The 139,488-nt window shown below is 40.3% G+C and overlaps 3 protein-coding genes across 4 annotated transcripts; 2 read left to right on the forward strand and 1 right to left on the reverse strand.

Moving 5' to 3' along the window:
* Positions 1-24,512: 24,512 nt before the first annotated feature.
* On the forward strand, positions 24,513-28,704 carry LOC124595258 (zinc finger protein 479-like). The gene is made up of 3 exons (XM_047133926.1): positions 24,513-24,643; positions 25,059-25,220; positions 26,523-28,704. The coding sequence occupies exons 1-3, from the start codon at positions 24,515-24,517 to the stop codon at positions 27,150-27,152; spliced, it is 921 nt and encodes a 306-aa protein (XP_046989882.1). The 5' UTR covers positions 24,513-24,514; the 3' UTR covers positions 27,153-28,704.
* Positions 28,705-31,511: 2,807 nt separating this feature from the next.
* On the reverse strand, positions 31,512-97,119 carry LOC124596052 (pre-mRNA-processing factor 17). 2 transcript variants are annotated; one of them, XM_047135027.1, is made up of 11 exons: positions 96,846-96,984; positions 95,473-95,683; positions 79,903-80,119; positions 72,247-72,476; positions 60,098-60,194; positions 59,750-59,964; positions 54,464-54,572; positions 50,490-50,644; positions 49,991-50,124; positions 45,277-45,498; positions 31,513-32,117 (listed from the first exon to the last, which is right to left on the reverse strand). In XM_047135027.1, exons 3-11 carry the CDS (start codon positions 79,979-79,981, stop codon positions 31,940-31,942), a joined length of 1,419 nt encoding a protein of 472 aa, XP_046990983.1. In that variant the 5' UTR covers positions 79,982-80,119; positions 95,473-95,683; positions 96,846-96,984; the 3' UTR covers positions 31,513-31,939. The 2 variants fall into 2 exon arrangements, with proteins under 2 accessions (XP_046990982.1, XP_046990983.1); XM_047135026.1 differs by lacking the exon at positions 95,473-95,683 and having other exon boundaries at positions 31,512-32,117; positions 96,846-97,119.
* A 104-nt stretch (positions 97,120-97,223) lies between these two features.
* LOC124595278 (BRISC and BRCA1-A complex member 1-like) lies at positions 97,224-98,719 on the forward strand. The gene has a single exon (XM_047133956.1). It carries the CDS (start codon positions 97,450-97,452, stop codon positions 98,350-98,352), a length of 903 nt encoding a protein of 300 aa, XP_046989912.1. The 5' UTR covers positions 97,224-97,449; the 3' UTR covers positions 98,353-98,719.
* The last annotated feature ends 40,769 nt before the right edge of the window (positions 98,720-139,488 follow it).

A 139,488-nucleotide genomic window follows, 5' to 3' on the forward strand; every position in this document is an offset into this window, starting at 1 on the left:
TGACCCGACTGAACATCTTCTTCTCAGCATCTTTTTTCCCTCTCTCACCATCACCTGTGCCACTATCTATAACCGCACCGCTGATCCTCTTCCCTACAACTTCATTTCCTATGTTGACCATACCTTCTCCATCTACGTGACTGCCACCAACCTCAACATCCACAGCCATGATCCTGCCACCCTTCGGCGGTGGCATCAGTTCCTTGCCACCCTCCATGGTGACATTGTTCCTCTCCCACAACACACCCATCCTGAAAGTAACTCCACCCCAGATGTTATCCTTGCTTCCCAACCATTTTGATCGTATTGCCGCAGACATCCTCGATCCCATTGGTCCTCACCATCTCCTCCACCCATGGCCCCCCTCCAGCCCCCCATCCTGCTGCCCCTCCAAAGTTTGTCCACAACTACTGCTGTGCCAACTGGGATACCCCTACCTTTCACTGTCCGACTGACATCACCCATGCCTCTTCCTTCCTCCAGAAGACCATCACTGACGCTGTGGAGGCCCACGTTCCTACCAAACTCATCCACACTCATAGCCCTATGCTTCCTCCACAGGCTGTCCTCCTTCTTCATGAATCCTGCAGGCTCTACCGCTCCTTCCTCCACACCCTTGACCAGAATACACTCCTCTGCCACCAGCAATTACAGCGACACATCCAGAACCTCCTTACAGCAAAGAAACACCAGTACTGGCACCAGACATTTACATACTGCAATTCCACCCACCCTGTCAACTCCTCCAAGTACTGGTCAGCCTTCCTCTGCCTTACTGGTAGCCATCCCACCCCACATTACTCTCTTCTCCACGACAACCACCCCTTCCCTGACAATGTCAGGAAGGGTAACCATTTTGCTTCCCACCTATCCGAGGTCTTCTCCATTCCTGATGGTCCCCATTTTGATTAATCCCTTTTCCCCAAGGTCCTTGAATGCACTGATACCTCTGTCCCACCACTCACCCCTAGTTTTCGGTACTTGGATCAGTTACTCCCCTCAGACATAAATACTTCCATCACCGCACATTACATCACACTCGTCCTCCACTCCAAATGCAGCGCTGCCCCTGGTCATGAGGGTGTCACCTACCACCTTAAGGAATCCTCCTGGCCTTCCTGGCTGCCCTTACTACCCTGTACAACATCCTCCTCTCCACTGGTTTTTGTCCTGACTTGTGGAAGACTTCCTGTGTCCTGCTGTTCCCTAAACCCCTCTGACACCTCATCCTATCATCCCATCTGACTCAACTCTGTGTTCAGTAAGGTCTTCAAGTCCATCCTCTCCCAACGTATTCATCACCACCTTAACCAACATCACCTCCTTCCCTTTACCCAATGTGGCTTCTGGTCCTCCCTCTCAGCTGATGACCAGCTCCTTAACCTTACCCATCTTCTTCCCACCAATTCAACTCCCATCACTCCGCTATCTGTGTTTCGCTCAACATCCAGAATGCCTACAACAGTGTCTGGCAGCCTGGGCTCCTCTTCAGACCTATGCTCTCCCCATCAGTTTCATCCATCTCGTTGCTTCCTTCCTCTCCTATGTCACTATCCACAGTTCCAACTCCCATACTTCCTATCCCATCGCCAGTGTGCCCCAACGCTCCATCCTTTCCCCTATCCTCTATCTCCTGTATACTGCCGATATGCCCAAACCTCCCCCACCTGTTCATCTTCTCCAATTCCTGGCCCTTTATCCTACCCTTCAACTGTCCCAACATACCCTCCAAACCCACCTTGAGCAGTTCACCACTTGGTGCAACCAGTGGTTCCTTTGAATCAACCCCTTCAAGACCTAGGCAATCATCATAGGCCATACCACCTGCTCCTTCCATTTCCATGATTTCTATCTCACCATTTATAGTCATCCTATTGACCTCACTCCTACCCTAAAATAACTTGGCCTTACCCTTGACCGTCACCTCAGCTGGATTCCCCATCTCCTCACAATCCAACACAAACCCCACAACAGACACCACCTCCTGAAACTCCTGTCCAGCCGGACACTGGGGCTGCATCCTTCCACTATCCTTCACACCTACAAATCCTTGCTCTGCCCCATCCTTTGTTATGCCTGTGTCACTTGGGTTTCTGCCCCTCCCAGATTCTATAAAGCCCCCCAAATCCTAGAATGCCATGCACTCAGCCTCATGTTCCATATCCACCTTCCATCCCCCACGTGCATCCTCTATGACCTCATCCCCTTCCCCCATCTCCTTCTTTTCCTTGAACATATCTACACCCTGTACATCATTTTCTGACTCGATCCTCCCCACCCTCTCCCCCTTCCTCTCCACCCCCACCCTATTTTTGTGCCTCTACCATTGTGTCCTGCCCTCCCTCCTCTCCACACCCTCCACCTCCTTTCCCAACGCAACTTTCAGCACCTGCCCCTCCAGGATGGTGAGCTTCGCACTGACATCTACCACTCCTACCAACTCTTATCCCACCTCTCCCCCCCCTACTCTTCAGGGCTCCTCTCTCCTCCCCTTCCTTTGAGTGTTTTTCCTCCCTGCTACACCCCCTCCCTTTCCTATGCCTCACTTCTGTGTCTCTGCATTCCGTCCAGCCTTGTCTTCCCTCATCATCTCCCACACCACCCATCTTCTGCCTCTTGGTGAGCCCCCTGCCCCCTCTTTTCCTCTTCCCCCCCCCCAACCCCCTCTGCCCACCACATCTTCCTCCCCTCATTTTCCCTCCTCTCTGGCCTCCAGTCCCTTGGAAGGTTCCTACAGGCAGTTTTTATTCTTCATGTGTACTCCATCATTTACAGTGGTTTTTTAAGTGTCTCTCGCTCTTTGTGTTTTTATACTGTGGCTGACTTTTAACTTGTGTTTGACTCCAGTGTATTTTAAGTGCCCCATAAATTGCCAGCTTTCTTTTAACTTTATGTGGACTTTTTAACTGTTCCCCAGTGAACATCCCTGTGTTAGTGTATACTTTAACATTCATTATCTCCATTTCTGGGTTTTTATATTCCCCTTTTTCCACTCTTTTATGCATATGTTCTCCCATTTTATATTTCTGTAAAGCCACTCAGCTGAAGAGCGGCGGACTGTGCCTCTGACAGCCGTCCGCTACCCATATGGGGCATGAAAAATCAATAAAGGAAAAAAAGGTGGATTTACTTTCTTAAGGAAACGAAAATACTGAGCGCAAATGCCAATTTCTAAGATTACATGGGTAATTGTTTTCTATTTGCATACACAACGCCACTGTGGAAAGAGTATTTTCGCTGATGTCAGACAAGTGGACCAATAAAAGAAATCAACTGCAGCCACAGACTGTGGAATCAATCTTACAATGCCAGTTTAATTACAAGATAACTTGCATGGAGATTTATAAACACCTAAAAAGATAAAAAGACCTGCTGAAAAAGGTGAAGTCTTCTGTGAAATATCGTGTACCAACCCCTTCTGACCCAACAAATGCCATGTAATTGTGTTCTGAACAAAAAATAATTATATCAGATAAATTTTTTGCTTCATTTCTATCTCAGAGTGTCCTGACGAGATTCCAGCTGGATATGGCAACCTTACCCTAACTACAGCTAATAAAGGAGGAAAATCGAGCAATGTAGGCTCTTACTCCCGACTGTTTATAAAATCTTGACAATCAAAATTAGTATAGTATTGTTGAAGTTTCAACATTAACAATTTTGCAATTAAAAATTTAATTTCAGTTTAATTATATCGCAGTTTGTCTTAGGCGATAAAGCATAAGTACATGATGACTGCTCAGAATAACATAGTATTCAATGATTATACAGTGAAGAGCCAAAGAAACTGGTACACTTAACACGTGAGCACACAAAGTGCTGCAACACGACGTAGCATGAACTCGACTAATGTCTGAAGCAGTGTTGGAGGGAACTGACGTCATGAAACCTGCAGGGATGTCCATAAATCTATACGAGTACAGGGGGTGGAGATATCTTCTGAACAGCACGTTGCAAGGATCCCAGATATGCTCAATAATGTTCATGTCTGGTGAGTTTGGTGGCCGGCGTAAGTGTTTAAACTCAGAAGAGTGTTCCCGGAGCCACTCTGTAGCAATTCTGAATGTGTGGGGTGTCGCATTGTCTTGCTGGAATTTCCCATGTCCGTCGGAATGTACAGTGGACATAAATGGATGGAGGTGATCAGACAGGATGCTTACGTACGTGTCACCTGTCAGAGTAGTATCTAGATGTATCAGGGGTCCTATATCACTCCAACTGCACACGCCCCACACCTTTACAGATCCTTCACCAGTTTGAACAGTTGCTGACGCACAGGGTCCATGGATTCATGAGGTTGTGTCCATACCTGTGCACGTGCTGTTGAGGGGCCCAGGTGAGGCTTAAAGCTTCGTGTTGTGCAGCCATGAAGGGTACGCGAGTGGGCTTTCGGCTCCGAAAGCCCATATCAATGATTTTTCGTTGAATGGTTCGCACGCTGACACTTGTTGATGGCCCAGCATTGAAATCTGTTGCAGTTTGCGGAAGGGTTGCACGTTGAACAAATCTCTTCAGTCGTCGTTGGTCACGTTCTTGCAGGATCTTTTTCCGGCCACACTGATGTCGGAGATTTGACTTTTTACAGGATTCCTGATATTCACGGTACACTCGTGAAATGGTCGTACGGGAAAATCCCCACTTCATCGCTACCTCGGAGATGCGTCCCATCGCTCGTGCGCATACTATAACACCACGTTCAAACTCACTTTAATCTTGATAACCTGCCATTGTAGCAGCAGTAATCGAACTAACAACTGCGCCAGACACTTGTCTTATATAAGTGTTGCCGACCCCAGCGCCGTATTCTGTCTGTTTACATACCTCTGTATTTGAATACGCATGCCTGAATCAGTTTCTTTGGCGCTTCAGTGTATATGAAATGTACAAAATGAGCACTTTGAACAGTATGTAGTCATTTCATCTTAATTACATCTTAATTAATCCAATAATTAATTCATTTTTAGACAAGCTAACATTTTCAGAGTATATGTCAATACTAGAAATTACGTATGAATAATGTTTACGTGACTGATTACTCGAGTCTTTTTATATCTAACGAAAGTTACAAATAGTTAAATAGAGGAGTCAGAATGTTATTATACTGAACTGGAATGTGGATGAGGTAGTTTAATGTGTATGATATCAGTCAATTCATTATAATGTCTTTTGTTCTGCCGCATTACAAGGTGAACCAAGTGACAACTGGGCGAAAGGATCTTACAACGAATTGGGATTTGTCTCCCAGACCTTTGAATTCGAATTCTGGCGGTTATCCACTAACTAATTTAATATTTATATGACTATAACGAAACTTCTTGAAGATTGACAGTTATCTACATGTGCACAATAAGCATTTTGCGACTCGTGGATAGAGATCGTAGTATACTTTGTTTAAATATTTTCTGCTGAAGTTTTATTTTTTACTGAGTCTGCAGAGACTTCAACCACACCCCCTTTTTTACGTCTGCCGGTAGCTTGTCAAATAATTTTGTAACAATATGCGAAATCACATTCTGCGTGCCGAGCCGTTCGACGAGTGTGACACATTGTCTATCAATTAAACGTCAGGCACTAATTCTGAATCTCACTGTGAAATATGGAACTGGAACGACAATATACGAATGTGATAACATGGGGAGTCAGTGCATAAATAAGTATTACTGCATGATGAAACAGCGATAACCATCAAAGCTTGTCACCGTGACTATACGTTTCTCAGCGCGAACTAAGGGCACTGTTATCTACTCTCAGTTAGATGTGCGATATATGTGTTAGGGAAAGGTAGGATTGGGGGGGGGGGGGGGCAGCCGGTGTGGCCGTGCGGTTCTAGGCGCTTCAGTCTGGAACCACGTGACCGCTACGGTCGCAGGTTCGAATCCTGCCTCGGGCATGGATGTGTGTGATGTCCTTAGGTTAGCTAGGTTTAAGTAGTTCTAAGTTCTAGGGGACTGATGACCACAAATATTAAGTCCCATAGTGCTCAGAGCCATTTGAACCATTTTTTTTTATTGGTGGGGGGGGGGGGGGGGGCATAGTGAGACGAATTGCTCCAAGAGCTGGACTTAACAGTTGAACTTGGACAAAGGAAGGCCACACCCTTGATCTTTCTCGCATTATTGCGTGCTATCACTGTTCAAGATATCTGCGTCTAGATCTTTCGACTTTGAAACTTGCCAGACGATGCGTCACTTTGCTAACAAACACACAATATGGAAATTTCAGATTGCGTCAGATTTATTCCTGCTGTGAAGGGTAGTTAATTCAAGTCAGTAGAGGGGACGCAGCAAGTAAACTCGGATGGAGTGTCATCGACAAATCTGGAGGACAGTTCAGGTGTACTACAGGGAAGTGCTTTGGGACCACTGCTGTTCATGTTGTGTGCTAATAACCTTGTAGGCAATACTAATATTAACCTCAGACTTTTCGTAGTAGCTGCAGTTATCTACAAATAGGTACCGTCTGAAAAAAATCAGCACAAATATTCCGTCACGTCTCTATAAGATTTCAAAGTGGTACAAAGACAGGGAACTTGCTTCAAATGTTCCGAAATGTAAAATTCTACACTTCACAATAGGAAAGTCCGTAGAATCCTGTAACTACAATATCAGTGTGTCACATTTGGAATCAGTCACCTCATACAAATACCTGGGCATAACAATTTGTAGGGATATGAAATGGAACGATCACATAGACTCAGTTGCAGGTAAAGCTGATGGTAGACTTCGGTACCTTGGTATAATACTAGCGAAATGAAACCAATCTTCACAGGAGACTACTTACAAAACACTCGTGCAACCCATCTCAAAATATTGCTCAAGTGCGTGGGACCCGTACCAAAAAGGGGACTAACAGGGTATACTGAGCGTATACAAAGAAGGGCAGCACGAATCGTCATGTGTTTATTTGACGCAAGTGCGTGTATCACATAGATGCTGGAAGAACTGAACGGGAAAATGCTGTAAGGTAGACGCAAGCTATCCTGTGGATGACTACTTAGTAAGTTTCACGAACAAGCTTATTATGAATTTAAGAATACACTCCTGGAAATTGAAATAAGAACACCGTGAATTCATTGTCCCAGGAAAGGGAAACTTTATTGACACATTCCTGGGGTCAGATATATCACATGATCACACTGACAGAACCACAGGCACATAGACACAGGCAACAGAGCATGCACAATGTCGGCACTAGTACAGTGTATATCCACCTTTCGCAGCAATGCAGGCTGCTACTCTCCCATGGAGACGATCGTAGAGATGCTGGATGTAGTCCTGTGGAACGGCTTGCCATGCCATTTCGACCTGGCGCCTCAGTTGGACCAGCGTTCGTGCTGGACGTGCAGACCGCGTGAGACGACGCTTCATCCATTCCCAAACACGCTCAATGGGGGACAGATCTGGAGATCTTGCTGGCCAGGGTAGTTGACTTACACCTTCTAGAGCACTTTGGGTGGCACGGGATACATGCGGACGTGCATTGTCCTGTTGGAACAGCAAGTTCCCTTGCCGGTCTAGGAATGGTAGAACGATGGGTTCGATGACGGTTTGGATGTACCGTGCACTATTCAGTGTCCCCTCGACGATCACCAGTGGTGTACGGCCAGTGTAGGAGATCGCTCCCCACACCATGATGCCGGGTGTTGGCCCTGTGTGCCTCGGTCGTATGCAGTCCTGATTGTGGCGCTCACCTGCACGGCGCCAAACACGCATACGACCATCATTGGCACCAAGGCAGAAGCGACTCTCATCGCTGAAGACGACACGTCTCCATTCGTCCCTCCATTCACGCCTATCGCGACACCACTGGAGGCGGGCTGCACGATGTTGGGGCGTGAGCGGAAGACGGCCTAACGGTGTGCGGGACCGTAGCCCAGCTTCATGGAGACGGTTGCGAAAAGGTCCTCGCCGATACCCCAGGAGCAACAGTGTCCCTAATTTGCTGGGAAGTGGCGGTGCGGTCCCCTACGGCACTGCGTAGGATCCTACGGTCTTGGCGTGCATCCGTGCGTCGCTGCGGTCCGGTCCCTGGTCGACGGGCACGTGCACCTTCCGCCGACCACTGGCGACAACATCGATGTACTGTGGAGACCTCACGCCCCACGTGTTGAGCAATTCGGCGGTACGTCCACCCGGCCTCCCGCATGCCCACTATACGCCCTCGCTCAAAGTCCGTCAACTGCACATACGGTTCACGTCCACGCTGTCGCGGCATGCTACCAGTGTTAAAGACTGCGATGGAGCTCCGTATGCCACGGCAAACTGGCTGACACTGACGGCGGCGGTGCACAAATGCTGCGCAGCTAGCGCCATTCGACGGCCAACACCGCGGTTCCTGGTGTGTCCGCTGTGCCGTGCGTGTGATCATTGCTTGTACAGCCCTCTCGCAGTGTCCGGAGCAAGTATGGTGGGTCTGACACACCGGTGTCAATGTGTTCTTTTTTCCATTTCCAGGAGCGTATATTACAACCTCCTACATATCGCTCACGTAGACACAAGTCGCACAGAAGGGTTTAAGCAGACATTATTTTCGCGCTTCGTATGTGAATGGAGCGAGAAGAAGCCCCAGTGACTGGTACAATGGGAAATACCCTCTGCCACACGCTTCATAAGAGCCTGCACAGTATGTATGTAGATGTACAGGGTGATTCCGCGATGACGTTACAAACTTTGAGGGATGATGGAAAAATGTAAGCGTATCAATTTGAAATGAGGGATCCTAGCCCAGAAACGACCAAGTCGAAAGTTACAAAAGAAAATCGTTCTGATACCTCTGACACAGGAGCAGGTGGAGAGATAACATCCGGAAGGGCACAACTAGGATGAACACGAAAGTTGAATCGACAAACAGTGCATTCAACAGAAGGAAATGGAAGAGGCTTGTAGAGCAGGGGTATGGTCGGTAAGGCCCTTGCCACTTGTAATAATAAAAAGTAAAAAAAAAAAGTCTGACAGTGGAGTACATGTACCGGTACTGTTGTTGCTACGATTTCTGGCTGGGCAGCCTTCAAAGAGGGTCGTATGGACCAAAAGAAGAAAAAATTTCTAGTACAGATGGGCTCTAAAACGCATGCTTAAATAGCTCTGAACACTCGTTCATCTTCGATACTGTGAAACACACCCCTTTGGTTTCCATATTCTTGAAGGAGGTAGAATGGACAAAACCAAGAAAAAATAATCAGTAAATATTGACTCTAAGATGCATATCTTAAGAGCTATAAGCACTTGCTCATCTTCGCTACTATGAAAGACATCTCTTCTATTGAACAAGTACCCATAGCTCTTAAGGTATGGATTTCAGAAACCATCTTCATTGGACTTTTGTTGCTTGTTTTGGCCCAAAGTAGGTTGACACTCAGCGCCGTGGCTGATAGGAGCGACTGTAAATGGGAAATGCCTTTACAGTCGCTCCCACCACCCCCCGCGCCGAGTGTCAACTTCGTTTGTGCATACAGTACTGCCTCCTCCAAAATATGGAAACCAAAGAGCTTGCAGTAGAGGAGATGTGCTTCACAGCATCGAAGATGAAAAAGTGCTCATAGTTCTTAATGTACGCATTTTAGAACCCATGTTTATTAGACTTTTTTTGTCCAATCTACCGCATCTGAAAGTTGCCTACCCTGGAATCTTAACAACAATAGTACCGGTACATGTATTCGACTGTCAGAGCTATCAGAACGATTTTCGCATAGAACTTTCGACTTGGTAGTTTTCGGACCAAGGTTTGTTACCTCATATTGATACAGTTACGCTTCTCCATCATCCCTGAAAGTTTGTAACATCATAACGGAATCACCCTGAACATAGAACACACAGTGATCAAAATACAACATACCTTTCAAAATTCTTGCAACTCCTTCTCCCTTTCTACAGCTGGTTCCTTTTGCCTTTTGCCTTAAAATCAAAGAATGTCAATAGATGCTTCAGATGTGATTTTAGTGTCTGAGAATATTTCTTTTATTTTTCCAAATTTTTGCGGGATTTTGAAGAGGACCAACACTTTTTTTAATTGGCATTTAAGAATATTCCATACAGTCATCTATGTAAGTATATAAGAATTACACACAAGTGGTAGGCCTATAGATAACAGACTAAATGGGTAAAATAAACATTAATGATGGTGATACAAATACAAAGGCAAAATTAGCTTGAAACTGAGATTACACAAAATTATTTAGTTTAGGTCAGTCAGATCATATCTTTCATTTTGCTTTGTTTAGGAAGGAGCTAAATTCTTTACACTCTGCAAAGTCTGTGGTTACTAATAATGTGGGCACATATGTTGGTGACTGATATTTCTTTCTCACGACATTCTTTAGTGACTTTGCGGGAGGCCTCGCTGGATCCAAAACATATGTGATTTTGCCCTCCACATCATCGCTGTCATATAGCGGAGACGCTATACATGCTGTGCAATGCGGCAATGGATCAACCTAATCAGTGCTATCGGAGATGCAAATTTCCTTGTAGGCGGGAGCCTATAGTACCACGGTTTCTTTGGTAATACTGGTGTTATTCGAGCGTAGTGTTTCAATTTAGTTGTCTTAGAAGCTTGCTATTCTATGTCCCACTCTTTTAGAGCCCTCCGCAGGAAAGTGTGTATAGTCTTCTCTCTTCTATACATGAGACCATCGCTTCCTTAGCAAAAGAAATCATCAGTCACTTCTCCCAAGTACGTTGTTGTGCACCTTACTCGAATATATGGGAACACTGCAACCATTTCTTTCCATTTGGATTAGATATGCTATTATCTTGTAGACTATCGGACGGTTTTGTACCTTTGATGAAAATATTTGAGGTGAGTGAGTACAGATTTAACTCGAGAATGTGATAATAGTTCCCTCCGGTGCCGTATGACAGTACTTGAGGGTTTCCAAGATCGCCATAAGCTCTGCCGTCATTATTGTTATCTTACTTTGACAGCTTGTATATAAGTACTACCTGCTCATGAGAATCCTGAAAAGCGCATCCTGTTCCCACCTGGTTCTCTGAGTAGTCTGTACACACTGAGGTGAGAAAGGTCACGGGATGGCAATATGCACATATGCAGATGGCGGTAGTATCATGTACACAAGGTATAAAAGGGTAGTGCATTGACGGAGCTGTCCATCCTTCCACCATCCTTCACACCTACAAATCTTTGATCTGCCCCATCCTTTGTTATGCCAGCGTTGCTTGGATTTCCGCCCCTCCCAGATTCTATAAAGCCCTCCAAATCCTCAAATGCCATGCACTCGCACTTGCCCTCCTCATCCGCCTTCCGTCCCCCACGCACATCCTTTACGACCTCATTCCCTTCCCCCACCTTCTCCTTTTCCTTGAACACATCTGCACCCTATATATTTTCCGCCGCCTTGATCCCCCTCACCCCCTGGTGTCTCCCTTCCTCTCCACCCCCAGCCTTTACCGTTGTGTCCCACTCTCTCTCCATCTCCACACCCTCCACCTCCTTTCCCAATGCACCTTCCACCATCTACCCCTCTCGGATGATGAGCTTCGCCCTGACATCTACCCTTCCTACCAACTCCAACCCCACCTTCCTCCTGCCTCCCCCTTCCTTCTCCTGAGAGGCTTTCCCCTCCTACACCCCCTCCCTCTCCTGTGCTCCCCTTCAGTGTCTCTGCGCTCCCTCCTGCCTTGTCTTCCCTCTTCATCTCTTGCCCCACCTGTCTCCTGCCTCTTGGTGCACCTGCTGACGCCCCTACTCTTTTCATACCGCCCCCTCCCGTCCTGCCCCTTGCTGTCCCCTCCTTTTCCATCTTCTCTGGCCTCCCCCTCGGCAGGTCCCACCTGGCAGTTTTATTCTTCATCGTGTGTGCTCCAAGTGGGTTTAAAGTGTGTTGTTCTGGAGTGTTTTTGATACTGTGGCCAACTTTTAACCTGTGCATGTGACTTCAGTGTCTTTTTTGCGTTATACAAATCGTCAACTGTGTTTTTTAACTTTGTGTTGACTTTCTTAATTGTCCCCCCATGAACGTCTTCATTTCAGTGTATTTTTACCTCAATTATCTCCCCATATGAGGCAGGGGAATGAAATCAGAATAAAGAAAAAAAACAGAGCTGTCATTTCTACTTGGATGACTCATATGGAAAGGCTCGATAGGTGACTACAGCCGCACGTCGGGAGTTAACAGACTTTTAATGCAGAATGGTAGTTTGAGCTAGATGCCTGGGACATTCCATATCAGAAATCGTTAGGGAATTTAATATTCTGAGATCCACAGTGTCAAGAGAGTGCTGAGAATACTAAATTTCAGGCATTACCTCTCACTGCGACCAACACATTGGCCGTCGGCCTTCACTTAACGACTGAGAGCAGCAAAACAAAACAAAAGAAAGAAAAACACGCATGAAATCAGCGGAAGGGATCAATTGTGGGTTCCAAAGCGCTAGTATGAGTCCAGCTAGCGCAATTAATTGTGCGCCGGGAGTTAAAGAGAATGGGTTACAATGGTTAATCAGCTCCTCATGAGCCACACGTTCCTATAGTCGGTGCTAAGCGACGCCGCTAGACAGGTGATGAATGGAAGCGAGTGATTCGAAGTGATAAAGCGCACTGTACCCAGTGTCAGTCCGGTTGAAGAGCTTAGGTTTGGCGTATGCCTGCAGAACGTTATCTACCATCATGTGTGTTGCCAACAGTGAAGTAATGAGAAGGTTGTGTTACGATAAGGGAGTGTTTTTTGTGGTCTCAATGTGGCCCCCATGTTGTGCCTAAGAAAACGCTAAAGGCAAAAGGAAAAGAACACATGTTACAGCACTTTGTACAGTAAAGGAACAGTTCAGAGGCGATGATTGTTTTTATTAGCATTAGAATGCACTCTGGCATAAAGTAACACCCGTGAAGCATTGGTTTGTGGATAACAACATTCCTGAACTGAACTGACCTGCTCAGATTTCCAATCGGAACCCGACGGAACGTCTTTGGGAAGAGTTAGAACATGTGTCCAACACCACTACCTTCCCTGGTTTCGGCTCTTTAGGAAAACTGGTCTGCCACTCCTTGCCAGATAGTCAGATGCCTCATTGAAAGTGTCCCATGAATAAGTCGAGCCATGATATAAGGCGGAGAGTGGGCACACGCCATATTAATGTCCACTAGATGGCGTCTGGATACATTTGATCAGATAATGTATCTCATACACTCTAGAATGAGATTTTCACTCCGCAGCAGAGTGTGCGCTGATATGAAACTTCCTGGCAGATTACAACTGTGTGCCGGACCGAGACTCGAACTCGGGACCTTTGCCTTTCGCGGGCAAGTGCTCTACCAACTGAGCTACCCAAGCACGACTCACGCCCCGTCCTCACAGCTTTACTTCTTCCAAACTTTACAGAAGCTCTCCTGCGAACCTTGCAGAACTAGCACTCCTGAAAGAAAGGATATTGCGGAGACATGGCTTAGCCGCAGCCTGGGGGATGTTTCCAGAATGAGAGTTCGCAGGAGCAACTGAAATCAGGACTCATCTGACCAGGCGACGGTTTCCCAGTCGTCTAGCGTCCAAGCTATATGGTCACAAGCCCGGGAGAGGCGTTGCAGGCGATGTCGTGCTGTCAGCAAAGGCACTCGCGTCGGTCGTCTGCTGCCATAGCCCATTAACGCCAACTTTCGCCGCACTCTCCAAGCGAATACGTTCATCGCACGTCCCACATTGATTTCTGCGCTTATTTCACGCCGTGTTGCCTGTCTGTTAGCACTGACAACTCTACGCAAACGCGGCTGCTCTCGGTGGTCAAGTAAACGCCGTCGGCCTCTGCGTTGTCCATTGTAAGAGGTAATGACTGTACTTTGGCACACTCTTGAAACTGTGAATCTCGGAATATTGAATTCCCTAATGATTGCCGAAATGGAATGTCCCACGCGTCTAGCTTGAGCAACCGTTCCACGTTCAAAGTCTGTTAATCACATCGCAAACTTTTTCACATGAATCAGCAAAGTACAGATGACAGCTCCGCCAATGCACTACTCTTTCATACTTTGTGAATGCGATACTACCGCCATCTGTATGTGTGTCTATCGCTATCCCGTCACTTTTGACGCCTCAGTATAACAATACACACATACAGGGCTATTGCAAATGATTGAAGCGATTTCATAAATTCCCTGTAGCTCCATTCATTGACATATGGTCACGACACACTACAGATACGTAGAAAAACTCATAAAGTTTTGTTCGGCTGAAGCCGCACTTCAGGTTTCTGCCGCCAGAGCGCTCGAGAGCGCAGTGAGACAAAATGGCGACAGGAGCCGAGAAAGCGTATGTCGTGCTTGAAATGCACTCACATCAGTCAGTCATAACAGTGCAACGACACTTCAGGACGAAGTTCAACAAAGATCCACCAACTGCTAACTCCATTCGGCGATGGTATGCGCAGTTTAAAGCTTCTGGATACCTCTGTAAGGGGAAATCAACGGGTCGGCCTGCAGTGAGCGAAGAAACGGTTGAACGCGTGCGGGCAAGTTTCACGCGTAGCCCGCGGAAGTCGACGAATAAAGCAAGCAGGGAGCTAAACGTACCACAGCCGACGGTTTGGAAAATCTTACGGAAAAGGCTAAAGCAGAAGCCTTACCGTTTACAATTGCTACAAGCCCTGACACCCGATGACAAAGTCAAACGCTTTGAATTTTCGGCACGGTTGCAACAGCTCATGGAAGAGGATGCGTTCAGTGCGAAACTTGTTTTCAGTGATGAAGCAACATTTTTTCTTAATGGTGAAGTGAACAGACACAATGTGCGAATCTGGGCGGTAGAGAATCCTCACGCATTCGTGCAGCAAATTCGCAATTCACCAAAAGTTAACGTGTTTTGTGCAATCTCACGGTTTAAAGTTTAAGGCCCCTTTTCCTTCTGCGAAAAAAAACGTTACAGGACACGTGTATCTGGACATGCTGGAAAATTGGCTCATGCCACAACTGGAGACCGACAGCGCCGACTTCATCTTTCAACAGGAAGGTGCTCCACCGCACTTCCATCATGATGTTCGGCATTTCTTAAACAGGAGACTGGAAAACCGATGGATCGGTCGTGGTGGAGATCATGATCAGCAATTCATGTCATGGCCTCCACGCTCTCCCGACTTAACCCCATGCGATTTCTTTCTGTGGGGTTATGTGAAAGATTCAGTGTTTAAACCTCCTCTACCAAGAAACGTGCCAGAACTGCGAGCTCGCATCAACGATGCTTTCGAACTCATTGATGGGGACATGCTGCGCCGAGTGTGGGAGGAACTTTACTATCGGCTTGATGTCTGCCAAATCACTAAAGGGGCACATATCGAACATTTGTGAATACCTAAAAAAACTTTTTGAGTTTTTGTATGTGTGTGCAAAGCATTGTGAAAATATCTCAAATAATAAAGTTATTGTAGAGCTGTGAAATCGCTTCAATCATTTGTAATAACCCTGTACTCTGTAAACCATTGTGAAGCGCATCATAGGGGGTACTTAGTATCGTACCACACATCAAGGTTTTTTCCTGTACCAATCGTGTATGGAGCACGGGAATGTCTTCGTGCACACTGTAATTAGTCTCATCTTATCTTCATAAACCCTAGTCTGACAGGCGTGACTGATTTTTAGCTAAGAAAGTATTGTAGTTGTGGTCTTCAGTCCAGAGACTGGTTTGACGCAGCTCTCCATGCTACTTTATCCTGCGCAAGCCTCTTCATCTCCCAGTACCTACTGCAACCTACATCCTTCTGATTCTGTTTAGTGTATTCATCTCTTGGACTCCCTTGGATCACGTCGGCAAAGTTTCCACGAGGGTTTCATGGGCCATGTATTGGGGAATTCTTCTCGCACTTCGCATTACGCCTGGGTCAGTCGATAGGAATTAGTTTTGATTTATCGCGCTTTACTCCACGTAAACGCAATTTATTATCACTGCCTGATAGGAGAGTCATGTAATGTAATGATTCAAGGTCGGGAGTTAAAATAAATTTGTGATAATCGACTGCATCTGTTTTCAATCAAGTAGTTGAAATCCCAAGTCACTTTCTTAATTAATTTTATGTTCAACATTTGCATCTGGTGTTCAATAGCTGAATATAACATCAATGTGCACCCCTTTTTAGTTAAAAGTGATCAATTCTGAATCAATTAATGTCAACACTGTCACCGAAGTTAAAATCAGCGGTCACAAGGCCTTATTTCTTTCTTTGCGTTATCTGATATTGCGGCAGTTTTGCTCTCTCTGTTGATCTGTTAGTCAATTAGCTGGGGTGAACACACACCAAAACCAGATAAGTGATGGGTGGGGTGTTACAGGTTTTATTAATGTTCACCTTGTATATCGCATCTAAAAAAATCAAATGTTTGTGAAATCTCATGGGACTTAACTGCTAAGGTTATCAGTCCCTAAGCTTACACACCACTTAACCTAAATTATCCTAAGGACAAACACACACACACACACACACACCCATGCCCGAGGGAGGACTCGAACCTCCGCCGGGACCAGCCGCACAGTCCATGACTGCAGCTCCGAGACCGCTCGGCTAATCCCGCGCGGCTATCACATCTAAGTTATCCTGTAATGATTCAGGGAAACCGTTAATAAGGCTAGACCAGAATTAACCGAAAGGGGTATCTTCTTGTTTTGTTGCGAAAGCGGAAAGTGGTGTTATCAATAAGATACGCCAATCGTCATGAATGAGACGCTGAAACAACGGTACTCGTTTCACGTCATAGAGGGGCACCGGACATAGTATGGCGGCGTAGCTGTGTAGATGTGGCTGCCAGCGTGAGAGAGTAATGACCGCCAACAGGGAAATGCTTGTTGAGAAAGATCTGAGTGAAACGTCTGCCATCGTTTTCCTCGACGGCTGCATGAAAACGACTGCTCACACTAATGGCTCTGCAAACTGTTTTATGTCGTCACTCTTCCGTCTAGTTGAATTCCAACTTCCATCTCTTGCTACTTTCAGCTAACATTTTCATCTCGACGTACACTATTTGATCAAAAGTATCCGGACACACCACGTAATGCGAAATTGAACACTAGATATTACGAGAGGAGGATCCACCAATTTAAAAGAAGACGGGGAGTATTGTGTTATCAGAAGGGAATCGACTGTCACCTGATTAATATATCTCTCGGGAATATTTCAACGTCTCTAAAGCTGCCCAAGTATGTGATTGTGAAATGGAATCGCGAAGGAAGAACCACAGCATAGAACATTAGCCAGTAAAACCAGGAAAGTCACAAAGACGAAATTCTCCAACGTCGTGGGAACACCTATGCTCACGTATGGACGTGAGACCAGGAAAATAACTAAGAAAGAGCCAAAAAGGATACAGTCAACTGAAATGAAATTTTTAACGACGGTAAAAGGATGTACACGGAGACGTCAAATAAAGAAATCTGAAATAAGGAAAGAATTAAATATATAATGCTTAAATGAAAAAACAGAATATGGGATAATAAAATGGAAGAAGCATACTGAAAGAACTGGGGAGGGAAGAATATTCAGACATGTAACAGAGTACAACCCAAAGGAAAGAGAGACGCAGGAAGACCAAGGAAAAATGGTTCAAATGGCTCTGAGCACTATGGGACTCAACTGCTGTGGTCATAAGTCCCCTAGAACTTAGAACTACTTAAACCTAACTAACCTAAGGACATCACACACATCCATGCCCGAGGCAGGATTCGAACCTGCGACCGTAGCGGTCGTGCGGTTCCAGACTGTAGCGCCTTTAACCGCTCGGCCACTCCGGCCGGCTCCAAGGAAAAGGCGGCTTTTGTGAAGACGGGACAGGCTATAAACCTTCTCCTTGAAGTGAAGAAGAAGATGAAGAAGAATTTGTTCCTGATGAGACAAGACTATTTTTAACATGATTTGACTTCAGTGTCGAATTCTTTAAGATAGATCCTCCACAGTAATATGAAAATAAAGATTTCGTCAACGCTCGGCATCTAATTAATAAACCGACAGTTGTAAATGATCCAGCAGAAAGAGGTATCTAGCTCAAGGAACGCTACAATAAGTTATATGCAAAAAAAAAAAAAAAAAAAAAAAACCAGAAACGCAAGCTGCATGCGCTTCATTCAGTTTGTATCCTAGCATAAAAAAGAGACTACATCAAAGAATAAGGATTAGTAAAATAAATATTTGATTCCTCATGATATTTTTGGTTCAAATGGTTCAAATGGCTCTGAGCACTATGGGACTCAACTGCTGAGGTCATTAGTCCCCTAGAACTTAGAACTAGTTAAACCTAACTAACCTAAGGACATCACAAACATCCATGCCCGAGGCAGGATTCGAACCTGCGACCGTAGCGGTCTTGCGGTTCCAGACTGCAGCGCCTTTAACCGCACGGCCACTTCGGCCGGCCATGATATTTTTCTTCACAAACATTTTATGTAGTAGTGTTATCGATTGATTTCATTAAAATCAATACAACAAATTTAATAATTATGTTGAGCACAGCTGCTTCAATATAACTTAATAGTTTTGAGATAAAAAGTAAATGATGATTTTATGTGATCTTTTTTTCCTTTTTTCCCAATCCAATGGCCTAGGACAGAGCTTTGTTCAATGGAACTAAAGTAGAAGGTAGGAGAAAGAAAAAAAATCAAATTCGAAGAAGAAGAACCACCCTAATGGAGCCCCTACCTAGCAAATAAACTTCCGCGAAAATTATTTGACGCGGAAACACCCCCAGCAAGTCGAATTCCGCAAGTTTCATTGACTTGCAAAGGCATCTTCCACAAGCTAGTGGAAATAGTTTCTTGCACCTTGCTGCGAGAACTTGCCGGACGTGCCAGTTACTGGAAGTCTTTCTGAAACCTATAGAAGTTTTGCGTGTTCAGCAGCGGTACGAAAATGTCAGAGAAAAACAGGAGAATAACAGTAAATAAAATGTTCCGGGCTATTATGCCGTTGTCCGCTGTTACTGTCATCCCATGGTGGAAGGCTGGTACATATCTTCAGCGGACGTCGGCAATCGACAACGGCAATCGACAACGGCCAACTGTGCTCGGGTATTCAAAACATGTGACGTCACGCCATTGCGCGGAAACGGAATTTTGCTGCAGTCAGTAGCTAGCCAGGACGTGAATCGGACATTCAAAGAAGCTACGATCGCCCTTGAAAATATCGTCCGCAGATAGGGATGAAACTTTGGGTTTAAATGTGAAATACGCCATAACAGCCAGGAACATTTTATTAATTGTGACATTTGCAGTCGTGAAAGTTTCCATTTTACAAACGGAGAACGGTACAAAGAAATGTATCCCCGGAGCCACTAAACGTGTATAGCCGGCCACCACAGCTAACGAAGTGCGAAATTAATTTACAGATTACTTTGTTTTGCCCATAAGAGAAGTAGAATGTCAGTACAGACGTCTTCAAATTATAGTTGGTTTTTTAATGTTAGCGTAAACATAAATGCTTTACATTTGTAACAAAAGTAATAAACACTCTCTAGAAAACTCGAAGAATAATTAAAAGGCCATCTCTTGGCAGTGTAGCTTGCCGCATTTTTGTGTCCCCTTTTCGAATATTTGATTGTACTGTAATAAGAGATGTTCGAAACTAGCATGCAACGTTCTCAGAAAGTTTTTAATCTGAGCGAAATCCTCTGTATTTCACTTAAAAGTTGTTCTTGATAAGTAAAATATCTATGTCTCTGCATCTATTTTTCATTAAAACGTCTCTTTTTTTCTTCTTAATTTTGTTCTTCGTAACGATTTTTAGGGTCCCGTGCCTCTATCGGTAAAATAGGATTGCTTCGTTGTCTGTCTGCCCGACTGTTAAAAACCACTTTTCTCTGGAACGGGTTGACGTGGTAATTCGAAATTTATGTCACGTACCGAGGTCTATAGTCCCTTGGCTGTGTAAAAACTTCTACTTCTTAGCCTCTAAGTTAATGCAATCAAGAGATATCGTCATTTGTGTCACCTGTTTTACTCGCAAACTCACCCATCAAAACCTATAGAGTTCTTCCCGTTGGCCTAGAACCACGAAATTTGGCAAAAAGGAAGATTTCATTGGATAACCAAAGAAATAAGACCGAAAACTGTAAATCTTTAATTATATCGCATGAGAAATTTTTTTTGTCACTTCTTATCCGACTGTTCGTCCGTTCTGTTAAGACCCCTTTTTCTCAGGAACGCTTAGAACGCATCAAGTTGAAATTTATGTCACATATCAAGGTCTGTAGGCCCTTGGCTGTGCAATAAAAGTAAGTTTCTAATCCAAAAGCTATGGCCATTTAGTTCACATACACTCCTGGAAATGGAAAAAAGAACTCATTGACACCGGTGTGTCAGACCCACCATACTTGCTCCGGACACTGCGAGAGGGCTGTACAAGCAATGATCACACGCACGGCACAGCGGACACACCAGGAACCGCGGTGTTGGCCGTCGAATGGCGCTAGCTGCGCAGCATTTGTGCACCGCCGCCGTTAGTGTCAGCCGGGTGGACGTACCGCCGAATTGCTCAACACGTGGGGCGTGAGGTCCCCACAGTACATCGATGTTGTCGCCAGTGGTCGGCGGAAGGTGCACGTGCCCGTCGACCTGGGACCGGACCGCAGCGACGCACGGATGCACGCCAAGACCGTAGGATCCTACGCAGTGCCGTAGGGGACCGCACCGCCACTTCCCAGCAAATTAGGGACACTGTTGCTCCTGGGGTATCGGCGAGGACCATTCGCAACCGTCTCCATGAAGCTGGGCTACGGTCCCGCACACCGTTAGGCCGTCTTCCGCTCACGCCCCAACATCGTGCAGCCCGCCTCCAGTGGTGTCGCGACAGGCGTGAATGGAGGGACGAATGGAGACGTGTCGTCTTCAGCGATGAGAGTCGCTTCTGCCTTGGTGCCAATGATGGTCGTATGCGTGTTTGGCGCCGTGCAGGTGAGCGCCACAATCAGTACTGCATACGACCGAGGCACACAGGGCCAACACCCGGCATCATGGTGTGGGGAGCGATCTCCTACACTGGCCGTACACCACTGGTGATCGTCGAGGGGACACTGAATAGTGCACGGTATATCCAAACCGTCATCGAACCCATCGTTCTACCATTCCTAGACCGGCAAGGGAACTTGCTGTTCCAACAGGACAATGCACGTCCGCATGTATCCCTTTGCCACCCAACGTGCTCTAGAAGGTGTAAGTCAACTACCCTGGCCAGCAAGATCTCCGGATCTGTCCCCCATTGAGCATGTTTGGGACTGGATGAAGCGTCGTCTCACGCGGTCTGCACGTCCAGCACGAACGCTGGTCCAACTGAGGCGCCAGGTGGAAATGGCATGGCAAGCCGTTCCACAGGACTACATCCAGCATCTCTACGATCGTCTCCATGGGAGAATAGCAGCCTGCATTGCTGCGAAAGGTGGATATACACTGTACTAGTGCCGACATTGTGCATGCTCTGTTGCCTGTGGTTCTGTCAGTGTGATCATGTGATGTATCTGACCCCAGGAATGTGTCAATAAAGTTTCCCCTTCCTGGGACAATGAATTCACGGTGTTCTTATTTCAATTTCCAGGAGTGTATTTTGGCACTCGTCAACTCAGTCATCAATGCCTACAGTTGGCTTAGAATCATGAAATATGTCAAGAAGCAAGGTTTCACAGTACAAGTAAACGAAAAAAAGAAATCCGAAAACTATTAATTTGCAATTACATTAGACGTAGAAAAATTCTTTTGTCATTTGTTATGTGACGTCAAACTGGAAAGTAAAACCATCAGTAATTCTGCATTAAGGCATCGCAATGGTAAAAGTCAAATATAAGGCAAGTTATTTGAACGTTTGCGAATCTTTGTTTCACATACAACCTAAAACACCATATCTACGCGCACTAATCGCTCCCGGATATCTGATGATGGATAAATTCCGAAACGTGCCATTTGATGTTTGAGTTTTGCGATTGCGACTCAGTCAGCCTGAATGCAGAACTGCTGAATATAATGATAAACGTCGTCTGCTTGCTGCATAAATTTACGCCACATTTATATAATTGGAATTAAAATATTCTCTAAAATCTTGGAATCCGTGGGACTGAGATCTTGCCAGTATAAATGTCGATTAGGCAAAAATGGGTGAGATTCTCGATTTGCAGAATGGATGGACTATCTATATACGGAATTAAGTTCGTACGGAACCCTCAATGCGCGAGTCCTACTCGAACCTGGTGAGTTTTTATCCTTTAATAATAAATGCATCAACGGAGGCAGCTGCTCCGTTTTCAGCCTATCTCGGGACGCAGCTCAAGTACTTGCAGCAAGTTCCTCAAATTAACCTGCAGAAGTAAACTTGCGCCAGTTTATTCTAATGTAAATACCTCAGCAAGTGCTTGCAGAAATTGTTATTGGACAAACGCCTTTAGGCTGTGCTTACAATCATTCTCGTACAGTCATTCGATTCCCTCAGATTCTCGAGAATCGAAAGCCCACACTCCACCGAGTGCTGAGCACCGACTGCCGCACCTGTGGCGCTCGCAACCTCGTGTGAGTGTGTGCCCGCTAACGCCAGGTGGCGTAGCGAGTCCCGCGCATGCGCACTGTCGACGCGGCGACCCTGGAGAGTTCAGTGTTCCATGCTACCGCGCAGCCGAGCCTGGCGCCAGGCAGGAATCCCCAGCGGCCAGAAGACGTCACAGCATTTCCACTGCGTCAGGAGTGAATCAGGCGCGCCTCGTGTGTCCGAGTGGGGGAGCCCTCACCTGCTGCAGGGACTCCATGTCAGCCGAGTCCCAGTCGCCGAATCGTGACTAAACGGCCTGCGCGAAAGTGCGTCTCGTTTGCAGATGACTTCTGCGACGGCGTGATTTCCCAATGACACATTACATTGCGAGTCAAGTCCGGTTGACCATATCTTAAACTCCTACGGATGAAATCATTTGCCAATAAGCTGAGCAAAAATTTCCATCATTCCCTTCATGCAAACCCTGCAGGAGTACCATAATTCTCCAGTAACTCTGTTTCGTGACATATCATACACTGACAAATTAGGTTACTTCACAATCAATAATTGAGTAAACAAAGTACAAACCGTTCACAATGGGACTTGTAAACAAATCTCCGGAACTTGAACCATAATGAACATCTTTACTACTTTCAAAATATAAAAGTGAGATACAAAATCTGAGAAAATATTGATGCTGGCAACCGAGAGTTTTCTATGTACAACGTCTTAACTGTATCTAGTCTCGTAAAATACGGTAGCTGTAGATTAAATTCTTGCCTCGAGCATACGAATATGTTTTAAATGTGTCCTCTGCATTTATCCCAATGAAATTAGCAGACAACGTTTGTTTTTAATTACTGTATTGTTAATACTCTAAATACATTGTACACTTACAAAAGATAACTAAGGCCGCCACTAAATTTGCTACCAGCTATAACAAAGTTCTTCTTGACTGCACAATGTACAGGATAGGAATTTAAACAATCCTTCAACACAAAATAATCGACAGAAAAAATTGGAGACCCCCCCCCCCTCCTTCCACTGTTAGACTCCTGTTTGATATCAAGATCGAGGAAAAATTTGTAAAGATTTTACAAAAATTTCTAGAATAAATTATTCGTGATTTCCTCACTTTAAATAATATCGTCAAGTTTTCAGAGTGCAATGCTTACCGACACTGCGAATAGTGTATTACACGAAAACGTATTCACTTGTGTCGCCAGTAAGGATAGATTTACTACCTGTAGTGTATTGCACACATCATACTGGTACAGAAAATAATAAAGGTGCAAGAAAACGAGGCCAAAATAATTTCCTCGGCACAAATATGCGTATTTCATAGGTTTTGAAACACATACCATGCAAAGCCAAGATCTCATTTTATATGCGGCAGTTATTACAACAGCTGTCGAAGTTTCTTCCAGGATGCGTTTATTTTAAGCACAAACCGGGGGAACAAATCTCCTCTGAAATGTCACAAGACAGACCGAATAGAAGCATGCAACAGCGATTTTCGAGAAATATTCGTTTTTTTTTAAAATTATTTCTTGTAATTTCCTTCCTTTCATTAGGTTCTGACGAGGTAATTGCTGTCCCTCACGTTTAATAGATCGCTACGACCGGATCTATCTTTCTAGAACGAAAGGTACTTTTCTTTCCGGAACTAACCTGCCTTGATGCCACACATCCATCGTAAATGCAGAAGGTAATTACCGCTTCCTAAGAGGTCGGAAATGATAAGGGAATACCGCAGGGGACTCCCGACTGGGGAATTCCTTACGCTGGTTCTGCAGGAAAAATACGACGCTGGCCCCGCCTCCCTCGTACCATCTTAACTCGATTGTACACGTTATTTGAAAGTCATTAACATTAATAATTACATGCACATAATTGGTCTAACTTGCGCAAGGAGTGTTTCAAACAGCTTATCCGTTAATCATGAATCACGCAAGCGTAGATATGCGGCTCGATAACGAAGCGTAGATAAGGCGCGCTAGGGCGTTTGTGTGTTTCAATGTTGGTACCAGCGGGTCCCCCTCCACCTATACAAGGAGCGCCTCTATTCGCTGGCTCAGTCGAGGGAAAGCATGGCTTGGATGACGGTGAACTGTTGCCGTGTGTGCGCTCGCAAGCACGACGATTTAATATCAATCTTCAGTGAGGAAGGGAGATGCCGGCAGCTGATCCTTAAACTACAGTTCTGCCTTCGTATAACAGTAAGTAGTCGTGTGTCTGACTGCTGTAGCTTCACAGCGGCAAATGAAAGTACCGCGATGTATTTGGCGCTCGTTTGAAAGTGGAATAAAACGCAGTGCTACGCTAATAATTTGTTTTAGTCGGAATCGCATCTTGATCAGTGCTAGACATCCTACTTGTGCTTCACCAATATCTGTATTAATGAAGTAACGAAGTGCGCTTTGCTGGCATAAAATTGTGACAGTTTTTTAACGTATTGCAAGAAAGCTGTCTCAGTGATGTTTCATAATTATTTTTGTGTCATGGGGAAACGTATATGCCTGTAGAGATAGCAACGCGTTTCTGCAGTGTTTTTGAGATATTGCTAACTTATTGTTTGCACCCTGGTAGCATTGTCAGTTCATTTTCAAAATCAACTCTTCTCTTCTTACTTAGGTTTCTACCAGTGACGATCTACCAACTTCATTGTGCTGGAAGTGTGTAGCAAGATTGGAAGTGTGTTACGAGTTTATGCAAGACCATTTTATCGCAGAAAACCAGTTCCGAAACCAACGGATCCAATACAGCGTCAACCCAACAACATGTGCCACGCCTGAAGTGAGTATGATGTTTTGAAATACATATAGCTTAGTTGCATCAGTTCATATTTATTTAACGTAAGTTTTCATAACTTTGTCCACACAAATGATTCCAATCACTTTCCGTCAACCGCGGGACTTGGAATAGTAACTGACATTACGTTCATTGAGATCATAAATGTGTCATGCAGTTTTAACAATATTCTGTATAATTTTTTTAGTGCACATATCTCCTTTTGCTTTGTTTCCTGATTGTTGGCTATTCGTTTCTAACATCTGAACTATAGTTACATTTTCTGTGGTCACGAGAAGCCTCATGTACTGTAATTCCAGTTGCGCTTAATTTGTGAACGTATTAGAGCATCCCACTAAACAATATCTTTGTAATAAGCGACAAATGATTCAAACAATAGTAAACTCAAAGTTAGACAAACACTTTTATAAAGCTAATATGTCTAATTCTGATGTCCGATACATTCTAACTGCTGTAATTCAAAAATTCTCAGAATTCCGCGAAAAAAGTAATCTGAAAGACAAAATATTTAACAAAGCTGCCTAAAATAATATAAATAGACTAATCAGACATTAGAAAGCACGTTTTTATTTTTTAAACACTACAGCAACCTTGGGCTTGCAATGATCGCGATAAATTTGAGATTACACAAAGGTTCAGAATTTTCGTAAATGTTCCGTAATCGAACTAGTTTGACAACTGCAGTTGTAATTTCCATACCAGCCAGTTAAATGATCGTAAAATGTATCAGTATTTTGTCGTCTTAGCGAAAGTGGCAGCAGTGTTTTATGATCCGTGTTCCTATAAAAATAAATATTATAGTGCATTTATTCTGCAAGAGTAGGGATTGCCCACAGGGGAAGCGACTGTTAAAACTAAGTTTTTGAAAACAGTAACAAGTTGCGCTTAGTATTTTTTATTTACCGGCTTCGCTCTTCACGTGAACAAAATCATCATCAAAATACACAGTATAAAGTTGGCTGACAGCACTTAACATTGAATTGTCTGTACTATAGTAGTTAAACTTATGTTAAACTGAATATTCCGATTATGCTCTTCTTCACTTGAAGAGCGAAATCGGTAAATAAAAAATAACAAGTGAGAATTGTGGCTGTCTTCAAAAACTTTTTTATTTATTCAACCGAAAATCATTCCAGACTGTAAGATAAATTATTCGTCTACAAACACACTATATATGAGTGTGTACGCAAACGCTCATATGCACGCATGAGTGTTTACACACGCATTTTTGTTGCTACTAAGGAATTGAGCGTCTAATTGTTGTTTTCGAATTTTGTTTCCTTTCAGGACGGCATGTATTACGCTGATACAGCAGACGTGAAGCTATTGGAACCAATGGTTATGGACGAGCGGCCAGAGAAGAGCAAGCCATGGTTTCCCGCAAATCTGGACATAAGTTCGAGAGCGGATAACAAACATGTGGGACACCTGAGACTCTGCAAGTGCGTGAAATGCACGCTGAGTCGCTACGGCAGCCTGCCCCTGGAAGACACGCTGGAGGAGAGCGACAGTGCTCCATCGAGTAGCCCTTTGAGCCAGGCCGCGCAGACGCCGCCCCCGCAACCCAGCTCCACTGTCGAAGACGAGCAGAAGGTGCCCGTGTCGAGTCCGCTGCAGGGCACGACGCACAAGAAGGGCCTCATCTGCGACTTCTGCAGCAAGTCCTTCAACCACGCCGGTGACCTCAAGAAACACCGGCGTACGCATACGGGCGAACGGCCTTATGCCTGCCCCGTGTGCAACAAACGTTTCTCACATACCAGCAATTTGCTACGCCACCGCAAGATTCACTCCGGAGAAAAGCCCTACACGTGCCCCCACTGTCCCAAGACATTCGGGCGCAGTGACAAAATGCTGGGACACGTGAAGACTGCACATGCCAGTGCGCGCCCTAGCACCTCCGAGAGTTCTACGTGACGATTAATTGCCGTCGAAAGTTATTAATTTTACGTATTTACATTATCTGATGGCTGTGATCATTTTTTTACGTGCTTGCCAAATGTGAAAGGAAAACTGATTTCGAAGAAATCTCGTACATACCTCAAGATGTGCCATTTCGAAGAGTTACTTGAACATGAGCACACATGATATAAATGTGTGTGAAAACATGGTAACTTAAAAGTGTAAGAACAAAACTTTTAATACAGTACTACAGTCATTTATTGTAGGAGAATAAAGTAAGATCTCGGATGTAGAGATCAGTGCCCTACAAGTAGTCATGTACATTCAATTCAAGCTGTACCTGACACAAAGTCCATGCACTTTCTTCTTTGTTTTCGGAACTTCTGTTACTTGCTGTTACCCTGTCAAAAGCTATTTGTAGTCATTTAACTACATAACTTACAAATTATGTAATATGCTCTCAAATTTGTGTTTCTGGGGTTACAAATTCCAGTTGTCAATCAATCATTAGATGTCATTACTACAGAATCACTTGCAATATAAGTACCGTAGTATAGAGTATACCAATGATAGATTTGATGTATGTTACACATGTTCATGGGTTTGTGCAAAACCCACTTAAGGAGGGAGCCATGAGTTATGGCACTTGTTTATCCAAAGTTGGTAACTTGAATCTGCTGCAGTTGAGTGTAAAACCATTTAGTATCATTCTAAAAGAAAATCTATTGTCATTAATTCTCAGAGCACAATTGGTTTGGATGCAGTATCTGTAAAACTTAATGTCATTTCTGTACTGATATACAGTGAGTGTGTGTTATTTTTGCATTAGTACAGAGCTAGTCAGATTAATGGCACTGCAGATGCAGATCTACTGCAGAATAGAAAATATTTATTAAAATGTGTTGCTAACCATTTCCATGAAACTGCAGTGAGACCAATTAACTATCTAGTCTGATGTTTAAGCAGAGAGATATCTGCAGTAATGCAGAGATTCTATGTCCTAGGAAAAAGATGTTATATTATTAAAAAAGTTTACTACTAAGATGTCTTTCACAGTTATAGTATTTATTATATTGTTAGCATGAAATACAGTTGCAATGTACTTATTGTGGCATCATCAAATAAGTACAGAAAATGTGTTTGAAAAGTAAATGACTTGCATATAGCATCTGGTCTGTGCCAAAGATCTGATTGCAATATAAATTATACTGCAGTCTTCAAAAACTAAGTGTCCAAAAGCTTATGTATCAAGACTGCATTTTATTACTGCAAAAACAGGTTCCTAAATGACTGAATTTCATACTTACAATTTTACAGTTCTCTGAGGCTGGCTTCTGTATTGTACACACAAAGTGCCTGAATGGAAATTTATTTATAGAGGAGTAGTGTTCCATTAAAGGTCAAATTATAGTGATGTTTAATTTATGTACTGTTACAGATTTCAAAATATGTCAGTGGTGCTTTATGTGAGCTTTAAAATGAGATTGAAGAAGAATGAGCTGTTATTTTAAACAAGTATTCTGTAAATACCTGATGTGCACCAGTATGATGAACTTAATTTAATACAAAAAGTTACAAATTATAATTTTGTTGTTACGTCTATCTCTACCTCCACTGCTAGTTATATTACCACATTTATTAGTTAAGTAGTAGTCTCAACTAGTGAGAATGCAGGGATGGACTCGACATCATTTAAATTATACACAATACCCACCTACACCAGAAGTTTCTAACTATGGATGGACAGTGAAAACTTGTCTCATTTTCAAAGCAGGGAAAGTCCAAACACTGTTTCTTATATAAAAAGAGAACACAGCAATTAAGTCACTAATATTCCTTATGTGTAATGTTGAACATCACTAAGTGTCTCTTGCACTTTCCACAAATCAGTAGCTCATTAACTTCTGTAGCTGATTAACCTCTTAATAACACTTAGAGATGCATAGCAAGAAAATAGTTTTCCATTTAATGGTAAAAGAGCATGACTCGTAACAACTCAATCCAAAACTGTCAAAGGCACTCTTTAAGCAGTAGTTGTTTTGTGTGTCTAAAATAGCTACAGGAAGGTTTCAACACACAGATATTGCTTCATTACATCAATGAAATTTTGTTCAGAACTAAAAGCCAGTTACATATGAATATATCTGCACTGTTTGAGGGAGGATGTTATTCCTCATTTTGCATACCCAGTTCACTGCATTCAAGGGTTTTCACACGGCAAAAACAAAGTCTTTAGGAGCTGATGCTCATGATATGACTGCATACTGAGGTACTGCGAGGGAATCAAAGTTCCTCATTGAAAAGGTGGGGTTAGCATACAGCAGCTGCATGTTTTATGAATTTCTCTTTTCATTAAAAATATTTCAGCCAGTTATTTATAATTGGTCCTGACACTCCAGTAAATTTGGATAGTTCGAATCAAGATTTCTGAGTGGTCTGGGCCACACTGATTCCACTACGGCGACTGGCTGTTCAATTTTGACCCTCCATAATAGCAGACAAATTTCCATATCTTACAAACTCTCTCCAATAAATTTCACCTTCTGAACCAGAGATTTTATACACAATACAAAAAACAGAAGTGTCATCTATATTAAAACATTATTTTGTTGTAACTTGCAATGGCAGGGAGAAAATTCTAGGTTATATATGAAGAAAAGCAACATGAATCAGTGGTCTGCAAAAGATGGTCACTTTACCATAATAAGCAGTAGACACTTTTCGGTGAGAATTTAACAGCAAAATATTTGTTTGCAAGAGAGTAGAAGATTGAATGAGTTTGTCTTTTGCAGCAGCGTATCTTGTCAGATCCTGGACACAGCAAAATAAGAAGGCGTATGTGTAACTGGGGTACATTTGAACCCAAGTGTAGTTGAAGTTTTAACTGAATGTACAGCAAAGGAATAAACATAAAAAATTAACACAATAAGCACTATAGTACAATACATACAAACATATAGCACTATAGTACAATACATACAAACATTACAGAAGTTTTAGTGGTGTAATATGTCTTGCAGATACCATCACAACTATATAAAAGTGGCATGGAGTACTTTTAGTATTTTACTGAATAGGGTTTTCAGAATCAGGTTGCTAGTGTGTGTGAACAAGAAAATTTACAGTCGAATGTAACCTACCACACTGACACATGAGATTTGAATGTGACAACCAATCAAAAGCTGAGGTTTGCCTCAGTAACCAAGGAGGGATGCTCTCTGTAAATTACTAATGGCAGGAAAATAAATGAATAAATCAGGAAACACATTAGAGTGAAAGACATAATAATGACTATAATGAAAATGAAATGGAGGTGCCTTTGACATGAAGCCCGGTGAATTAGGGGTAGATGCACCAGAGATGATCTTTGCAGGGTTCCAGGAAATAAGAAGTAGCTAACATGACATACTGATGCAATGTCTTTAGCAAACTCATCCATGTTGCTCCTGCACATATTTAAAAAAAATTATATCTATAATTGAACCTTCACCATGTGTGTTCTCTACGAGTTGCTAAGTCATTATGAATTCTTTGTAGTTGCAAAATACGAGTTTTTGTAATGTCGAGAGTTTAATTCTTGAAAGTCACTCAGTTGCACTGTACTGAATTGAGGAAAGAGCCAACACTCAACAATCATCTTTTAACTTAAAAACCACTTATATGATACAGAATGTGAAGTTTTACATTGTGCTGAAAATGCAGACAGGTGATCCTAAGTAAACATACTACTTGTTATCATTTTTTTGGATCTTCTATATAAGTTACATCTGTTTATAAGTTGCATGCCATTTTATTTGTGTTAGCAATATTCAGTCGTAACCTGATGATGGCTAAGAAGCGAAGCCAATTCATGACCAAATAAATATAATTTTGCAGAACAGTAGGAAGTGTTTTATTCATATTGTTTTCAGGGGTCAGTACCATCATGTGCTGCCTATTAATCACTATGACCACATAATGAGTGATCAATAGTATTTTTTAAATCTCCTTTAAAGTTTTTGGAACAGCAATAACATAGTCATGAACAAGCAAAAAGCATCTGCTTGTCACATTTGATGTTCTCCCTTTGTTCAGTTTCTTTCCCATTAGTGTGAGATATCTCCCTTTGTTCAGTTGCTTTCCCATTAATATGAGATACTATTTCCTGCTACAATGACAAGACCCAGAGTGCAGAAAGTGTGTACCTTCAATACCATAACGTATCTTGTGCCAAAAGGCAATTTATATGCTCTGGCATAATTCTAGGAGACTACATCTAAGATGGCTTTATAGTCACACACAATACTATTGTCTTGCCACCTGAGAAACAACTGCACAAAATCTTGGTTTTGATTATGCAATCTGTCTCACAATCAAGGGTTTTTACATAGTAGTGACATTTACATTTATTGTATGGTTCACAGTTGGCAGAAGAATTGTACAGCTTTTCAGTATTTATTTACAAAAATATTAACACTAAATAAATTCTTGAACAGTATCAATTATACTGTCAACAAACATTGCACAGCTCAGCATCAGTTGTTCAGATAAGAATAAAATTTAATTGAGTGTTATACCTGGCAAGTTTTACATTATAGCAATGCTTCGAGAGTCCATTATGTCTGACTATTACCATTTTTTTCTTGATGTAGCAGCAACTTGACAGATATGGGCAACTACAGTGTCAATGATATGACATAGATCACTTTTATACAAAAGTCTTAAAAGGAAAAGAAAAGGGATGACTGTATCTCGTGCTGAGTTTTTTTCCTCTCTTAAATCACATTATTTAACACTGCACTCAACAGATAATATGAGGCAGTTTAGTCCCAATACTTCATAAGTCCATCCCAGCCAGCTGTCACAACTTTGCTTGCCTCATGTGGGTGCCACAGAACACCAATGCAAACATTGTCATGAGCCTTCCACTTCTTGTACAGTTTAGTTGTCTTCCAGTCCCATACATAGCATTTACCATCAGCATCGCCAGATATGAGATAACTGAAACAAAATAATAAAACTGCATCAATTACTTTAAAAACAATTATTCTAACATATATTGGCTTAAATCACTCAACTGTAATAAACTGTGTTCTTTCAACTGGGTAACTTTAATTAGCGTTGGAACCACAGAGCACTTTACTGACAAAAAATCTGTCAAAAGTAGGACTGTCTCATGAAATTATTGTGTATGTAATGGTGTTGTGTCCTTTGCAGAGTCAAAGCGTAAACTTAAGACAGTTGTGTGAAGGGCATACCCAAAAAAATTCACAAAATAAGAAACAAAGTATCAATGGCAATACTTAAAAATGTGCACAAAAGATTATAGCATAACACCACATGCAAGTTGAGGATTCAAAGGTTGATTAGGATGTAATGTTTCATCAAGAAGGTCATCCGGGATATACGAAAAACTGGAAAAGTAGATAAGAATTGACTTTGTCCTTTTCCTCTACCACAAAGTTTGTCTTAAGCAAGTTAAGAAACCGCGAAAAACCAAAATCTGACAAACCTCCGCCCCTCAACGGAAAGTTCAGTGTCTTCAGACTCCACTATTACAATTCATATTATAGGCGGAGGACAGAGAAAGGAGTCAGCCAAAGTGCTGAAGGAACAATTTCAGTATTCAGAACTGAAGACACTGTGGAACACCTACATCAGGATAATTGTATGGCGCACCACTGAATATCAGTCCTACTGAGTATAAATAGAATAGCTTAATTATTCAATGATTACACTTGTTGTTAACTTATGTGTTTAACTTCACACACACATCACAAAGAGCTATTATATAATATCCATCTGAATTCACTCTTTTAACTAATAGAAGAATGTTTAGTAATATTGATTAAAATGTCCAAACTAACATAGTGAAATTAAAGTTGACAGTACTACCCGCAAAGTTTTGTCTAGTTTAGAAAAGAACGTGTAACAAACATATTTTTGAAACATCAATAAACCTTTTATTTCCATTGAGAGCAAGTGATGAAAGTGCCAAATGTTTCACTGATTGCATGTAATGTGAGTGAATAATCATTTAAAAGTGTTGGAAGGTCCTCAGGGAATAAATAAGAATGTTAAACTGAACTGTTCAGATGATAAAACAGATGAGTAATGGTGAAAGAAATGAGGCAATAGTTATTAATGATAAGGATGGAAATACACTAAGGCTGCGTTCACACTGCCGGCCGGGCCGAGCCGAGCCTGGCAGGGCCGCCGCCTGCTTCGATATCAAACACATGGTTTTGAATTGCGGTGTTCACACTGGCGGCCGGGCCATGCCGACACGGCGTGAGCCTCCCGGAGCCGAGCCGACGACATTCCGAGTGTTTAATATTGCCGGCGCGAGCCGACCGCAGGCGCGAGCCTTGGAGCAGCACTACAGCTTCTGCAGTACATGCATCACACGTCTCCCTTCTGCTTTCTTCACAAGTGTGACTGCACATGTCTTTTATTTTAAGATGTTACCTCACATTTCACAATCAGTGAGGAAAAATTACGTTTATGATGATGATACATGCGAAATTACTTTTATTTCATTTATTTAATCTACCGTATTTACATGCATTTACAACAATAGCTTGCCAGCGATCGCGGCATTGCCGCCACTGAATAGTTCGCATTTACTTGTAAACGGAGACAGATATGAGTATCACTGAGGGACGGAAATGTGTCCCTACCAGATGATAATGCATTGTAAAGTCATGCTGTGGCAGTTCCTTATCAGTGGAAATAGAACCACTGAGTCAAAGGGCATTATCTCAAAACTCTTCGCCTATCAATCTGTCTATCTTACAAGGTAATGAAAAGAATTCTGTGAGGTCATCAGTGGCTCCACATGATGAACCGTCACCACTGCCAAGCGCTGCATCATGAAGAAAAAAGAAGAAAAAAGTTGGAAAATTCTGAAGGAGTATTTCTGCGATTCTTCGTTGAAGGCACAGCAAGACATTACCCAAAATGACGAAGCTAATTACTTCCTAATGATTCTCAGGAGTCCCATAAACTCTCTTCCCCTCAGAGGCTAGCGTTTGTGAAATTTAAAATACAAAAGCATGACTACAATTAACTGGAGGTAGCGAATGCTGTACAAAGTTCTACTGCAAACCAAAAAGTGTGTACTAACGAATCTTACCTTATCGTTATACACAATTTTTCTTCTGCTGTCATACTTCTGTGAAAATTTGTGTTCTGTTTAGAAATTTTGTCTTGAATGTTCTGCAGCGCATACTGAAATGTATTATGATTCATTCTGTAATTTGAATAAAATTTTTCAGGATAGTTTTTAAGTTCTTCATATAAAGAAAAAAACTCTCCTAAATGTCTGTCGCTATTCATAGGATGAACCCATAACCTCCTAGTTCTTCTGTACTTCAAAACTTGACGAGTTACTGAAGAGTCAAAACAATACCAATAAAAGAGTGAAGACATTGTTCTACACGACAGCACAGACTAGCTAAAGGCGAGCAACTGTTGACTGCAGCTGCGTTTTCTACTGACTTGCTTGTCAGCTGTCGAAGGGTGGAGATCTTTTTAAATTTATTTATTTGGCCTCCCGCCAGCCATTTAGCCAAAGAGTGGGGATTACCTTGACAGTGCAGCGCAGCCCGCCAAGGAAGAAAAAAAAAAAAACAATGAAGGACAATGAAACGCACATCTGTGCCGATCTACAGTAGTTTCATTAACTCTCCATTATTTTTTCTCTCAAAGTAGACAACGAGACTACAGAATTGCGCTTCAGTTATCTTTTAGTTCGAAATACGAAATGTACATCATACTAATTGTAGGATGTTGATGACAAATAATTGTTTGTCTTTTGTGATGCAACGTGTGGCCAATTATAAAAGCATAGCAGATGAATTGTCCAGTAGCCGAGGGAAAAATTCTTATACATTTGGATTTATCTAGAGGATGAGACCATTAAAATAATAAGAGGGACCGGCACTAGGTCTGCGCTGATCACTAGTAATTAGTTTTTTTTTCTGTGCTGCATTATATGACTACACTAAACCAAGCTGTAACCGCGCGAACTCCGTGGCTTGCGGACGCGGCACTGACGCCACTGAATAGCTCGCATTACTTGAGACCAGAGACAGATATCAGTATCATTATCATTTCAAAAACTTTTTGGTACTTTTATCTACATTTCATTCCCAACAATGTATGGTCTAAAACGGATCTAACAGTAAGCTAACCGCTACATAACTTTTTCACTACAAGATTTGTAAATCAAGTGCACAACGTTGACAAATAGCATCATTTCACAATGACTGTTAAGAAATATGGAAAGATAAATGATTCAATACGAAGCTAAGATGTTGCACTACCACGTGTACAAAAATCAGATTCTTTAGCCGCATACTTTCTTCAAAATCGGTTGGGAAGCGTTACGAAACTAAGAAATCACGCGAAACGAAAAGTAGACTTTTTCTTTTTTCACGACGTAAATAACGCTTTTAAGGAAAAAATAAGTTCATAAAACGATGTGGCGAAGTCTTATATACCGCTAAGAATTTTTAAAACATGAAAATCGGAGAAGTGGATTTTCCCCCATTTCGCCGTCCCGGCTCGGCGCGGCGCGCAATGTGAATGCACTACTCGTCGGCCTAAGCTGGCTAGGCACGAGCCGAGCCAGTACGCGTCAGCCCGGCTCGGCCCGGCCGGCGGTGTGAACGCAGCCTAATGGACCAGGAAAGGCTTCTGGACAGGTGGGGGAAATATCTTGAGCATTTGCTGAATGCTGAATATGTATTCCCCGAAGGAAGAATTGTAGAGGGTATAGAAGGAGAACAAACTGAAGTAACTCAACAGGTCATACATAGAGCAATCAAGAAATTGAAGAATAATAAGGCACCAGGAAAAGACAGGATAGTGGCAGAGATGTTGAAGGCAGGTGGTGGAACACTTCAGAACGAGATACGCAATCTTATATGAGAAGTATGGAGGAAGGAGGAGATTCGAAAAAGAGAGGAAGTCAGCTACCATTACCCCCCGGCACAAAAAAGAAAACAGTAAAAGGAACTGTAGTAATTACAGAGGTATTTCTCTGCTAAGCATATCATACAAAGTGTTATCAGTAATAATTCTCGAAAAGCTGAAGCCTTTTGCTGCAGATATTGTTGGAGAGTACCAGACAGGTTTTCTGACAGTAAGATCAACCATGGATCAAATGTTCACTATGAGGCAGTTCATCTACATTACATGGATACTCTGCAAATCACACTTAAGTGTCTGGTAGAGAATTTATTGAACCACCTTTGCAATAATTCTCTATTATTCCACTCTCGAAAAGTCTGTGTGAGCTCTGACTTCCCTTATTTTATTATTATGATCATTTCTCCCCATGTAGGTTATCATAAACAAAATATTTTCACACTAGGTAGAGAAAGTTGGTGATTGAAATTTTACAAGAATATCCCGCCGCAACAACAATTTAATGACGTCCACCCTAAATCCCGTAGCATGCCCATGACACTCTCTGCTCATTTCTCAATAAAACAAAACTTACGGCCCCTCTCTGAACTTTCTCAGTATACTTCCTTTGGTAAGGATCCCAGTCCATGCAACAGTGCTCCAAAAAGATGATGGACAAGCGTAGTGTAGGTTGTCTCTTTAGTATATCTGTTGCATCTTCAAAGTATTCTGCCAATAAAATGTAGTCTTTGATTCACCTTCCCCACTACATTTTCCATGTGTTCTTTCAAATTTAAGTTGTATGTAACTGTAGTTCCTAGATTCCTAGATATTTAGTTGAATTTATGGCCTTTAGATTTGATTGATGTATCGTGTAACCAAAGTTTTAACAGATTCCTTTTAGCACTCATGTGGATGACCTCAAACTTTTAATTATTTAGGGTCAAATGTCAATTTTCACATCATATATATATCTTTTCTAAATCGTTTTGCAATTTGTTTTGAACTTCTGATGACTTTACTAGATAACAACTGACATCATCATCTGCAAACAACCTAAGACAGGTGCTCATATTGTCTCCCAAATCGTTTATATAGATAAGGATGATATATGGTCAGTGCATCTACCTTTGCCTTACACGTAAGGTGGCACGACATAACTGCGGGTATGGTGGCGCCATCTAGTGGTAGAGAGACTGACGCGTGCGCACTGTTCGATGTTGCATAGGGCCAGTGTGGTTTCACACCAAAGAGAAGGTGGTCACACAAGTTATCATCCGCTACCGAACATGTAGGAGAGTAAGCAGGAACAACGAGGAGTGATTCGATTTTTGGCCGTGGAGGAAGTTCAAGGCCATGAAATGTACTGATGGATGAAGGCTGTGTATGGTGGGTACTGTCTGAGTCATTCAAGTGTTGTGGAATGACGCAAATGATTCCTTGAGGGGCGCGAGTCACTGGAAGACGATGATTGTCCTGGACACATTCATCATGTCATCACACCGGAAATGGCTGCGGAACTGAATAATTTTGTCTTGGACAACCGCATAACCACCATGGACGAGTTCCATCGGTTACTGGGGATTAGCACCATAATGCATCAACACTTGAACTTTCGAAAAATCTGTGCACAGTGGGTTCCCCACCAACTGACCACTGAACACTACAATACTTGAATGATGCTGTCTTTGAGTCATCTACAATGTTACCATGAGGAGGAATACAGTTTTCTGTCGCATATTGTCACAGGTGACGAAACATGGTGTCACCATTTTGAACCGGAAAGCAAGCAGTGGAAACATGTGACCTCACCACCTCCAAAGAAATCAAAGGCCACGCACACCAGTTATGGTAAGGTCATGATGTCCTTTTTTTTACCACAAGGTTATTAAGTCACTTTTCAGAACATTATGGCCTGGATCCGACAGCAGCCTACTAGCTTCTTCAAGGATAGAATCGACCAGCTAGTGTCTCAATGGGATACATGTGCCAACAGTTTTGGCGACTATTTTTGAGTATGCGAGTTGTGTATAACTACATTTTTGAGTTACTAAAATCATTACCATTGCTTTACACTGGTGACCAGGTTTCATTTGAATGCCCCTTATAACTGGTATACAGATTGAGCCAGAGGACTTGCTTTTATTAAGTAATTTAAGTAGCTTCACTACTCTGAGGATCTCTACTTCTAAATTACTCATGTTGGCAGCTGCTCCTGATTCGAATTCTGAAATATTTACTTCATCTACTTTCGTGAAGGAATTTCGGGAGGCCGTGTTCAGTAACTCTGCTTTAGCAGCACTGTCATCTATATATTCCCACTGCTATTGCACAGAGAAGGCAATGATTGTGTCTTGCCACTAGCATACTTTAAATATGACCAGAATCTCTTTGGATTTTCTACCAGGTTTCGAGACAAAATTTCATTGTAGAAATTATTATTAGTATCCCACACTGAAATCCACACTAAATTTCGAGCTTCTGTGAAAGATCGGTGTTCTGACTTGTTTTCTGCACCATGGCGGATCAGTTCTGTCATTTGATAATTTATTTGATATAAATCTCTCAATTGCTGCTGATACTATTTCTCTGAATTCAAGCCACGTCTGGTCTAGAATTACACTGTTAATATGGGAGGAGTGGAGATTGTCTCTCAGGAAGGGTGTCAAGCGAATTTTTGTCTGCTTTTTTGAACGTACATATTTTTCGTTTATTTTTGGAGGATTTGGGACAATTCTGTGTTCACTAATCCCTGAACTTATTTTAATGCTCATTATTAGCTCAGTATCTGTGTTTGCTGATAAGAAGTCAAATGTGTCTTCACAATCATTTACTATATAAGTGGGCTCATGAACTAATTGCTCAAAATAATTTTCAGAGAATGCATTAAGCCACAATTTCGAATGACGTTTTACGCATATCTCCAGATTTAAACATGTATTTTTCCCAACATATCAAGGGTAAATTGAGTCAGGTACATGTTTTAAATTAGACTCAAGTTTTTTTTAACCTTTCAGCAATTGTATCATTTGACTTGGAATGCTCATAATAGGATCCAATTATTATTTTATTCCGGTTGCCAAGAATAACCTCTACCCACAGAAACGCACAGAAATTATCTACTTCAATTTCACTACAAGATAAACTACTTCTAACAGCAACAAACATGCCACTGCCAACTGTATTCAGCCTATCCTTTCTGAGCACTGTTACGTCCTTTGCAAAAATTTCAGTTGAACTTATCTCTGGCTTTAGCCAGTTTTCAGTGCCTATAACAATTTGAGCATCAGTACTTTCTATTAGCGTTTGGAGCTCTGGTACTTTCACAACAAAGTTATGACAATTTACAACTGTTATACCGATGGTTCACAGAAATTATCTACTTCAATTTCACTACAAGATAAACTACTTCTAACAGCAACAAACACGCCACTGCCAACTGTATTCAGCCTATCCTTTCTGAGCACCGTTACATCCTTTGCAAAAATTTCAGTTGAACTTATCTCTGGCTTTAGCCAGTTTTCAGTGCCTATAACAATTTGAGCATCAGTACTTTCTATTAGCGTTTGGAGCTCTGGTACTTTCACAACACAGTTATGACAATTTACAACTGTTATACCGATGGTTCCTAGATCTAAGTTCTTCCCGTATTCGACCTGCACCCTTTGAGACTGAAGCCCGTTTTGTGTTTCCCTGAGATCCTCTTACCTAAAAAGGTAACATTTGTAGATTTCTCAAAGGCACACAGATTACGTATGTACAACATCCTGAGGGGTCTTTGCATGCCAAGGAAGTCAATTAACTTGGTGAGGGTGTGTACCGCCAAGGTGAAGTACCACAGGGAGCCATCAAACGAATTTAGTAACAGAACAAGTGTGAGGCCATTTCACCAATGCTTGTAAATTTGGTTCTTGAGAAAGTAATTCATGAAATGAAAAGATAAGGCAAAAGAGTGAAGCTAAATGAAAGAACACAAGTTACTGAGATAGGCAGCCATGGTATTGCAGCCATAGTGGAGGCAGAAGAAGAGATGGCAGAAATTGTAGAAGACTTAGCAAAGAATGCCTGTAAGACAGGACTGAGGATTAAATATGGAAAACACTGAAATGATAAAGAGTATCCAGAGGAGCCCCTAACAATGACTCATTTTAGGATGGGATATGGGACATAGCCAGAGTGGAACATTTTAAATACTTTGGTACCGGGATGCCAGATATCCCGATTTTGGTGGTACTGTCCCGAATATTGTTATGGGTTTACAATTGAGGGGTAATCTGGTAAATATTACTGAAATTTAAAATTCTGCTTTTAGTTTTGGTCAGAGCGCTAAGCGGGCGAACCTGACTCAACAGCCATTGTTTTTGTGTAGCAAGCCAGAAGTCAAACATAACAATGCTTAGTCATTCTCTGCAAGAACAAACTAACAAGAGAAACTCCACCCCCCCCCCCCCCCCCCCCCCCGCCGAGATTTAATGGCGAGATGGGATGGCCCAGTGGACAGCCCCTCAAAAACTGAGCACAGATAAAGCATGGAAACAGGAAGAGGGTGTACTGAACTATGAAAAAAGACACAGTGAATGGTCCAAGCTCAAGCTGTGCCAATCAAGCAATTTGGAAGGGGGCCTCAAAGTCATGGTTATGTTGTCACAGTGTTGGACTGCAAAGCGAAAGATCCGTGTTGAAATCTACCTCATGCCCCCCCCCCCCTCCCCCTCCTTCTTCCCCACAAAATTATGAACTGTCCATCCATTCATTGACATCTCGATTCTCTTTCTGTAGTCGTGGCAACTGTCATACTATACACTGGTTGTAGAATAAGAGTCATATGGTAATAATATATTACCGTCGCAAGTAATTGGATGAATATTGAGAGCACACGAGATGCTGCACAGACCTTTCACAGAAATGTAAACAACAAATAAACAGGTGTGAACTATGTTACAACAAAGGAATTAAACAGGCAAAACTTCCAAAATAGAACTCAAGAGTCACAACATGTGGCACTTGTGGAGAACAAATAGGAGGTATGTATGTCTGGAGGCTCATCGCCTTGTAATCATGGAATCCCAGTGTCGAGTACAGGTAAAAACATACCAAATCTCAGAATAAACTTTCATTACAGATCCATTTCTTGTACCTCTCTGTTGCAAACAGACGTTACACCGCTACACAGGCATGAATTTGAACACAGCAAACCAACACATCAATGACCGAATGGACAGTTCATAACTTCGTAAAAAAATTTAAAAAAAGGAGGCAGGAGGGAGATTTCGAACATGGATCTCTCGCTTTGCAGTCCAACACCATGACCACATAACAACATTGCCATGGCTCTTCCAATTCACTAAATGTTGCTCATCTTGAGCTTGGACTGTTCACTGTTTTTATTTTGCTTCTTCCTGTTTTCGTGCTTGATCTGTGTTCAGTTTTTGACAGGCTATCCACTGGGCCATCTCATCACTAAATCTGAGGACGGCGCGACGGGAGTTTCCCTTGTAAATAGTGTTGTGCAGTTTTCTTTGTGAAACACTTTTACAAATAAGGATTCATCATCAGACAGTGAAAGTACACAAGTGTAATTGCCAAAAAAAAAAAAAGAGAGAAAAGTTGAAAACTAAGCTCCATAGTGGATGGAGTAAAGTTGACTTGTTTCTTAAAAATGTAAATATGATCATGTGTCGCTCATACTGCAGTGTTTCTCATGGAGTCAAAAACAACATTAAAAAACAAGCAAACATTGCAACATGCAGAACTTATATTCAACAGTTGGCCTTAAAAGTGCAGATAGAAGTAAGTTCTTTTTTTTACCTCTCATAGAAGTTTAGAGCAAAAAACAGTAATAGCTGCAGAAGCATCCTTTGTGTTTCACTCAGTTAAACACAGTCATTGTTATGTTTCTGTGGACTGCTGCAGCAGTTAGTCCCCGCAATTGTTCCCTGATTCAAAAATATCTGACAAGTATTCTTGTGGATGCACAAAGGAAATGGAAATGATTTTGTCAGCTGTTTATTAATCTGTATCTCCAGATGCATCCAACAAAGAACACATTAAAACGTTTCCACTGCCAGTACTTTATTTTTCTTGTAAAGAAAATTTATGTACAAAAATTCTCTCATTTTATAGCAGTGACAGGAAACTGCCATATCTTGCTACTAGTGCATGCGAGTATGATTCTTTTGTCTTGTCATGTATGGAGTCATGAGAGACTTATTTCTGTTATTGTTCAGAGGTTTATGAATAAAGTCGTATTGTCTTACTTGTATCGGTTTCATGTATTAGTTGGTTATTACAGGAACATCTGAATCAATTGTGGCAAGAATCAAAAGTGAGCTCATCAAAGCATCATTACCACTGAACTATATAACAGTTTTTCTGTCGACAATGCCTCTGTTGATTTTGGAAAGAAGAAAAGTGTACATGTTGAGCTACGCCAAGAAAATCCAAATTTGTCTGCAATGACGTGTAACTGTCACCTCTTGAACAACGCCACCAAGCAAACGGCAAGTGCACTTCAGATTGAGGTAAAAGCTACTCTTATGAAGATATATAACGAGTTCCATTTGCTTGGATGGACACCGAATGGCAGGAGGTTTTAAAACGTACCCACACCCCCTCATTCTGGCCACAGAGTGAATAGTGAAAAACCCTGAACCGATCAAATTGTACTTCCCCTCGTACAGCACACACTAAAAATACACAGAGAGTTTTATGAAGATAAATTATCTTTGGCATATCTGGGCTTTACAATTAAAATTGATGGTTATTTTCCATCATTGAACGTAAAATTCAAACTAATGATGCACTTATAACATTCTTATTTGACTTTATGGACAACTTTAGAACTTCTCTGAAATAAAGAGAGGAAGATCAGTTTTATGGGTCTTTGGCACAGAATTATTTCTCAATATGAACTTCGTGTAGATGAGGATTTGATGTTCGAAGAATGTGTGCAATTAAACATCTTTCTCAAGGAACAAGAGGGGAACTTTTTTACGCTTACGTCTTATGATAAGTGGGTGAGATTTTTTCACTGTTATGAAAACTGTGAAAACCTATTCAAAGTTGTCTGATCTGTGTTTTCTATGCCTCATTCCAAAGTTGCCCAGAAATAATTTTTGAACTTCATAAGGAACACTTGGCGAGCTAAGAGAAACCGTTCGTCAATAACTACATCAGAAACCGTTCGTCAATAACTACATCAGAAACTGAATTCATGGTGAAGATTAATTACTCACTTAAATGTCTGTAGTTTTATTGTTTTCTTGATGGGGAATGATGATGATGTTTGGTTTGTGGGGTGCTCAACTGTGCAGTTATCAATGCCCTACAAATTCCCAACCTTTTCTCAGTCTAATCTCGCCACGTGCATGAATGATGATGAAATGATGAGGACAACAAAAACTTCTTGATGGGGAAGAAGGAAAGGTCCTACTAAGGAGGTTGAAAACTGAGCAGATGGATCAATATGGTGAAATACAGTGCTTTGTCAGATTGTATTTTGAATTTTAGGCCTATGAGTGATTTGTCTATGTTTCATTAAAAAAATCCCAATTTGGTTCACAAAAAAGCTTGGTAAATCTGCTTAGCACCTGGTTCAACAGGCATAACAACCCGAAGCAAGAAATTCATCAAAGTATTGTCAATGTGTTAAAACTTATTTCAGTCCCAACAGTCCCCACAGCACCATATGAAAGGCTATGTAACAACAGCAATCATCACAGACATTTACTTATGGAGGCAGCTTGGTATCAATGATTTCTTTATAACAGTTTCCATAAACATGTCATTTCTATATAGAATAGAGTGCGATGAGAGCAGAGCAACATGCCAAGGAATAAACTTGTAATATCCATATTAAGCACAACAAATAATAATTTATGGAGAACATGTATTCATAAAAGTTAATTCATAATGAGGAAAGAGAGAGAGACAGACAGAAAGACAGACAGAGAGAGAGACAGAGACACGTATAAATCACCTAAGAAAAAAAAATCAAGTCATTATGTTCCCAACACAGCAATCAAAAATTTCAAGCAACCAAAAATAAACAACCACTAACACATCTAAAATTTAGAAACATTATTAGTTCAATAAAAATGTAAGTTCACATCATGTCAATGGTATTTTCAAGATATTTTCATAAAAGCCCTATATGAACTCAAACATTTGATGTATTACTTGCTGATGAAAATTATCCACTGCCTGAATTTTGCACTGGTGAACCCCTTAATAAGACATAGCAAGTGCTATATATATCAATGATAATCCACCTAGATAATGTAATTGTGATAACATGTTTTTAATGTTTTTAGTAGTTACGTACTCTAGAATATCTCAATGATGGTAGTAGTAATAGTGTACTTGTAGCAGTATGCAGAGACTTTAACATCATAGTTTTAGATTTTGATGTGGGGGACGGCACGCTTTGAACTATGACTGCATAAGATACCAGTAGAGGTCAGGCCTAAATTACCATGTTTACAACACCGTCAACCTCGGCAAACAATTGCACTGCAGCCAGAGCAATTTGTGTGTTCCACTTTGCTTTGTGTTGTACACTGCTTGTTGTTTTCTTTGGTTATTTTGAAATGACTGAAGAGATCACTTGTAGTCTGTGATGGGGTTCAAGTTTGACTGTCACAACACCAAAAGTGATCAGCAATCCCTATGATAATTAAGTCAGCTCTGCTTTTGCAGGAGCACAGAACACCGATATAGACTACCAGCCAAGTAAGACAGAGGCATGGCTTGATGCCCCGCTGTGCTCGTCTCCCCTGTGTCGTATAAGTTCTCATTTGTTTACGTTCGCAGCTGACTGCCAAGTCATAGTGTCTGCACTGTAGTGGCTGTAGTAGTAGTAGTAGTAGTAGTAGTAGTAGTCTTTTTGTTGTTTTTATTGCTGCTGCTGCATTCAGAGTAATAGTAGTAGACATAATAATATACTTAGAAATTCATCATTCAGATTTAAGGATTCTTCTTACCCTGTTTAATAATACCAAAGAGTGCCAGCCATGACATATTGCTAGAAAATCTACAGTTTTAATGGACTTCATTACTAGTCACTGTTTTGCGTCTGATTTAGCCATTTTCAGAAAAATAAACAGTATTACATTACACAGCTCCATCTTCTTCCAATGTTTAATTTAGCACTTACATACCCATTCTGTTTCTCCAAATACTGACCTTCCTCACTATAATTTACAGTGCACACTGTTCATTACAAAAAGCTTCACATCTTCTATCATACCTCATATCTGGAGAGAAGTCCAAAGTGCATGCATAACCAGCAACCATATGACCACTGAATGTCTTTTTCCTGTTCATCTTGAAACGGTTCAGTGATGAGAATATTACAATTTTGTTGTCCATACTCTGACAGGCCAACCACTTTTGGTTGGGTGATGGTGTGACAGCAGGCATGGAATGCATTGTGGGATCAGCAATATACTTCATGTCAACTGGGATATCCCTAGAAAAAATGCAAAGACACAATTTACAATTAAATTCATTTGCTTGTGCACAATGAATTACACATCATGACAAACTATTATGTAAAGTATTGAAAATGAATATATGACAAATAAAATTTTCACCAGAAACAGGCAACATCAATATTCTGTAGTAATATAAGCTTTGAGACACTGTCACAATTACACCCATTTCTTCATCACAATTACACCCATTTCTCCCTTCTAGAACTAACTGTCAAAGTGAACTAGATATATAGAAGCTTTAACCCTTTCACTGCTGTGTACATGTATATACATCCTGCTAGGCCATCTCCCTGGTGTTGTGGAGATGTATAAACACTCTGCTTCGATTTTCCAACAGTGCTATGGACATCTGAATGCATTTCGAGTTGCTAATCTCTCACTGCTGCAAACAAGTTACTTCCATATCTCAGCAAATAAAAAAGGTTTGAGTATTTATCATACAACACATCTACCTCATTGTGCACCATCATTTGCAAAAAACTTCATTTTGATATCTTGAATCATTTATGATATATGATGATTTTTATGACCCCATGACTCGCAATATGCAAAGAAATGAATGTGCTTATTGCACATGACCACCCTTTGGATATAAAACCCAATAACTCAAGAAGGAAAATTTCATTAGTATTTTACTTAATTTGATGTAGTGCGGTAAATATGATGGATAATGAAAAGAAATTTGGTTCTTTGCGGAGTGAAGATATCAGACTGTAAGATGAGGAAAAATCTTTCCACTTAATAGTTTTCAGAAAATCAGGTGATAAGTGTTTCATATCGGCTGGAATGCCATCTCTCAGCACAGACACCAGCATTTACCAAGCTGTACAGTCATAACAAAAGCTGCCTCAGTAAGGGATGTATATCTGTTGCAGCGAAAGGGTTAAGCAGCACTAAACCAAGAAGAAAATTTCTCGACCCGACACTGAAATTTTCTTTTTTACATAAAAATGTTATTTTCTTTATGTATTTGCATCTTAGGTCTGTTAATTTTGTCTAGTGAGTAAATTCCTGCTTTGAAGGGTCATTCTATACGGTTTACATAATTTTCCCTCTATGGTTGCCTTGATCTATTCAATGGACTCACACATTTTACAACAACAAATGTTGAATTAGGCTGAAACCAGGGGGTGCCAGAACTAAGTACACTTTCTTTCTCCCTCCACCACCCTTCCCCCTCCCAATCCAGGCCTCTACTCCTACATTTTTCATCCATTTGGTCAAGAATATTTGTTTACTATTCATCAGTTATGGTTTCCCTCTTTGGTAATCAACAAGAAAAATATATTTTGTATGTCAAACAAGCTTCTGATGTGGCTATCGCATCAGCTGTTTCATGCAGCTTTAGCCACTGATTATTGGTACTATATTGTGTGCTTCCTTGAATGTCGTATAGCTGTAATAAAGGGACATTTTTCACTTGGACCTCATTCAAAAGGATTGTGGCTACATTTGAATTTACCAATCCATTTCTTAACCCTTTAACTGCTCTGGACATGTTAATGCACGTGCCTTTGTACCTGTCACTGTGTGCTCTGAACATGTTTACACGCACCACCAGTCCTTCTACCTGGTACTCACGTAGACACGTTCAGAGTACTAGGTAGAAGGACTGGTGGCGCGCGTAAACACGTTCAGAGCACACAGGGACAGGTACAAAGGCGCGCATGTTAACACATCCAGAGCAGTTCAAGGGTTAAATGTTGAGAAAGATGGACCTGATTCCTCCTAGACCTTCACCAACTTTGGATTTCTACACCTTACAAATCAATGACAACAAACAATTTTATGGTGACAGAGTATTCCAGTTTATCTATTTGAATGAAGCACACGTGAAACTAATTCCTTAAGAGCTGTACAAACAAAACTATTACATGGACCTAGTCGGCACTTAGGTTATGCTACTGTGTGACATGTATCAAATTGATTTGAATAAGTTCATTGATATCAATATTAATCTGTAACAGAGAACAAAAGTTTTCTGCTTGCCATAGTATAGTTTCATTCATCACAATAATGAGGCATTACACAATGAAATTTTTCTGTTTTACTTCATTTAAAATGCATGCACAAACACTAAATGTCAAGATAACTTGATTTTATTAAGAGTGTCAATAAGAGTGTTTCCTAACCCTAATAACATTCAAATATCCATTAAAAAATTAAAAGCATGACAACAAATAACAAATACAGGTCAGCAATAAGAAAATAACCCTAGTGTCCAAAACTAAAGCACACTCAGGGAGGAGGAAAATGGAAAGCAAAAAAAAAAGTGATCAGTCACAATCACTGTACATGATCTCTACAGTTTCCTCTCAAACTGGAACTGTACTTTCTATTTGCAGAACAGGTGTACTCCCTTCTTCAAATAGGCATGTGACTGAAAGGTAATAAGAATCTGTGTGTTCAAGCCATAATGACTGTGATTGACTTCTGTTTCAAGCAGAGTGCGTAACCTCTGGGTAATTTTGGAAACTATTTTACAGGATAAAATCTACATATACTGTACAGGTAAAAACTCCTACAGCAACTTTTTTTTTCTATACAGGTGTGGAAACATAATACAAATATTTAGTTATCAGCCCATGACACTTGAATACTGTTAGTGATTCACATTATTTGCAATTCCCCGAATCGGGACAGCATGAGCCAAGTGGTAGTTGCAAGCTGCTTTCAGTCTTTCAGTTAATCTGGTGAGTCATTAAAACAGTCAAAGAAAAAATGTGGGCTGTGTATGATTCCATTTATCACTGTCACAATATAACTGATTTATTGTAGAAACCTGCTTGTATAGTGTAACATGCAGCACACTAGGTTGAAAGGCAGGAAGGTGAGCCAGACCCAGACCAAATCCACACAGCAAATGTGGCCTGGTATACCGAGCAGCCTGGGTGTGGATTTTCAGGAGTTTCTCACGCATGTTTAGGAACACAGAACGTATTTCATATGCTTCACAGATAGTTAGCATGACTCTCCTTCCTTAGGTTATCTCAATGACTGTGATGTCAGAAAGGGCACGTAGCTAATAATAAAATAAAATTTGTAAAATCCTGAAAAAGTGGACCTACTAGATCGGACAGGAATAAAGATTCAATTTGTTATAGACACAATACTCATATAGTAAGAGTTCTTGAGCTGGGATGAACTTGAGAAGAGATCAATTTGTCTGTGTACTTCTTGTAACTCCTACTGAAATAAAATGGAAAACCATAATTTTCTAATTGAATAAAGTCATAAATGAATTTTTTGTGACCATGTTCTAAAATTTATTGTAAAGAAGGTAAACATTTAAATTGATCAACATTATTTAGGCAATGATGCTCTTTTCTTTGGAACTTTTTGTTTATTGAATACTGGTACTGTAAGTTCCTGCAATGTTTGAAGTAAAAGCCAGTAAATGGTGTGATAGGAACATATATGTATAAAAGTGTAAAAGCTAAATTAAGATTGTACAGGATACTATTATGATCCTTTTTTTGCATACATCAGAGAAAAAAATTATAGGTACAGCATATGATGGGCAGGCAAAGGTAAAAATAATTAATAGAGACTTATCTCAAATAACAGTATCTTAAACAAATGGCCTTCTTATCAGCACTGTTAGCAACAAAGAGATGATGGGTTGAACTGTACCCCATTCACTACAGTGCACAGATGAGCTCATTTACTGTGGAGTCAGCAACATTAAAATTGGAACATGAATCACTGGAGGAATGTATTTTCCAGTTTAAAAAAAAAAAAAAAAAAAAAAAAAAAACGATTCTCATCATACATTAAAGTGAAATGAACATCATAGCAAGTACAATCTCTGGAACATCATAGAATGAGACTACTTCAGCGGTGGTGCAGTGCATGCTGGATACATACAGTATATGGCACTTTACACCTTCATTAGTTGTCAGAGGAATATTGTACTGGAATGAGGTATTACATTTCCAAGGTGCACCTGATTTACACTTAGTGTTCTTGAACATAATGAAAGTCCCACTGAGATGCTCCAGTGGATGAATTTCTTGGTGGGGAGAAAAGTCACAAAATATACTGGATCATGGTTTTTCTGGATTTGGCTCTGAATCCTGTGCAACATCAGGAGAAAGAAATGCCACTACTTCCATACCTCCACAGTGCCACTCTTTTTCAGCAATGAAATTGAATGCCAATGATGCTCTTCCACCATTTCACAAAGAACACACCATATTTCTTATAGGCATGCTCATCACCTATTAACTGTTTTGGAGTTGTGCAAAGGACTTTCTAGGTTTGCCACTTTTTGTTAAGTGTGTACCCTTGGTCTTCTGATGCAATGTTTTGGACATTATTGTACGCTAAACCACCTGTGATTAAGCTTTCTCTCATATTGCAAACCTTCTGATGCCCTGTTCAGGAAATAGGCTCTCATTTCATAAACATTGTTAACTTCTGACCACTAAAATAATTATAAAATGTTTTTTTTCTCTGTCAACTTACCACTCCCACACTCTCAAACTTTTGTCATCAGATGTCGTAACAAATCGCCGATTCTCGTCCACAAATGTTATAGTATTTACAGCACCCAGATGCCTGTCATATTCTTGAACTATTTCACCTGAACGAATATCCCACTGAAATAAAACGGAAAATCATAAATTACTAAGTCAATAAAATAGTCAATGAATTTGTAACGATCATGTCACATAATTTATCACAAAGCAGGTAAAAATTTAAATGGATCAATAATATTCAGGCAATGATGTGCTTCTCTTTGGAACTTCCTAAATAGTAGTAGTTCTGCCAAGTCCCTGCAATCGCCAAGTCCCTGCAATCTTTTCAGTGAAAGCCAATAAATATTATGGTGTGACAGGAAGATATATGTTCTGAAAAGTGTGAAAGATAAGTTGAGATCACACAGGATACAATTACGGTCCTTCTTTTGACATTTATTATAGGGACAGGATATGAAGACTTATCTCAAATAAAAGTATCTTACACAAATGATCTTCTTGTCAGAAGTGCCAGCAACGAAGAGATGTTGTTTATCATCATCTGGGTTGAACTTTGCGCAATATGGAATTTTCCGACTCGTAAAACGAGATATACATTTTCCTGATTCCGTATCCCACAGTTTAATGTAGCGATCATATGCTGGAAGATAAAACAGTGCAATTTAGTGTATGCAATTTTTCAAACACCTAACCTTCTCAGTTTAACACTAAAAATGACATAATAATGACTGCTTGATTAATGCTATCATTTGAACATAAAAAGTTATGTACAACCCCCAAATTTCCTCAATAAACAAACAAGAATATTGTAACATTAACCCTCAACATAAGAATTAGTTCCTAACTTACAAGCACAAGAAATTAAATATATTTATACCCAGGCAGCTAAAGCTTTGCACTTGACATATGCTTTTCAAGTTGGCAGCGTAACAGGTTAACAAGTGAAGAATGAGAAGCACGCGGTGCTAGGCATGGGGCGTGAACCAGCCCCAGCAAGGTAATCACTGCTGGTCGTGATGTCAAATCTCCCACATTGCTGGCTTTGTTTGGTGTGAACATAAATAACGTGCATTGTGTATTGTTTCTACAGTGTGCTTGAACTGGACTGTTCTTCGCTTCACTGTGGTTTAGAGAATTCTGACACTCGGAAAAATTCGCCTAGTGACAATCCTTTATGTGTCAAGCCGTGCCACTAGGCAGCGAGGCGCTGAAGTTACTACAGATCACTCATAAGTTTTATGAGCAGGAGAAAGAATACACAAGTATTCATACACAGCCATCAGTTCCTGTGCAAAAGTTGAGAGATGTAGATGTGAACCGTAATGATTCCACATCATTTGCACCAGATAACACATTTTTAGCGACTCATGGAAAGAAGTAAAAGCAGCCTCACCCTGTCATCGGCTTAGATTCATTCAAGATTAATGCAACTCGCAGGCATATTTATGCTTACTACAGCAAGAACTAGCGTCCTATGGTAGCAATGTTACTAGTGTCATTAAAAGAAAGTGAACTTTTCAGAGGTTGGAAAATGTCACTATAAATTGTGCTGAAAAGGAATTTCTGTTGCAAAGTGCTAGACGAACGCAAAGTCCTATTAGAAAAGGTGCATATTGCTACAGCTCAAAGCATATTCTTGCACAAAATTGTGAGCAAGGAAATTCATTTGATTTGCGTTTGTGGTGATGACCATGAAAATGGTTTTGGCGCTGATTCCGACTATGGTGATGATGGGGAGCTGCATGGAACTGTGCCATTGTCGCTGTAAAATGGTGAGTGAAGAGCAACGAATATCTGTTATTTATTATTATAAGACATAGAGTGAGAATTTGTAGTCTCTGTTATTATTTATTTTGTAAACTATGTACAGCATTGTTTTCAAGATATCAGTCATCATCAAATACTTATTTTCTGTATTTCTTTGCATCATTATCGAAAGTGTTTGCTTCATTATGATTATATATATGGCAAAACTTTACAGAGGGCCATATACATTGTTTGCAGTTGTTTATTTGCTGTCATTGTGGTTGCTGTTGTTGTGGTCTTCAGTCCTGAGACTGGTTTGATGCTGCTCTCCATGCTACTCTATCCTGTGCAAGCTTCTTCATCTCCCAGTACCTACTGCAACCTACATCTTTCTGAATCTGCTTAGTGTATTCATCTCTTGGTCTCCCTCTACGATTTTTACCCTCCACGCTGCCCTCCAATGCTAAATTGGTGATCCCTTGATGCCTCAGAACATGTCCTTCCAATCGATCCCTTCTTCTTGTCAAGTCGTGCCACAAACTTCTCTTCTCCCCAATCCTATTCAATACCTCCTCATTAGTTATTTGATTTACCAATCAAATCTTCAGCATTCTTCTGTAGCACCACATTTCGAAAGCTTCTATTCTCTTCTTGTCCAAACTATTTATCGTCCATGTTTCACTTCCATACACGGCTACACTCCATACACTCCATTGTGGTAGCAAGTGAAAACGAATCATTATATGTTCTGTTACTGCTCAATAGCTCACATTTACAAGATGGAATAGAAAACCGTATTGTCTGCTATGTGTATAGAGGCTGCTGTTGCAACATCCCAACTGCAGTATAGCCAACCTAACTTGATGTAATGCGAACTGTCAAGTGCAATGTTTCACTGTCATAGGTATAGTATCACAACAGACAGACCACACAGATTATAGTCACAAAGTGATAAATATGATAATGAGCATAAGAACAAAATTTTTCCAACATGCAAAGAACAGTCATTTCTACACTTACAGCCATACTCTGTAAGCCATTGTGAAGTGCACGATGCCATTGTGAAGTGCACGACAGAGGGTACTTCCCAATGAATTACATATTGGAGTTTCTTCCCACTGCATTTGTGTATGGAGTGTGGGAAAAGCACATATTTATATTGCTTTATGCGTGCTGTAATTAGTCTAGTCAGACCCTACAGGAGCAGTATGCAAGGAACTGTAGCATATCCCTAAGATTCCTCCCGTAAGACAAGTTCTTGAAACTTAAAGAGACCTTTGAGCATCTACAAGTTCAGATTCTTCAGCATTTCCACAACATCCCCTCATGGGTCAAGCAAACCTGCGACCATTTGTGCTGCCAGTCTTTTTATACATTCAATATTCTCTGTTAGTCCTGGTTTAGAGTCTACACACTTAAACAATATTTTAGAAGGGGTAGCATGAGCGTTTTATAAGCAATAGCCTTTGTAGACAGTCTGAATTTTTCCAATATACTACCAATCAACAGAAGTCCACTACTGGCTTCAATTATGTCTGAGTCTATGTGATCATTCCATTTCATGTCTCTACAAATTGTCAAAAACCATATACCTGTATGAGTTGATGATTCTAGCTGAGTGTTTCTTCTGTAATGCTGAAGCCATCTATAACACTGTGCTTTAACATTGCAATCATATTTATACAACCACGAAGCAGTGGTAAAAAAAAGCACAAAGAATAAGACACACAAACAGTAGCTCTTGAAACCAGAGATTCTAAATCTGGCAACAGAGAAGAAAGGATTTGAAAAGACAAGACTAATTAGGGATTAGACCGTAAAGTTACAAAGGATCACAGGGCAAGAGGTGCAACAGGGCATGCCTTGTGGGTAATCCATCATAATACTCCAGAAACAGGCAAGAATTTCTTAAGCCTTCAAATGAAATTATTTATCACTTTTCCTTCCCACACTACCCACTGAAGCCATGCTTTGCCCTCGTAACTCTCGTAACATCCTTCTCAAATAATATGACATTCCCAGTCCCTAGACCATTATCCTTACCTCAAGGCACATACACCTGCAATCAATCACACTATAAAAGCCGTCCCATCCACCCACCCACTACCACTTACTCCAACCCCACAATTGGTAAATCCAACAATGTAAAAGCCAGAGTAACATGTGAAATCAAATATGTCATTTAAAGACTTAAATCTGTTCACTGCACAGTGTTTTACATAGGACTCACCACCTTCTAAGTGAGTCAGAGTGTCCAGCTGACATCTAGGCACTAGTAAAAATCTCAACTGGATACTGTCTCACATGAGATTGTTGTGTGTGATGGGATGGATAAGGACAGAAATGGGCACTCAAAGACAAGGAGGGATAGTCCAATGTGTTTTTATTTTACTTCATGAACACTGCAAAAGAAGCTTTCCACAGTCATGCTATGGATTTGTTTGCACATTTTCTCCTCAAGGAGAGGTGGCTGTGAATAACGATATGGTCTCTCATCGTATAAAGAATGAGGATGTGTCTCTGGAGTCAGCAGGGCATATTTCTGACTGCGTTGAGAGACAAGCAACATTAGAACACTCTGCTTAGTGCACAAGACAAGAAATTATTATAAGATGCCTAATTTTTTTAATTATGAAGGTATAGTTTTCTATGTTACCTATTTTCAACTCTTGACACTAACAAACAAATGTTTCATTTTAACAATTTTTCTTACCTGCCGAAAGAAACTGTGTTCCATCATTATTGAAGCTAACATCTCTCACAGCCTGTCGATGGCCATAATATGTTCGAACACATCGTCTCTCATGATAAACTTCCCACAACTGGAAATTAAATAAAAATTATGGTTAGTTATTGTGTACATGCAGATGTTTAATTATTTATAGTATAAGTTATTACTTACAATCACAGTATAATTCATTTCTGCTATTATCTTTATGAACATTACTGTCAGTTCAAGCTGTGACTGGTCATTGATAACAATTTTCATAAGTAAATGTATTGCAGAGTTGCAACCAATATAACAAACTATTTAAAGAGCTGCCTAAAAGATGTTTTAAAAGGAACACCACACATTATCCTTATTACACACTTCTCCACAGTGAAGTGCTGTCCAGATGCTGCAGGCCAACAGTGAGTGAAAATAGAAAAATTAACATTTTTTATCTTCATAATTTGTTATTACTGGTACTACAAAGGTTGCAGATCTATGACATTTAAGAATATATACAACATGTGATTTCCAAATCCCTTTCTTGTCAAAATAAACATTGACACATTTAAAGAATTCTGTTTCATATATTCTCTCTCTCTCTCTCTCTCTCTCTCTCTCTCTCTCTCTCTCTCTCTCTTGTGCTAATTTTAGAAGAGTGGTGAAGTATTTTGCAAGGCAGATTGAATGTACTGTGTTTTATCTATGAATGCATAACAATGCAAGAATTCTTTAGTTTCACATTATAAGAGTTTCAGGGTCAAAACTATTGTTAAAATGAGTAACAACTAACCAACTGTGAAACCATTGGTTTATGCAGATACTCTACAAACAAATGAATTTATTTGGACTGCACATTAAAATCATCTTATCTTCTTTTTGTTTGATATGTTCAGTTTCTGAAAATGACCCAGGCTACAAATCTATGAATATCATTATTTGTAATATAAATATTCTTACAGGAGACCGACTGAGTTACCTCAGCACCAACTTGGTGCTTTGGGTTTGTGACACAGCTAAAAGCTGGACTGTTTGTAAATCCTGCACTACTTTAATCTACTCCTTGTGGAAAACAAGTGACTTCAATACTAGCACTTTGTTTCTCACTCTTATTAACTCATGCACCATGTTTTAGTAGTAATCTCTGTCTTGCATATTACCCTGTCTTCCACCTTTAAGCTCTCAGGTTTTCAAGTCTCGTCCGATGCAGTCCCCAACAATCAGTCTTTCCTTCTCATCCCGTACGATAAGTCTCACCTGACCTGCAGTTCTGGCTGAGTTTCCCAACATCTACCCCTTTTCTTAGACCTTTCCAGTCCTTTTCCTTCACCCTTCTTCCATCCCCTTCAACCCTTCTGCCTGAAGGAGAAGCCACTGGCTCCGAAAGCTTGTCAATCACAACAGTCTTTTATGTGTGTGTTCTGCCGCCACTTGGTGACTAGATTTTTTATCTATCCAATTAAATAAATTATATCTAAAAACAAAGATGATGTAAATTACCAAAGGAAAGCATTGGCATGTTGATAGACACACAAACAAACACAAACACGCACACAAATGGCCAGCTTCACACGTCCGTCCACATCAAACCCACCAACAAGCAACAGTACCTCCATTACGACAGCTGCCACCCATTCCACATCAAAAGGTCCCTTCCCTCCAGCCTAGGTCTTCGTGGCAAACGAATCTGCTCCAGTCCGGAATCCCTGAACCATTACACCAAAACTTGAAAACAGCTTTCGCATCCCGCAACTACCCTCCCGACCTAGTACAGAAGCAAATTACCAGAGCCACTTCCTCATCCCCTCAAACCCAGAACCTCCCACAGAATAACTCCAAAAGTGCCCCACTTGTGACAGGATACTTTCCGGGACTGGATCAGACTCTGAATGTGGCTCTCCAGCAGGGATACGACTTCCACAAATCCTGCCCTGAAATGAGATCCATCCTTCATGAAATCCTCCCCACTCCACCAAGAGTGTCTTTCCGCCGTCCACCTAACCTTTGTAACCTCTTGGTTCATCCCTATGAAATCCCAAAACCACCTCCCTACCCTCTGGCTCCTACCCTTGTAACCGCCCCCGGCGTAAAACCTGTCCCATGCACCCTCCCACCACCACCTACTCCAGTCCTGTAACCCGGAAGGTGTACACGATCAAAGGCAGAGCCACGTGTGAAAGCACCCACGTGATTTACCAACTGACCTGCCTACACTGTGAAGCCTTCTATGTGTGAATGACCAGCAACAAACTGTCCATTTGCATGAATGGACGCAGGCAGACAGTGTTTGTTGGTAATGAGGATCACCCTGTGGCTAAACATGCCTTGGTGCACGGCCAGCACATCTTGGCACAGTGTTACACCGTCCGGGTTATCTGGATACTTCCCACTAACACCAACCTGTCAGAACTCCGGAGATGGGAACTTGCCCATCAGTATATCCTCTCTTCCCGTTACCCACCAGGCCTCAACCTCCGCTAATTTCAAGTTGCCGCCACTCATACCTCACCTGTCATTCAACAACATCTTTGCCTCTGTACTTCAGCCTCGAATGACATCTCTGGCCAAACTCTTTGCCTTTACAAATGTCTGCTTGTGTCTGTATATGTGCGGGTGGATATGTGTGTGTGTGTGTGTGTGTGTGTGTGTGTGTGTGTGTGTGTGTGTGTGTGCGCGCGAGTGTATACCTGTCGTTTTTTCCCCCTAAGGTAAGTCTTTCCGCTCCCGGGATTGGAATGACTCCTTACCCTCTCCCTTAAAATCCACATCCTTTCGTCTTTCCCTCTCCTTCCCTCTTTCCTGATGAAGCAACCATTGGTTGCAAAAGCTGAATTTTGTGTGTGTTTGTGTTTGTTTGTGTGTCTATCAACATGCTAACGCTTTCGTTTGGTAAGTTACATCATCTTTGTTTTTAGATATATTTTTCCCACGTGGAATGTTTCCCTCTATTATATTCATACAATTAAATAAAATGTAATATTAGTTATATTAAAATTCCACCCATGATGGTGCCTAATGTGACAGCAAAAGAGATATCTTACTACAAACTAAATTATGACGACTCCCACAAAGATGACAGATTAATCTGTCACAATCAGTCAAGTGCAATAAAATATTTCAATAATGCAGCTTATGACTATTTTTATTCTGAAAAAAAATGAAAAAATGACAACTGTGAACAGAACTTACATTACAAGAGTTTCTAGCATTTATTGGATCCCTGTAGATTACCAGATGCTAAAAGATTGAGAATGGTGTTGCAAAAATTTAAAAACAAACACACTTCAAAAAGAGAGGAAGAAATAAAAACAAAGAAGAATACCATGAAAGCAATATCTTCCTCTTCTGCAGTAGTTGCAAATGAAATCTTCAATGCAAACAATCAAAACACCAGTAACAACCATACAACAGAAAATAAAAGAAGTGCTGTTACTACTTTCACAGGGTGTCCAGCTATTGATCATTTCCAAATTCAAGGTTTTTTTCCAGGTTTTTCAAGGCAAATTTTTTCCAAGTTGCTTTTTTACTAAATTTGAGACTAAAACATCCTTTTTTCAATACTTTACATTGACAATTATTAGAAAGTGCATAACTAATTACGTGTTATTTCTTAAGCAGCATACGTAACAGATACAAATTAAAATATTTTTAAAATATTAAAATCTGTATTCTGATTTACACACAATAAAAAAATTACAAGTTCTGTTTTTATATATATTTATACACTGTAACTTGCTGATTAAAGGAAACAAACCAAACAAATTCATCATGATAAAAATGAATAAATCATTTCTTTAAATTTTCTGTCTCTGCTGAAATCTTTGCGGCTTCAATTAACTTATGTGCTCCTTTTGTTTCCAATTCTTTGATTTCAGCCTGCTTTCATTTGTTCAATAATCAATGGTTCCTCCTTTTCTTTTTCAACTTCCTTCACCTTATGTTTCACATCGCCTTTGTACAAAGAATGTGTACTGTGAAAACAGTGTATAAGACTTTTGTCAATGTTGAAATTGTCAATTCCATTTGCATCCTGGACTGTGTCATATGTGTATCTTTGAGGAATAAGTCTCCCCCCCCCCCCCCCAACAACAATTTTGAGGTTTACAGGAAAGCCTCACTCAACAGTATCATTTCCATGAGATTATTAAAATAATTTGCATAAAATTTTGGAAATTTGGGCATGGTTTTGAAGATAATTTGATTATATTAATCCAGAATTTACCACAACGATTTTCACTTCTCTTGTAACATTTCATCTCGTTTTCAGTTCTTTTTCCTGTAGATCTCCACAAATTCAAGTTTGACAAGGTCTGCCTTTAAACCTGACATTCTTCCGTTTGATACCAAAATTTCAAGACGAGCTGCTTCCTGGTTTAATGTGATTTATGGATTCAAGCAGGAAACCATGTGCGTTAAATTCTATTTGAGCTGTGATCTTTCTCACCATTTCTCTACTATCCCAATAATATGTTTGCATATTTTCCTTTAGCAACAATATTTCCTCCTCAGGTGCATTCTAAATTTTTTTCAGTGCACATCTTGTAGCAGAATGCAGAGTGAATTGTCTGGCTTTAATAAGATTCTTTACATCCTTTAAGCTGATTTTCATTAAAGTTGAGTATTTGCTTTTTAAGATGTCCAGTTCCACAACTCACTGCATCAAAATGCTCATGAGATAATATAGTAAATCATACAGAAATGAAGCCATTGGGACATCAGTCTGAAAATCGAGTAAATATGGTTCCAAGAAGTGTACTGTTCAACTGAAGAATGTCAGTTCTGGAGCTATCGCTTTGTTATTGACAGCTTCAGAAACTTGGTGACTCAGGAACAGTTTTTGACTGCTTTATCTCAGTATTTCTACCACAGTAGCTGATCTAGACTTCGAAGCAATGAATTCTCCCATCTCTCCCTACCTCTCAGCAGTAGCATCAATCACCTTCCGTGGATCCCCACCTCATGCGACACCTTGACAAGTACAAAACAGTTACCAATTATTGTGAAAACATTGAATCACCAACGGGTATTATGTGTGTAACATGTAGATTCCCCTTTGAATATTTGAATGCTATTTGAAATATCACTGATAACATATCAATATGAGTATGGTACAGAAAAAATCAAAGTTTTTAAATAAAATTTAAGGTTTTTTTCTTGTTTCTTCCCCAATTTTGAAAATTCTTGCCTTTTTCCAAATTTTCCAGATTTCAAGGTTCACTGGACAACCTGTTTCACAAAAATTCCATTATGTTTAGAACTTACAACTATTTACTTGAAAAAAAAACTTACTTTGACCCTGCAATCCATGCTGCATGAAAGTAAAAGATGAGCTGTTTTTGGAAACCAACGTATTGCAGAAATTCCTTTGGTATGTCCTTGCCATGTGTGAATGTGAGTCTTTGGTAAGAAGCAACGATCAGGAGGTGAATCTGATTTAAGATTAACACCAACATCCTGTGGAGCATGGAGGAATGACCTGCCCTGATAGTCAACTGGATCCTTAACTGAAATGAGAGACATCACATTATTGTGACATACATTTATCACATGCAACACACATTTTTCAGATGCCATTATCTTTTTTTATAAGATAAAAATTACACAGAAAAAGTGTCTGGAAGGGTATTGGATACTCACTATGCAACACAGTTTTCTCCTCAAGGGGCTTCTCATCTGCTTGCTTCCCTCGCTTCTGTCGTTTTGCAAGTATTTCTTCCAATTCAGCTGCTTCTTCCTGTCAAACATAAAATCAATTGTCAACTGGTATAAATCTAAGATATACATTACTGTTAACAACACACAGATCTGCGTAAATAAAAATATGAACACCCTAAAACAATGGTCCCACATGAATGAAGTGTTAGTCACTTATTATGTAGGTTGTACATGCATATGATCATAATTGTATCAAGAATATACATAAACTTTCAGGATAAGGAAAGGAGTCAGTTAGGATGTATACTATCTCCATTTACTTTCAATTTGTACGATGAGCACCTACTGAGAACTGAAGGTCTAACACATATGGAAACTGGAATTAAAACTGAGGGGTATTTGAGTAACGACTTAAGATATACGGCTTAGACAACCCTTACAGCACCCAGTGCAGTGGACATTTAAAGTATACTGGAAAGAATATAAAATAATAGTGAAAATGTTGACCTAAGGCTAAATTTGAAGAAAACAATTTAGACTACAAGAATGGAGACTAATGTGGTGATAGAGAAATTATGGAGGAATTCGATCAATACCATTATATACTTTTAGAACCTATAACAACAACAACCAGCTTCACACTGAGAAATTAAGAAGCGTAAACCTTGGAAAAGTCACTACAATTACACAAGTTGCTAAAGGAAAGGAAACTGTCACTACTGCCCAAGACAAAGTGGCTGAAACTTTGATGTTTCCCACAGTTATGTAAGGATGTGAGTCACTGACAATAAAAAAAGTGTATCACAAGAAAATTGATTCTTTGAAGAAGGATCCCGAGGAATTCACAGACCAAAAAAATAAACTAATCCTATAAATAATAAAACCTGAACTATCTTTGGAGACCAAAACTCTTCAGATGAAATTAAGGTACTTTGGGCATGTCACAACAGCAGAAGAATTAGCAGTACAAACTGTAATGTGCGGAAGAACAGATCAAAGATGTAGAGGAAAACCAAGGAGCAAGTGGATAGACACCAAAGAAAGCATTGAAATGGCCCTGGAAGAACTGAGGACCAAAACAATGTCCAGGAGTGCATAGAGAGACATCGCTCTTCAAGCCACTATGAGTTGGAGACAAATTGGTGGATTATAACAGCAAATACACATACAGACATAATGTCTGGAGAACAATTTTAGAATCTTATTGGCCGTATATAGCTCTAAAACAGTCCTACAATCAAATACAGAGATTATCATATGACACTGGTGGAATAAGTACCTGTTTTAGGAATCAAGATACCATGTTTTTTAAACGAATTATTAATTTTTGAACATAGTTCCATTTTAGGGATATATGCAAAGTCCCAAAAAGATTAAACTTCTTTTAAACAATGGGTACTGTGAAACTCTCTAACGTATGCCTCTATCTCAATAATGACCACCTCATCTGCGCAGACTATCTTGCCCACAAGCCCTTTCTTCTTGGGAATTAGAAGAAATCACAGGGCACCAAACGATTCAACTACAAGGTGTGTTGCAGCAGCTCAAGCAGTTCTATAGCAAAAATTTCCAGATGTGTTGTTGTGAAACAGCACTTTCTTCTTTGCCAAATGGGGTCATGTTTCCTTCTACTTATCATTGAAACAGTCCAATGTTTCACTGTGGTACTGTCCAGTGATTGTTTTCTTCTTTTCTAAGAAGTCATTCTTATAGACTCACTTCACATCCAGAAAATCACTGTCATGACTTTTCCAACCAATGGGATTGTCTTTGCCTTCTCGGAATCCAAGTCTGATGGACGGTGGTAAACTTGAAGCAAAATATCCTGTGGAGCTCATTTACATTGCTTCACACACAGCATCCAATTTGAAAGCCACACTTGTTATCTACCATGACCACCTACTATGGCAGTCACTTCTTCCTTCTTCTTTTAGTGTTCAACCCTGAGGTTGGTTTGCGGCAGAGTGCCATTCCTCTCTTCTGTCTGCCTTCCTCTTCATTTCCACGTATGTGTTACATCCAACATCATTTATGATCTGTTGCATGTATGATATCCTTGGTCGCCCCCTCTAATTCCTTCCCTCAATAGCTCCTTCTGCTATTATTCCAATGATGTTGTTGTGTTGTAGGAGTGCCCTACAAGTTTGTCTCGTCTTGTTTGGATGTGCCTCCACAGAGATCTGGTTTCCTGTACTCTTCTAAGCACCTCTTCATTTGTTACTTTTATTTCTCCAACTGATCATCACCATCCTTCTATAGCACCACATCTCCAAGGCCTCTAGACGTCTTCTCTTTTCTCTTCCAATTGTCCAAGTTTCACATCCATATAGGGCCACACTCCAAACGAAACCTTTCATGACACGTTTTCTTATTTTCAGACTGATGTTTTTGCTGGTGAGTAAGTTCCTCCTCCAATTAAACGTAATTTTGGCCTTTTGTATTCTGCTCGCAATTTCTTTCTGGCTTCTACCGTCCCTTGAGATTCTGCTTCCCAGGTAAGTAAATTTCTCTATCACTTCTGGCTTCTCTCTTCCAATACTCATTCTCAGAGGTTCATATTCTGCTCCTGCCCTGCATACCATCACTCTAGTCTTTTTCTTGTTTATTCTCATTCCATACTGATTGCATAGAATTTTTTCCATTGTTCTGAGACCTTCCTCTAGATCTTCTTTTGTCTCCGAGACCATAGCAATATCATCTGCATAACGTAGCATGTCTATCTTCTGCCCAATAATATTGATACCCACCTGAGTAGTTTCTCGAACTTGGTCTACAGCTTCCTGGATGTAAGCATTGAATATAAGAGGAGAGAGAGCACATCCTTGTCTTACCCCTTTTCTAATATTTGCTTCTTGTTCCTGGTGAAGTTCCTAATCACTGCCACCTCATTCTTACGTCACTGGGCCAACAAAATTTTATCATCAACTCATTACACAAAATATCACTTGCCGTTCCCATCAATGCACTTTTTGCAATTGCTTTTGACAATCGGCAAGAATCATGTCATGATCAATTACTTTTTCAATAATCAGCTGTCCTGGGTGATCTTCATCACAAACATGGTGAAATCCACTGAAGCAATATCTAATTGTTGTCACTGATTGCAAAGGATCACCATAAACAGCATCCAATTCCCCACCCCCCTCCCCATGTTTTCCCATTTAAAAGCAAAAAGCAAATCAGTGAACAATACTGCACATTTTCCATCTCAGCAAAAACCACATATTACAAGTTACTGACAAAGCTTTTAAATTCAAACTTATCTATGAAGTGGTGTCATTTAAGCAATGGCAGAGCAAGATGTTCACACCAACTTACATTGGCAATGACATCTGTCTTCAAACACAAGTATTTACTGAACATAGCTCATGGAAGACAGACTGCACTAAGGAGGACAGGGAGAACTTCCTGAAGAGAGCAGTGGGAAATACGATAACTGTGGGTGTGACAACTGTTTCCCTAGAAGAACAGATCTCCAGGACTTCGCAGAAAGAGAACAGCAATGGGTTGGGTGATGTACTGTATATATTCTAAACTGTTCAATATTCTTTTAAAAAGATAGGGGACCTAGGAAGTACGTGGCCATTTCAACACTCCAGTTACATCTTTCATCATGCCACCAGAGGTTAGTAGCAAGGAAGTAAGGATGAGAGGAAAATTAGCATGCAGTGCACTTCCTTATAGATTATTCTCCAAAAAATGCTTCTTGGTGGTCATATGTGACTGGGTGCAATATAGCATGAACCCTGGTCATCGATGCAGTACTGGCAGCTTTCTTAATGCTTACCAACGCTGTATAAAGCTCTAACAACCAACCAGTTTTTCAGATTGGCAAATACAGGTGTGTAAGGCATCACAATTTTCATAATTAGTGCATGGTTCCAACTGTGTATAGCAATCAGAACATAGCTTTATTGTCCTTTATCTTGGTTCCATGCAATATGGCACTTCATGTCACACCTCTAGAAGCATTCATTTTTTCCACTAGTTTAGTAGATTTACCTTAATAAGTATTGGAAAAAAATTAGAATTATCATTAAAAACACATCCAACATTAACAATACAAAAATCAAAAATACATGTCTGCAGCACGCTGATAAGTAAAAAAACCTCAAGCAATAATCACCTTAGTTTACAGTCTAACTTACTACCAGCACCACTAAGTATTTGTTTGAAGACACTGTCATAATTAATATCATAACTCTTGGGACATATGTCATTTTCATTTCATTTACCCATATATCATGGCTACTTACTATCTTTTTCACCAACATGTGTAGTACTTACATCAGTTATTACAATGTTGCTAATGTTTCCCCTTTCTCACTTTCTTATGTTAAGAAATGTGATTTCTCTCTCATCCTGTCTTGCCATCGTCTCCTGTAGGTCCTGAGTAACTTTCTTAATTAATTTCTAATGAATCTTATTTCCTCCAATACCTCTTTCTATTTTGACCTCAACTTTTGAAAGCTAATAATTTCACAACTATCTGTTGCACCTATTTTTGCTTTTGCTTGATTTGTGGAACTCTTTTTTTTACGTGAAGGTTCTTTTTTGTGACCATATCCTACATCAGTCAACATGCATAACATAGTTTGATATAGAAATAGCCAAAGTTGCAAAATTCGCTTTTTATTTAATTGCTGACTAGTTTTCGGTTACTTGAACACATTTTCAAATCATCCTGCAAAACAGGAAGTTAAAATTATAATTTATCCAATAAACTGTTACAAAAATTATTGACTACATATAACAAGATGCAGAATGTATCATGTCAGGCTATTCTATAGTTTTGTCTTCTTTCAGTTTTCAAGCATTTCCTTACATGTGACTCTTCCCCCCCCCCCCCCCCCCCCCAGCCCCCTTCCTCACTTTCCCTTGTTAAGATGTGATTTCTCTCTCATCGTACCTTGCTGTCCCTTCCTGTGGATCCTGAGCAACTTTTGCAATTAATTACTAATGACTCTTAGTTGTCTTAGTTTATTTTACTGCGTATCAATTCGGGCAGTTTTCAAGGGTGCTTGTTCTATGGTCCTCTACTCCTTGTCACCCCCTTTTGCCAGTCCCCCCTTTCAACTCCTTCCTTTTCCTGTATCCCCCCCCCCCTGAATGAATTTGATGAAAATGTGTGGGTGGGTGGTCTAATTCAGAAGAAAGATAGCTTCTTGGCTGAAAGCTTACTTCTTTAGCAGTCTTTTCATTGTGCCTGTCTGTGATTCAAAGTTTCCACTATATGGTGAGTAGCAATCTATCCTTTCCATAATATTGTCATTTTCCATGCTGGATGTTCCATTGTTTAAAACTATGTTCAGATTCCTGTCCAGCAAATAGTTTTAATTCGTAAGATAATGCAATTTATCCACGACACTATTGTTAACACACAGCAAACACTGGGGGAAAATCTGCTTTTCGTTCATTAAAGAATTAGTATCAGTGTTACATGATAAAGGATAAAATGAAAATGCATATTTCTGGATTTATAAGCATCATATTCAGCTACAAGTGGCTCTTCTTAGAACAGCTGAGAAGGTAGCAGTGGCAAGATGACGTAATGTGGTGTAAGGTACCGGTGACAAATGGTTTATTCAGTGTGGGTATCTTGAGAAAGACTGTCTAAATTGCGGTCCTCCTCCACGATTGGCTGCTGCATTCAGAAGTTGCACGCTAAAACAATAATCTTCTGTTATTAATATTAGACAAACTAAACAGCGTACTTACTTCCATTTCATATTGAAGTATCTCTTAATAGCGTGCTATCGTTCCATTATTTCACAAGTATTAATAACTGGCAGAATAATAAACAGTTGCTAAATGAAAAGGCAGACAAAGTACTTAGGAGACCTTTGGATTGCTACACGTTAAATGTGGATTAGTTTATCAACTGCAGTATATACAACACTGGGAAAACTTCATAGCTGACTATCTCCATAAATTTACGAAAAATATTAACAGCAGCCTATTTCTCAGCACTTTTTAGCCGTGTTCCACGCTCCTTTTACTACGGAACAGAAAGCAGCCTCAGCCATTTTCATACTGCGCATTAACAGCGTACAATGACAGTACAACGCTGCAGAGGCTGTGACTGTACACGATTTTTGAAATAAAAACTTCGTAGCTAAAGTGTGATTAAGAAAAACGTGGATGGCTGTTAATACATTTGAATGTCTTAAAGCTTCATTTAACATAACTTAGTAATAAGATATCTATTACATAAGTAGGACCTACTTCCAAGAATGTAACAACACCAGTGTTCGTGTGCTATGGCTTCTAACCAATCATCACGTTTGTGTTTGTTTACATCAGGTTTATTATGATGAACGGATTATGGATATATAAACACACCTCCACCAGCAGCGTTCAACATATCTTTGCAATATACATACTTGTCAGAATTTAGAATTTCATTGCTGCTGAGATCTGGTTAGTCTGTCATTTGACCGAAACTGGTAGTTTGGTTACATCAAGAACAAACCCAATTTACGGAATATAGTACTTTATAGAGCCACTGTAAGACACAATGAAGTACAGGTTACTCATAGCACTGAACTCAGTGAATGGACAACAGTAATACATGTTACAGAATAGGATGAGCGCTCATTTGCACTCCTCCCTCTTAGGGGGCGGGAAAACCACATACATACATAAAAACACTAGGCACAGAAAAAAAACCATGATACAGAAAAAAATTCGTGGTACCAAGAAAGAGATAAAGATAAGTGAGATAAAGAACACTGATTTCACAAGGCACTGATATTACTAGTCACAGAAAACACCAATGATGGCACTGAAATCTATTTCATCGCCTGATGATGGCAGCTGCTGCAGAATGTGGCGGGCAGGCATAAGCGAGTAGAGGGTGAAGTGATGAGGAGGCAGTTTGGCACACTGTCCCCCTCTTGTGAGAGGCCTTAGGATAGGACCAGGAAAAGTGTCTCTATAGCGACACCCTCACTGAAGTTAGCAGTCGGCACTGGAAGCAACAGTGGGGGCATCAGAGATGAAGGCCCCACAAGACCCAGCAAGGGAGGCGGTAGCAGCTGAGGCACCAGGTGCATTGGCGATGGCAGTCGACGAGTGGGGGTGGAGGCAGGGATGCCAGTCAGCGGTCTACCAGTGCCCCCCCCCCCCCCCCCCCCCCCCGCATTGCGAATCGGACCGTCTGCGACACAGGAACAGGCATCGGCAGAGGCAAGGATGGGGGAGGCAGTGGGCCCACCGGAACACACCCCTCCATGTGCTACTGCAGCTGGTCGAAATGACAGGACGCCTGCCAATCAGGAGTGTGGACAATGTGCAGACACCAGCAATAGCAGCAAGAACCCAGTTCAGCCTGTGGCTGAAACTACAAGCCAGGTGGGCACATCGAACAAGAACTGTCGCAGTGTCAGTAGATGCAGCATTAGGTGATGGAGGGTCATGGTTGGCGTCTATGCAGCAGCTCTGCCGGGCTCTTGTCACTGAATTGAAATGGTGTGAACTCAGAAAAAGGTCTAAAGCAGCTTCAGGGGACCTGCTGGGTACATTCTTCCGGATCTGAGTTTTAAATGTAAAAACCATGCATTCGGTCTCACTATTAGATTGAGGATGAAACAGGGAAGCTATGAGACGGCAAACCCCACTAGCCTGTCAATCATCATCATCATCATCATCATCATCATCACCATCATCATTTAACAGTTTCAGTTTCCTGGGTACTGGTAACGAGCCTCTCTAATTTTGTCCTGTCCAAATACACCTGTTCACAAAGAACATCATCCACTGTCCATCCTCTGGTCACTAGATCAGCCTTAATGAAGTCCATCCATCCGGTTGACGTCTTCCTTGAGGTCTTTTTCCATCCACCTGTCTTTCCAAATTTATTTTGGCTGTTCTAGTTGGCTCCATTCTCATCACATGCCTGTACCATCGAATTCTAGATGTGTCAATTTGATCTTACAGGGATGTCTTCATCCTGACTTCTTTCCTCACCTCCTCATTCCTCAACTTGTCCATCTTGGTCTTCTGGATGGTGGATCTAAGAAATTTCCTCTCTGATGCTTGCAGCCTTGATGATTCTCTTTTTGTGAGGGTACATGTTTCAATAACATAGGTCAATATTGGTATGAAATAGCTATTAAACATCATCAGTTTGGCCAGTTTTGGAATCAAGTCATCCCATAAAAGTGATCTTACTTGTTGGTAGAATTCAGATCCTTTTTTCACTCTGCTGGTGATTTCATTTCTGAGCAAATTATCACTGGTGATTACACTTCCAAGGTAAGGAAAACTGTCCACACACTCTAGGTGGTGGTCTCCTAGTTTTACACTCGCTGGTTGTCCATCTCTGATGACTGCCATCACCACTGTCTTGGTCTTGCTGATGTTGAGGTTATATTTCTGGAACTGAGATTTCCATTCATCGAGTCTGATCTGTACTTCCTCTTCAGTTTCACCCCATATCATGATGGCATCAGCAAAGGCAAATGCATTCAGTTCACCTGTCTTCTCCCTCACATTCTTCATTATAGTATCCATAACAGTGATGAATAGTAATGGGGACAGTGCACTTCTTTGCTGAACTCCACTCTTGGTCTCAAACCAAGATGATCTCCTTCCCCAATTTTTACACAGCTAGTACAGTCTTTGTACAACATCTGAATTTTTCTTATTAGTCCTTCAGGCACATTCTTTCTCCTCAGGCATTCCCTGATCTTATTATCTCTTATAACACAATCATAGGCTTTTTCTATATCCAGGAATACAATGACCAGGTTCTTGCCTTCCTCCCAATACTTTTCCTTCAACATGTGGGAGCTAAAAATTAGATCTATTGTTGATCTGTTACTTCTGAAGTCATATTGTTCCACCTCCAGCTGTGGAAATGCCTGTCAAAAAGATGCAAATTCTCAAGAAACAAACTGGTAACCACGATACATGGAAGTCCCCTAAATCCCAAAAATCTTAGACAGGGCAGAAATAGTGGCAGTCATGGACGTGGGCAGACAACGTCCCAAATATGGAAACTTGGAATAAGTGCCCACTACAGTGATCCAATACTGATTTATGACGAGCCCAGCGAAATCGACATGTAAACGCTCACATGGGCACTGCGGCGTCGGCCAGGGGAAAAGACACCTGTGGGGGCATCTGCTGCTGATAACAGTGAGTGCGAGTGGCGATAAGCCATGTTAAATCCCCATCTATGCTCAGCCAACACAAATGCTGATAGCCCGAAGCATAGGTGCAGGAGGTCTCCCAAGTACCAACATGCAGAAGTCACAGTACATTACGGCATAAGGAAGCAAGAATCACAACCTGGGGAGCTAACAAAAGAACCCTGTCAAACACAGAAAGGCAGTGCTGGAGGGAGAAGTAATTATGCAAGGGATCTGAGGCACAGCCCATGTGTTTTTACGGCTACCTGTGCTACACAAAAGACATGAACTGAATAAGTACAGGATCCACGGCGACAACCGATGCAACCATTCCACTAGTGATGGGAAAAACCATTGACTGCAGTCTAATTCTCAGTATCTAAATATGAACAAAGCAATTCATCCTGATCGATTACCAGGTCCAATCCAATAAGAATCCGAGATAAGGCATTGGCGTTGGTGTGTTGCGCTGTCAGCTGGTAATGGATTTGATAATGGTATCGGGAGAGGAAGAGTGTCCACCTCTGCATACGATGTACTGCCTTGTCTGACAAGGAAGCTGAAGGGCTGAAAATAGCAACCAACAGCTTGTGATCCATGATTAAATGGAACTCAACACAACTGCTAAAGCCTCCTTTTCAATCTGAGAATACTGCTGCTCAGTGGGAGTTCAAGTCTTAGAAATGTAAGCAATGGGTCGTTCAGACCAATTTGCATATCTGTGAGCCAACATAGCGCTGAGAGGCATCTGTAGCAAACACAAGATGCTGACCCAGGCCAAAAAGTGGCCAGACACGAGGCAGATTGTAGCTTAGATTTAAGCAAAGCGAACACTCGGGTCCAAGCTAGGGACCAGAAAAAAGGCACACTTTTATGCAAAAGCATACGCAGGGGCTGAGCAGCAGTGAATGCATCCTATAAAAACAGTAGCACGCAGCTTTACCTAGCAATACCTGCAGTTCCTTACTGCAGGTCAGCTGTGGCAAAGCCACAATTGCATCAACATGGTGACACAACATCAAAACCAACGTACTCAAGTGACGCTTGAAAAACTGAGATTTGGCATGATTGCACTTGAGACCCACAGAACACAAAACACAAAACAATGATATCATCGAGGTAATTGTAGTGGCTGCCTGATAATTTTGGGAGCAACCTGTCAGTGCATGGCAAAGGGTACGTATCTTTCAAGGATGTGCATTAATCGCGACACTGAAGTCACCGCAGAGGCGAAACTTCCCCATCATCCTGAACACTTGAAGCGTGCCTAACAGGGGTTGACTGAGCAACTTCCAGTATCTCCCCCCACGCAGCAATCTGAATGCCTGTGCCTTGTAACACTTCTAAGGACTGTGCTATACTGAGCACATCCATAGGCATAGGATTCTCACACCGAAGTGCTTTTTCACGGACTTCCCTACCCAGTGCCAGACAAATAATAACATCACACACCATGTGATCAACGTGATGGGCACTAGTGACAAATTTAAAATGACGGCTCATCTCCTGAAGTTCTGCAGCCCAGGCTTTGTAAGATTAGTTTGGGCATTTCTGACAATGGTAAACTTCAATATGCGTCACAACGACATGTGTTCTGTCACAGTAACAGGGTGAGATAAGCTTGAGCACTTCATCTAATGACAAGTTGGCCGGTTCTTGCAGAGGTGCAAATTGTCCCACCAACTGATACATTCGTGGTGAAATCAGGAAAGAAAGAAAGAAAGCCCTACACATGCTTGCATAGCCCATGTGAAAAACCTGAAAATGTTAGTGTAACCATGTCTCATAGGAGTCCCAATCTTCAGCCAATTCATTCATATACCGGAAAGGGTGACAGCTGCACTGATGGAAGAGTTAACAGCCGCAAACACGCAGATGTCAACTGACTGAGAGTAGTGGTTGGAGCGTGCAGTCGTTCTGTAAAAGCCTGCAGCTGGGCAACGATACGTTGGAGTATTTCTTCCATCAAGAGGTCTGTCGGGTAACTTAGCACTGACACTAGCACGCACACAAATGTAGCCTCACTCATCGCTAAGTTTGTTACGGAAAGAACAAACACGATTTAGGAAACTTAGTACTTCATAGAGCCAACATAAGATAATTGAAGTACAGGTTGCGCATAGCACTGAATGCATTGAATAGACAGCAGTGATACAGGTTACAGAATAGGCTGAGCATTCATCTGTGATCACTTAAATAATAGTTTCCTTGGCGGCTCATCAAACCGCGCCAGGCCACTGATTCAGGTGGCCTCTACAAGTGGGCCTGCCAACTGTATGGGTGCGTGATCTCAAATCATGTGCATCATGAATGTAGATACATCAGTTTTGATAAAGTAACATACATCTTTTGTGTAAAATCATGATTTTGTAATATCAAGTATTTGTTTCTCTTGAGAAATTTAATGTGAGTGGAGACCCAAGCATAAACAGAACTATTAATGTGTAATGAACTCAGATATTAAAATATCAGTTTAAAAAGTGATGACTTTTTTAATAACCCATTAATTATAAATGAATTTGCTTAAAGCTGGAAATAACGTAAAATAGTTTATCATATCAAATTAGTTACAGCATCTGTCCCGGAAGAGTGATAACATTATACATACTAGTAAACTGGTATGTAAACTATTGCATCTGTGCTAACTAATCATTGACATATGTACTTTCAGGCTTTGTAAATTCATATTGAAATACAATACTGAGGTATTTAAATTTGCAATTTTCTACAGTCAAAGAGAGACATTTCAGACACTCTTCACAAGTATTACAATATTATTTGCAAACAAAGGATATGGTTCTAGAATGAAGGACAAACATATCTGATGTTTTCACTGTTGGTTTCTGTGTATCCACTACAACACCTGGCATGCCTGTTGTTGCATGTTCCAGGCAAGGTCACCAAAGATAATTACTACATCCAGCACGATCAGATTATTTATTATATTCCAAACTCTAGTGGCACTGAGTGGATGTGGAGATATATTAAATTACATACCTCATTAGGTCTCATTACCCTCTGCTCATCAGTATATCCTCCCCATGGCCCAAGAAATCCTTCAATGTCAGAAGGGTTGTCATTCTTGTTTCTTTTCCTTCTGTCAAGTGGGCGTTCCTTGGTGGTTTCAAAGACTGTCTTCCCATCAGATTCTTTGGCTGCTTCAGTGGCACCAACAATCTGATTTCCATTTCCAGTAACTCCATCAACAGTAGGATCCAATGCATAGCCTGCACAAAAATAATAAGTAATAGATCAAAGGCACATTAATGGATTCATTTTAATGTTTTATTTTTATTTACACTGCAGCTCATGCCATATTTACAAGAAAACTAACTTGGTTAAGGCTCAATTTCCTGTAATATTCCACTAATTCAATGAACGTAAATGTATCATACACTTCCAGAAAGAGGGGGGGGGGGGGGGGGGGGGATCCAATGTTTTCCAGTAACACAGTTTTGCACATCTTTTTGTTTTTCTTTGTACAATAATGCTAAATCCACATTATGTACCTGGTCTTATGTACACTGTTTGTGTGTTCTAAACCTGTGATTAAACAGCTCCCGTCAAAGCAGTCATTCAAAACTTGCAGTTATGGGACTGATGACCATCATAATAGTTTTGACATTTGTTATACAAACTCAAGGCATTGAAGAACAAACATTATTCACATAGTAAGTGCTGACATCAGACTTGTATGAATTCTTTATTGGGCATTTTTGCTATTCTAATAAGTTTATTCAAATATTTGAGCAGGAAAACATTCATCACTAATGACTTATCCCAGACAGACCTACCAAAATGATCACAAAATTACACATGCAGAACATTTATGTCTAATCAATGCACATTATTTAGTAGTAGAGTTGTGTCAATGTGGGACTATCTATACAGCAAGTTTTATATACAAGTTATTTGTTTTAGACCCCACTCAGCCTATAGGATGGAAGGAATAATAATGTTTAACACTCCCTTGATATAAGGTCATTTAGGTATGAGAACAAACTCGGATCAGGAATGGAAATCAGCTGTCCCCTTTTCCAAAGATTCTGCCTTCAGCACAGGATTTCTAGATATGGATGGACAAATCTGGTTTTGAAACTCATTACACAATGACATGCACACTCTCTTGTTATGTTTACACTGTTGTTAGATATGACATTAAAAATAAAGGGGAGCGAGTGGAATCATTTCCAGTGCATAACTATCATTTCCAGTGCATAACCTACCTCTACTGCAGAGCACAAAGGTCACCATTAAGAGTAACTTTATCACTCAATGCATATCTATGTTTAAACAGTGAAAAGTTTGATGACCAGGAGACATATAGCACAATATTTTATTTCCTGGAAGGCCAAACTCTGGTGATGATGTATTCCACCGATGTTTCGAACAGGCTAGCTCTGTGGTTGAGCACAATTTCATTAACACAATTTAGTGTACTCAGTGACAGCAGTGGGTTCACAGATCGTAGATATTTAGTAGTACGACCACAATGACAGGAAGCCTTGGCTTGGGGTTTCAAAATGATCGCAAACTGTAGAGCTTCAACAAGAGCAATGTATATTACATGCCTGTATTGAGGGTTAAGAAAGACTAGTGTTGCGTCACACCAACGTAGACCACAAAACTATTTAGTTTCATATTAAATGTTATATTATTAGGCGGCTAAATTAGATAGCAAAATGGTATCTCAGACTGAGATTCTTGTGTGTTAACAAACATAAGGTATTTTTTTCTGAAAAGACTAACATACATCTATGAATGTCACAATGTGAGCAAACTGCGAAACAACCAACTAGATCCAACCCATGGCTGCTCACTTTATTGTCTCTATTTCCTGTCACTACCATACATTTGCACTTTCAGCCAAAAGGCCTTCTTCTAAAGTAGGCAAAACACACGCACACACACGTAACCACTGTCTCTGGTCTCTAATGCCGGACTGTGAGCAATGAGTAAATGTGCCTGATGGCTGTGGGTGGTGAGGTTGAGGAGGAGGCTGGGATGGGGAGGGGAGGGGAGGGGGGGTGATAGGGTAGGTGTAGGGGGCATACTTGCAGGAGCACACTGGGATGTCAAGGGGATAGGGTAGGGCTGCTAGGTGCAGTCGGGAGGTTTGAAAGAGTGGATGGGTTGGGAGAGGGGGGGAGTGGGGGTGGCGAGCAGAAAAGGAGAGAAATGGGGGAGGAGGAAAAGGCTAATGAGTATGTTGGTGGAATAGAAGCTTGTGATGTGCTGGAGTGGGGGCAGGGAAGGGGGTAGACAGGTGAAGGACAAGGACTAGCGAAGGTTGAGGATAAGGGGGAGACAGTTATGGGAATGTAGAATATATTGTTGGGAGATTTCCCACCTGTGCAGTTCAGAAAAGCTAGTGGTGGTAGAAAGGATCCTGGGAGCGCAGACTGTGAAGCAGTCATTGAAGTGAAACACGCTGTGTTGCGCAATGTGTTCAACAACTGGGTGGTCCAGCTGATTCTTGGGCACAGTTTGCCAGTGGCCATTCATGTGGACAAACACCTTGTTGGTTGTCATGATCATGTAGAAAGCAGCACAGTGTTTCCCTTAGTTTGTAGGTCACACGACTGCTTTCACAGGTAACCCTGCCTTTGTGGGGTAAGTGACCCCTGTGACTGGGCTCGAGTACTTGGTAGCAGGAGGATTTATGGGACAGGTCTTGCACGAATAGTTTGGTATAGGATGGGGCCATGCAGGTGCCTATTTTTGAACCACAGTTACAGGTTTGAAGCCAGTCAGTCAATGGGAAAGGTAGTGTTCAATAGCCAAAAGGCCATGGGCATTGGGGAAGTTAGTGCAGAGAAAGGTGACATTAACAGTGATGGGCAAGCAGAGTGCCATGTAATAAAGGAACAGGAACATGTAGGAGATAGGAGTGCAGGGGGTGGTGGGGGGTCAGAAGAGAGACAGACTCACAGGAAAGGTTCTGAGATGGGCCTAAGGATTTGAGGAGAGACTGGGCATCCTTTTGGATTTCTGGAATGAAGTCACTGAGGCATTAGTAGGTGAGCAAATCTTACAGCTGGTGGAGTCCTTCCACCAGAAATACCTGTGGTTCAAAACCACAGTGGTAGAGCCTTTGTCAGCAGGTAGTAATATAAGGTCAGGATCAGTTTTTAGTTGGTGAATTGATTCTGTCTGTGGATATTAGCTTAGCTTCTGTGTTGAGGTATTTGGGGAATCAACCCAATAAGCCAACTCCCTGGATGTTGACCTCCACCTCAAAGATGGTTACATCAGTACCTCCATCCATATCACAGCTACCAACCACTGGCAACACCTCCACTTCGACAGCTGCCACCAACTCCACACGAAGAAATTCCTTCCATACAGCCTAGCCACTAATGGTTGTCACATCTACAGTGACAAGCAGTCCTTCTCCAAATATATAAAGGCCTTCACACATCAAAATTATCCTCCCAACCTGTTACAGAAACAGATTTCTTGTGCCTTGTCTCTCCAGTCAACCTACTATCTCTCAATTTGTCACCGTTTAGCCACAAATGGGTACTCCCCTGGTGACTCAGTACTGCCCAGGACTGGAGCAACTGAATCACATTCTCCAACTACTTCTTGTGACCTGAAGTGACGAACATCCTACCCTCTATCTTTCCCATCCCTCCCACAGTATATTCTGCCATCCACCAAACCTGCACAGTATCCTTGTGCATCCCTACTCGCATCACCTTGCTTCACGATTTATATCCCTGCAATAGGCCTAGATGCAAGACCAGTCCCATACATCCTCCTACCACCACCTACTCCAGTCCAGTCATGGGCGTCGCCTATCCCATCAAAGGCAAGGCTACTTGTGAAAGCAGTTATGTGATCTAAAATTAAGCTGCAACCAATAAGATGTCTGTTTGCATGATGGCCACCAACAAAGTGTGGCCAAAAGACAGTTGGACCACACAGTTGCTGAACATGCTGCCCACCACAACATGCTTCACTTCAATGACTGTTTCACAGCCTGCTTCACCTGGACCCTTCCTACCCACAACAGCTTTTCTAAATTGCACAGGTGGAAACGCTCCCTGTAATATATCCTGTATGTTCCTGTCCTATGTGTTCCTGTCCTTCACCCACCTGTCCCCTTCCCTACTCCCACTCAAGAACATCACAGCCTTCTGTTCTAACCAATGCATCCGCTACTCTCCCCCTACCACCCCTCCCTACCCCATATTTCTCTCCTTTTCTGCTCCCCCCACCTCCCCCCTCTCAAACCACCTGACTACTCTTAGCAGCCCTACTCTGTCCCCACCACATCCTGCATGCTCCCACAAGCAGCAACACACTATCCTCCACATCTACCATGCTATCCCTCCCCTCCCCACCCCAGCCTCCTCCTTAACCCCACAAGCCAAGGACTGGTTCTCCCATCAGGTGCAGTTGCTCACAGTCTAGTCTCACTAACCAGAGATATTGGTCGTGTGTGTGTGTGTATGTGTGTGTGTGTGTGTGTGTTGTTTGTTGTTGTTGTTGTTGCTGGGCCAGCCGGATTGGCCGTGCGGTTCTAGGCGCTACAGTCTGGAGCCGAGCGACCGCAACGGTCACAGGTTCGAATCCTGCCTCGGGCATGGATGTGTGTGATGTCTTTAGGTTAGTTAGGTTTAATCAGTTCTAAGTTCTAGGCGACTGATGACCTGAGAATTTAAGTCGCATAGTGCTCAGAGCCATTTGAACCATTTTGTTGTTGCTGCTGCGGTTGTTCTTGCTGCTGTTATTGTTGTTGTCATTTTCCTACTTTAGAAGAAGGCTTTATGGTTGAAAGCTCAAATGTATAGCAGTTTTTTGTTACGCCTGTTTACAACACAACATCTCTTCTATAAAGTGAGTAGTAATGTGTCCTTTTCGAACCACTGTCTTTATTCCATCCTGGATTTTCCATTGTTTAGAGGAATTTTATATAATCTCTGTGATATAGACACACTGTGCAATTAAAGTTACCTGTATTTGACATTTAAAATACACATTCCAACTGTTTCCCTACACTAGTTACTCTCATGGTTGGCTACGCATAACACACGTGTATGCCAAGCAAGAAGGCACAAGGTGTGAGCAGAATGGTAGTAGTGTGTAGTTGAACACACAAAGTTACCACTTGAGGTCAAAAATACGTTCTGTAACAGTAGCTGAGTAATCCAAAGTTTGCTGCCATGAACCTAGCCAGGGTAGGTCTTGTGCTGATCAGATGTCTTTGGTTTGCGGTATTGGATTGTAGCAATTTGTCCACCTTGTCCACACTGCCACTGAAAGTTTCTTTATCCCTGGAACCTTCTCTGTAGCACTGAAATGATGTAAGGCTGACATTCAACTCCGACTCCAAATTTCAATGACTGCGGTTCGCTTCTAGTCTGTCAACAATCTGACCAAACATAATTTCATCCAAATGTGAGTCCTCTTGATTCCATTTGATATTAATATAATGTGCAGTATCCATGTTATCTCAACACACTTTACTCTGAAGTGTTCCATAACGCAATCTTTTTTTGTGCATCTAAAAATTCTGATAATTTCTGAATACAACTCATCTATGTCATAATAAACAACAAAATCTTTATTCAAATGTTATGAACTGTGTGGATTGCATTACTGAGAACTTTCATCGGTTTAATATGTGAGTAACATGACAAATTTGTGAATGATACTACTTGGTTGATTATGAGAAAATGCAATACTGGTGGACTTTAATTAATTTTATACGTTCTGAATATTACAATGTGCAGAATGTTTATTTTTAATTGGTGGCTGTTAAAGCAGATATTCCACCATCTCAGCTTACTCAATAACTGAGCAACCAAATTAATAAAAAATTAATAAGGATCACTTAAGAGATAGACAGATGGTTGCAAGCTCTTTTAATTTAGGAAAATGTGTTAGATAATACAAGCATACTTATTGTATACAAATAGTTGTGACAATAACTGAAACAGAGTTACTGCTGTAAAGAGCTATAATCCAAAGATACATACATTAGCATTTATCCCTTTTAATATACTGAAATTCAATAAGAAGAAAAATTAGGGGTTTAACTTCTGTTGATGATAACATCATTTGCAGTGGAGACAAACTCCAATAGAACTAATGATCCTAAATGAATTATCCAGGATCTTTTGAAAGCAATCACTCCACCATTCACCTAAATCTCAATGGTTTGACAAGAATTTGAACCTTATTTTTCCAATAACAAATCAAATGCTTTAAACACTGCACCATTTTGCTCAGTCAATAAATAAGGTAACATCAGTAAAATTCGGCTGGGCACCAAAAGGAAAATTTTAAAAACTACCAACAGCATAACTGAACAATAAGGAGAAGGATATTTGTGAAGAATGGGTATAGGGAGACTGTAGTAAGTGTGAAAAAATTGTTGCACGGCACGAGGAGACAACACAAATCAAAAGCAAGGAACATAGGTGCTAAGAATCTTGAAAAAAGTACAGTGGAGAAAACATATAAGAACAAAATACAAAGAGAATGACCAATATGAATTCTCAGTGCAACAGGCAAAGCATCACAAAAATGAAATGCAATAAAATTGAAAGATTTAAATATGCATAATCCAATGCATTCTCATAAATTGAGATTTTTGGACACAGCGTTAGCCCAACTGTACAAGATTAGGGTAGGGAACTGGCAATGGTTCTGTTCATGGAACAAATCCAGCATTTGCTTGAAGTGATTTACGGAAACAATGCATTACCTAACTCAGAATAAGTGGATGTTTATACAAACCAACATCTTCTGTTTATATTAACCACCAATTAGGAGTGCACATCAAAAAGGAACCAAATTGTTAATCATTTTTACAACAGAAATTTGACTTTTGCTGCAACTATTTTTTCAGACTGTTTCTTTGGGTCATAGGATTTTTATCTGCCATGTACCACTTCATTAACTTCTGGCAATGTGTTTATTAAAGTGAGAAGAATTCACTGTGGCTCAGAATTCCTGTTAAATTGCGGGTCCCCCCATAAGTGGCTGGGTAAGTCAGCTCAATGGACAGAGGAAGGCAATGGCATACCACCTCCAATAGAATCATGCCTAGTAAAGTGCTGTAGCGTTCAAACCAACCTTCCAGTTCATGACAGCTTTCTTGAATTATTGCAATTATTAAGTAACTGTGGCATTTGACTTTTAGTTTTCTACATTCCACTGTTGGGTTTCATGTCCCAATTTACTTTATGAGCAATTTATTCATTAGCTTCCTGTTGAGTAAGGGAGAGGGAGAGGGAGAGGGAGAGGGAGGGAGGGAGGGAGGGAGGGAGGGAGGGAGGGAGTAGAAGGGGGAAGAGTGGGGGGAGAGTGAGCGGGGGAGGGATAGGGAAGGAGGGGGGGGGGGAGAGAGAGAGAGAGAGAGAGAGAGAGAGAGAGAGAGAGAGAGAGAGAGAGAGAGAGAGAGAGAGAACTACAAAGATAAAATACACTGCAGCAGAAGTGGCACATAAAATTTAAGGTATTTGAAGTTTTTATAATCTAATCTTCTTCCTCTGTGAAGGGGCAAAAACACACACAAATGTAAGAAACAGAAATGTAACGTTAATCCTTGACTGGAACAAGAAGAATTGAGAAGCAAAAGACTGAGTGCTACAGATGTCAGCATAAGTTTTACAGAGAGTTAAATGTATTCGTGTTTACCATAGCTGTTGAAGGTTCGGCGCTGATTTTCAAACTGGAAATCACTAATGTATGCTTGTTCAACAAATCCAGACAGCATGTTTTTATGAGCTTTCTGTTGTCTTGTTTGGAATGGATTCTCCGGTCCAACTTCTGGGGCAAATAGTTCTTCATATTTTGGATTATGCAATACTTCTTTCGTTGTAGAGTCAATATGTCTTAAGGTGTCAACAGTACCCTGAAAAAAAGTAAAATCGATAAATGGATTTCAAAACTTCGCAAAATGCCACCAATATTAGTACTCAGCCTGCTGCTATGCAGGAGTCAATTCAACCAATGACACTGTCACAAACAACTGAAATACGTTTCTGATACTGCCGGATAATAGGAGTGTTTCTGATACAGGACCAGTAAGTATGTGATTTATAAATCAGGAATGTTTGTTCCCTGGAAGTAGGAAATATATTTGCTCAGAGTCAAGAAGTACAGGGCTTCTGGTCTGACTTTTTGAGGCAGATACAGCATTTAGACGTTGAGTGTTTGAGATACTACCAATTAGTTTTGAGCAGTAACGTCACCATTTTTTTGAAATGATGGCTGTGGTGACAGAGTGATGTGCAGCATTGCCCAAGGTTTTTTTACCAGTGAAGTCACCATTTTTTTGAAATGATGGCTGTGGTGACAGAGTGATGTGCAGCATTGCCCAAGGTCTAAATTATGTTGGAAGGTGAAAATTTGGTTGAGAGTTTCTAAAGCAACAAATGTGGCAGCAAAACAACCTACTTTTTAAATGAATATCACAATTACAGAATAATTTGTAGTGTGGCCAGAGATTTGCGACATAACATTAATCTAGTTTTTCATACACTGTGTGTTTTGCAGTTATAGTTTATGATCCCGATGAAAGTCCCTATATCCCCACTGTAGTCTGAAATTTTCAAGTGTTTAGTATATCTGAAGGCATTAACACCAAGAATTTCCCCACTCAAAGCCCTTATATTCCTTTGGAGATTCCAATTCATTGATAGTTAAAACACACATGATTGTGTGATATCACAGTCACCATAGCCATGACAAATAGTTACCTTGCTGACAGTATCAATGGTCAAAGCTGGTTGGTTTTATTGTATTTTTCAATACTTCCCAGATGTTTCTATATACTTTCTTTAATTCTCTAGTACATACAAAGATCAATAACTGAAGCTGGACATTGTACAGCATGCAGACTAACTACTGAGCTGGAACAAATGACAAAAGGCAGTATGCTACTTCTCGTATGATGCTGCTAATATGTTACAAATGAAAGAAATAAAAGCAGCAAAATATTCTTATTTGCAAAGCCAAATATAATTACGAGAATATTAGGAGTTCTTGTATTGTATGGGACGGATTTGATTCTACTACTTCTTCACAAGCTGAAGTGTGGCAGTAATGGGTGCATGAGGGCTTTTTTCCCCCCGGCTTAAGTTCAAAAGATGTTTTAGTCACCACAGACCCATATAAACATTTATAAAACACATACTATTATGACACATGGCATTTTATTTTTTATAGTTAACACTCACTCTTACAAATAATCATATTGTGCGAGAGTTATTCCTGGGTATTAAATTCAGCAAAGTTTACGTTATACTCTGAGAACACTGTTTAAACTTGGTCCTCACACAGCAAAACAATTTCTTTTCCTTTCTGTTCTGGCACTTTTAACGAATATACATGATGAGAATCTGTCATTGTAATATTCAAAATACACAGATATTTGAACTGAAATTTAAAGCAAATAAATCATGTCTCTCATACAAACATACAACTGATTCTAGTTCTAATTTAACTAAATATATACATGACCACAAAAATAATCATCTTTACAAAATTTTGTGTTCCAAGGCACAGTGACATTTTTTTTAGCACAAAAATTTTAAAATGTAATCTAATTGTACAGCTAAATCAACTTTAAAAATTGGGTGACTAGTGTCCCAAAAATGAACAAGGAAAGTGTTTCTGTAATAATTTGCTAAAGGCCAGGTAGAGTGACATATTTCCCACTATTCAAATTAGCAATGAGTAATTGTGTAATGATGGTCCCATGTTGGATCTGATGGGTTTCTATACAGCTTGCATCACTACCTTCTTTAAAGTTCAGACATTATTCTTTCTCCTTATCTTCACTTTATGTACCACTTTGGCACTGCTGATTTCCTAGGCTCTTGGAAAGACTCTTTTATTTTATTAAACTAATTTTTTAATTGCTTTCTAGTTCATCTTGTTCTTCCACCCAGCTTGGGGGGGAGGGGGGGGGGAACAGGCAGTTTTACCCCTGAGTTCACTATATAAAAAGCTGGAAGACAACTGTGCTCTGCTTTCAACATATATAGGCCTACTTACCCCTACTTTTTACTACCCAATACTTCCAACAATCTGGTAATACTGCTACTGGCAGCCTTAACCTATAGCAGCAAACTTCTTTATCAATAAATTTTGAGAATAAAGTCCTGTATCTAGTAGATTTGGAGTTATCTTCTCAATAGATGAATGTTACCAGTATTGTTTTGACAGAGTAAGTTTATAGGTTATATTTACATACACAAAATCTAAAGTCACTCCATCCAGTAATTTAGCTTACCATGCAGGTGGAAAAAAATGTTGTGTCCCTTTCCAGATATAGAAGGGAGGGAGGCGGCTTGAAACTTCTTGGCTTTGGGCCATCCAGAGTTTTAACTGGATAATGAATTTGGTACACACAAAATATTCCATTTCGACAATGAGCAAGTAACAAAGAAAACCAAAGAAAAATTAGGAAAGGTAATTAAAGTTATTAGCAACAAACACAAAGGGACATAAAATGTCATTTATGAACCACCATGCACCCACAGGAGAAAGCACATCCTAATCGAAGGACCAAGTGATGTTCGAATAGCAACTGTAAGGTCCTGCTGGCTGATATGAATGCTAAAGTGGGAAAAGAAGATGTATTCCATTCAATAAACAGAAAACAAAATTTGTATGAACTCTGCAACAACAATAGCATCAGTTTCAGCACCTTTACAACATCAAAAGAGATGCTTATCAATAGCACAAATTTCCAACAGGAGCTTATACACACCTGAATCTAGGTGTCACCAGATAGTAAAACAATTAATCAGATAGGTCACATTGCAGTTAACACCCAAGCAAAGAACTGGATGCTGGATGTAAAGACAGCACAGAGCGTAGGATGGACGATTTCCTAGTAAAAAGCTGCTTATGAGTACAGCCCAAAGCCAGAATCAGAAACCGTCTTAAGGAAGTAATATGCTATCTTGTTAGCAGATCAGGGGTAAGATGATTTGGTACAAGGATATATGCATTGAGGCATTAGTCAAGAGAAGAGAAGCCAACGGGAGGTGGATACGAGGTACAGATTTTGCCCAAGGCAAAGCACAATTTGAAAAAGTGGGCCTACTAAGAACTATCCAAGAAACTCTGAGGAGAGAAAAGAGATGTACATCAAAGCAATACCAGAGGAGGCTCAGCCAGATTTCTTTGGAAGACAGACGCAAAAGATATAGTGTCAAGTTAACCTCTGGTACAGAGCTGCCAAAAGTTCATCAGGGACAATAATGGGACCATTCTCACCAATGAGTTCAGCATTGCCGAGAGATGGAAACAATACTTCAAGGAGCTCCTCAACTCTGACTAACCTAAAGATCTGTTCAAATTTCAACCTCCTGACATTGTAAATTTTGGATATCCAGCTCCTACACTGAAGGAAATGATCAGATAATGAAACTGAAGAAGAACAAAAGTCCACAAGAAAATGTGAATACAGGCAGAAGTTATTTAAGTTGGAGACGAGAGACATCACGAGAGAATTGACCAACTAGTTAAGAGGATCTGAATTGTGGAGGAGATCACACAAGATTGGAAGACAGCAATCATCTGCCCTATACACAAGAAAGGTAAACAAAATGGACTGCACCAACTACAGAGAAAACACCCTCCTGAATCTTCTACAACATCAGGTCCAACTGTGTAGAGATTAGAACCCAGCCATTGGTAGAAGAAGTGATTCGTGAATATCAGGATGGCTTCAGGAAGGAGCTTTCGACTGTGGACACCGCAACAGCTCACCAAGAAGATGTGTGAATATGGCGAAGACCTTCATGTGTTCCTCACTTATTGTAAGGAGGCATATGGTAGCATCCACTGGGAGCACCCAATGAATTGCCTAACCAAATTTGGAACACCCAAAAAAACCACAAGCCTAGTTGCAGTTTTTCTTTCTAATTCAAAACATAATGTGAATCTTGGGAATAAAGTTATGGAGAGCCTTAATGTAAACGCAAGACTGAGACAAGGAGATTGTGTGTCACCGATATTGTTCAATATGGCACTCAAAAATATAATGAGAGGAGCTTTCCATAAGAATTTTGAAGGGATTGAGGTAGAGGGTAAAAAAAAAAAATCACAAATCTCACATTTGCCAACAACATGGCCCTGCTGTTTCACATCTAAGAACTAATGCAGGTGAGCGACAGCATGGAGGTGTCAGCAAGCAAAATTGGATTCCTAGTGAATGATTGAAAGATCGAGTATATGATGATGAATGGGACTCAAGCCCATTCAAGAGACCAACTCCAGTCTCTGATAGTCAAAACCTGACTCTACAACATAGTTCACAACTTTAAATATCTAAGAGAAATATTTACAGAAAATGCATTGTGTGAGGCAGAAGTTCAAGTGAGGATCCAAGCTGATAACCAATCATACTTCAGTCTGCATCAGCTTTTAAAAGCACACAGCCTCTCAAGGAATTTCAAATTCCAGCTGTACAAAATACTGATCCAACACATATGGCAATGTGGCTGCACAACTTGGAGAGTTCGTCCAGAGCAAAGGTTAAAACAACCTTCCCGTTTTCAAGCTGAAAGTCTTAAGAAAGATCTACAGTTTGTTACAAGATGAGATCATTGGGAAATGGAGGATCCAGCATAATTGTGAGCTGGGTGAAATCTACAAGAGACCAAACATTGTACGACTGATGAGAACCAATGGCTTGTACGAGCAGGGCATTTCACTCATATATAAACACAGACAGCCTTTGAAATCCATGGATTTTACTCCTGATGGAAGAAGGCCACTAGGCAGACAAAAAAAGATCAAATGAATGAAATGGATAGCACCCTGAATAGAAGTTGTACGAGGAACTTCAACAAAAGAAAAACAAGGGTAATGGAGTGTAACCAAATGAAATCATGAGATACTGAGGGAATTAAATTAGGAACTGAGACAGCAAAAGTATGCAACTGCTGTTCAGGCAGCGACATAACTGATCACGTCCGAAGTAGAGATGCTGTAAAATGCACACTGGTAATAGTAAAATAAGTCTTTTGAAAAGAAGTAGTTTGTTAACTTCAAATATAAAGCTAAGTGCTAGAAAATCATTTCAGGAAGTATTTGTACGGAATATAGCCTTGTACTGGAGTGAAATATGGATCATAGACAGTACAGACAAGAAGAGAATAAATGTGTTTCAAATGTGAAGTTACAAAACAATGCTGAAGAATAGATAGGCAGATTATATAACTAATGAAGCAGAACTGAATCGAACTGGAAAGATACAATTATGGTACAACTTGACTAAAAGAAAGGATTGATTGATTGATAAGACAGTTCCTGAGGCCTCAAGGAATTGTCAATGTGGTAATGGAGGAAAAGGTGGGGGATGAAAATTGTAGTGGGAGACCCAGGATTGATTACGACAAGCATGTTCAAGTGTCTGTAGGTTTCAGTAGTTCTGCAGGCATGAAGACACTTGCATGTGATAGATCAGCATGGAGATCTGCATCAAACCAGTCTTCAGACTGACAGCCACCAAAACAACAATGATAAGAAAAACATGAAAGGTTGAAATCTTTCCAATAATTGTGCAAATACCACTTGCTTCTTATGCTAATAATTACAGTGACCAACATGAAAACTGTAACATGTAATAAATGATATGTAATTATCTATTTAATTAAAGTTTAGCAGTTTGTCATATATTTTTAGATAGAGTATGTTACTGACATTGTTTTGCATCATCATCATCTAAGACTGATTATGCCTTTCAGCGTTCAGTCTGGAGCACAGTCCCCCTTATACAATTCCTCCATGATCCCCTATTCAGTGCTAACATTGGTGCCTCTTCTGATGTTCAGCCTATTACTTCAAAATCATTCTTAACCGAATCCAGGTACCTTCTCCTTGGTCTACCCCGACTCCTCCTACCCTCTACTGCTGAACCCATGAGTCTCTTGGGTAACCTTGCTTCTCCCATGTGTGTAACATGACCCCACCATCTAAGCCTGTTCACCCTGACTGCTACATCTATAGAGCTCATTCCAGTTTTTCTTTGATTTCCTCACTGTGCACACCCTCCTGCCATTGTTCCCATCTACTAGTACCTGCAATCATCCTACCTACTTTCATATCCGTAACCTCAACCTTATTGATAAGGTAACCTGAATCCACCCAGCTTTCGCTCCCATACAACAAAGTTGCGTCGAAAGATTGAACGGTGCACAGATAACTTAGTCTTGGTACTGACTTTCTTCTTGGAGAAGAGAGTAGATCGTAGCTGAGCGCTCACTGCATTAGCTTTGCTACACCTCGCTTCCAGTTCTTTCACTGTGTTGCCATCCTGTGAGAATATCCATCCTAAGTACTTGAAACCGTCCACCTGTTCTAACTTTGTTCCTCCTATTTGGCACTCAATCCGTTTATATCTCCTTCCCACTGATATTACTTTTGTTTTGGAGATGCTAATCCTCATACCATAGTCCTTACACTTCTGATCTAGCTCTGAAATATTACTTTGCAAACTTTCAATAGAATCTGCCACCACAACTAAGTCATCCGCATATGCGAGACTGCTTATTTTGTGTTCACCTATCTTAATCTCACCCAGCCAGTCTATTGTTTTCAACATATGATCCATAAATAATATGAACAACAGTGGAGACACGTTGCAGCCTCGTCTTACCCCTGAAACTACTCTGAACCATGGACTCAATTTACCGTCAACTCTAACTGCTGCCTGACTATCTATGTAAAGACCTTGAATTGCTTGCAAAAGTTTGCCTCCTATTCCATAATCATGTAGAACAGACAATAACTTCCTCCTAGGAACCCGGTCATATGCCCTTTCTAGATCTATTAAACATAGATACAATTCCCTATTCCACTCGTAACATTTCTCCATTATTTGCCATAAGCTAAAGATCTGGTCCTGACAACCTCTAAGAGGCCTAAACCCACACTGATTTTCATCCAATTTGTCCTCAACTAATACTCACACTTTCCTTTCAACAATACCTGAGAAGATTTTACCTGCAAATGCTGATCAAAGAGATACCTCTGTAGTTGTTACAATCTTTTCTGTTTCCATGTTTAAAGATTGGTGTGATTACTGCTTTCGTCCAGTCTGATGGAACCTGTCCCGACTCCCACGCCATTTCAATTATCCTGTGTATCCATTTAAGACCTGACGTTCCACTGTATTTGATGAGTTCCGACTTAATTTCATCCACCCCAGCTGCTTTATTGCACTGCAATCTATTGACCATTTTCTCCACTTCCTCAAATGCGATCCTATTTCCATCATCATTCCTGTCCCATTGTACATCGAAGTCTGAAACATTACTGATCGTATTTTCACCTACATTGAGCAACTCTTCAAAATATTCCCTCCATCTGCCCAAGGCATCAACAGGATTCACCAGCAGTTTTCCTGACCTGTCCAAAATACTTGTCATTTCCTTCTTACCTCCCTTTCGAAGACTGCTAATTACACTCCAGAATGGTTTTCCAGCAGCTTGACACAAGGTCTCCAACCTGTTTCCAAAGTCTTTCCAAGATTTTTTCTTGGATGCTGTAATTATCTGTTTGGCTTTGTTTCTTTCTTCAACATATCTTTCTCTGTCTACCTGAGTTCTAGTATGTAGCCATTTTTGATATGCCTTCTTTTTCCTTTTACAGGCTGCCTTGACTGTGTCATTCCACCAAGCTGTTTGCTTCATCCTACCTTTACACACTACTGTTCCAAGTCATTCTTTGGCCACTTCTAGTACTGTGTCCCTGTACCTTGTCCATTCCTTTTCCAGTGACTGCAATTGACTACATTCAACTAACTGGTACTTTTCTGAGATCACTGTTATGTACTTGTGTCTGATTTCCTTATCCTGAAGTTTCTCCACTCTTATCCTCCTACACATGGACCTAACCTCCTGCACTTTCGGCCTCACAATACCAATTTCACTGCAGATTAAATAGTGATCAGTGTCATCAAAGAATCCCCTGAATACACGTGTGTCCCTCACAGCCTTCCTGAATTCCTGATATGTTATTATATAGTCAATGACAGATCTAGTTCCCCTGCCTCCCCAAGTATACCGATGAATGTTCTTATGTTTAAAAAAGGAGTTTGTGATTACTAAGCCCATACTGGCACAGAAATCCAAGAGTTGTTTCCAGTTCCTGTTGGCCTCCATATCCTCTCCAAATTTACCCATAACCTTTTCATACCCTTCTGTTCGATTTCCAATCCTGACATTAAAATCACCCATGAGCAGAACACTGTCCTTGTCCTTTACTCTAACAACTACATCACTGAGTGCACCCAAACAATAAAGCATTGATTGTTTATTGTACTAGCCTTAAATGTTTTTTTCCCACACCAGTATTGTTGTCCTTTCAATAACACATGTTTGTAAGCTTTCTCTGTGGTTAGTGTAATCAGCTTTCTCAAACAAACATGTCATTAAGCACTGAAGATACTGGAAAAGCCACTGCTTTGGTGGAAGGTGGTCACAGAATTGTGTGTCAGAAGGTTGAGAACTGCATCTTCCACTATTTTCAGAACTATAAGAAGGTACAGAGAAACTAGACAGGAGGCCACGCAAGGAAATGATGAGCAGGTCCCAGGTGAGCAACACTGGTAAGAGGTGAGCACTTCTTACAACTTCCAAGTTCTTCACAACCATCACACCATCACCATTGGAGCAAGTTTGAGGGGTCAATGTTAGTGAGAGACTTGTCTGAAGAAGACTGGAAGAAACCAATCTCCCATCCAGAAGGCCTGCTATACACCCAGAACTCACTAGAGTGCATCACACAGCTCAACTATGTGTCACAAGGAAATATCATGACTGGAGATAACAACAATAGGAGCAAGTGTTGTTCACTGATGAGTCTTGATTTGGCTTACCATCACCTGACAGAGAGGGTATCTAGAAGGGCTGGGGGAAGTTATTCCCAGATGCATATTCTAATCCAGGTCAGAATTTCAGGGTAGTTGTCTGATGGTGGGTACAGGAATCAATATTACTACAAGGACAGACTTGATATTTGTTGGGCACAGGAGCCTTGTGACATATTGGTATGTGGAGGAAATCCTTCATGGAGCATGTTTTGTCTTTTGCTTCATTTATTGGTGATAGTTTTACACTAATGCATGACAATGCATGGTCACATGGTGCGAGAATTATGCAAGAGTTCTTGGATGAAATGGACATTCACACTATGGCTTGGCCTGCTCAAGAGCCCCTATTTGAATCTTATTGAGCCCGTATGGGACCAGCTGGGACTCAGCACTACTCAGAGACCCTACTGGACCTATGGGTGGTCCTCTTGAAATAATGGGAGATGATTTCTCAAATGGAAACTGCAACATTAATAAAGAGAATGCCTGGGATGTTGGATGCCATGACTGGTGCAAGAGGAAGTAATACACCATTTTGAAGATGCAAAGAGAAGTCTGTGAAGAGAAGTGTCGAAAATCAAAACAGACGTGCATTACCTCGATGAACGTCCGCTAAATGTGCTTGAAGTATGAATCTATTTATGTCACTTCTGCCTCTCTAGCTTTAAGTTGTTTATACAACTGTCTTCTTATTTATTTATTTATTTATTCACTGCTAGACACCCAGAGGGGACCATGCCACAATATTTTATCATAAAAATAACTGGAGTTTAAAATAAAATTAAAGAAATTGAAACATTGCGTTTTCTGTGTCGGTCTGTATACTTTTAATTTCAGGTAAAATGCGAGACATTTTGAGGGAGAAGTGACCTAACCATGTACTGTGACTTTTCGATGTATACAATAATGTCACATTCAGATTCTACAGATGATTTGCATACACAAATTTCTCTTTCAATATTTTATATTTACCAACATTTTACTCAATAGTTAATGTTAAAGTCTTTTGTTTGTAGGAATGGCCTTCAGAAACTACCTGTGGATGGTACAGGCAGCTGCTCATGGATGTCAAAACAAGCAGCTATGTGGGGGACTTATGCTATAATAGCTCAAAAATATTTGACAAGTAAGGCTGCCAGTCAACTACACTGTTTCCCAAGTTATGACCCTGTTTCACTTAGCTTATTACTGAAACTTTTTTTCCCCTAACCAGTGTGCTTCATTCAGATGAGGCAGATACTAAAGTCTCCAGAATGTGATAATTTTATGTATTAATTAGTTTTAAGTTCTTTAGACTGAGATTTGTGAGCTCCAGAAAAGTAATGATAGGCACATCAATATTAGATTGCATGAATAATGCCACAATATCGGTATGAAAAATATCCAATATGCATAAGATAGCTTAGTTTACCACAATCATGGCAAATAATGATACTATATCAAAACTAATGAGGATATCATCCGGGCCCACACTCGTTTTCCTTAAGTTGTCAATGACTGAGAGCCACATTAAAAATTCAGCTCATTTCATTATATGTTAAAGGAATGAGCATGGGCCCATATGATATCCTCGTTAGTTTTCATACTGTATCATTATTGACCGTGATACCGGTAAACAAAGCTATCTCATGCATAGTGGATATTTTTCCTACCGTTATTGTGGTATTATTCTGACACTGCCTCACCACAATTTACTTTCAATACAATAGTGACTTTTATGAACAGACTGACGAAGTTCCTATGGACAGTCCTCAATGTCCTGCTGTGGCTAACTTGTTTATGGAGATTTTTGAACAACAGGCACTGCAGACTGCCAATAAGAGACTAGCCTGATGGTATCACTATGTCGATGACACATTCATAGTATGGACAATGGAGCAGAGGAGTTGGATGCCTCCCTGACACATCTAAACAGCATTAATCTGAAAATTCAACTTATTATGGAGACGGAGAGTAATGGGCAACTGAATTTTCTGGATATGTCTGTGATTAAATGACAGGATGGAACGATGGGCCATAATGTGTATAGAAAGGCCACACATACTGATTATTATCTGCATAAAGAGTCTAACCACACCCTAGACAAAATATAAGATATAATAAAAACCTTGGTAGACAGGGCATACAAACTTTATCTAAAAGATGAGACTGAACATCTATGGTTGACTTTCGTGAAGAATGGCTATTCTAGCAAGGAGATAGACTGAGTACTGTGCTCTAGGCAGAGAATCACGAGCAACGACGAACAACAGCCGCCCTTAGCAAGGTTTTTCTTCCACTCATTAGTAAGGTCACAGATGGCATTGGAAAGTGTTAAACAAGTATGGGGTGGTAACTATTTTCAGACCCACCAGGAAAATAAAAGAATATTTAAGACTGGCAGAAGATGCACGACATCCTTTGGCTACACCGGGGGTATATAAATTTCCTTATAGTTGTGGACAGGTTTATATCAGTACCACAAAGAGAAGTGATAACACCCATCTTGTTGAACATAAGAGGAATTGCCGCCTGGGTCACACAGATAAATCAACCATAGCAGAACAAGTTTACCAGGAAGGTAATCATGAAATAAAATTCAGTGTGACAAGCACCATATCTAAAACCTCGCATTATTATGTGTGCATGTATAGAGTGACTATTGAGATTGATAAACACCATAATAATTTTAAAAGGAAAGAGAAAGGTGTTAAACTGGATAAAACTTGGATGTCAACATTGCACCGGAAGCGTGACGATCGGTTACTTTCAATCAAGAATGTTGACATTACAGAGATAGTCTCATAGCCGAGCCACTATATACATGAAAAATTGCACAAACAAATGTACTTAAAATTAAAAAATAAGAAAATCCACAACTCACTCAAGGCGTATCACAGTTGTTTTAACTTACTGTGAAAAACAGCAAGCTCTCTATAAATGACTTGTTGAATACGATTCTTTTGGTCCTATGTTAAAGCATTAGTTTTTGACACAACAGCATCAAATACAAGCACTTTTAAAGGTGTTTTAGTTTTAACTGAAAATTTTTGGAAGAAAGATCTCTTGAAGCCCTGTTTACCTTCTGACATCACATTATGAAATCCTTCTCAGAAGTGTTTTTGAGGAAAAGATGAGCTGCAAAACGACAGGCATACTACACCAGCCTTGAAAAAGTTTCAAAACGTCTGGCTTAGAATCCACACCAATAAATCCCAATCAGAATTTAGCATGGGAAATTCAAGGAACACTTGGATCAACTCAATATGTCTTGAATTCTCAATTTTGTTTGATATACTTTGCGACAACAGCAACCTACAAAGGATTCTATTGGAGTTTTCATTAAATGTGATCTCCCATGCAAAAGCACCAACCTCGTGGAGTATGTTTTTGTGCTCCAGAAGTATCCATTTTGCAAGTCTACTTATTGTTTATTTTATTCCACGATAAATTTCATTTATCGCTAAGACAAGTAAATGCAACTTGTGGTATCTGTTTATTCCTTATTACTGTATATAACAAACTTCCTGAAAACAAAGCACCATATTTAGACTTCAGTATTCTTAACAAAATTTTACAAATGTCAAGTTGTCAAATGTGACACGTTACCTCTCACGTGGATTTAAAAACACTGAAAACTTCTTTATAATAACTGTTTCCTTTTCTCTTGCCTTGGCTATCTTTGATCCTAAACTATCTTCTAAATTAAAAATGAAAATGGTCAATACACTGAATCATGAAGCATAACCAAATGTCTCACATGAGGATTACAGCGATTTACTCCCCGTTTGCTGAAAATTTCCAAGCAAGGCTCATAGTGAATGATTTAATAGACTAAAGCAGATCCCCACTTCTTCAACCATAAGATGCCATCTAATGTATCCCACTCCTTCCACTAGCAAATTAATTATACCACTGGTTTAAAAAAAAGTGACTTAATGTCAAGCCCATTAGAGAGGTTATGATATAACACAGGATGACTCTTGACAACTTAGTACACCAGTAGACCCAAAGGAATGCCATTGTAGCTGCAGCCAAAACATAGGTTTTATTCTGTTACAGTTATTTTACAATATTACATGGTACCATACCCAAAACATTTTTATGATAATTAAATTATTCATTAAAACACATTCATGAATGCTCATGTGCCTAAATGAACAAAAACTTACAAAAGTATGACAAAAAAAGGAAGATTCCAGGTGGAAATGAAGCTACTCAGGGAAAAAGGTGCCATATAACGACAGGGTAACCATTCCTTTTTTGAATGAACCTATCGTGTTACCTATCTGTTACATGGTTGAACAGTAAATTGTATGATATTTAGTATAAACCATACACCAGCATAAAGAAGTATGTGTACGTTGTTTTTAATATATTTTTTAAAAAAAGAGTATTTTTCATGTGAATAAAATAATTGAAAATGCTTTACAAAACAGATTTATATACAACATTTACATCCTTCCTCTCCTGACAACATATTTATGTGCTGTTTACAATCACTTAAAATTGCCCATATGAGAAAGACTACAAATAGAGGCCAATCACTTGAACTATCTGAGCCTATGTCCTGCTTACTTATACTGGCATCTGAAAATGTCTGAATGTGAAGAAAAAGAAAGGAAAATAAGGTTTCAATGTTTTGCTGTCAACAAGGTCATTAAAGACTGAGCAGTATGGGTGACAAGACAAGGATTTGAACTGTTGTCCTCCAGAACATGAGTGCAGAGTCTTAAACCCAGAGAGTCTCACTTTACTTGGATATGAAAGGCAAGCTGTCAGTTTGAACACCAATCGCTGAATGACACTATAAGAGACAGGTCTAAAATTGATGTATGAGAGAAATAACTGGTTATTGAAATTGTTGAGGTATTCAGTTAGAAGACTGGTTTTATGCAGTTCTCCTTGCTAGTCCACCCTCTTCACCTCAGGGTGTTTTCCCTGTTTCACATGTCTTGCACAACAGTTCTGTCATGGCTGGCTCTCACAAGACTCTAAATAATTCCGTGAGAATGTCGTCTACTCCAAGGATCTTATTTCTATTTATGTCTTTCAGTGCTCTATCAGATCCTTCTTGCAGTATATCTCATCATCTCACTTTCCCCTACTCCCTCTTCTCTTTATATCATATTTTCCATTATACAGACCTTCTAAATATTCCTTCCACCTTTCCCTTCTATGCTTAGTACCGACTTGCGATCTGTTTTCTCCAAAAGTCTATATAAGTTACCTTTTCCCCTGTTCAATGCACATTTCTACAGCCTTCCATTTGTTCTCTAGCCATGTAGTATTTTCTGCAAGTCTCATTTTTTAGACATTTATACTCTCCTTCGCTTGCCTGATCCTCTGTGCCTTCACTATTTCATCTCTCAAAACCATCCATTCCTCTTCTATAGTACTCCTTTCTCCTGTTTCAGACCATCATTGCCTAAAACGTGTCCCGAAACATTCAGAAATCTGTTTCTTTCTTATTGTCTTAATTTCCTATCTTTTTGCAGTTTTTTTCAGATTTAATCTGTAGTTTACAACAAGTAAATTATGGTCAAAGTCCACTTCTGTCTTACACTTCAAAATCTGGTTCCAAATCTCTGTCTTAACTTTAAATAATCAATATGGAAACCTTCCAGCGTCCCTAGGTCTCTTCCATGTACACAACCTCCTTTCATTATTCTTAAATCAAGTGTTAGTGATTATTAAATTATGCCCTGTGCAAAACTCTAACGAGTGGTGCCCCCCCACCCCTTTTCATTCCTTCCCCCAGTCCAGGATCTCCTACTATTTTTCCTTCTCTTCCTTTTCCTACTATTGAATTCCAGTCACCAATCACAATAAACTTTTCATTGTCTTAACTATCTGAACAATTTCCTTTACCTCATTATACACTCTTTCAATCTTTTCATAATTAGCAGATTTAGTTGGGATATAAACATTTTGTCTTTTTTATAATAATGCATTCGCTATGTTGTTGTTGATAGCACCTTAGACACATTACTATTTTCTTATTCATTATTCAGCCCACTACTGCATTACACCTATATGGTTTTGTGTTGATAATCCAGTACTGAATTGACCAGCAGTCCTGTTCTCCCTGTTAATCTGATACACTAATTCACATTACGTCTCACTTCAACCTACCCATTTACCTTTTTTACATTAAGATTAAGGAATCTTACATACCACGCTCCACTTGTACAAAACTAGTGCAACTTTCGGTTAATGATAATAGGACCAGCATTGGTCTGAACCTTCATTGGAATTTGTGATGAATGCGAGAAGGCCATTTTATTAGTGTTAGCTATGAATAACACTTGTCATGCTTCTGGAGCTTCATAAAAAAATAAAAACAGAGATGCCATTCGATTAGCATTAGAGTCTAATCACAATGTATGTACCTCGGAGTTGCAGAAGAATGCGGGGACGACATTCCATTGGAGTTAGCTCCTAATCACACCTGGCACTTCTCTGGTATTTCTGAAGCAATCTGGGAGGTTTGTCTCACAGTGCTCAACTGTAATCTTTGGTATCATCTCGTTATACAATGAGAACATTGCTCAAGTTATCTGACACATAATTCTTCCTTCACTTGGGAATATTAGTTGCTTACTGGAAAAAATCAACAACAACCTAAGCTAAATACTTGTGCTAAGGTAGTGAAATTTCAATGTGTCAATGATTTAAGAATAAAATTATAAAAATTAACATAATGTAGAGATGGTACGTGGAAAAGTATGGAAATTTACACACACACACAATCCTGTTGCATTTTCAATGAACACCAGTATGTATCACATCTTCAGTGACGACTTTTAGACTATAGAGGGTGTCCCAGGAGGAATGCTTAATATTCAGGGATATGAAAAGAACAATCATTTGAGCAAACACGTCTAGTAAATATGGGCTCTAAAATGCCTTTAGAGCTATGAGCACTACTTCATTTTCGCTAATGCAAAACAATCTCTTCTACTAAACAAGTGCTCGTAACTACTTAAGATATGCAGTTTAGAACCCACATATACCAGAAATTTTTTGTTCTGTTTTCGTCTATACTACCTCCTCCGAAAATATGGATAGCAAAGAGCTTGCAACAGATGAGATTTGCTTCAAAGTATAGTCTTGTGGGACAAATGGTTCAAATGGCTCTGAGCACTATGGGACTCAACTGCTGAGGTCATTAGTCCCCTAGAACTTAGAACTAGTTAAACCTAACTAACCTAAGGACATCAAAAACATCCATGCCCGAGGCAGGATTCGAACCTGCGACCGTAGCGGTCTTGCGGTTCCAGACTGCAGCGCCTTTAACCGCACGGCCACTTCGGCCGGCTCTTGTGGGACACACTGTACGTACAGCCACTTAGCCAGGCTTCACTATCACTGAAATTGGACCCTAAAGTCGACACACTAAAATCAATAGATGACTCGTTCCATCAACTGCCACAAACATAATCAGCACTACTTAGATAAGAAACTTATTTTACACGTTGAAAAAGGAAAGACCTTTTCAGGGACCTATCAAATAAACTTATTTCCAACAAGACAGAGGTCGTTCGCGACAAATTAAAAGCTGTTAGCTGGGATTGAGGCTGGAAATGGCATTATGTATGAAAGAATAAAGCCAGTATTTACTTTAAGTAGCAAGGTAAATCATGGAAGAACCTAAATTAGTAAGGTCGTGCACGTAAATGAACTACATTCTTTTCAAAAACGACTTTTCTTGGCAAATATTCCATTGGTCAGTTTAGAATAGTAGTTTTTATTAGATACACACCATGGGAACAACATCGGGAGCAGCGCAAATTTGCATTTTGTTCTGTAAACTCATAATGGATGTCCCTGGAGCCAGAGGTTTCAAGTGAATGTTTGTGTCGTCATTCCCCGTCTTTGTTCCCGCATCGTCATCATCACTGCTTCCATATTGTAGGAGTTCTAGCATTTCTATTTTTGTCTTCGTATATGTTCACTTCTGTATACAAAACACTAAGATTTGTAAACAACACACCGTTCATCACTCAACAGTAACATACATCTGGCATCTTATGATCTTTGCCTGCACAGTAGCTACATCCTTCACTGCGGCTACTTCCAAAGATCTCATACTCCAAACTCGAGATATAATTTTTTCCATTAATTTATTAGTTGTGACGGAGGCTCAAAAATATGATGTGCACAGAAAAATATCGTTATGTGCGGAGCTAAACATATTATTGCCGCTTGGACCTAACACGTAATGTTAAACTACTGATTTCAAATCGGTGATCACTGCAAGTCGATTGTAATCTTTGAATGAAAATGAGTTGGTTGTATGAATTTGTGTGCCGTGTGGTTTTGACTTAGATAAACGAGGGAAGTAGATCAAGTAAAATTTTGTGACAATGGATGGAGATCACGCATGTGGAAGTGAGAATTCTAGTGTTTCCTTAGTTAATAACACATCGACCTCTCGCGGTTCTTCAAGTGACGATTCTTCCCCCGGTCCACCGTGCAACGAAATGAACCAACTCGGACGGTGTGTTGATGATGTAAATAACGGTGTAACAGGTGATGACTGCGAGATATTAAAATTTCCAGCTGTCAGCTGCCCAGAAAAAATAGTGTTATGTGTTGATTTAGCGGAAGATCCTGATTATACTCCGTTTAAACTAGGACAAGGATCGAAGTTTTCCCCCTTGTATATGGTCAAGAGGGTGACAGAAATATTTTTGTATAGTAAAAACATCATAAGCCTTGAACACGAGTTTGCGTTAGTTGTGTTAAAGACTGATGAAGCGGTGTGGCTAAGTGATTTTTGTAGTAATCCAAAGGAAATCATATCCATACTGGAGGGTTTGAGTGAAACCACACAAAATGAAACTTTCAATCTTACGTCATTGTTCGACGTTATAAAACGAAATGTAAAACTTCCTGCACCTCATGCCAATAATCCAGAACTTTGCCCACCATACTCGGTGAGAGTAATTTTGTTATATAGCCGGTCATTCTGCGTCCCAGAATTTAGACAAGGACGAGAGTCATTTAATGTCCTTACATCATCTCCGTATTTTACATTGGATATTCTGTATATACATGAACAGCCTTCAGAGGACAATAAATGTGAAGAAGCATTTAGTGTTTTAGATGGATTAGATGAGCAGGAACTCTCCTATGTGTATGATGTCCTCAGAAATGCAACGAAATTGCATGACCATATGGCTAAGCTTCTTGCGCATCCGCTTCAACGACCAGCACAGAAAAGAACTCATTATAAATTGAAGGAGCCGCAGGATATTCCAAAATAAGTTGTATGTATTGTATATATGTGTTATAAGCTTTATTTGTGGAGATTTTTTGAAGAAGCTTACTGAATTGACAAGTTGCAGAGTTATGTACGGTATTGAAGTATTAAATTTTAGTACTGTGAGAAAACATTACACATTGGAGCTGCAGAATATCTGCAAGTAATGTTCCTATATTTTGTTACAGCTGCACAGTTTTAATGCAGATAGTCTACTTAACTGCCACATTGCAGGGTTGAATGTTGCTAAAGTGTTTTGGAAACAATAAATTAAAATGACATATAACATATTCATTTTATACAGTCATTTTTGCATAAAATGTCAGTTTACAGTATACATTTATAAAAATAAAGAAATGTGAAGAAGATAATATGCTATATTTTCTTGCTAGCATGAACTGCAGTTTTGTCCCAACCTTTTTTCCCAGTGGTATGGATTTGTGTTTGATTGTTATTGCTGGTTTCTGTTCAACCCCAAAGATAAAAATATGTGCATGTTACAATGGCTGTGATATTTTTAATTACTAAAATTGTGTTTCTTTGTACAAATGTTAATGCTCCATCCAGCATACAATGCTAAAAATTGTGTAAAAGTGTAGACATATTAATCAGTGTTGGTTTGCCACAAATTGTGGAGCAATAATATTTGCATTTACTGAATTGGTATATTGTAAGTATCAATGCAGATAACAAAGATTCAGAAAGCTGCTCTAAGATTTCTCAGTCTGTTATAAACTTTTAGACTACAGATGACTTGCTTTGTAAGAGAGACCCATTTTATTCAGTTTTTTCTCTTACAAAATCTTAGCCCTATATCAGATGTAGTAGGCCTAGTCTCAATATTTTTGTTGTGTCTGTGTAGTCTGAAACATTCTAATAAACTGATTTATTCAGGAGGTGAAGAAGGAAAATTAAGTCCTGCATCAACTGCCTCATTGTGAGTCACCGAGCACCTGATTCAAGCCTATTATTATTCTTGTTTTTGTAGTTATATTCAAACTTCCATATTTCACATTATATTTTCTTACTATTTCCCCACAGCATGTACATTCAGAAAAATGTTAAGCCATAGGCTACTTTATATGTAAAAATAAGAGCAAAGATCATACAACATCTCTTCAATGGTGCAAATCGTATACAATTTATGTAAATATTTATCTTGGTAAAAGCTCGTAAGTATCATGAACAACAGAAGCAACTCTGTTCACCTTTTTGTCCTGATTTCTCAAAAATATTAATTGGATTGTATCTTCACTATTTGATATAGTTCCTGACTGTACCAGTTCATCATCTTCTTATTTGAACTAACATAATTATAACATGGAAACTTAATTTCAGCATTATTATCAGAAGATTTTTAAATGATGAGTTGAAATTTGTAATCCTTGCTGTAAAAAGTGTGGTAATTGTATTTTATAGCTTGTTGAAATTCACACTGCCATTTCCTCTTTTAGCAATAATGTTCCATGAATACATGGCCGATCTGTTCATTGTGACATTCAGTGGGTCTTTCCCATTTAATAATAATGAATAACTCCTGAAACTTTTCATTTAAGAGAAGACTTCATAAAAGAGATGTTGTTGTTCCCACAATTATTTGTAATTTCATTGTAAAGTAATCAGAAGTTAAGGATTTTTTTTATGGTATCCCTAAGGAGCAGCCCCCCTCCCTCCCAACTGACTCTTATTGCACACAAAACAATTGGTGAGAACACTATAGGAATAACACACACACACACACACACACACACACACACACACACGAGTGAGGAATGTGGGAAGGAGTGGTGGCAGTTGCGTGTGTGATATATGTGTTACATAGGTGTGGGAGCCAGTGGTGAGCGGTGCACAATGAAGGTGATGTAAAGAGGTGAATGGAGAGGGGTAATAAGACGGGAAGAGGAAGCTGGTGGAGGTTGTGGGGACAGCTGGTTAACAGAGATTGTTGTGAGGATGGTTCTGGGGCTGGAGAGTGTGTTCCAAGAATGACTCCCATCTGCATAGTTCAGAACAGCTGATGGTGGAGGGAAGGATGCAGGTGACCTGGGATATGAAGCAGCTATTGAAATTGACATGTTGTACCCAGCTGCATGTTGTATCCTGCTGTATGTTGTGCCAATAGGTGGTTTATTGTGTTCTTGGCAGTGGCCGTTCATTCTGATGGACATTGGACTGATTGTCTGTTTTCCTTCATCAGTTTGGTTTGATGTGACCTGCTGCAAATCCCCCTGCTATCTCAATCTATTCATCTCAGAGTAGTACTTGCACCATACATCCTTAGTTATTTGTTGGATGTATTCCAGCATCGTTCTTCCCCTTCAGTTTTTACCCTCTACAGCTCCATCTAGTATCTTGGAGGTTATTCACTGAGGTCTTAATACGTGTCCTGTCATCGTGTCCCTTCTTGTCATTGTTTTCCTTGTGTTCACCAATTCTGCAGAGAACCACTTGGTTTATTATCAGTCCACCTAATTTTCAGCATCCTTCTGTACCACCACATTTCAGACGCTTCAGAGCTCTTTTATTCTGGTTTTCCCATTGTCCACAATTCACTATCACAATGCTGTGTTCCAAATGTACATTCTGACATTTCTTCCTCAGATTAAGGTCTATTTTCATCACCAGTAGACTTGTCTTGGTCAGGAATGACTTCTTTGCCATTGTTAGTCCACTTTTTATGTCATCTTTGCTCTGTTCATACATATATTACTTTGCCTTCAAGGTAGCAGAATTCCTTTGGTTTGTGATCCCCAGTTTTGATAAGTTTCCCTCTGTTCTCATTTCTGCTACTTCTCATTACTTTTTTCTAGCTTACTGTCTGTCCATATTTTATACTCATTAGACAGTTCGTTCCATTCAACAGATGTTTGGTCCCCTCCCCTAAATCAACTGATCAACCCTTCAACATATCTTGTAATTCTTCTTCACCTTCACTGAGAATAGTAATCTCATCAGTGGATCTTGTCATTGGTATTCTTTCACCCTGGATTTTAATCTTACTCTTGAACTTTCTTTTATTCCTGTCCTTGGTTCTTCGATGTATAGATTGAACGGTAGGGGCAAAAGACTGCATCCCTGTCTTGCACCCTTTTTAATCCAATCTTTCCGCATAGTGTACACCTATTTTTCTCAGAGTTTCAAACATCTTACACCATTTTACATTGTCAAAATGTTTTTTGTAGGTTGACGAGTCCTATGAACATGTTCTGATTTTTCTTCAGTTTTGCTTCCATTATCAAGTGCAATGTTGGGACTGCCTCTCTGGTTTCTTTACCTTTCCTAAAGCCAAACTGATTGTCATCTAACAGACCTTCCATTTTTTCCATTCTGTATGTTATTCTTGTCAGCATCTTGGTTGCATGAGCTGATAAACTGATTGTGTGATAGCTCTTGCATTTAACTGCCCTTGCTACCTCTGGATTGTGTGGATGATATTTTCCCAAAAGTCTGATGGTACATCGCCAGTCCCATATATTCTCCACACCAACTTCAACAGCCATTTGATTGTCACTTCCCTCAGTGATTTTAGAAATTCTGATGGAATGTTATCTAGACCCTCTACCGTATTTGATTGCAAGTCTTCTAGAGCTTTTTAAAATTCTGAGTCTGGATCACCCACATCTCGCACATTGCCTCCGATTTCTTCTTCTGTCGAGTCATCAGATGAGACCTCCCCATCGTAGAGGCCCTCAGTATACTACGTCCCCCAATCTGCTGTCTTCTCTGTACTTAACAGTGAAATTCCTATTGGACTGTTACTGTTACAACCCTTACTCTTTATTTCATTGAAAGCTGTTTTTCCTTTTCTGTATGCTGAGTCAGTCCTGACAATTTTTTTTCTTTTTTTTTCCTAGCCATTTCACCTTTGATCTCCCAAATGTCCAGAAGTGATTTTATTGTTGTGTTCCTTTCTTTACCTGACCATTTTTGTGCTTTCATTTTTCTTTGATCATTACTTCTGTTACCCAAGGCTTCTTCACAATTACTTTCCTTCTACCTATGTTTGTCTATCCAACATATGTGTCTCCCACTTCATCCGCGCATCTTCAAGTGAGCTCAAGTGGGTCTCATCATTCGTCAGTATTTCAGTATTACACTTCTTCCACACTGATGCTTCCATACAACTCTTAAATGTCAGCCTACTCTTCATCATTACCTGAATTATGCAGATAGGAGTTATTGTTGCAACAAATCCCTCACTCCTGGAGCCATCTTGGTGTCAATCTCCATTAACAAACAGTTCCCACACCCTGCACCATATGACTTTCCCTTTCCTGATCCTGTCATCCCTCCCAATTCACCTCTCCATGTGACCTTCATTGTTCACTACTCTCTACCAGCTCCAACACTCATGCATCACATACTTAGCCTTTTCACCTACCACCTCTCCCTCACGCTTTCTGAGCCAGGAAATTATCTCCTTCTGAGCTGCCAGCTACTAACCCTGAATCCTTATTTCTCACTCTCACCTCTCTCCCTCTACCCACCTCACCCGTCAAGTCCCAGCCTACTCTAGTCCACTTGTGGAACTGTGCTCCTGACATTTTGTGTTCAGCTGGCACTCTGTAGAGGCACAGCACAGGTTTGTGTGTGTTTTCCTCAGAGTTTGTGATATTTTGTACAGTTCACTGTTGGCAAAGGATATGTTGAGCATCTGCTCAATCCATTTATAGTGAATTTTTTATCTGTTTTGTTCTTAGAAACGTGGCTAAAAATTGTAATTATTGACTCGAGTAGTGTGTTTTTCATGTCGAGCACAATATTATGTTTAATTGCTCTTTCAATTTTACTAATTTTGATGTTCACTGTTTTAGAAGAGCTATACAGGCAAAACTGTTTGTAATTATCCTTGTGAAGCATATTTGGTGTGGATAATGAAATTTACTTGCTGAACAAGGCAGCTCCTGTTGTAGCTTGTATGCACAGAAACTTTTAGTATCCTTGTAATCAGAAATAATATCTAACTATGGTAACATTACTCTACGGAGACATTCTCAGGTTTACTCATCGAGTAACTGTGGTCATCATTAACTTGGGTCACTTGAGGCTTTGAGTACTGCACATTTGTTTTGAGATCTTATATAAGGGTCATGTGAGGATGATGTTAGGCATGTGATTTGAATGCGAAAGTTAGTTTGATTTAATGGGTCAGGGTCATGTGAGGGTGATGTTAGGCTCGTGCTTTGAATGTGAAAGTTTGTTTGATTTGTATAAGTCATCTGCAGTGGTAGTTTATGCAGTTTTAGTAGAGGGCAGATGATGGTGGTGATTGGTTTGTGGAGCGCTCAATAACGCAGTTATCAGCACCTGTACAAATTCCCAGTCTTTCCACAGTCCAGTCTCGCCATGTACCTAAATGATGAAATGATGAGGACAACAGAAACACCCAGTCCCCAGGTGGCGAAAATCTCTGACCCGGCCATGTGTAGTTGAGCCTATGTAGTGTGGTGTAAGTATCTTTCCAAATTAGTTCAGTCTGCCTTGTGCGGAGAACAGTGTCCAAGGTAATTGACGTGGTTTGCTTGTTTGAAACGGATGCTATTGTGAAGTTTGCAAGCCAAATTGTGATGACAGATGGCTGATATGGAGTTGGAGTTGACTGTTGAATTTTTACAAAACTTCAGTGTCATTGAGGAGTATTGCAGGTGCCATATCTCTGGTCACAGCTTGTGTCTTGCAAATGTTTCAGCTTCGCAGTCCTGTGGTTACATGTGGCAGTGATAATTTGTAGCATTCAAATGTCCCTTTTATCATCCATGAAACATGGCTAGATGAGTGGACTGTTGTGGATTGATTCTATTTGTGCACAGAAGTTTGTTGGGAATTTAGGTGACTATAGGATTCAAGTCGGGACTCTGTGCAGGCCAGTCCATTACAGGGATGTTATTGTTATGTAACCACTCCACCACAGGCCATGCATTATGAACAGGTGCTTAATTGTGTTTAAAGATGCAGTCGCCACCCCCGAATTGCTCTTCAACATTGGGAAGCAAGAAGGGGCTTAAAACCTAAATGTAGGCTTGCACTGTGATAGTGCCATGCAAAACAACAAGGGGTGCAAGCCCACACCATGAAAAACATGACCCACCATGACACCACTGCCTCTGAATTTTACTGTTGGCACTACACATGATGGCAAATGATGTTCACCAGGCATTTGCCCTACCCACACTCTGCCATCGGATCGCCACATTGTGTACCGTGATTCGTCACTCCACACAACGTTTTTCCACTGTTCAATTGTCCAATGTTTTCGCTCCTTACACCAAGCGAGGCATCGTTTGGCATTTACCAGTGTGATGTGTGGCTTATGAGCAGCCACTCAACCATGAAATACAAGTTTTCTCACCTCCCGCCTAATGTCATAGTACTTGCAGTGGATCCTGATGCAGTTTGGAATTCCTGTGTGATGGTCTGGATAAATGTCTGCCAATTACACGTTACGACCCTCTTCAACTGTCGGTGTTCTGCCAGTCAACAGATGAGGCCAGCTTCGACACTTTTGTGCTGTATGTGTCCCTTCACGTTTCCACTTCACTATCACATCAGAAACAGTGGACCTAGGGATGTTTAGGAGTGTGGAAATCTTGTGTACAGACATATGACACAAGTGACACTCAATCACCTGACCAAGTTTGAAGTCCATTAGTTCCACAGATTGACCCATCCTGCTCTCTCATGATGTCTAATGACTACTGAGGTCGTTGTTATGGAGTATCGGGCAGCACAGTACACCTAATATGGAAAAAGTATGTTTTTGGGGTAATCCGGATACTTTAGATCACGTAGTGTGTACACACAACATTGTTTCATGTAGTGACGTAACATTGAAGTATACATAATAATGTAAGAGTAAGTCCAAATAATATTGCTGGTCATAATATCACAGCTAAAGTTCATCAATGGGCAATAGGCATTATTTCTGATAAAACAGTTTAGTTTTGAAGGATTTTCAAAATACATTTAATATAATTTACAAGAGAGTATATTCAAGGAACTCTTGTATGCTGTAGAAGCAATGCTGTGTTAGAAGTATTCTTAAATTTTTTTTGAGAATTTTGTTGGTTTTTATATATTTTCTACTTCTTTAGGGAGATGACTGTACAGTTTGATTCCCATAACTTAACACTATTATTATACAGTTTGGTTGAATGGGGTACTAATGTTAATATTTTTATTTATTTTTTAATTTTATTTATTTATTACCTGGTGTCATGGTGGCGACTGTCCAGGTTCCTATACACTCCACTGATGTTTTCATTTAACAAAACAGCAGTTCAACTATCTATATTGATTAGGGAGAGGCAGTATGTTCAACTTTTCAAAGAGTGATTTACAGGTTTCTCATTGCTGTTCGTGTGGAATTTATCTAATTGCTTTTTTTCCCATTTAAGGGGGGTAGGATGTCAAACGGGCCGACTTGGAGCAGGAGAGGCACCACAGGACATTTTAATTTCCACTGTCTATACTTTTACAAGTATGGTTTGTATGCTGTGCAAAATTCATCAAACAGTCTCTCTTACTTAAGAAGAAAAGTGTACCTGTAGCAACAAATGCAGCCAATATTAAGTGAAAAAATGACGAAATTTCACATGTAAAAAAAATTATTTTGTTATGTTTTTGAACTTCCACTGCTACGAGTGGGAATCCTGAATCCTTTCTGGTCATGCTGACAAAGTTTTATGAATTTATTTGTAAAAGTATAGACAGTAGAAAATAAAATGTCCTGTGGTGCCTCCCCTGTTCCAAGTCAGCTCGTTTGACGTCCTACCCTCCTTAAATAATTTTGCTAATTCTTGTTTTGGGAAAAACAGGTATGGGAGGAGATGAGAGAAAACATACAGATAATATATTTCTGGAAATAAAGTTGGTAGCTCTTTTTTCTCAGAATGCTGATCACTGTCCTGGGCACTATTCTACTGATGACACTAATCCATCACCAATGCTCCCAGTAACAGATGCGATAGAAAGCTGCAGACTTAATCTCTGTTGCTTCACTTGGTTAATCAGAATATTGTGTCATTGTGTGTACGAATGATGTCACCTGGAGGGGGGGGGGTAATGTATAGTTTCTTACCATAACTTATATACTTTACAATTTATTATGACACTTTACTATCTGTCTTCTGTATACTAGTAAATACATTATGGACACAGTCCTAATTGAGACTTTAATTTTTTTCTGAATAGCAATAGCTTCTCTTTTTTTATATAAACTGAGAGTTTGTTGCGGAAAAAGTGACCAGCATTTGTTGGAATCTTCTCTGTTAAATGTTGTTTTCCTTGTATATGATAATCAGTCCCATATCTTCTATTATGATTAGGTGCAGAGGATAGGCAAAATAATGTGAACAGTGGTAGTAATGGAATGGTTGTGTTTGTCACTCAACGACACAGGTAAGGCACGTGTCATGTTGGACTGTGTATGTTCAGTACAGACTATCCATCAGTGCAGGTTGTTTACAAGTAGTGCACACTTTGTATTTGCATTCCAAGGCCAAAGTTGACGTGCAGTGAAAGACCTAACAAAGTTCCATAGAAGGCAGATTGTTGGGGCCCGATTAGCAACCAAGACAGGCAACTTATTGTATGTTTCAGGAGCAACTGTTTCAACAGTCATGACAGCCTACACAAAACGTGGAAAGACATCATTGTGTAAATGTAATAGTGGCTGCAAAACAAAACTTAATGACAGAGATTGTCATATCCTAACACAAATTGTGTCAAAACAACACAAAACTACTGTGGCTAAAGTGACTGCAGAGCTCAATAGCCATCTTCGAGACCCCATATCTATCGACGCTGTCTGCCGAGAACTCCATAAAGTGAATATTCATGGATGAGCTGCTATACCAAAACCATTAGTGATGGCAACCAACGAAAAGAAGTGTAAAACATGATGTCAGGAGCAGAAATGCTGGATGGTTGGTCAGTGGAAAGACTTCGTATGGTCCGACGATTGAATGTTTTTGTTATTTCCAACATTGGGCTGGGTTGACGTCTGGAGAACACAAAAAAAAGCCTACAATCCAAACTGCTTGATTCCAACGGTTATGCATGGAGGTGGAAATGTGATGGTGTGGGCAGCCATATCATAGTATTCTGCTGGTCCCGTCATTACTCTCACAGGCCGTGTTACAGCCAACTATTATATGAAGATTTCAGGTGATGAGGTACACACCATGATTCTGATGTTCCCCAACAATTATGCCATATTTCAGGACGATAATGCACCCATTCACACAGCCAGGCCTACAATCATGGTATGATGACCATGTAACTGAACTGCAGCGTCTTCCCTGGCCTGCATGGGCCACGAACGTGAACATTATTGAACCCTTGGGGACGGTATTGGAGCGTAGACTCCAGAGCAGATTTCCGCCTGCCTCGTCACTACAGGAATTAGAAGAGGTTCTGATCGAAGAGTGGCATAACATTATACTGGAGACTATACAATAATCATACACCAGTACTCCAAGAAGAATCACAGCTGTATTATGGGCAAATGGGGGTCCAATCCCTTATTAATAAACCATTCCCAAGTGAGCACAGGGGTTTACATTATTTTGCTTACCCCTGTATCTCTCTAACAAACAAGCATAATTTATTTTTACATGCATGACTGTTCAGTGCAGGAACAGTTAGGATGTTTAGTTCTCTGAAAGCATTTTTTTGCCAGTATTATCATTATTATAATTTACCTTCTTGCATTGTACTCTGTTTTCCAAGTATGATTTTATAATATTTCTACCTTTATCCCAATGCCATAGTTACTAAGTTTTGGCATTATGTTGCTCTGGCTTACAGCATCAAATGCCCGAGAAAGATAAAGGAGTAAATCACAAACTTTCTTTGTTCATCTAATGTCCTTTAAGACATTCATTTTGAAGCCTGCCTTCCAGCTAGATTTAGATTTAAGCAGTTGTCATTAACTATGTAGATATATGTTGGGCTCAATCAGCATATGTCTAGTAGTAGTCATACACTGCATACAGAAATTTGTTAAATCATATAATAAAGGGATTTGAAGATGCCAAATACATTTAAAACAAATAATCAAATACTGTGAAAAATAAGTAGTCCAAATTTTAAGTAAAATTGTTGAGAGTTGTGTGTACAATGTTTAAGACATAGCTGTGATTATATCAGAGGTTGCACTGGGTGGCTCTGGAGTGTGTAAGTTTCTATTGCCTACTGATCTAAAAGTGATAAAATATAAAAATAGGTACGATAGCATTTATCTTTCCCTTCAACATCAATGAGTAACTGTATCTTATGTCATACCATATACATGGTTCAGTCACATCATTGTGACCACTGCCTGTGTTTGATGTCAGTGTGCAATAATCACTCACAGATGGCAGGTGGCAGCACTAGCAGTGGAGGGTGCAGAAAGCATGTTGGGACACAGGAAAACATTGCAGTCATTGTTGTAATGCAGAAATAGGGTGATTTATCGGATGTCGAAAAGGGCATGATCATTGGTTTTCAGGCCAAGGGTGGAAGCATTCCCGAAGTGGTTAAGCTTGTAAACTGTTCACGTGCCGCTGTGGTTAAAGTATACTGTGCGTGGCAAAATGATGCTATCCAAAAGCAGTGCTAAGGCAACTGTGGTGCACCATGGGCCATTGATTTGGGTGAAAAGTGGCTGTGTCGAGGCATATGAGTGAATAGACATGCAACTATTGAGCATCTTACTGTCCAGCTGAACCAAGGGGCTACCAGCATCATATGCCAACAATCATTCAGTGAATGTTGCAGCATATGAACCTCCGTAGCAGGTGCCTGTTTCATACACCAATGCTGACTGATGTTCATTGGTGACAAAAGCTGGAATTTGCATGCCAGTATTGCAAGTAGACATATATGAATTGTGTTTTATGCTCCATCAAACAGATGGCCATTAGCATGTACAGCATAAAACATCTAAAAACAGACACCTTGAACCAATTATCAGAAGGGGCCAAGTCGGAGGGCATTCCCTGGGTGATTGTATCATTCTGGAAGGTCCAATGGACCAACACAAGTATGCACCTATCTGCACCATGCCATGGCTCCACATCCCTGTCAGTAACTTCCAGAACCTCATTGACACACTTCCTGTATGTATCACTGCAGTTCGCAAAAGGTGGTTATTAAGGTTGTTGGCAGGTGGACATTGAGTTTTGTGTAAATATATGTTTGATGATATGAAGAAATATCTTTATTGAGGCACTGATTACATGATCATGGACTTGTTTATGCTTCAGAGGGTAATGACTGATCATGAAGAAATAGTTATCAGGAAGAAGTCTGTGACAGAATGAATCAGTCAATATCGTTTGAGAGACAGAGGTAGATTATTGGGAGAAAAGATAAAATTCAGAAGGTACGAAAGAAGTATACACTTAGTTCATTGTTTTACAACATTTTAACGTAGTTAAGAATATATTCTCATTTTGAATTTATTTCTAGGTTTCATCAAAGTGAGTGCTTTGGAACACCACCATTTTTTAAAAATTGTTTTTATCCTAGAATTTCTATAATTTTAGTGTAGACTCCGTATTCTTTTCTTATTTCTTTGTTGCCTTGCTATCCATTGTTACTACATTCCATTTGCTTGAAACTTTTATCTTGCATCTGTTGTGGTTCTTTCTTGCAGTCAGTCAGTTTTCATGCCAGTGCGACTTTGGCTGATACTTCCTAATCAGATATCTGTCTTAATCCAGATCAGTATACTACTGACTCTGCTTACACCTGTCATTTGTCTGACATCAGCTTCCTTGTTGTCTATGTTCTGTCTATTCTGCTCATGCTTATTCTATTTTTGTGTAGCATTTGTTATGATTACTATTCCTTGTTGTTGTTGTGGTCTTCAATCTGAAGATTGGTTTGATGCAGCTCTCCTTGCTACTCTATCCTGTGTGACCATCTTCATCTGCAAATAATGACTGCAACCTACATCTTCTGAATCTGCTTACTGTATTCATCTCTTGGTATCCCTTTATGGTTTTTAACCCCCCCCCCCCCCCCCCCCCACACACACACACATTTCCTTCAAATAATAGACTGGTGATCCCTTGATGTCTCAGAATGTGTCCTATCAGTTGATTGCTTCTTTTGGTCAGGTTGTGCCATAAATTTCTTGTCTCCCCAATTCTATTCAGTACTTCCTCATTACTTGTGTGATCGACCCATCTAATCTTTAGCATTCTTCTGTAGCACCACATTTTGAAAGCTTCTATTCTCTTTTTATCTAAACTGTTTATTGTCCATGTTTCACTTCCATACATGGCTACACCCCAGACAAATACCTCCAGAAAAGACATCCTGACACTTAAATCTATATTTGATGTTAACAGATTTCTCTTCTTCAGAGATGCTTTCCTTGCCATTGCCAGTCTACATTTTATATCCTCTCTACTTTGACTATTATCAGTTATTTTTCTGCCTGACTAGCAAACTCATCTACTACCTTAAATATCTCAGTTCCTAATCCGATTCCCTTAGCATCACCTAGTTTAATTCAACTACATTCTATTATCCTTGCTTTGCTTTTGTTGTTCATCTTATATCTTCCTTTCAAAACACTGTCATTCTGTTCAACTGCTCTTCCAAGCAGTTTGCTGTCTGTGATAGAATTGCAATGTCATCAGCAAACCTCAAAGCTCTTATTTCTTCTCCCTGAAGTTTAATTCCTACTCCACATTTTTTTGTTTCCTTTACTGCTTCTTCAATGTACAGATTGAATAGCATCGGTGATAGGCTACAACCCTGTCCCACTCCCTTCTCAACCACTGCTTCACTTTCATATCCTTCAATTCTTATTACTGCTGCTTCGTTTCTGTACAAGTTGTAAATAGCCTGTCGCTCCCTGTATTTTACCCATGCTACCTAAGAATTTCAAAGAGAGTATTCCATTCAACATTGTCAAAATAATTGTTTAAATCTACAAATGCTGTAAATGCAAGTTTGCCTTTCTTTAACCTATCTTCCAAGATTAAGTTGTAGGATTCAGTATTGCCTCGCGTGTTCCTACATTTCTCTGGAATCCAAGCTGATCTTCTCCAAGGCCTGCTACTAGCAGTTTTTCCATCCTTCTTCTGTAAAGAATTCGTGTTAGTACCTTGCAACCATAACTTATTACAGTGACAGTATGGTAATTTTCACACCTGACAGCTACTGCTTTCTTTAGAATTGGAATGACCACATTCTTCTTGAAGTCTGAGGGTATTTCGCATGTCTCGTACATCTTGCACAACAGATGGAAGGTGGCTGGCTCTCCCAAGGCTATCAGTAGTTCTGACAGAATGTTGTCTACTTTCAGGTCCTTGTTTCAACTTTAATCTTTCAGAGCTTTGTCAAATTCTTCCCACAGTATCATATCTCCCATCCCATCTACATCCACTTCCCTTTCAATAATATTGCTTTCAAGCTCATCTCACTGTTATAGATTCTCCATATTCTCTTTCCACCTTTCAGCCTCCCCATCTTTGCTTAGGACTGGTTTACCATCTGAGCTCTTGATATACAGCTGCTTCTCTTTTCCCCAAATGCCTCTTTAATTTTCTTGTAGATGATATTTATCTTTCCCCTAGTGAAATATGCTTCTAAATCCTCACATTTGCCCTCTAGGTATTAATGCTTAGCAATTTTGCACTTCCTGTCAGTCTCATTTTTTGGACGTTTGTATTCCATTCTGCCTGCTTCATTTATTGCATTTTTATATTATCCAAGGATTCCTACTAGGCCATTTCTTTTTATCTATTTGATCCTCTGATGCTATCACTATTTCATATCTTAAAGTATCAATTCATCTTCCACTGTATTCCTTTTTCCTGTTCTAGTCAACTGTTGCCCGATGCTCCCTCTGAAGCTCTCAACAACCTCTAGTTGTTTCAGTTTATACAGGTCCCATCTCAATTTCATACATTTTTCCAATTTCTTCAGTTTTAATTATTCCCTATAGCACATTTTTATATTCCTTTGAAAAAATTATTCCAAATTAGTGTCTGTTCTGAAATTTGAAGCTTATTCTTGTTTTCCCAAGTTGTCTGTTTCCATTCTTGTTCAGTTCGTTATTTGCCACTAATCTTCGTCTTGGTGTTGTATTTGTCACAGTAGACAAGGAAGTCAAATCTACCAAGACAGAAATTGAAGCTGCGTGTGAGATCGTTTGGCAAGACATAGTATCAAAGGTGGGCATAAACTTAGATACTTTTGTCAACCACCAGACCAGATCTAACCGTTAACTTGAGAGAAAATGTAAGTTTCTCAATCAGACTGAGAGAAAATGTAAGTTTCTCAATCAGACTGTCATCATCAGAAGCGACTTAAATCATTCAGCAGTCATTTGGGAAATTACAGTTTTGTATGTGGTGGGCCTGACATGACATCCTCCAAAACTACTAAATGCCTTCTCTGAGAACTATCTTGAACAAATAGTTTGAAAGTCGATGCATGATGGAAATATACTGGATCTAATGGCCTTAGCTCTTCAAGGGTGTCCACGTTGAAACTGGTATCAATGACTGTGAAGCAGTTACAGCAACAGTGGTTACTAAAGGGCAACTGAAACAAACAGATTGATTTATGGTTTTTGCAAACTAGTTAAAGCAGCCGTAGAGTTGTATTTCAGTAAGAAACTCAAAAACGCTTAACTCTGGAGGGGAGCGTGTAGAAGATCTGTGGCTCAGGCTTAAAAGAATATTTAACCATGCAGATAATAGATCTGTACCTAGTAGAACAGCTTATGATGGGAGGGACCCTCCATGGTATACAGTCACTGTAAAGAAACAAGAGACTACTGCATAACAGGTGCAAAACAAGGTACGGGGCTGTAGGTGGGACCGAGTGAGGGGGCACAGTCATTAACACACTGGATTCACATTCGGAAGGACGATAGTTCAAACATGTGTCTGGCCATCCTGATTTAGGTTTTCCATAATTTCCCTAAATTGCTTCAGGTAAATGCCAGGATGGTTCCTTCGAAAGGGCAAAGCTGATTTCCTTCCCTGTCCTTACCTAATACAAACTTGTGTTCCATCACTAATGACCATATTGTCAACGTGACGTTAAACACTATTGTCCTCCCCCTCCTCCTCTATAGATGGAGAAATGGTGAATGAAACATGTCTGACTGTCTAGCGCTACCATAACATAATCTTATCAAAAAATCTCTCAAAAATCCAAAACAAATGATGAACCCTGTTTTCAAATGTTTCTTTGCTTAGGACAATCCATTCTTGCAACACTGTAAAGATGACTGATATAGAAATCATGTCAATGGCATTGAGAAATAAAAGAAATCGCTAAAACTGTATAAAGCTCCAGGGTCCAATCAAATACGTATCAGATTCTGTACTGAATTTGTGACTGAGTTAGCCCCTCTTTTGGCCATAATCTACCATACATCCTTCAAACAAAAAAGCCATACCCATTAGTTGGAAGAAAGCACAGGTCACACCCATATCTACAAGAAGGGTAGCAGAAGTGATCTGCAAAATCACCATCCAATGTTCTTGACTTCCACTGTTGTATAATATTGTTGCAGAAGCAGCTGAGCAGCACTGTGGTGTAGTGGTTACGATACTAAACTGTTACATGGGTCGTGAGTTAAAAACTCACTTAGACTGTACAATTTTAATTTCTATATTTAGTTTGTAGTACATTCTAGAAGTATCCACAAATGTCAAGAATCATTGTACTGGAATGTTCTGTAGCTGTACATATACGGTACGTGTTCTGGCCGTAGGCAGTTCGCTCTGTGGTCTTGTATGTGCAAGTGCTGAATAAACCTTCGTTTAGTGAAGTTAGTGTTTGTCATTCATCTAATTACACCTTCTTCTACATGACATTATTCTGGTGGAGGCACCGAGTATTGGAACTTGTGATAGTGCACATTATCGACGACACTGTGGCTCCCATCAGGCCATGACAGAGCTGCCATTTACGTGGCATGAAACCCGAGTTTGAGCCATATTCAACAGATCACAATCTACTGGAGACAGAAGAAGAAGAGGACGTTGTGATGACAGCAACTGTCTGCCACCACATGAGACTTCCTTCCAGGTTCTCTGGTGACGATGGCCAAGATCCAAACAAGTTGCTGAAGGTATACGAGCGTATAGCCAAATTTAATAAATGGGATGACACCGTGTATTTGGCTAACATATTTTTCTACTTGGAGGGTACTGCCAAGCAGTGGTATGAGAACAACAAGAAGTAGTTAACAAGGTGGGAAGTATTCCAGGCGGAACTGTGCAAGTATTTCGGTGACACACGACAACAGAAGTGCAAGGCTGAAGATAAATTGAAGAACAGGGCACAGTGTCCAGGAGAAACTACAGCATCCTATATTCAAGACATCTTGGAGCTGTGTAAAATAGTGGATCCTAGAATGAAGGAGGAAGATAAGGTTGCATATCTCATGAAGTGTGTTGCTGAGGACATGTATCAAGCCCTACTCCTGAAGGAGTTTTCGACAGCAGACAACTTCATAAAATGGTGCCGGTATATTGAGACAATGCATCAAAGAAGAATTACACGCACAAAGTTTGAACGGCTTTCAAACATCGTATTGGTGTCTGTGATGGAGGAAGCAACTGATTTCACAAGTGTTCTTCAACAAATAGTGAGAGAGGAAGTTCAGAAGGTGCCTGGATTGCACGGCAAGCAAAAAAACCTGGACGCTTCAAGAGGTCATAAGGGAGGAAGTGGAATAGACATTGAACCCAATCTCTTGTCCTTCATTTCCCATTAAAATGGTGAAAAAGTCGAGACCCAGGCGGAGCTACATTCCTACAATGCTGCATGAGGAACCTGTTTGGGCACCAAGGAAGATGGACATCTGGAGGACCCAGGATAACCAACCAGTATGTTTCTACTGTGGACGACCAGGACATGTGGTGCGCTATTGTTGAGAAAGGCGGTGAGTATTTGATGACGCTCGTGCCAGAAGACAGCAGACCGATCGTAGCCAGCTCTGGGACGATGAAGATGAACAAGATGATGTGGGTGCAGGACGACATAGGTCACCATCACCGCAAGCTAGTTGCTGGAGAGGACGCTCCCCAACACACCAATCGAGGTCTCCATCACCATTTAGAAGCTCCAGCCGAACACCTAATCACCGCAACCTGGAAAACTAAAGGGTGCGACCTTCCTTGGAGGTGAGGCCACCGATGAGAAAAATCCTCTGCTGTCGATCACTACAAAAATGATAGGAAACTACGTCGATATCCTCATGGATGACCGACCAACACAAGCTCTTGTGGACTCTGGAGCATCATATTCAGTCATTTCGGAGAAGTACCGTCGCCAGTTGCAGAAAACAGTATTCGTCGACAACAAAACATCTCTGCTGAAGGTGGCTAATGGGAAATGTAAAACCTACAGGAAGATGTACCATTCATGTGGGTGTAAGTGGCCTTACACAGCCCTTACAATTCATTGCCTTACAAGAGTTAGTCATGACGTCATTCTCAGATGGGACTTTTTGAAAGCTTCTCAGGCAATTATAGATTGTGGTCGCTCGAAAATTATCCTAGACAAGATGAGATGCTGTGGACAGAAAGATGCGCAACCGAGTGTGTGGAGACTGTGTGCTGGATGAAGTGATCATTCATGCAGTCAACACTAGAAAGGTAACTGTCACGTGTCATGCCATGCATCAACTCATGGATCTTGTAGTGGAATGTAAGAGAAGCATATCATTGAAGAATAACTTGGTCATCCCAGCCTCTGTCGTCTCATTTAAGAATGGATTCGGTGAATTGTGGATGGTTAACTGTCGCCAAGAACCGCAGATCCTTCCAAGATGCATGTGCGTAGCAAATGCTGAGCCATTAATTGAAGAACAGCTGAGCATCATATAAATCTCCCATGCTGAGTCTGTGGGCGAAATTAGCTCAACCACTATAAGACAAGATCTTCTAGCTCGACTATCACCAGATCTCACTAAGGAACAACAGAAGAAGCTACTTGCCATTCTTCAAGAGTTCTCTGAATGCTTCAATCCACAGGTGAAGAGTAAATTAGACAAATTGGCAGTGAAGCACTGGATTAGCCCTGGAGACCATCAACCAATAAGCCACAGAATATACCGTGTGTCAGCAACAGAACGTTGAATAATTCATGAAGAGGTAGAGAAAATGATGAAGACTGACATCATTGAGCCTTCATAGAGCTCATGGTTGTCACCAGTGGTCCTCATCAGGAAGAAGGATGGCAGTTGACGCTTTTGTGTTGATTACAGGAAACTTAGTAAGATAACTAAAAAGGACGTTTACCCTTTTCCACGAACTGACAATACACTAGATTGTCTGAAGGGGGCTCAGTTTTTTTCAACCTTGGACATGTACTTGGGATACTGGAAAATCGAAGTAAATGAAGCTGATCGTAAGAAAGCTGCATTTATCACCCCTGAGGGCCTGTATGAGTTTAAGGTAATGCCATTTGGTTTTTGTAATGCACTAGCAACTTTTGAATGGATGATGAGTACTCTTCTACGTCACCTGAAGTGGACAATGTGTGTCTGTTATTTATATGACATTATAGTGTTCTCAGAGACATTTGATGACCATATAAAAAGACTGAGGACCGTTCTTAAGTGTCTCCAACAAGGCGGACTTAAACTTAATCCAAGAAAGTGTCTCTTTGGAGCAAAAGAAATCAAAATAATTGGACACCTTGTGTCAAACGAAGGTGTGCTGCCAGACCCAGAAAAGGTGAAATCTATAATGGAATTTCCTATTCCTAAAAGTATTAGAGATGTGAGAATCTTCCTTGGACTATGTTCTTATTACCATCGTTTTATCAAAGACTTTTGTATCAAAGCCGGGCCACTCCAAGAGTTGTTCAAAGCTGATGCTAAATGTATCTGGGATGGTGATCAACAAGATTCTTTTGATATGCTGCGAAAAGCTCTGATGACTGACCCTGTACTTGGTCTGTATGATGAGAGAGCACCTACATATACCAGTGGGTATGGGATCAGTGCTGTTCTGGTGCAAATTTCGTATGGAAAAGAGAAGGTTATAGCCTATGCTTCTAGGACACTTACAAAAGCTGAGAAAAACTACTCAACTACAGAAAGAGAATGTCTTGCTGTGATCTGGGCCATGTGCAAATTCCGACAGTATCTCTATGGAAGGACATTCACAGTTGTTACAGACCATCATTCAGTTTGTTGGCCGATAGATCTTAAGGATCCAACAGGATGACTCGCCAGGTGGGCACTACGTCTTCAAGTGTATGATATTTCCATAGTGCACAGAATGGGAAGAAAACACCAAAGTGCCGACTGTCTCTCAAGAAAACTTGTGCAAGACCATCAAGACTTTGATGAAGATAGTGACTCTCGCTGCCCTCTAGGATCTCTCTGCTGAGCAGAAGGACGCCGAGGTATCTCAAATTATGCTTGCCTTAAATTGGTCAGAGGATGTGAAAGGACATTTTAAGGTAGTTAATGAATAACTTTGCAAGAAAAACTTTGATCCGTTTGGAAAGAGGTGGCTACCAGTGATTCCTAAACACATGCACTTAGATGTTCTACAGAAGTTCCATGACAAACCTGACGCCAGACATTTAGGATCTATTATGACCTATGATAGAATCTGCAAGAGATTTTTCTGGCCAGTTTTATTTAGGAGTGTCCGTCACTATGTGTCACACTGTAGTGTGTGCCAGAGGAGAAAGGCAGTTTCTCAGAAACCACCTGGGCGACTCATACCAATTCCACCAGCCGAAACGTCTTTCCAACTTGTTGGGATTGACCTCCTTGGACGATTTCCAACATCTGCTAGTGGCAATAGATGGATTATTGTTTGCACTGATTATCTGACATGCTATGCCATTACAAAAGCCGTGAAAACAGTCAAAGCATCCGAGGTAGCTAAATTCATCGTGGAAGACATTGTATTAAAAAACGGATCGAGGGAAAGTTTTTCAATTGAATCTTGTGACAGAGATAAACCATCAGTGCAACATGACTCATCACATGACGACTGCCTACCATCCACAAACTAGTGAGCTTACTGAATGCCTTAACAAGACCTTGGCCGACATGCTATCAATGTTCGTCAGTGTTGAGCAGAGCAACTGGAATGAGGTGCTACCTTTCGTGACGTTTGTCTACAACACCGCCGAACAAGACACCACAGGATTTACACCATTTTTCCTGGTGCGTGGGCATGAGGTGACTATGACGATGGACACTGTGTTTCCATTACATCCTGATGACGTGGACAATGATTACATTGGCCAGGTGTTAACCAGAGCTGAGGAAGTTTGGCAGTTAGCTCAACTATGCAGGCCCAAGAAAACGATCGCCAAAGGAATGACGTGAGGCACCACCCTGTTGTCTACCAGCCTGGTGACCTCATCTGGATCTTCACTCCTGTTCTGAACGTTGGTCTCTCTCAGAAGCTCCTCAGGCGATACTTTGGACCTTATAAGGTTGTAAGACGGTTGTCTGATGTTACTTATTAAGTTGAAGATTTCGACCATGACGAAAGATAAGAGGTACGGTCGATGTCCTTCGAATGAAGCCCTACAAGGATCCTGCCACATAGGGTAAATTTGAAGCTCCCGTGACCGGCAATAAGTAGAAAGGTGACAAAGAGCATAGTGAAACTTCCTGGCAGATTAAAACTGTGTGCCGGATCGAGACTCGAACTCGGGACTTTTGCCTTTCACGGGCAAGTGCTCTACCAACTGAGCTACCCAAGCACGACTCACGCCCCGTCCTCACAGCTTTACTTCTGCCAGTGGTAGAGCACTTGCCCACGAAAGGCAAAGGTCCCGAGTTCGAGTCTCGGTCCGGCACACAGCTTTAATCTTCCAGGAAGTTTCATATCAGCTCACACTCCACTGCAGAGTGAAAATCTCATCCTGGTAAAGAGCATAGCTGCAAAAGAAGTTCTAAGAAGATCACCACCAGAGCGAGCATCAGTCATCTGGAGGTGGAGTATGCACGACTGATGACATGTTCCCGGACTAGGAGGATGTAACACCGAGGGAGCAATGTCGCGTAAGAAGCTGACAAGGGAACCTCCCCATCGCACCCCCCTCAGATTTAGTTATAAGTTGGCACAGTGGATAGGCCTTGAAAAACTGAACACAGATCAACCGAGAAAACAGGAAGAAGTTGTGTGGAACTACGAAAAAAATAAGCAAAATATACAAACTGAGTAGTCCATGTGCAAGATATGCAACATCAAGGATAGTGCGAGCTCAGGAGCGCTGTGGTCCTGTTGTTAGCGTGAGCAGCTGCAGAATGAGAGGTCCTTGATTCAAGTCTTCCCTCAAGTGAAAAGTTTACTTTCTTTATTTTCGCAAAGTTATGATCTGTCCGTTCGTTCATTGAGGTCTCTGTTCACTGTAATAAGTTTAGTGTCTGTGTTTTGCGACCGAACCGCAAAACCGTGCGATTAGTAGACGAAAGGACGCACCTCTCCAATGGGAACCGAAAACATTTGATCGCAAGGTCATAGGTCAACTGATTCCTCCACAGGAAAACACGTCTGATATATTCTATACGACACTGGTGACGGCATGTGCGTCACATGACAGGAATATGTTGTCGACCCACCTAATTTGTACACTTGTTGAATGGGTAAAAAGATTCTTCTCACTTGCCCGATTCAGGTTTTCTTGCGGATGTGATAATCACTCCCAAAAAAGTGATGAAAACATAAGACTTTGTCACATAAACTGCAACAAATGAATGCAACAGTCGCATAGTTTTCCCTGTGCTCTGTCAAAACAGATGTTTTTAATGTTTTCAAATTTTTCTGTGTGTAGACCGTCAAATCCTGCATATGTCTAAGCAAATCTGAACATGTCCTGGAATTTTGGAGAGTGAAGTTGATTATGTGTGAGTGCCTGAACTTTGATAATTGTCTGAAAATAAAAAATTAAACTTTTCACTCGAGGGAAGACTTGAACTAAGGACCTCTTGTTCCGCAGCTGCTCACGCTAACCACGGGACCACGCCGCTCCTGAGCTCACACTCTCCTTGATGTTGCCTGTCTTGCACATGGACTACTCAGTTTGTATGTTTTGCTTATTTTTTTCATAGTTCCACACAACTTCTTCCTGTTTTCTCGATTGAGCTGTGTTCAGTTTTTCAAGGCCTATCCACTGTGACTAAATCTGAGGGGGGGTGCGATGGGGAGGTTCCCTTGTGAGTAGCACTGTGCTGTAGTGGTTATGATACTAAACTGTTGCATGGAGGGTCATGAGTTCAAAACCCACCTGGACTGTACAATTTTAATTGATATATTCGGTTTGAGTACATTCTAGAAGTATCCACAAATGTCAAGAATCATTGTACTGGAATGTTCTGTAGCTATATATATACTGTATATGTTCTGGCCAGAGGCAGTTCGCTCCGTATTCTTGTATGTGCAAGTGCTGAATAAACCTTCGTTAAGTGAAGTTAGTGTTCATCATTCATCTAATTACACCTTCTTCTACGTGACAACATAACCATAATCTGAGCTCAGACATAATGAGATATGTCGAACAGAGTGACTTCCTCCATGCCAATACATACCATATGTTCCGAAAACATTGACCATGTGAATCCGAACTCACTTTTCTCACATGACATCCTGAAATCTGTGGATAAAGGCAGTCACATAGATGCTGTATATCTTGATTTCTGAAAATCGTTTGTATCAGTACCACACTTATTATTGGTAGTAAGACTGTATGGCGTAAGACGCAAAATTGTGACTGGGTGGAGGATATCATGATAGAGAGAATGAGCATGTCATCTTGGATGGGGGGTCATCAACAGATATAGGGTGTGCCCCAGGGAAGTGTGTTTGGATCTGTGGTCTTCATGTTGTATATTAATGACATGTCAGAGAATATTAATAGTAACCTCAGACTTTTTGCTGATATTTAGTTGTCTATACTGGAAAAATGTCTGAGAAAAGCTGTATAAATATTCAGTTGGATCTTGAAAAGATTTCAGAGTTGTGCAAAAATTGATAATTTGCCTTAAATGCTCAGAAATATAAAACTGTGCACTTCACAAAATGAAAAAGAGGACCACAATATCAAGTTACAATTGGAATTGTTCAACTCGTACAAATACCTGGATGGAACAATTTATCGGGATATGAAGTGGAAAGATCATACAGGCTCAGTAGTAGGTAAAACAGGTGGAAAATTTAGTTTCTTTGGTAGAATACTAGGGAAATGCAATTAGTCTACAAAGGATACTGCTTACAAAACTTTCGTACAACCCATCCTAGAATACTGGTCACGTGTGGGACATATCATTGAGTGACTAGAAGGATATTGAATGACAGGCAGAATTTCTACTTGGTGTGATGACTGGCAGCTTGCCGCAATGGTAGGAAAATGTACGTTAATGCAGATGGATAGGAAAAACCGCCCTGTAATTTTTGAATACAGCATTAATGATGTGATGCTTGACATTGCCACATTGATTAAATATCTAGGCATAACGTTGAAAAGTGATATGAAATGGAACAAGCATGTGAAGGTGGTAGTAGGGAAGGTGATTGGTTGACTTTGGTTTATTTGGAGATTTTAGGAAAATGTAGCTTATCTACAAGGGAGATTGTGTAGAAAACACTTGTGACATTCTTGAGTACTGCTTTAGTGTTTGAGACCCCTACCAGGTTGGATTAAAGGAAGACATCAAAGCAATTCACAGGCATGCTGCTAGAAATTTTAGCGGTAGGTTCAGTCAACATGCGAATGTTACAGAGATGCTTTGTGAACTCAAGTGGATATTGCAGAAGGGAAGCAGATGATCTTCTCATGAAACATTAATGAGAAAATTTAGAGAACAGGCATTTGCAGTTGATTGTAGAACAATTCTACTGCTGCCAATGTATATTCCTTGTAAGGACCTAAAGGCAAGATATGAGAAATTAGGGCGCATACAGACAGTTGTTTCTCCCTTGCTCAATTTGTGAGTGGAATAAGAAGAGAAGTGACTAGTAGTGGTACATGGTACCCTCTGTCATACACTATGTGGTGGATTGTAGTGGTTATGTAGATGTAAAAATAGGACTTATAGAAATTCAACACAGGGCAACACGAATCGTCACAGGTTTCAACTCAAATCATCACACGTTTGTTTGACCCCTGGGAGTGTGTCATGGAGCTGTTGAAGAGACAGCTGAAAAATTAGATCAGGAAATGAGGCATTAAGGCGGTAGAGAGTTTTTCCTAGTTAGGCAGCAAAATAATTGGCAGTGGCCAAAGTAGACTATATATGAATCACTGATTGCAGAAACAGCATTAGTCCATGCATGTTGATTTTGAGAAAAACGGAAAAATAACTTTGTGCGCCTGAGTATTCTATTTTCTTTGACAGCTCTATTTTACTTTGAACAGCACAGTTTCTGGTGATGTCCAGACACTATTTTCAATGGTGTAATGATTAAATTATATAATGATTTAAATGTGCGAAGTTCGTGGACGTGTGCTGTTTCTGAAATCAATTGGTTGCTGTGTTATTCAGCAGTTTATTTGTAAATTTATTACGTTCAATACAAAAATTGTTATTATTAGGCTGCATAACAGTTTCTGAAGATCAGCTACATTATTTCTCATTACCAAAATTCCTATTTTATGTGTACATAACAGATTCTGAACAACTACTTTTAGCTACAAATTACAATCAGGTAAATAGCAAGCTTACTGAAATATTGCTTGTACCTATGTCTATTATTCACTGTCAGGCCCTCTGCTGTCTACCAAAGGCCAGTTGTAGAGAGCTCTGTAAAAGGATAGGTGCTCGTCAGGGATATACGGCTCCAATTTCTTGAGTACAGCTATTTTCTTCTCACTTAGCTGTACACATTTTTCGTATGTTGCAGCCGTCGGTAGAGTTACTGTTGTTTTTAAATCAAGAAGTAAACGAAAAGTTTGCGTCACCAGGCTTCCAATGTTTGGTTTTGCAATGACGTTCCCACTACACTCACTGTTGTATTCAAATTCCATGAAGTCTGAAACGGTGAAGGATTGTTTCTCATTCCTTGTGAGCACTTTGCTGTTCATTGTTTCAAAAGACAAGGCATTGTGTTTGTAAAATTTAGGCCACCATTGTTTGAAAGCCAGTACAAACTCTGTTGAAACAACTTTAACCTGGTATTTGTTAAAGATACTTGCAGCAACAATAAGTTCTACAAACTGCATGATGCTATAAATCCTATCGACAGCTCGAATTTTCCTCTTAATCACTGCAAAGTCCCTGTCACAGGGTAAGAATGAATGGCCTTTGACCGGGAAATAATGATAAATTCTGAGTAAACGCTGAGATGCTGCAACTGCCATGAGGAACCTGACCAAAGTATTATTCTTATTCTGCCCTGGGCAGCCATCTGAAAATATATGCAGGTATTTTATGTTTGGTGGCAACTCGTTTCGTATGTAATCCAGCAGAAACGTGAGACTTAATCGGGACCCTTCTTTGCTACACCTTTGTGATAAATGTAGAATGTTGCAAATCCTGTCTTCGTGTTGTGGATATTGAATACTTTACATTGAGCTGCCGAAGGTAAAAAACTTCCTGAACTGGAATGGTAGGAAAGGACAGATATTATATAAAATCTATGGCAATAACTGCAACATCCTCGTCTTTTTGACACAATACTTGTAATTCACGAATACGAGCAGAAAACTTTGCAGCCCTGCATTTCTGCAGCGGCAACCCTCTTAGCCTTTTCATTCAATGTTTTGTTTCGTAATTTATTTTGAAGCACTTCACAAATACCACATGTCTCAACTTGTGGTCGACCAAATGTAAGTGAAAAACATTCTTTGAATATTTATAAATAAAATTCGTACTTAATATTACTTGCTTGGGGATGTCGTAATCTGAACTGCTCATGCATGATTTTGACATTAAGTTGGCTATTTAAATAATGCTGTTCTCTTGTGCCATAGTGAGTAATTTTTTGGGGATAGGAATTTATGTGATCAATTATCAAACTTATTTCTGCACCCCGATTTGATTTCCCGATGCATTTTTACCCCTCTGGTCACTAGGCGACTTTCCACAAGCAAGCAGATTGCTTATCCTCCTTACCCTTTGGTTTGTGACACCATGGATACTTAAGAAAGCTTTCTTGCATACCTCTGATCGTCCCGTGCTGGAATTAATAAAATACTGAAAATTGTTGCATCTTGGTTTGCAGCTGCCTCCTTCTGGTATTCTTCTTCGTCTTCTGGAAATATTACCTGCAGTAATCGGGCCTTGGAGATAAGAATCTTGATGTCATGTTGTAGAAAAGTGAAAATACTTCATATCTTTCCTCTTCAGGAATTCTTCCAAAGCAGTTTCTATGACATCTACAAAATTACACAGATATTTCAGTCTCACAATAAATCGTTAGTTTACTATTTTACTGACGTATAACCTCCCGTAATAGAAAATTACTTACTTGCAGTCCACACCAATGCTTTTCTTTGAAACTAACTTTCCACTGTAGTTTTTTGTACTCTAGACCTTTAATTCACGACCTTTTTATGATTTCACACTAATACTCAACATTCTTTACACCTTTTTCCCTCTTTCTACTTTCACCACCATCATGTACATCCATATCTTCCCTGTCCAACATTGCTGCACTTCACAAAGAAAAAGCGTGTGAACACAGAGATGATATTACACAACAGGCTAGCCAATGTTGGCTGCAGAAATAGCACTAGTCCTGGACAAGTGTTCTTTTTCCTCTCACTCGTAACGTTGGGACCTTGTTTGTCCCATTAAGAATGATGGACGAATGTTTGTTTCTGCATTCATTCGATAGAGGGAGCGCCATAACATGGAAATCAGCTCTTAACTCAATTTAACCAAAAAGTGGACAAGTGTTGTTTCTGCAATCAGCGATTCATATGTAATGCAGACTGGCCATAGCTAGCCAACATGTTTCTGATGAAGGAAAAAAAATTGTTAATGTTGTATATATATTAAAGGGGTAGGAAGTCATTTCTAAAGGTATTTGTCTGGAATGTAACCTTGTAAAGAAGTGAAACAGAGGATGAAAAACAGTTCAGAAAGGAAGAGAATGCAAGTTTTTGAAGTGTGGTGAGGTAGGTGAGTAGGTATAACAAACAAATAGGCACTGAATCAAATAGGGGAGAAAAGAAATTTGTACCTCAGCTTGCCTAAAAGAAGGAATCGGTTGACAGATACATTCTGAGACATCAAGGAATTGTCAGTTTGGTAAAAGAGGGAAGTATGGGTGATGAAAGTTGTAGAGAGACCAAGGCTTGACTACAGTAAGCAGGTTTAAATGGATGTTATGCCTAGATGAATAGACTAGTAATGAGAACTGCATCAAATTAGACTCCATACTGTAATCCTGAACAACAGCTCTTTATTTGTACCAGAAAATGACAAACACCAAGGAGAACATTTTTAAACAAAATACTAGCTGTTACCCGTGGCTGCACTTGCATATCAGGGGGAGGGGGAAATCACACACAGTAGATATGAAAATGAAAAATGCATCACATTGTAGAGCATTTCAAAGGATTTATCAACAATACACGTCTACAAGTGAACCATTTGTAGCACGAAGAATATCGAGTCTATATTCAATTTCTTGCCAAGTTTTTCTAACATTTTCTCTGTTATTTTTGCAATCGCATTAGTGATACAATGTTGCAATGTAGGAATATCATCCACTTTGGTTGCATATACACAGTCCTTCATAAATCCCCACATGAAGAAATCAAGTGGTGTAATGTCGGGTGAACAATGGGTCCTCCGCATCTGATCCAACGATTGGGAAATTTCTTATCCAGGAACTAGAAAACAGCCATTGACCAATGCAGCGGAGCTCCATCTTGTTGAAAAATGATGTTGGGTTGCCAGTCTTGTATCTGAGGGTACACAGACTGCTCCAACATGTCCAGTTACAATGACCCATTCACTGTTTGTTCTGCAAAGAAGAACTGTCCAACAGTCGTGTTGTGCATTAGCCCACACCAGACGTTTAGTTTAGGGCTATCACGAACATGTTCAGTGACAACATGTAGATTTTGCGAACCCCAAATCCAGACATTAGATGAAAGTTTGCCTCATCTGAGAATAAACATCTTTCCAGGAAGCTGGTATCCATATAAATACAGTGCACATTTTTGTCGGCATGATTTGTTGTTCAGCGTCAGATGTTGCAGAATTTACACTATGTAAGCACACATATGAAGATGCTGGTGAACTACACGATGCAATGTTGATCAAGGTACATCAAGTTGCCTAGATGCTTGACGAATTGACTTACGTGGGCTTCTGAGAAACGTCTGTCTGATATCCTCCACAGTCTCTTCTCAAACTGCGAAACATGCACTGCCAGAATGTTTCAGAACACTTCCTGTTGCCAGAAACTTCCTATACCATTCCTTAATTGTTTTCACATCAGGTGAATCATGTTCATACACACAATGATAATTTCTTTGCACAGTAATCATTGATTTTATTTCTGCAAACCACACTACTGCTTGCGCGCGCTGCTGTGGAGTCGCCATTTTCACTTCATGCGACCGTGCTGCACTCTGGTGGCGATACTTGGTACTTCTGATGTGGGAATATAAATTCTTTGAGATGCTCTACAATGTGGTGTGTTTTTCATTGTCATATCTACTGTGGTTTTTTTCTCCTGGATCCTTTAAATCAGGGAGGTTTGAGTGGGAAACCCTGTATAATGAGGTTTGAAGTTATTCTGCGATAGGCGTTACTCAATATGAGTTTGAAGATTCCCAAATCAATGGGGGCACACTAAATGAAACTCATTGTGTGAAAATCTGAGGCATGTGGATAAATAAGACAGTGGAGACATATAAACTACTTAAAAATGTTTTGCACTAACATCATGACTTGCATAATATGTGTTTTTTAATTGGATACTGTTTCAATCACATGAAATGGCTACATACAGTCACCTGTGTAATGGCATTAAAAGTAATCCTGCAGTCTCATTGTGTTTCAGTTGAGTGCACTGTGTTTCCAATTGTGAATGGCACAATGTGGCTTGTGTTCACTGCTTCTATTTGTCATCATGCCTTGAAGCGTCATTTCAAACTTCATATTGTCCCTTTATCGTAAGAAGGGTTGTCAGCACAGCCTGCCAAATTGGCATACACCATAACAACATTATTCAAAAATTTATTCACCATCGTGAGACACAAAACAATGAAAATCTGCCTCTGGGTGGTCATCTGTGACCAACATTAGCTGCTGAGATAATCACTGCCTACAAAGTATGTCTTGTAGATACACAGCAGAGAATATAACAGTACACAACTGTCTCCACAGGAATAATTTGGCCCATAGGCACTCAGTACAAAACTCCCAGCACCATGATGCTTGCTGCACGGGGTCTGAAGCACCTTGCCGTGGTTCGTGTGGCTCACCCCATCAGAGGTTTGAGTCCTCCTTCGGGCATGGGTGTGTGTTTTGCCATTAGCGTAAGATAGTTTAAGTTAGATTAAGTAGTGTGTAAACCTATGGACTGATGACCTCAGCAGTTTGGTCTATTAGGAACTGACCACAAATTTCCAAAATTTACCATTATGCGTGAAGGGTGTAAGGTGAGGGAAGAGCTGGGATGGAACCTGGATTAATGGCATCAGGTTCTCTTCATGGACAAGTCCAGGACTTGTTTAGTGCCCAATATCATAGAAGAGTCTGGGTTTTGCCAGGCATACAGTCCCATGGATTCAGCAACAAGGTGGGTCAGTATCATTATATGTGTCAGATGCCCCATCACTACTGAGGGCTATGCAGTATCATGACAGGACCCTCTGACCTGTTATTCAGTCCTACAGTCAATATTTTGGTGATGTATTTGCCTTTCAAGATGGTAATGCACAAGTGCACGGCTTCCACCTCATGAACACTGTCCTCCATGATGCAGAAATCTACTAACTGGATAGCCTGTAGTATTTTCTGATATGAATCTGATAGTACTGCCAGTAGGCACATAAAATGGAAACAACTATTGTAGCTTTAGAGCTGTTAGTACCTCCTTCAGAGAGGAAAGAGGGATATATTGCGAAAGGTTGGAATGAGAAGCATTTCAGTCAGTCACAAAGATAAGAGGGAGTTGCCTTTTGTGAATATGATAGAAAAAAGAACGGGAAGGCATCAGAAAGAGTTGCCGATAAATTAGAAGAAAAAATTTGGAAATCCACCCAATACAACACTGAAAGAACTTTCATGTACTGAAATAAATAATCTGTTCATGTTTCTCAGTCCAGTAGGCTCAACAGAAATTGTAAATATATTCATCTGGATTGTATTATAAAAATATCAGCAAGAGAGACACGCCTTCCTTTGTTAGGTATCTGGAATTCATTTTCATCAAGTGGTGTCTTTCCAAAATAGCAAAAGCATTACCACTATATAAAAAGGGTGATCGGCTTTGTATGGACAAATACTGGCCTTTATCATTACTGTCAGGGTTTTCTTTTGCAACTGAATATATTATTGGACAAAAATAATGATATTTATGGATATTGGTATGGCTTTAGGCCACAGTGCTCAACTAAAACAGCTACTTTTAGCCTGGTAACATCTATAAAATGCAGTGAATAATTAAACAGAAATCTCTGGGTTATTCTTAGACCTAACAAAATCATTTGATGTGATTGATCATTCTGTGCTCTTGAGAAAGGTTGAGCGATAGGGTGTAAGAGGCATGCCAGATGACTAGATTAAATCATATTTGGAATGTCATTCTCAAGCAACAGAAATAAAGTACATGGGAGGAAATTAACTTCAGATTCACCTTTCAGAACCATGTGCACTAAGTCATGATGTTTTTAGGGTTCATTTTTAGGTCTATTTCTCTTATAAATAAGTCATTTCCTATTAAATGTTAGGGATTCAGAGCCAGAACTATTTGCAGATGCCACCAGGCTACCAATCAAAGGTAATAACAAAGAAACTCTTACTGTGTCAGAAAACAATTTTACAAAATAAGTCGGAGTGGTTTACCAGGAATAGTAATTGTAAATCCCCACAAAACCGTGTTAATGGATTTCCAGAAAGATCAAAGTAAAAATGCATCACAACCAATAATACATATGGATGAACAAAACAGTAGTTCTATTACTGAAACTAAACTTCTTGGGTCTCATATTCAAGATAATTTTAAACGGAGTTCTCATATCACATTTCTAAAACCCAAAACTGAGCTATGTAGTAAGAATTTGTTGCAGCAACACTTGTGCTGAAACAGTTAGCACTGTATAGTCTAATTGTGTACATTCATTACTGAGGTATGCTATTGTTTGGGAAAATGTACACCAGACCAAAACAACTTTCAAGAAACAAAAAGCAAGTTATAATAATAAAGAGACAGATGAGTAAGCAGCACAAAACCACACAAATATGTATTTAAAGAACTCGAAATTTTACTCATTTCCCGCATTTATATACTGAAAGTAGTTATCCTTGTAAAAAAATTTTACTGAGAAAAGAAAACTTTTTTTTACTTGTAAAAAATCATCCGTGATTACCATACCAGTTCAAATTGTGACATTCACATTTGTCACTGCAACAACGCACTGTGCCAAAAAGATGTATATCATGCAGAAACAAAAGTGTACAACAGATTACCCAGACACATTGAACCTCTTTCTGAACTACAGGGTGGCTATAATTAAACTTTTGCTACTTGAGAGGGCCCCTATGACAAACAAGTGATCGTAGGACAATGAAACTTTGTGGTAACATACGCTAGGACATGCAGAAGAGAAATAATGAATAAACCATTCAAAGAAACACATTTTAGTTTCCACATGATAGGGGTAGCATTTGTTGATTCTGTACCATGTTTACATTCCAAATTACAAACGTTCATCAATGTGATGACCATCTGGATCTTCGACACCCTGGAACCACAGTAGATTGTTATATTGTTGTACTGCTGTCCGAAACAACAATGGTCAATGGAATGCTCTGCTGTCATGATACAGCTCATGCACTGCTTGAAGGTCACACAATGCGTTCAGCATTCTCAGCCATGGCAACAGCAACATTTTCAACAAATCAACAGTTAATTCGAACTTCTGAATTGTGTCCTTCAGCCCTCGTGGAAAGAGGACCTCTCTGTATTTCTTTAACACATTGATACTGACAAAGAGCAGCAGCAACACTGCACTGTTTTGATAAAACAGCTTTATGAATAACTCTCTGTTCACAATGTCCTGTATGGTAAGACATTAGTCGTCCCAGCTGAGTTCATTAATGATGCTGCAACCCTTAACCCATCTGACCTCCCCACTTTTGTCGAGCATGTCCGGTTGCACATAGCTGCAATCCATATGCCTCTCCCATGACCACATACTTGCCCACCCCCTCCCCCATTTTTCTTGCACTTGACCATGGACTTATGGGAGTTTATTACGTTATGGAATGACACTGTCAAACTGGCACTACAGCCACGTTACTCTGGTCTGCGCTGGATATTGGCACACATTGCTAATACTATGAATATCCTCATCAATGGCTGGTACCAGACAGTTTCATTTAAGCGAGTTAAACCAGCTTGGGCAATCGAGGAATCCATTCCACCACAACCTATCGAGTTGAGTTCCCCACCATCGTGCAATGACCCGAACCAATACATACTACCCCTCTGCCTGTGCATCAACCAGGTTTTCCATGTGTTGAGCCTATGTCCATCAGCCACTCAGTGGTTGTGTGTCCTGATCCCATTCCTTGCATCACTCAGGCTCTGCATGTGATGATCTGCTACCTCAGGTACAAAAACACATTGTGTGTGACATTACATCATCACGAGTACTGTCACATACTGTTCCCACAGTGTGTTCTAGTGCCTCTCCCGAGCTACAGTATCTCCTGCTCCCTTCTCCTACAACATTCCCTACAACAACGATTGACGAGATTTGCTTTTCCGTCAATACTTCTGGGTGACCAGACGATGAGCTTTCCTTACAGCTCCAAGATGGATCATTCTTTGTCCTTTGTGCAAGGGAAACTTCATCAAGGCCACATGCACTTCACATGTAACCATCTCTTGCATGGATACAGCTGGAATAACACTGATACTCAGCACCAACAGGATGCTGAAGATACGCGAATCCCTCTGTGCCACACCTCCGACAACATCACCTTCCGTGCTGGTCCAGTTCACACATGCAGGGTGACCGGTCCATCCTCTTTATTGGTTGGCAGACTATACCTTCTGTAGTCCACCCAGTACGGACCACCTGACTCTGTGAGAAACGGTCCACCCATGCCTTTAATTTGTACTGAACATGGCATGGGTGGTCATGCTACCTTGCACAATCAATCAATACCCATCTAGTGACACACATCTCCTCATATTTGACAACACCCTCTTCCTCTCGCCAGTGCTCCACACCTGCTGGGGGTGCGAGGGGGGATCTGTGGTGACCATCAATTTCAAAGGCTCTAGAATGAGGAGTGCTCTATCTGTGGATTCAGTGAGCCTTGGATCTTGTTTTGGATTATGTTTGTTTTCAATCGATGTGCATTCTTTTCTTGTTGTTGTAAATGAATAAATAGTGTTTGATGGTAACTGTTGGTTTTTTCTGTATGGAGACTGACCAACAGCAAATGTAAACCAACAATATCATTTACATATAACAGAAATAGAAGAGGTTCCAGAAGTGGCACTCCAAATTTAATGGCTTCATAGTTCGAATAGTGTTGATTCAATTTGCTGAATCTTTGATGTTGCACTCAGTCACTTGTTTTCGGCCACTTGAGTATGATTTTATCGAGTTGTTAGATGTTCCTCTAATCCCCATGTTGTCAATCTTTGTGTGAACTGTGTTATGAAAAGCCTTAGAGATAACTGACAGGACTTCTTTCTTGGTTGTTGGAGAGAGAAGGAGTGAAGTAGGATTTATGTCAGTATTTACAGATGCTACTGGATAGTTTGTATTGTAAGGTTTGATTTCAGTGACTTACTTATACCGCTAAAACAGGTACTGAACACATTTGCTATTTATTTAGGATCAGTGATTTCTTTGCCATTACAATTCAATTTAATACTGGAACTTTGAGGAGACATACATACATACATACATTAATCCTTGTTCCATAGATCATGAATATGACATTTTGTAATGATGTGGAATGTGTCACTTTAACATGAGTTTTCTTTACACAAAATAATTAATTTTTTTTTTTTTTTCAGTTACTACTTCATATCTAAGAATTCATCTATTGAGTAAAAGGAGTTGTCATTCAGAAATTCTTTTAATTTGCTTTTAAATGTTGGTTGGCTATCTGTCAGACTTTTAATACTATTTGGCAAATGACCAAAGATTTTTGTGGCAGCATAATTCACCCCTTTCTGTGCCAAAGTGAGATTCAATCCAGTATAGTGAATATAATCCTTTCTTCTAGTGTTGTAGCTATGCACTTCGCTGTTATTTTTGAATTGGGATGGGTTATTAATGACAAATTTCATAAGTGAATATATGTATTGTGAAGGTTCTGTGAATATTCTGAGTTCGTTAAATAAATGTCTGCAAGGTGATCTTGGGTGGGAGCCAGCTATCATTCTGATTACAAGCTTTTGTGCAATGAATAATTTCTCTCTTAATGACAAATTGCCCCAAAATATGATGCCATATGAAAGCAGTGAATGAAAATAGGCATAGTAGGCTAATTTACTCATATGTTTATCACCAAAATTTTGCAATAACCCTAATAGCATAAGTAGCTGAACTTAATCGTTTCAGCAGATCATCGATGTGCTGCTTCCAATTCAATTTCTCATCAGTGCACACACCCAGAAACTTTGAGTATTCTGCCTTAGCAACAGTCTTCTGTTCATAGTCTATATTTATCAATGGTGTTATGCCATTTACTGTATAGAATTGTATAAACTGTGTTTTCTCAAAATTTAGTGAGAGTCCATTTGCAGAGTTTTCTGAAAGGCATTATTTGCAATTTCATCAGCTGATTCTTGCTTCTTGGATGTAATTACTGTACTTGTACCATCAGCAAAAAGGACTAACTTTGCATCTTCATGAATATAGAGTGGCAAGTCATTAATATATATTAAGAACAATAAGGACCCAAGACTGAACCCTGTGGGTCACCATTCCTGATACCTCCCCCGTTAGAGGATTCTGCTGGTTTTTGTAGACTATCTGTACTGTTAATTTCAACCTTCTGCATACTGCCAGTTAAGTATGAATTAAACCCTTTGTCCACTGTCCCACTCATACCACAATATTTAAGCTTATCTAGAAGAATTTCATGATTCACACAATCAAAAGCTTTTGAGAGATCACAAAATATCCCAATGGGTGATGTTCGGTTATTCATTGGATTTGATATTTGACCAGTGAAAGCATATATAGCATGTTCTGTTGAAAAGCCTTTCTGAAAAACAAACTGACATTTTGTTAGTACTTCATTTTTACAAATATGTGATGTTACTCTTGAATACATTACTTTTTCAAGAATTTTGGATAAAGCTGTCAGAAGTGAGATTGGGCAGTAGTTGTTAGCATCAGACCTATCCCCCTTTTTATGCAATGGTTTAACAATAGCATATTTCAGTCTATCTGGAAAAATTCCCAGTTTCAGTGAGCTACTAAATATGTGGCTGAGAATCCTACTTATTTGTTGGGAACAAGCTTTTAGTACTCTGTTGGAAATGCCATCAATTCCATGTAAGCTTTTACTTTTGAGTGAATTTATTGTTTCCCTAATTTCAGTAGGAGTGGTGGGTTGAATTTCAATTTTATCAAATTGTGTAGGTACTGCCTCTTCCATATACTAATGAATAGCTGGAACCTATTTTCTCTACAACACTTAAAAAATGATTATTAAAAATGTTTTCTACTTCTGACTTCTTGTTAACAAACATTTCATTGTGTTTGATAGAAATACAGTCTTCCTGTGCTCACAGTTACGCTTTTTCCCTTTTCACAATATTCCAAATTGTTTTAATTTTATTATCAGATGTACCAATCTCAGACATAATGCACATACTTCTGAACTTTTTAATAACTTTTCTTAATACAGTGCAGTAGTTTTTATAATGTTTCCTTGTTTCGGGATCATTACTCTTCCTAGCTATAAGATACATTTCCCTTTTCTGTTTACAAGATATTTTTATCCCTTCAGTAAGCCATGACTTTTTACATGGTTTCTTACAATTACATTTCACTATTTTCTTAGGGAAACTGTTTTCAAATATACTCAGAAAGGTATCATGAAATAGACTAAATTTAAAATTAGCATCATGTTCCCTGTCACCTCATCCCAGTCTAACTGTTGCAAGCTTCCCCTAAAATTTTTGAAGTGTTAAATCGTTAATGGAATGCACTATTTTGGAGGAATGTTTTGCATTACTGTATGGAGGTATGTCATATGCTGTAACTAGCTGTGCATCGTGATCAGATAGACCATTCTTAATAGGAAAGGTTTTTATTTGGTTGAATTTATCTTGGTCTGTGAAAACGTTATCTGTCAGTGTGCTGCTTTCCTCTACCACCCGAGTAGGAAAATCAATAACTGATGTCAAATTGAAAGATCCAAGTAATACTTCAAGGTCAAGCTTTCTGTCTGACTCTTTCGGAAAATCTACATTGAAATCCCCACAAAAAATAATTTGCTTCCCTTTGTCTGACAGCTAGCACAACAAAGAATCCAAATTTTTCAAAAATAGTTGAAAATTTCCCGATGGGGACCTATACAAAGCTACAATTATAAAAGTTCCTTTATTTAGTTTAAGCTCACATGCACATGCTTCTGTGTGTTGCTCTACGCAAAATTTTTTGTTTCCAAATTTTTCAGACTACGACTGATTTTAACATATATGGCATCTCTTCCTCTCTCCATAGTGTCTCTACTTACGTGTGCTGTAAGCTTATGTCCACGTACATTTACCATTTCTATACCTGTGACTATATGATGTTCAGGCAGGCATAGTACATCTATTCCACCTTGAGTCTCTAAATCTTCTATACAAACAAGGAGCTCATCTACTTTGTTTTTTAATCCCCTGATATTCTGATGCAATATATTAACGTTAATGTGAATCTTGTGATATACTAACATTATTTTTCATTGTACTGTTATGAGAATCTTGTGATATTTTCACATCACTATACCTGCCTGTCTGAACTTTTCATTAAGCTTAATTTCCATCAATGTAGAATGATTGGATACTGATCTTTGCCTAAAAAAGTACTCCCATGAGTTTCAGTGCCCCCCCCCCCCCTCCCCCTTAAAGATTTTGGTATCATCCCAGCCAGTTTACCCTTCCCTTTCCTATTGAGATACAGGCCATGTCTTGTGAAGTCCCACCTACCAATACCATCAACAGGAACCAAACCTATGCTTGACAAAGTAGCCACCCAAAGCAGCTCATCAAGCTTCATATTGACCCTCCTGACAGAGCTGTTCAATTGGGGCCAGTCATACCACATGAAAGCAGGAACCAAGCCAACATTTGTACAATTCATTGCAGATGCTATTTTTACCTGATCACACTCAATACTGTAGCCCTGATCCCTATCAATACTGTTTCTCACTCCATGCACTACCACAACATGATCCTGCTTTGTAAAACCTTTGCATAATTATCCTACATCCTCTTACACTTGGCTAAGACATGCATTGGGCTTGAAAATACTTGTGACCTGGTACCTGTCACCTAATTTTTCCTGCAAAATCTGGCCCACACCTCTTCCATGGCTACTACCTAACAACAGAACTTTCTTCCTACTTTCTACTTTTTTGCAACAGTTGGTTTCCTAGTGAAAATCTGTTGAGTGCTGACTTCACTTACATCTACTTGAGCCTCTTCCTTAGCTGACTGAGGTAGCAAGGCAAATCTACTGTTTGTGCCAATGATGAAACTGGCGAACATTATCAGCTTGCTGTTCACTATATTCCATACAGCTTTCATTTTGTTATTGGACTTATTTATATAGCAGTCATTTGCCATTACTTTAGCTTCTTTGATGACTTGTTAAAGTATCATTTTATATTTTTTTAAACATGCAAGGAATCCACTAGATACTATGGAAGACTTGGAGATCTTATGTAAACTTTGCTTTCCAGCACGACATTTTTTACGCCTGTTGCCAGACAGCAGTTTTTTCTGTTAAGCCTACTACACTTGATTTTCTGATTTTTATTGCAAATGACATGTTAAAATAATGTGTAAAGATATCCATAAATACACTCCTGGAAATGGAAAAAAGAACACATTGACACCGGTGTGTCAGACCCACCATACTTGCTCCGGACACTGCGAGAGGGCTGTACAAGCAATGATCACACGCACGGCACAGCGGACACACCAGGAACCGCGGTGTTGGCCGTCGAATGGCGCTAGCTGCCTGCGCAGCATTTGTGCACCGCCGCCGTCAGTGTCAGCCAGTTTGCCGTGGCATACGGAGCTCCATCGCAGTCTTTAACACTGGTAGCATGCCGCGACAGTGTGGACGTGAACCGTATGTGCAGTTGACGGACTTTGAGCGAGGGCGTATAGTGGGCATGCGGGAGGCCGGGTGGACGTACCGCCGAATTGCTCAACACGTGGGGCGTGAGGTCTCCACAGTACATCGATGTTGTCGCCAGTGGTCGGCGGAAGGTGCACGTGCCCGTCGACCTGGGACCGGACCGCAGTGACGCACGGATGCACGCCAAGACCGTAGGATCCTACGCAGTGCCGTAGGGGACCGCACCGCCACTTCCCAGCAAATTAGGGACACTGTTGCTCCTGGGGTATCGGCGAGGACCATTCGCAACCGTCTCCATGAAGCTGGGCTACGGTCCCGCACACCGTTAGGCCGTCTTCCGCTCACGCCCCAACATCGTGCAGCCCGCCTCCAGTGGTGTCGCGACAGGCGTGAATGGAGGGACGAATGGAGACGTGTCGTCTTCAGCGATGAGAGTCGCTTCTGCCTTGGTGCCAATGATGGTCGTATGCGTGTTTGGCGCCATGCAGGTGAGCGCCACAATCAGGACTGCATACGACCGAGGCACACAGGGCCAACACCCAGCATCGTGGTGTGGGGAGCGATCTCCTACACTGGCCGTACACCACTGGTGATCGTCGAGGGGACACTGAATAGTGCACGGTACATCCAAACCGTCATCGAACCCATCGTTCTACCATTCCTAGACCGGCAAGGGACCTTGCTGTTCCAACAGGACAATGCACGTCCGCATGTATCCCGTGCCACCCAACGTGCTCTAGAAGGTGTAAGTCAACTACCCTGGCCAGCAAGATCTCCGGATCTGTCCCCCATTGAGCATGTTTGGGACTGGATGAAGCGTCGTCTCACGTGGTCTGCACGTCCAGCACGAACGCTGGTCCAACTGAGGCGCCAGGTGGAAATGGCATGGCAAGCCGTTCCACAGGACTACATCCAGCATCTCTACGATCGTCTCCATGGGAGAATAGCAGCCTGCATTGCTGCGAAAGGTGGATATACACTGTACTAGTGCCGACATTGTGCATGCTCTGTTGCCTGTGTCTATGTGCCTGTGGTTCTGTCAGTGTGATCATGTGATGTATCTGACCCCAGGAATGTGTCAATAAAGTTTCCCCTTCCTGGGACAATGAATTCACGGTGTTCTTTTTTCCATTTCCAGGAGTGTATATTAAACTTGGCATCTGTATTTTTGTATCTGTACACTTCAGTCTATGTTTCCTTCCTCAGTAAATGCCTGAAGAATTCAATGTTTGGATGGCTGAAGGTTATTCCTATTTTCACTGTTTCTGTTTGTGTGATTAAGTTCAGTGTTGAAGATATTTCAAGAAGCTGTGCATAGTGGTCGCTGAAACCTGTGTTGAAGTTACAGCTGTTTATTCATGGCTTTCCTTGTTTATTAGTACTATATCAGTAGTCTTGCTGGATACATTTGCAACTCTGGCATGTTGCATGTTGCAAAAATAGGCATAGCATCACCTCTGTCTTTTGAAACCTTTTTGAAGTCAATGTTAAAGTCTCCATATTTTATAACTGCTTTGTTCAGGTCCCTGATACTATCAAGACTACCTCGAAGTTGGTTAAAGAATCTTTTTATGTTTGAGTTTGGACTTCTGTACAGGCTGATGATGATTGTTTTTATTTAGGTTAGTCCTGCAGCCGAAATTTCAAAACACCTTCTTTTCCTAACTTTTCCAGAGATTGTAAGTGGCAATAGGTGATACTGTCCTTCACAAACATACATGTTCCTCCACATGTAGATATTTTTCTACAGAAATGAGATGTCATAACATAACCCTGTATACTCGTGACTGCTTACATCTCATCAGTTAGCTAATGTCAACTAAAACATATTTCTTTTAATTGGTCTGATAATAATACTTCTAGCTCATTAATTGTGTTTTGCAATGACTGCACATTTTAATGGACAACTATAAACTTGGGGTTTCCATTCAGCATATTTGGTTCACCACTTACCTTTATTTGTGTCTGCCTTCTTTTCACTTTCAACTGAAGAGCGCTTCTGGGATGAACTGTGGAGTTGCTGTCTTCATCTGTGGCCAGTAAAAATCCTTACTTCTTGATGGTGGATGTCTTGCTGCAGCAGGTTGTGTGTTCCCATTGAGGATATTTGAACTGTTGCATCTGATGACGTTGTTGTTTCTGTAGCTGAATATGTTGTCACTATTGATGTTTCTTTTTTCTCTGATCCTGACTGTGTTGTTTCATCTGCTGCCATTGTTCTTATAAGTGCTTCTCTCTAACACTTTCTACTATAATGAATTAATTTTTTATTTTTTTTGTTCTAGTACTGCTGTAGCAGGATTTGTTGGTAGTGAAGATACTTTGCACATCTGCTTTACAGTTGACAGTGACATTTTGTCACATTTCTGACTTTTAGAAAAAACACTTTTCACTGACACTTTGATTTTCTGGCTGAACAGTCATTTTTGCATTTATTTAGATGCATTCCATGTACCGCAAAGTGCTTTCTTTTTAAATCATCAACAGGGAGAAAGAAAGCATTTGGAGTGGTCTTGCAGATCTTTCTTTAACTCTTGTTCACTTTTTGAAGCTCTTTATAAACACAAGAAGATTCTATAAGATCGTGCCTGTGTGGTATGCCTATCATGATTGCTTTTTGATAACCTAATTTACATAATGCATCCTTTAAGATTCAAAAGCTCTGCTGCTT

The sequence above is a fragment of the Schistocerca americana genome, chromosome 2 (assembly GCF_021461395.2).
Source record: "Schistocerca americana isolate TAMUIC-IGC-003095 chromosome 2, iqSchAmer2.1, whole genome shotgun sequence".
NCBI classification, from domain to species: Eukaryota; Metazoa; Arthropoda; class Insecta; order Orthoptera; family Acrididae; genus Schistocerca; species Schistocerca americana.

Excerpts from the sequence above, each read along its gene's own strand:
- LOC124595258 (XM_047133926.1), top strand. The coding sequence starts at position 24,515 with ATGGCTTGGATGACGGTGAACTGTTGCCGTGTGTGCGCTCGCAAGCAC. Across the intron at positions 24,644-25,058 it reads AGTTCTGCCTTCGTATAACA|GTTTCTACCAGTGACGATCT; the intron begins GTAAGTAGTCGT and ends CTTCTTACTTAG. Across the intron at positions 25,221-26,522 it reads CAACATGTGCCACGCCTGAA|GACGGCATGTATTACGCTGA; the intron begins GTGAGTATGATG and ends GTTTCCTTTCAG.
- LOC124596052 (XM_047135026.1), bottom strand. The coding sequence starts at position 97,010 with ATGCTAGAACTCCTACAATATGGAAGCAGTGATGATGACGATGCGGGA. Across the intron at positions 50,645-54,463 it reads AACACAGTTTCTTTCGGCAG|CATATGATCGCTACATTAAA; the intron begins GTAAGAAAAATT and ends TTTATCTTCCAG. Across the intron at positions 32,118-45,276 it reads GACTTCTCTCCAGATATGAG|TTATCTCATATCTGGCGATG; the intron begins GTATGATAGAAG and ends ATTTTGTTTCAG.
- LOC124595278 (XM_047133956.1), top strand. The coding sequence starts at position 97,450 with ATGGATGGAGATCACGCATGTGGAAGTGAGAATTCTAGTGTTTCCTTA.